This window comes from Chrysemys picta, chromosome 1, assembly GCF_011386835.1.
Source record: "Chrysemys picta bellii isolate R12L10 chromosome 1, ASM1138683v2, whole genome shotgun sequence".
In the NCBI taxonomy this organism is placed as follows: domain Eukaryota; kingdom Metazoa; phylum Chordata; order Testudines; family Emydidae; genus Chrysemys; species Chrysemys picta.
This window is the reverse complement of record NC_088791.1, coordinates 239879441-240023619: the sequence shown is the minus strand read 5'-3', so window position 1 is coordinate 240023619 and position 144179 is coordinate 239879441.

The following is a 144179-nucleotide window of genomic DNA, read 5'->3' as shown; positions in this document are numbered from 1 at the left end:
TGTGTAAAATAACTTTTCCAACCATTCTGCGTACAACCATTTTTGTATCTTTATGTCTTATTCTGATAAGCTGTATAGTAAAGATCCTTAGAAACTTTTTCTCCAGCTTGAGTGAGTGGGTGTATAACTTATTTTACAGCTAATAGCAAGTTTAAAATTAGAGATACAGGGTAAAAATGTTTTGTTCCAACAACAAGCTGTTAGGAAGGCTTTTTTTTTCTCTTCCATCTCCTTCTTCAATGCCCTCCTCTCTTCCTTGACAACTTTTTAAAAACTGTACATGGGAAAATCAACACACACCATTTATTCCAAAACAAAAGTGAGTTCACTTTTACCCCCAAATAAATGTTAGAGAAGAGCTCTGTGTGGCTCAAAAGCTTCTCTCTCTCACATGGGCGGCGGGTCGCATAGGCTGGGGGAGGCTGTGCCCCCCCAAACAGCCAGGTGTGGCCCCACCCCCCGCTCCCTGCATGCAGCGGCTCCAGTTGTGCTCCAGCCCCCCAGTACTCCGGTGCAAGCTGGGGTGGCTGTGGCCATGCACCACCCGTGGCACACTCCTGTGCTCCGGGGCTGGGGCCACACACTGCCCGCCTTCCCGGCACCCCGGGGATGGGGTGGCTGGGGCCATGAGCTGCCCACTCTCCCGCACTCCAAGGCTGGGGAGACTGGGGTCACATGCCATCCGCCCTCCCACGCTCCGGGGCTGCGGGGGCTGAAGCCGTGCGCCCTCCTGCACTCCGGGGATGAGGGGCTAGACTGAGCTGGTGGCCACAGGGGGTGGGGGTGGCTCTGGGCTCCAGCGGGGAATGGAAGGGGAGGGGCCTCGATTAGAAGTGGCGGGGCTGGTGGGCTAGCCTCCCCCAGCCAGCAGCTCATGCGCCACCCATGCTATCTCACCAACAGAATTTGGTCCAATAAAAAATATTACTTCATCAACTTTGTTTCTCTTAGAGCCAGTATGTCATTTCTCTACTTTGCTATTCTTCTGTTTCTCAGATTCTATGCTCAGCTATTCTTGCTTCTCCAGGAAGTACCTCTTGGTCTTACATTTTGAAAGGAACTGTTGATATTGTGACTCCCCAACTGTCAATATCAAACTACGTACCATGTATCTCAAAGATCTTCATTCTCCTTGATTCTTTTTAATATAATATCCAAAATGTTGGCCACGCCTGTAGATATGATTTCACCACTCCCTTGTAGAGTGTGATACTGCTCTTTTCTGTTCTATGATCTCTCTCTCACTCTTTGTTGATTGTGAGGATTAACCCATGTTTGAAATGCACTGTGATATGATCAGATGAAAAGTGAAAAGCATATTATACAGTAGTAGTATAAAGTTCACTATTCTGCTTGCATTTCTAATTGCCAAGTAAGGAGCCAGTGAATTTAAATTTTCTATCTATTACCACTCTTAGATTCTTTCCATGATCACTAACTTCTAGCATAAGGCCACTGATCTACTCCACGTTATTTTACATTTTCCCATCTTAAATTGCAGAATATGGTGTGAGTCTATGTCTACGTTTTCTTCCATTTCCTGTGGATCTCTCTTTCCTGTATGACATTGACTGGTCATCCCACTTTCACATCTACAAATAAAAGGCCTGATTCTGCCATCCCCACATTCATTAATGCTTTGGGCCCCAATTCAGGAAAGCATCCCTATTCAAGATAACACTTAAGCATATGCTTAAAGGTAAGCATTTGGTTAAGTCCCATTGAAGTCAATGTTTAAATTACACCCTTCAAAGTTAAGCATCTGCTCAAGTGTTGTCCTGAACTGGGACCTTGTTTTGTATGTAATACCCAATGGCTCTACTTACCAAATAAGATATTATTCAGTGTGAGCAAGTGTGACATGGGCAAGCGTGGCATTAGCTGTGGGATGCAATTGAAGAAATCAGCATTTCCAAAGTGAAAATCCAGAGTTTCTCATTAGAACAGGATGTACAATCTTGCTTTTAATCAGAAAGATAGCAGAAGTGAAAATGATTATATCAGAAATTGTGTATTGAATATCAGTAGATTTCAGGAACTGAGTGCAAAATGTAAACATCAGCAAAAGAGTATTTAAAGATCAAGAAAGCCTTGGTGTGAAACACACAGACAATCTTAAAGTTGGTCTCATGTCTAACTAAATTATATCAACACACCTTTATTGATTTACAAAGGAGAGTTTATTAGGTGTAGAAGATGTTATACCAGGGTTTAGCCACGTTTATTACTTTTAGGTAGACTAATTTTATTTTAGAAAATAAATGTAATGATTGTACTCTGCTTTATTTGTGTACACCTTATTTGTAATGATTTCCATGTCACGTGACTCCATATATTTCATTAAGTTCAATCAGAGTGTTTATTTGTGCGTAATAATCCACAGGAGTCCCCAAACAATAAGTGGTTTTAATTTAAATATGATTTTATTAAAATCATAATTGCTATTGCCGTTAAAAGAAAGAGTAAATGTAAAAACTGGAAGAATGAACTCTAGCAGTAGCATAGTGCATTCACATTAAGAAATTCCACCATACAGCTACCTCTCATACAAGGCTATTGTACGACATCATCTCACTTCATTGACATTGGTTATAAATGCCCTCTGTATGAGAAACACCTTGAAATAACATTTTAAATCAGTGTATTTCAAGAGCTATTGATTACAACTGCACCTGGTAATGAAGCTCTAGTTAACTGTTTGCCAGGATTTCCATTACAAAACATTACTTTCAAGGGTTTATAACTTGGCTGTACATGTTTGAAAATAATTTGACCATTTTTAGCAAAGAGAATCAAAATCAATTAGAAGTTAGTGGTTGTAGTTGCTTTTTGTACTCTTGTGATTCAAGATCATTCATGGTTCTCCCTCTTTCCCTAGATTCTGCTACATTTACATTGAGTAGAATCTTACCCTTTGAGTTAGTCCCATTGATTAATGGGACTAATCGCAGACTGAGATATCGTTCAATGTGAATAAGGGTAGCATAAAAGAGCCCTAATTTTGCAGGCCATTATCCGAGACGTAAACTAGCTAAACTGGCAAAAATTAAAAGCACAGGTTTTTGTATTAAATTTATTTTCAAGAAAAGCAAGTGTACTAAGATTCTGATTCAATTCCAGTTACAAGAAATTGGAGTCTTAATGTTGATTTTAATGGGAGTAGGATCAGCCCCCCCCCCGCTCCTTTTTTTTCCATTGACACTTCCATGGCCATTAAGGGTTATCATGCCAATAGTCATCTTTTTAGTGTCCTTCCTGTATGTATAGTGTTGATAGACTTGACAGAACCTAAAAGCTCCAAGGTTTTTATCACGTTCCCAACCTCCACTGGAACTTATATTCTATCAAGTCAAAGAACTACATTTGAAAATGCTCCTAAATACACATAAAACATTGACTTATCTTGGCTTATTTTTGAAAATTCCTAAACGCTATGTATTTTTAGAAGCTCATCCTCCAAAGGAGCCTTAAATGTAAAAGACATTAACTTCCAAAGAAAGATAAGGAAATGTAATGCACAGGAAACTATGTTCAAGTATATGTAGGCGTTTTACTTTAGATTTCAAATCAGGGATACTCTAATTTAAATTTGTCATTCTATCTTTAGAAATTGCTTCCTTGCTTCTCCCCATCAGGCAAAATCTCAAAACATTCCACTGTGATTTTAAGAAAAAGTCAGAACATCAAAATGATGCTGCCCTAGCACAGATGATGATAAACAGGACCTGCAGTGAAGTGGTTAAATCATACTCTCATATCTATGCAGTTCAGAGACTGCACAGTTGTTTGAAATCTTATAGAATGTCATAGAGGGCCAGATTTTTAAGGTATTTTGGTACCTACAGATGCAGATAGGCGCCTAGTGCCATTTTCAAAAGTAACTAGGCTCCTAACATCCATTAATGTCATGCCTATCTATATCTTTAGATACCTAAATACCTTTAAAAATCTGGTGCCTTTACACATGATCCTATACCTAGGCATAATGACGTAAGTCAATGATAGAATGACTTTCATTTTTAATTTCCATGCTTTTATTGGTTATAAAGTTACCCATAGTTTCTGTGTGCTATCTATCTATATCTTCATTTACATAAATAGATATAAACACATCTCTTAAGATACAGTGTGAAGTGGGGGTAGGGTTACCAGATAGCAACTGTGAAAAAACGGGACGGGGGTGGAGGGTAATAGGCGCCTATATAAGAAAAAGTCCCAAAAAATTGGACTGTCCCTTTAAAAACGGGACAACTGGTCACCGTAAGTGGGGGGTATATATTAGTGAATTAAGCAGAAGCTTTTAAATCAGATTTCTCCTCTTGTCATGGAAGTGATTGTGATGTCATCAACAATGAATTGGAGCATTAATGAACGAGTCAAGCAGACAAGGAGGTTATTTAAAAACATCCATTTTCACAAAAACACCCAAGTAATCAGCCATGATGGGAAATCAATTATAAAGTTTTTAGTTTATCTGAGTATGGCAGGGAGTGTTTTAAATATTAAAAATCTAGCTCAAGAAACAATATAGAAATAAATCAAATCCACATTGGTCTACCTTAAAATGTACTATCCTTACTTTAGAAAAGTAAGGATTCTGTGATATGCTCCTATAAACTACAGATAATATATGTTGGCACAACATGTAATCTCAGTGGTAACATTTGTTTACTATTCCCATTTAGTAGAAAATCCCCAAATGCAAACAAATTTCCGACATTATCCAGTTGATGTAGATGAAAAATCTTCCTAGAATGTCATATTCCATAAGGCTCTGGTATTAAATCCACTCTGCTGTCTGCAGTTTTATGGAAATGCAGCATAGCTGGTTTTCAGAGCATCACTAAACTATATTTTACTTTGAATCTTAAATATCATCGTGTAAATATATTAACAGGAATGTTTTGTAGTTGATAATTGAGCAATCACAAAATTGAATAAATGGTGTGTCCAGCTAGGCATATTATGGTCTTTGTTTTCTAATCCTTTTGTTGTGCTTCATTTTGTGAGTCCCCTGTACAGCTGAATAGAAAATGTTATCAATAAAGGCAAGCCATTAATCCACCCATGACAAAAATTAAGATATATTTGTCCTTTAAGGCTGACTGCTTCAGTTCTGTTCAGCTATAGAGGTCAATAACCTGTAAGTGTTTAATGAATATTGCTATAATGTTGCTTTCATTATTGAATTAGAGAAGACTTTGAAGAAGACATAATGGTTTTATGTGTTTTGTTTTATATTTATTAAACATCACAAAATGTATATGAATTATTACCCCCGGTTAATATTTTCAAAGAAGATGAATATTTACATAAGATTTACTTAAGAAAAAGTCATTTAAAATTAGTAATAAATAAGAGGCTTATAATTTGTGAATTCTTAGCAAATCTGAAATACATTTTATTACTGTAGGCTATTTTACAATTCCTGGGGTTATCTTATTATAGTGTAATTTTGTATGAATATTATATACATACATTATTTAATGTTTATTATTCTTTTTATTATCAGCTGTAATTCAGAAAATGGCAGGGTCAATTAAATACACCAGGGTAGGAACTGGTACCAGGATAAGGAAAAAGAGCACCTTTATGTTTAAGATACCAATTCAACTAAGCACTTAAGAACATGCTTAAATCCAGCCCTCTTCCAAGAAGCACTTAAGTGCTGAGTTCTATGGAATTTAAGCAAATATTTAAAGTTAAACACATGCTTATGTGTAAGGCTAAATTAGGGTCCAAACAAGTATCTTCTGAATATATTAAGAACTTGATTCTCCTCTCACTCTGGTTTTGCACTGGTGTAAGACCATTACATTTATTGGAGTTACTCCTGGTTTACATCCTTATGTGAGCAGATTATCAGTAGTTATTATTCCATGTGTATGGGGTTTTTTTTGGAATATCTTTTCTTTATAGATAATTACACTAAGACATACTGAAGAACCTCAATGAGTTACTGAACAGCAGAGGGACACAGGAAATACTCTGTCTACTATCTTCCTTTGAACAAATGAGAGTCAGAAGCATCGACCATTATTGATGCCACAGGATATCTGTCTTTTTTCCACTCTACTTAGTAAAGATGGCGCTGTAGCCAAAGTTCTTCAGAACAGCTGTTATACAATTCAACCCTCTCAAAAGTCTTCTCATCTACTGAAAGACCTAAGTGATCCAGTCGGCAATACCTAAACTCATAAATAGAGGTGGTTGGAAAGTTTTTGATGAAACAGTTTTTTGTTGGAATGTATCAGTTGTATAAATAATTAAATATTTATTGAAGCAGGAAGCTGAATCAGGGTAGTCCATATCCTAGCTAAATAGCCTAGCCACCATACTGTTGTGGAATGGGTTGCTCGCTCTCTTGTCTGGAACAGGAATACCATTTCTCAACCAGCTCTACTCACAACTGAGAGAAATGGAAATTATCTGTACTTTAATTATCTGTCTTATGATAGTGCCTAGAGGTGAAGGCCTCATTGTGTTAGGCACTATACAAATATGTAATAAAAAGATGCTCTGAAGAACTTATATTATATCTCTCTCTTTGCCTTCTGGATGTTACCCCTCATTTATTGTTGTCCAAGGCCTTGACCCATGTGGCCCATAGGTAAATACATTGATCCACATCCTCCTCTTTGTTCCCGAGACCCATCCTCTTTATGTTTTTTGCTTTTTATCACTGTGCTTCACATCATGTTTGTGTTACCACATGGAAATGGACAAACATATCTCTTGAAGCCATCACTGTTTTCTGCGCCTGCACATTCACATCTGTTAATTTGGCTGCATATCAGTTTCCTTGTCATTTCTATGATTTTAATTTTTTCTTTGAATTAAACACTTAAGCACAAATAGAAGCATATGTATATGTTTGTGTACCAGCACGCAATCAACCTATCGTAAGTTAAACATACGCTATAATAGTATGCATTAAATATTTTAAATAATGTTAAATTATTAAATAAGACTGTTGTGTCCAGGGCAGCATGTAGCCTGAGATTCTTCAGCCATGGAATTTGCCTCAGAATCTATCCCTTTCTGCAGAATTGTCTTTCAGAATTTAAGATTTTCTTTAGTAAAATGTTTCCTAGTCCTTATGGTTGTGAAGAAAATCTTGAAATTGTGAACATAATATAAACTGATGCAGTTTCCAGTTCCAAGATGGCCTGAAACAATAGCTCTCAGTGGGGTTAACTGTCCCATTCATCTAAGTAGGGTATTAATTTTTAAACCTCAATATGACTTTAAGAAAATGTCTACACTGCAAGTGAAGGTGTCATTGTAGCTCGTGGCATGCCCAAGCTAGCTTTAATCTACCTAACATGGATAACAATAATAGGATTGATGTGACAGCACAGTTTTCAGCATAGGCTAGCAAACTGAAGACATACCCAGGCTCCAAGAGAGGGCTTGTACTCGGGAGGCTAGCTCAGGCTGAAGCCCATGCCGCCATGTCTTCACTACTATTGTTACCCATGCTAGCTAGATTAAAACTAGCCTACCCATACTACAATCACAGCTTCACTTATAGTGTAGACATGCCCTAAATGTCCATCCTGTTACCTTTCTCATTGAGGATTATTTTAGTGGAAACATGTAGTTGATGTGTTTTTCACACAATCCCACCCACTTGTCCCCAGGTGCCAAAACTTTTGGTTCCCCCGACAAATTCTGATATGTGTTGTAAATACCAAAATCTTGGATATATGAAAACGTGGAACACTGTAAAATAAATTGAATTTGATACCAAGATTAAAAAAAACATAGTCCTGACTTTTGTACTTACATTGACATCACTGCTTATATTGATATAATTATTTGCTTTCATATTTGATTTATCAAAATCTTCCATTTTTCATGTAATCAATGTTGCCAAAGAATTGCCTGTCTGTCACTCTGAAATGCCATAAAATCCAGGAACCTTCCAGAATTTAGGCTGAGCTCACTACAGTACCTATGGGACCTGGATATGTCTAACCACACAATGGATTTCCATCTTGTGAGAATAAATCTAGCTGTGTCTTAATTTATCTAGTTGCTTGTATCTTTAGCTGCTATATTTCTCTGCTGCCTTGCCTTCAGGTAAATTTCTCAGCAACACCAGTCTGTTTCTCCCTTACTCCTTCCATACTATCAGCTCCTTGTCTTTCCCCTCCTCATGCTGACTAATTCATGTTTTCTACTTTGGTCTGATTCAGTGTCATTCTTTTCCTCTGACCCTTTTTATAAAAGCCTATCCCCTCCCCCTCAAATGCTACCTTTTAGTCCCATTGGGATTATTTCCCACCCTCATATGTCTTTATCCAGGACTATTGGTTCTCTTTCACTTCCACCTAACATTTTCACTCCCTTCCCACTTTCCACCCATGTCATTTATTTCTTCACTAAGAGGTCATTAGCCTCACTCTGTGAATCTCTTCAATGCCATTTTTCCTTTTTTTCCCACCATTCATTCATCTGTTTGATTGTATCAGGTCTGTCTTCTCTCTCAGCCATTTCTTTCAGTTTAGTTTGATTTTATCACCACTACCTCTCTTTGACCATGTGCAAACACTTTGTTTGTACGCTGTGAACAGAAATAGATTACCACTACACCTTTGTTGTTTCTAACATTGTTCAAGTGATTTGGGCCTAAAGATTTTTTTTTTAATAGAACAATTCTTGTACATGATTTATTTGGCATTTTGGATGCTCATAAAGAGGTGGTGGGTGCTACTACTGAATATCATGTAGGAAAATCTGCACAATTATTCAGTGAGCATGAAACTGTACTGAAAAATGCCAGCGTATAGGGAAATATCCCTCTCTTATTAGATGCTATAAAACTGTTTGCAATATATTTCTAATTTATTCTAATGTTATGCTAATCAACCAATAATATGTCCAGTAGTAGTTTACTTTTATACACAGAACTCCTACCCTTGATTTAGTAAAACAGTCTCTTTGTACCCACATGAATAGTATTATAATGTTTTATTTTAAAGTGTGATTTTTTTTGTATATTATATATATGTGTGTGTGTGTTTTGTTGTTTGTTTTGGCACTCAGAAGATCAGAAGAGCCTGGGGAAAGCTCACTCATCCTCCTCAAACTTGCCACTTTGCTGCCAATATTTGATCTCTAATCTTACATCTTGTTCATTTTGTTTGTGGTAAATTATCATTATGGCAAAGTGCCTTTGAAACAGACTACACTGATATAAAAATGTTCTCTGATCTGGCCAAGTAAAAAATGTGTAACAATGGTTCCAGGGAGAGTTCTGTAAAGATTCTTGATTAAAATAATGAGATGCTCATAACTCTCAAACCAATGCCTATGCAATATTTTAGTTGTTTTCAGTGCAAAATAGCTTAAAAGTTAATAAGGATGAAAACCAGAATATCAATCAGGTTCTGGGAAGAGATTTGTAGAGAGGTGCAAGCAATCCAAATGTGAAATGTGACTTATGGTTTGCATACTGGACCAAAAAAGACCATGGGTCTCTTGTGGCAAGCCCCAACTTATCTAATGAGTAGCTTTGTTAATGGTCTTAGCAAATCATATGTCACAGAATTTGTGTGTAACAATAGGAGTTCAAGGAAAATCATCTAAAAAAGAACAATGTAAAATTGTTTAGGGTTAGTGCTGAGCTCCATCATTAATTGCTCTGTACCCATCTGTAATGTACAGGGGGGACTTCAATAAGTTAAAAAAAGCAGCTCCGGTTTGATTCAAATATAACTTTTAATTTACAATGGTACATTATTTTATTCCACAATACACAAATGTTTGGATGTGACTAATAATTTAATCCCTTTTAAAAATAGAACAATCTAACCATCCTTTAGGTTTCTGTTAAGCTATGGTGATGCCCTAAACAGACTACTGGAAGCTAAGGATAAAAACAATGCTTTAGAACTGACTATATATTGATTCAAAGCCCACTGAAGTCAGTGGAGAGACTCATATTGACTTCAATGGGACTTGGATCAGGCAGTATTGATTCAGAGAGGAACTGGATATTTAAATGGATGGCAAGATGATCCAGTTATAATAGCTAATGAAAAATGTAGAAGAAATATAAAATCTTATGCTTCTGGGTTTAAGTCAATCTCTAACTATCAAGAGTTAGAACAAACCTTTGGGAGGGGGAGGGGAGGAAGGAGGGTAGATTAGCCCACGACTATATAATGAGTGGTTTCTTGTGATTTCATCTGAAGTATGTGATGTTGGCCACTTTCAGAGGGCTGAATACTGGACCAGATGGACTATGGCTCTGATCCAGTATGGCATTCTCAATGTTTCTATAAAATGTTTAGCTAGTGACAACCACGATGCCATGAAATGCCATGTATCTCATGAACATGCTGGCAAATATTAAGTGTGTTGAACTTTCAAATTGGTTGCAAGATTTAGAAGGAGGTTGTACTGATAGCCACATAGCATGTGAGTCTTTTTACTTGGCAGGATTAGACATAGCTAGTGACATTTAATAGTGATATGCAGAGTATTTTTACAAATATCTTTTATTATTCACCCTGACACAGTAAATACAGGTTATTAATAAAATTCTCCACTTCCCACAAAGAAAAAAAGGAGGCTATCCTGGTAGTTGGCTGACCCTCAGCCTGGTCTTGGCCATAGTCTCTGTCAGTCTCTTGCCCCTGGATCCCCTTCAGGAGCCCACCTCACTCACTGTTCCCTGCAGGAGTTCAGTTCATTCTTGTGGTCCCTTCTAAGTCAAATTGCCTCTAGTCCCAGAGAGTGTTCCCCAGGTCTTGCCATTAGTTGTTGGCTGAGAGCAGCCTTCCAGGCCCCTTTGCCTATATCAGGCTTGCAGTGTCAGTCTGCCCTCAGATGGGGGGTGGGAAGGAAAAACCAACCACGATGCTGGGCTGGGCTCCCTTTGCTACTGGGACTCACAGTCAGTCCTCTCCTGGGCAAGCTCCACTCCCCTTGCAGTAGCTCCTCTTCTCCAGGTGGACCATATTCTGGAGGTGCAGCTAACTGGTGCAGGAATGCTGTACCTTTCTATCAGCGAGGTGGGGCTATATCCCATCACAATCCAGCCTAAAAAACTGACAGCAATGTATTATTAATGTTAAAGCAAAAGACCCAGTCCTGTAACTCTTACACTGGCAAAACTCCCATTGATTCTGATGGGAGTTTAGCCTGGAAATTTTGCCTAAGGACGGACTGCGGGATTGAGCCCTATATCATTTAAACCGGTGTTTCTCAAACTGGGGTCGCCGCTTGTGTAGGGAAAGCCCCTGGTGGGCCGGGCCGGATTGTTTACCTGCCCCGTCTGCAGGTCCGGCCGATCGCGGCTCCCACTGGCCGCGGTTCGCCGCTGCAGGCCAATGGGGGGGCTGCTGGAAGTGGGGGCCAGTAAGTGCCTCTGCCCGTGCCACTTCCAGCAGCTCCCATTGGCCTGGAGCAGTGAACTGCGGCCAGTGGGAGCCATGATCGGTCTGACCTGTGGACAGGGCAGGTAAACAAACCAGCCTGGCCCACCAGGGGCTTTCCCTACGCAAGCGGCGACCCAGTGTGAGAAACACTGATTTAGACCACATACAAATCTAACCTACACTTGGTAATAAAATAGGTACCTGGGTGTCACAAGGCTAAATATGACTAATGTAAGCATTTGTTATCATTTGAAACAATGTTATATTAAGCAGAGAAAGAAATACCATATGGGTTTCATGCTTAAATATATGGAACCCTTAATTTTACAGCTGCTGGGATAAAATTAGTGATACAAATGGCCTTCCATTATCTAGATTATTTGGATATTGTTCACAGAAATGCTGCAGCTTCTGAATCATATTATTTGGAGGTCCTACGACAGTACACATAACCTAAAAGTGGCAGTTTTGAAAAATTGCTGTTCAAATTACTTTTTGTTCAGCTCCTAGAGACCACAGAGTCACGAATACAGTCATAGTGAGCATGGATTGAGGAAAGGGATGGAAGGTAGACAATTCTGCTTACACTGGCACCTAAACTTAGTCACTAGTGCTGAACACACAACGAAGCGGTCACCATTATTAAATAGGGCAGGAGCCTTCTTTGTTACTTACCATTGGCTGTTATCTTGGCAGGATTTTTTTATTTTTATTTCTAAAAATTTCCTATCATGCAGATTCTGTTATTCTCCACCTCTGTAATGGAGCAGCACATGACCTCTGATTCCTAAGAAGTACATGGTACTGCTCAAGACTTTCTGTATGCATAGGCTGGAACCAGGGATGCTGGGGATGCTGCTGTATGCCCTGGCTTGAAGTGGTTTCCATCACATACAGAGTTTGCAGTTTGGTTCTATGTCTCTCAGCACCCCCACTATACAAACTGTTCCAGCACCCCTGTCTGTATGTGTAAGACATCTCAATGATGTGGCCATGAATTTTTCACCTCTCAGATGTGCCTCTCAGCCATGCAATAAGGGACTGAGGCTGCAAGTGCTAACTTAAACTTGCAGACAGCTGGGTGTGGTGCATGCCAGATAAAGTCTGAGTTTGAATAACAGATTTCATACTTTATATCTATGAATGAAATGCTTTATATCTATACACTGCATATTTTCAATTAAAAACCCACCCAGAATATTTCTGCAACAAATGTAATTTTTATCCATAATACACAATAGTCCAGATGCATGTGCAAAAGAATCTATTTTATGAAAGGCTGGAATTGATTATTAATTTCAAGTTTCCAACTTGCCAGGCAGACATTAGAAATAAAGACAGATGCCCAAATTTTCAGACGTGACTATCAACTTTTGGTATTTCAGTTTTGGTGCCCCACCCGAGATACCTTGAGGCCTGTGCTGTTCCTTGAGCAAAGATGCTGAAAAATTGATCAATTGCTTTTATTCGTCCCAAGGGCATAGAATAAACGAACACATGTGCAAACATCTTTCTGCCAGGCCTGAGTTTCTCCTTAGGTTTCTTTTGATACATAGTTATATTTCAAATAAATTAAAACCTGTTAGAATCTAAGTAATGCACTGAATTCAGTCAGAGGAATTGATATTTTGCTCAAACAGGCATTAAACACGATGTGTGCTTCAAAGTGTAGGATGACTAATGAATACCTAATGGTTTCTTATGTCCCTCTGACTATGGCCCTGATCCAGCAAGCTGGTCTGTGCTTACAAACCCTTTTGACTCCACTTCTGTTGAAGTCACTGGATCTCCTTATGAGTGGAGGAGTCTGCCCAGAAGGACTTATGAGTAGAGGAGTCTCCTACTTGCAAAGATATGTATTATTTTCTAAAGATTCTTAATAGCACAATATTTCAGCAGAAATTGTTTTTGCTTAGTAAATGTGAGCGTGTTTCATTCATGTGGACTAATATCACATTAATATAAGTAGAGCTAATGAACAGTTTGCAGAGTGTAATTTATCTGACAAATTTAGAATTTCTGCTTGTAAATTTTCTGTTTGCAGCTTATGATTTTTTTAATTAAATTTGATATTAAAAATAATTCACCAAATAATTTCTGCAAATGATGATTGGTCTGAAGGTTGTATATGAGTAGTTTGTTGCACTGCGTGTACTCATGCCACAAAATTTGTACTGTGTTGCTTGACTTTCATAGAATGCAAGGTCATCTGGTATTGTGTGAAATGCCTAGAATCAGATTTCTTAAGTTAATACTACCATTTGCAAATTGAAAATTGGCTTACTATGTTTGTCTAATATTTGTTTAAATTTCATTGTTTCTGTGAACATTCCTTCCAGTAAACTCCATTCAGTACAACTTATGGAAAGCCAATGCAATACAAGTAGAGAAACAACCAAAGTGAATGTACTACTTTTTATTCAACTGGATTGTCACAGGAACTTCTTTAAGATACTCACCAAGCTCTATGATAAGACTGAAAAATTCAGCACTGGGCACTTTTTCTTGGCAAACTGTTAAGTTTTATGTGTAGCTCTTACATTCACTCATACTGTGCTTCCCTCACTGCTAGTGCTGAAATAGTTTTCAACAAGTAAAATAAACCTCTAAAAAGTTTCTACCAGATTTTCTTGATTTAAAAATTATGATTTATGATTATGCGAACTAGGTTTAATATGCATTAAGAATTCAAATACTGTTGCAATAATTTTTTAGTAAAAGCTGCTTTTTAGAACTACCTTTGCACATTCTCTCCACAAGCAATAATTCTTCATCTATAGAGTAATTTATTTCTTCTGGTTTTAATATGTTACAGATGAATGGTTGTATGTCTTTCCTGTTAGAGCATTACAAGACAGGCCACTTTTGCATTAGGCTGGTACTACAACAGATACCTGTGGTGCTCTTCATGGTTCATGTGGTACTAATTTAAATGGGAAGTTGCACATATTTCATTGAAACACTTGGTAAAGCCAGCTTTCACAGAAGGGTGCAAATGATGGACTGTTCTCTGTGTGCAGCTGAACTGCTCTAAATGTGTCAGCGAGGGTTATGGATCATTTCATTCACCCATCAGCTCTGGTCCGCTGTGTGTACAAATCACAGTATAGTGTCATCCAACAGAACATTCCTGACAATACTAGAACATTTATAGTACTGCCATTTTTAATAGGAGTTCTGCAACCCTGTTTAAACAGTATTACTTCTTTAACTCTTTAAATTCTGTATTTGAAGTCATTTTGCTTTTGCTGTCTGTTAGTTGTAGTGCTGCTGTTTTGGCTCTTTGGTGTTTCCTAGCAGCACAGCCACAGGAAGAGTACACCAGATAAATACAAGGTTAAAAATAACAAGTTGCAACGTGGGACCTAATTCATGAAACATTTACACTCCATTTATATTGTGTTCCCTTCTGTTTTCTCTTAGAAAGTATGAGCATGGAACATTGTACAGTACAATATGCCCTGGGCACTTACTCCCTTTAAATATCAAACCTTCACTCTCTGTCAGAAATTGATTGAATTGGCGATAAATGTTGTGTGATTACTGAACCCTTTGTCTTCTCTTTTGTTTTCCCTTACAGCCAGGAGAACAAAGTATTTGGCAGTTGCACTACAATATTTTCCCATTACTGTGATTTTACTGCTGTGAAAGAAGCTTTAGTGAGTTTGAAAAAGGACTTTGTTGCTGTCTCCAAGACACATTTTGTATTAATTCCTACATTTATTTTTATGGTTGTTATTTATGTATTTATTGATATCGTAGTAGTGTCCTTCCCTGATCAAGTATGGGTCTCCGTTGTGCTGGGCAATATACAAACACAGAAGTAGAGATGGCTCCTGCCAATCCTGCAAAAAGTATTAGCAGAATTTCCAAACATGGGTACCTAAAGTCAGTCACATAAATCCATACCTGGGCACCCAAATAAGTGGCTTGTTTTTCCTAAGAGCTGAGCACCTATGGCTTCCATCAAAATGAATGTGAATGTTTGGCACCTCTTAAACACAAGCCACTTATCTAGGTACCTAAATATGATTTAGGAACTTGAGTTTGAAAATTCTGACCTGCATCCTTATGGTAGAGATGAGCCCAAATCAGAATATCTAATCTCTCCCCCATCAGAGTTTAGAAGATGAGGATGTTTAGCTTTGGATTTGAACTTCTTCACATAGATCTGTCTCTGCTTTTGAATATGTCTTAAGGTATTGTCATCCTAACACAGCTGGTCATCTCCATGATGCATAGGAAGTGTTCCAATATTCAATAACATGTGGAGTCAGATTCAGAAGAAATCCCATAATGCTCAATTTGAAAAGTACACTTTTTTTCCCCAAATGAACAATTAGTATGCAAATTAACCCTGTCCAAAGTTTGTGCACCTTTTCATGAGCTGAATGCAAAAATCTTGGATAATTGAGGTACACGTACTAACATTAGCCACTGAACATGTGTTACAGAGTCCAGGCTAATGCTATATGAGGGAGCACCTCTCTGTGGACAACAATAACAGCTACTTTAACATTTGTATTTTTTCAGTGTTTGAAAAAATACTCCCATGTGTATGTTAAGCACACACATTTCCACCAGCCCTATTTTTAACAAGACACTTTGGCTTCACATGTATTTTTGTTGTTATTGTTAATTTACTGTGGAGAGCCTCTTCACAATTTAGCTTACAGTCAGCTTTCATGATTATTCTAAATTCCTCAGAGCACTGAGTTTAACATTTTCTGTGGCTTTAATGTTGCCATTTTTAACTGCCCAGCAAAAAAATCACATCAACACAACAGAATTTGACACATGGGAAGATTTTGTCATTTATTCATGCAAGAAAGAATGTTTAAAGTAACAAGGTGAGTGAGATAATATCTTTTATTGGAGCAACTTCTAGTGGTGAGAGAGATAGGCTTTCGAACCACACAAAGCTCTAGAAAGTTTGTCTCTCTCACCAATAGAAGTTGCTCCAATAAAAGATATTAATGCACCCACTTTGTCTCTCTAATAACCATCATGGATACAACTGTACTGCATAAGGTAAAGTAACACGTTCAAGAAATTGCCATTAGTTAAAAACTAGCCATGATTCTCTGTCAATCTGACAGAAAAAATATGATGATGGAGAATATTCCTTTAATTTGCTTCTGAATGGGCCTGGGATATTTTTAAGAAGTAAAAGGAAACTCCAGGTCCTGGTAAAATGACTGTGCCTCCTGAATTTCCTAGCCAAAAGCCCACCTCACCTAGGGCAAAGGTACACAGGTACACATTATCCAAATTGAGTAACTGATTGAGAAGAGAGTTTAAATGACTTGTGGAAGGCTACATAGGAATTTTATTCCAGTCCCCCATCTCTGAGACGGAAGGCCCATGGCTTAACCCCTATATTTCTTTGGATTAGATCATGTTTTTGATGGCATAGTCCAAAGTCAGAGGGGCAGTACAAGGATGTGCCAGATGAAAAGGCATTCTGCTGCTGTAGTAAGATTTCAGTGCTGCTCTTTGCGGGGCCAGGCTACACACCAGTTTGTTCCACTAAGGACCCTCTCCACCCCCTTTAGGACACTATGTACTCGGGGCAAAGTAGGAATGGAGCAGAGGAGCTGTAATTATGCCAGTCCCTCACACAGGGAGTTCCCTTCTACCCACTGTGCACCCATATAAGGGCCAAGCATCGGCTGACCTTTGATGATCTATAAAGAAGTATGACTACCACTTCTGCCTAACTCTATGGAGTATGGCATTTTCTTGAATGTGTTTCAGTGGTCACTGGCATTATCAGTAATGTATCTTCTTAGCAAGTTATTCTATTTGATTAAAATTATAGGGATTAAAAACTTGATTAAAATGTTAGGGGCCAGAACAGAGATTTCATAAATTCTTGGCGCTTAACTCTTGCTTACCCACAGATGTGTGTTAAAAAGACAAAGGTTTTTTTTAAAATGAACATTGTATGTTTCAAATTGATTTATAAACCATTAAGTGAGTTTAGCATTTTAAAAGAAATGTTCATTTTGAGTCCCAGGACATTGTAGTCATATATTCCACACAGTTATGCAATGTGCAGGTTAGAATTAGTGGAATTCCTAAGCAATGAGAAAATCACAAACTCTTTTCCCATTGATATTCCACAAAGGAACTAAACTGGGAAACCAATGTGGTTTTTAGGGGAAACCTGAATAGAACCCTTAGTGGTGTTCAGTTTTCAGGAGTTGGCAAGTTGTTCAGTTTTGTCCAATTATCAATAAATAAGAGGGATTAGCTGTTGGTAATGGTGTAGTGGACAAAAGGTGCAGGTCACATGCAGTGAATTCAGAAAAGTGAGAGTGTACTTAGGGAAAAAAGCTTTTCTAAATTAGCAATAAAAAGAGATGATTAGGTTAACTGTTTAGTTTCTAAAGTAGATAAATCCTGATGATATGAATTCAGTACTGAGAGATATGTCAAGGTTCATCTAACTTTCATCTTCTTACTGCAAAATAATCATTTAGCCCTTCATCTAACTTACCGCAGAAAAACCTGGGTATAAATAGCAAAGCCTTTGGAAATAGTTGAAAATGACCTTGAGAGCTGAAACCCAAAGAAAAGACAAACAAGGGACAAAAGTGGAACTTCAACTGGTTACAATTTAGATTCAGACTAATCATTTTAGTTCTTTAGATGTCGGTTTGACTATTCATCTGGAATCAGTCCTGAAAAGAACAATAACAGTGCATCTGTCTTTAAACATGGGATGCTAGATATCAATGAAGGTGTACGGTACAGAAGCTATGTTGATTTATACTATGAACAGATTCCCAGTTTTTATATCATCTCTCTTTAAATACCAATGTAAGCAGTGTGGAATATAAAGTTAATGAGGAAAAGTTTGGTATGTAGAGTTTAGAGGTGTAGATAGGAACTATGAACCTGGTTATTTGCACCATCAGGAATCTGAGAAACAATAGATAAGAACTTATTTATATTCAAAGATTAATTTGGAGGCTTGTAGCTGGGGATGGAAAAGCACCTCCCACTGTGTACACAGAAACTAGATATCTAATAAATCTTTGCCACTCTATTTCTCTAAGTGTATAGCAGAAAAGGACACAGTAAGACACATAAGTGCTTAGCAACAGAAATTTCAGCCAGTGGAACATTATCTGAAATCTGACATCACACATTATACAATTAACTGATAAAGCCCTCCAGACAACCTGTTCTTTATAGTATGTTGGATGTAACAGTAGCTGCAATCTAATTCACTATATGTCTGAATGAATAATTTGTAGGAGGAGTGAGAAGAGAGATGATAGCATTATAATATATTTTCATTTTAAAATGCCAAGTTTTCTGCAATCCGGCCTCTTGGACATCCGCAGTTTCACTTCAGGACATGGAAATTGATATTTTCAAGTTAGTTTAAAGCCCTACATAACACGACAGGCACAGAAATGCCCAACAGTCATTTGGTTGTTAAAAATAACTGTCTTAGCCAGCGGTGCCTTAAACATCTTTTCATAGGGGTTGTGCTGAGGATACCAGAAATGGAAATACCTCTGTCTGCTTTGTCTATTAGTTTTTGTCAACAAGCAAAAAAATACATGGTTATAGCAGCTTGGAAATATTGTTCTGTGCAAAAAAAGCATTAGATAGATAGATAGATAGATAGATAGATAGATAGATAGATAGATAGATAGATAGATAGATAGATAGAAGAATATTCTTTATACACTTTCTGCTATCCCAGCATGAACATTCAAAGTTTGAAATTGAAGGATCAGTGAAGGGTTGGGAGTACTACAGTATATCAGACACCTTCCTTCCTCATGAAACTGACCAGAACCTCTTCCATTTAGGGGCCATTCTGCTGAAGTTATATGACTTTGCCACTTTATGATCAGCTGCCACATGGTAATAAACCTTGTTCGTATAGCAAGCAAGGGGAGTTGTTCATTTTTAATTAGGGGAGGTTGGAGACACATATTCCATTTTATGAACTAAAATACCTGCTGCAGTTCGCTTGTAAATTGTACTTTTCTCAGGGATATGGCCTAGAAAATGGATGAACTGTGCCAAGTAAGTGATGTTTATCAACTTGCAGCCCTTTATGAACGCAGGGGAGAAAAATGTTTATAACAGGATTATAAAGACTTGAATCGAATCCAGAAAAAACTGTTCTTATTTTGTTTCCTACTCTGCAAATATTTCAATACAGTTCTAATTCTGAAAGTAGAAAAAAGCCTATTTTTTCACAAAAAGCTTTATAAACATCTACAGAAGGAATTAATGTAATCAATAGGCTTAAGCTACACAGGATGGCATACCGAACACCTTCTCATTTTGACAGTCAGCACTGGAAGGCCTTCAACTATACACATTATGCTCACTTCAATATTGTCATCCAAAGTCAAGTGTTTGAACATTATAGAGTGGTGTATAGTAAACAAAGATGATTATATTTGTATCTAATATGTATCTAAAATGTAATATATCTTGACTTTAGCAAAGCTTTTTGATATGGTCTCCCACAGTATTCTTGCCAGCAAGTTAAAGTAGTATGGATTGGATGAATGGACTATAAGGTGGATAGAAAGCTGGCTAGATTGTCGGGCTCAACGGGGTAGTGATCGACAGCTCAATGTCTAGTTGGCAGCCGGTATCAAGCAGAGTGCCCCAGGGGTTGGTCCTGGGGCCAGTTTTGTTCAACATCTTTATTTATGATATGGATGATGGGATGAATTGCAAGTTCTCAGATGACACTAAGCTGTGGGGAGAGGTAGATACACTGGAAAGTAGGGATAGGGTCCAGAGTGACCTAGACAAATTGGAGGATTGGGCCAAAAGAAATCTGATGAGGTTCAACAAGGACAAGTGCAAAGTCTTGCACTTAGGAAAGAAGAATCCCATGCACTGCTACAGGCTGGGGACTGACTGGCTAAGCAGCAGTTCTGCAGAAAAGGACCTGGGGATTACAGTGGACGAGAAGCTGGATATGAGTCAACAGTATGCCCTTGTTGCCAAGAAGGCCAACTGCATATTGGGCTGTTGGTCCTGCTTTTAGCATGGGATTGGACTAGATGACCTCCTAAGGTCTCTTCCAACCCTAATATTCTATGATTCTAATGAAGTTAGGAGATAAGATTTTCTATTTCAGTTTTGTAGCAATAGATAGTATAACAATCTTATTAGGAGTGACTAATTGTTTGAAATGACATTTCATATTTGTTTTATGAGAATCTATTATTGTTTGAAAAAATGTGGCAATAGATCATATGACTAACTGACATAAGTTAACAATACATACAACTGAGAACTGAATGCTCTACAACACTGGTTAAACCATGTCTTGTAACCACGCCTAATCTTATAATGTTCTTGTGATACTCTTTGGTCTTCTACAGCTAACTTATTGATCCACTAACTCTGGGAATTTAGATACTTGAATTATCTCAGACTAGTGGCTTTCCCATAAGTTAAATTTTCTGTATGTTTTGGCAAGAAAACCTTTTGAAATGAAACTTTCCAATTTTTAATTGAGTGCAAAGTAATTCAGAGAGCAAGTGCCATCCGTTTCCTGATACCACATAGCTGAACTATTTTTTCAGGTTTCAGACTGTACTTGGCCAGGAGAACAGTCAGAGCAATACTTTTACTTTCCTTTTTGAGCTACAGGTGAGTAGCTTGTTATATTCCTTTGGAATTAAAGTCATAATCATTACAATCACCTCCAAATATTATAGGCCACATTCCAATATCCTCATTCACACTGAGTAATGCCTTTCTCCTCAAAGCCAATGAGACTACTGTGCAGCAAAGTGCGGTTCTGTATGAGTAAGATTATCAAACTCTGGTCCTGTGATAGCTGCCCATTGCCAAGGAAACTGAATTTCTCTCTCACTGGCTGGCCTATCTTAGAATCCATAAACATACGTAGATTTTGGGAGGGAAGAGGATCATGAAGGTCTGCAAGGCCCCCCCATCGGGAATGACCAGGAGTTTGGTGCCCAGAGCGTGCTAAAGCCTCCTATAGATATTGTTTAGAATTTCAGTTTTGAGACCATCAGCTTGCGCGATCCACCAGCAAGGGCTCTGGACAACTTTTGTCTGCTTGAAAAGCATGTTTGGGGTCGGGAGTGTAGAAACCATACTTCATATCCAAAGTGATCCTTAACTGTCCTTCCTTTCTGAATTCAGTGCACATCAAGACCAACATTTGCTTCCAGAAGGTTATCTAAAGTCTCATGAAAGGAGCCTTGCAAGTGGTTCTGAGCTAGTTCCTCTCCCAAAGGCCTAGAGACTGTCCAAAGCAACATGATGTCCTTTGTGTAATAATATCCTGCCTCCTGTTAGTCACAGTTTCAAGAAGATGTTTTAGTTGTCCCATGCTTTTAAAACCCTCCCTTCCTACAGTTCATAAAACTACGTATTTGCTGATTTGATTAAATGTGTTTTCAGGTATACCTCAATGAATAAAACTAAAATGTAATTCAATATTAATTAACACATTTATTACTTTTGAAACATTGTGTTAGCCATAAGATAGCCATTTAAAAAATCCATGACTAAATTAAAACTGATTCTCGGTAGAGAGTGTTGGTTGGAAGGAAGGCACTGTATTCCTTGGTCTCAGTTACCTATCCCCACATTCAATTTAAAAAGGGAAAGAAAGGAACAGGAACAGAGTCTCTTCCTTTGTATTTATATGATTGTGTTTGAGAAGGTAACCAGGTATTTTATTCTGTTTTTACCATATTGTTTTGCATATCAAGGTTTTGCTTGTTGTTGCATTGGTACCTGCAGTAACAGGAGGACTGAACATTTGCAGTCCATAAATCCTGCAGTGGCACAGCAAGGTGACCAAAGAGAAAAATCTAGTGGGAAACTCTAAAAAGCGTTCCAGCAGTGTGGAACAAAGAGCCTGCGAGACTGTTTAAGTGTGGAAGGAAATTCAGCTCTGCTGCAGTGTGGCATAAAGCAGTTAAGTTTGAGCTTTGGCATAGCCAGAATTTAATTTGTTTTATGTTTCATATTTTTACTCTGGGATTTTATATACTGCTCATTATTCTTCTGAATTTGTTGCTATTGCATGTGTGTATAAAATTACTTGGAGTTCTGCTTTTGTTTTACATTATCCCAGTTTTACATAAAGACTGAAGGACCAGGCTTAGCAGTGGTGTAAGTAGGAGCAACTCTAACGAAGTCAACAGCCACAGGGCCAAATTCAGAGACGAAGAATAGAGATGGTCTGGTACTTTTTTTCCTGACAGCATTTTTGACAAAAATACTTTAGGTTTTGTTTAACATTTTCCACAGAAATCTTGGAGTTTTCAGCAGAAAACTTGAAAACTGACTTCAGTCAAACACCAAAAGAGAAAAATTTCTGTGGAAAGTAGATACTTATGGGGGGGGGGATTGGTTTAGTCAAAATAACTCTGACAGAAAATGTTTGACCAATTTGATTGTATGAGGTTGCATAAATAACAAGTCAGTGAGTGTGTCTATGGGGTATACGAGTCTAAGCCCTGGTCTACACTAAGAGGTTAGGTCAAATTTAGCCACGTTAGGTTAATTTTATCATGAATGCGTCTACACAACCAACCCAGTTCCGTTGACCTAAAGGGCTCTTAAAATAGACTTCTGTATTCCTTCCCGGTGAGGGGAGTAGCGCTAAAATCGACCTTGCTGGGTCAAATTTGGGGTAGTGCAGATGCAATTTGATGTTACTGGCCTCCAGGAGCTATCCCAGAATGCTCCAATGTGACTGCTCTGGACAGCATTTTCAACTCCGATGCACTAGCCAGGTACACAGGAAAAGCCCCAGGAAATTTTGAATTTCATTTCCTGTTTGGTCAGCGTGGCGAGCTCAGCAGCACAGGTGACCATGCAGTCCCCCCAGAATCACAAACTAGCTCCAGCATGGACCAAACGGGAGACACAGGATCTGATTGCTATATGGGGAGAAGAATCTGTGCAGGCAGAACTTGGATCAAAAAGAAGAAATGCTAATATATCTGCCAAAATTGCACAGGGCCTGATGGACTGAGGCTACAACAGGGCACACAGCAGTGCCATGTGAAAGTTAAGGAGCTCAGGCAAGCTTACCAAAAGACACAGGAGGCAAACGGTCGCTCCAGGTCAGAGCCCCATACATGCCGCTTCTATGATCAGCTGCATGGCATTCTAGGGGGGGACCCTACCACTACCCCACCACTGTCCGTGGACACCTACAAGGGAGGAGACTCACGCAACAGGGAGGAGGATTTTGTGCATGCGGAAGAGGAGGAGGAGGAGGAGAATGAGCAGCAGGCAAGCAGTGAATCCTTTCTCCCCGGCAGCCAGGACCTTTTCATCACCCTGGAGCCAATACCCTCCCAAGGCGGGATCCCCAACCCTGAAGGCGGAAAAGGAACCTCTGGTGAGTGCACATTTGTAACTACAATACAGGGTTTAAGAGCAATAGTGTTTAATGTTTGATTTGCCCTGAAGACTTGGGATGCATTCGCGGCCAGTACAGCTACTGGAAAATCTGTTAATGTGTCTGGGGATGGAGCGGGAATCCTCAGGGGACATCTCCATGAAGCTCTCCTGGAGGTACTCTGAAAGCTTTTGCAGAAGGTTTCTGGGAAGGGCTGCCTTCTTTCATCCTCCATGATAGGACACTTTACCATGACAAGCCAGTAGCAAGTAGTCTGGAATCATTGCAGCACAAAGTATTGAGGGGAGGGATAGCTCAGTGGTTTGAGCATTGGCCTGCTAAATCATGGGTTGTGAATTCAATCCTTGAGGGGGCCATTTAAGGATCAGGGGCAAAAATCTGTCTGAGAATCAGTTCTGCTTTGAGCAGGTGGGTTGGACTAGATGACCTCCTGAGGTCCCTTCCAACCCTGATATTCTATGATTCATGGCAGTGAATGGTCCTGGATTTTGGTCATGGTCAAGCAACGTTCAGTCTATATCTTTCTGTGTTAGACTCAGGAGAGTGATTTCATTCATGGTCACCTGGTTGAAATAGGGGTTTTTTTGTAAGGGAACAGTAAAAGGACCCCGTTCATGCTGGGCTGTTTGCGCTTGGCTAAAAGGGATCATCCCTGAGAATAGCCATGTTGCAGGAGGAGGGGTGAAGGGATCATCCCAGAGAATAGCCATGCGGTGGGGTGGGGGGAGGTGTGTGCTGCACATCCACCTGAAAACCACAGCCCCTCCTTTTAAATGGCAAACCCAACCGGCATTGCTTGCTCTGGGAAAGGAGGGCGCTGCAGTTTGAAACCATTCTCAAATGTTATGAAGGCGGAAGAAGCCAACCCCGCGTACCCTTTGGCTTACCCTGGCTCCCTGGAAACCGAATTCTGTTGCCCAGCAGTGTGTGATGTGTCACCATACCAGCAGGCACCCAATATAAAAGGCAAAATGCAACCTTGTACCTAAAGCACATGTGCTGTCTGCTGTGAATTGCTTGATTCACTGTGAAAGAGTCTCCCTTTTGTTCTCAGAAATGTATCATTTTAAATTTTACTCTCCATTTTTACACCCCCCCCCCCCAGGTGCAAATGTTTCTATGCTCCCCCATCATCTCTGTCCCTGAGGTTATCGCAGATTAGAAGGCCAAAGAAACCACACTCGCGATGACATGTTTCCTGAGCTCATGCAATCCTCCCGCACTGATAGGGCACAGCTGAATGCGTGGAGACATTCAGTGGCAGAGTCCAGGAAAGCATTAAGTGAACATGATGAGAAGAGGCAGGATGCAATGTTAAATAAATAAATTAATGGAGATATCCTATCTCCTAGAACTGGAAGGGACCTTGAAAGGTCATCGAGTCCAGCCCCCTGCCTTCACTAGCAGGACCAAGTATTGATTTTGCCCCAGATCCCTAAGTGGCCCCCTCAAGGATTGAACTCACAACCCTGAGGCTAATGGGGGAGCAAACAGACATGCTCAGGCATCTGGTGGAGCTGCAGGAAAGCCAACAAGAGCACAGACCACAGCTGCATCTATTGTATAACTGCCTGCCCTCCTCCCCAAGTTCCATATCCTCCTCATCCAGACGCCCAAGAACACGGGGGGAGGCTCCAGGCAACCAGCCACTCTACTCCAGAGGATGGCCCAAGCAACAGAAGCCTGTCATTCATACAGTTTTGATTTGTAGTGTGGCTACAATAAGCAATGTGGCCTTGTCCTTTCCTCCTCCACTCCTCTCCTACCCAACCCGGGCTACCTTATCAGTTATCTCACTTTTTTTTAATTAATAAAGAAAGAATGCATGGTTTCAAAACAATAGTGACTGTATTTCCTTTGCCAGCTGTGATCGAAGGAAGGAGGATGGTTGGTTTACAGGGAATTAAAATCAACAAGGGAGGGATTGAATCAAGGAGAAACACACACAACTCTCACACGGTAGCCTGGCCAGTCATGAAACTGGTTTTCAAAGCCTCTCTGATATGCAGTGTGCCTAGCTGTGCTCTTCTAATTGCCCTGGTGTCTGGCTGCTCAAAATCGGCCACCAGGCAATTTGCCTCAACCTCCCACCCTGCCATAAATGTCTCCCCCTTACTCTCACAGATATTATGGAGCACACAGCAAGCAGCAATAACAATGGGAATATTGGTTGCACTGAGGTCTAACCTAGTCAGCAAACAGTGCCAGCGAGCTTTTGAACCTCCAAAGGCACATTCTACCACTGTTCTGCACTTGCTCAGCCTATAGTTAAACTGCTCCTTACTACTGTCCAGGCTGCCTGTGTATGGCTTCATGAGCCATGGGAGCAAGGGGTAGGCTGGGTCTCCAAGGATAACTATTGGCATTTCAACATCCCCCACAGTAATTTTCTAGTCTGGGAAGTAAGTCCCTTCTTGCAGCTACTCAAACAGCCCAGAGTTCCTAAAGATGCGAGCGTCATGCACCTTTCCCGGCCATCCCACGTTGATATTGGTGAAACATCCCTTGTGATCCACCAGTACTTGCAGCACCATTGAGAAGTACCCCTTGCGGTTTACATACTGGTTGGCAAGGTGGTCCGGTCCCAAGATAGGGATATGCATTCCGTCTATCGCCCCACCACAGTTAGGGAACCCCATTGCAGCAAAGCCATCCACTATGACCTGCACATTTCCCAGAGTCACTTCCCTTGATAGCAGAACATCAGTGATTGCATTAGCTACTTGAATCACAGCAGTCCCCTCAGTAGATTTGCCCACTTCAAATTGATTCCTGACTGACCGGTAGCAGTCAGACATTGCAAGCTTCCACAGGGCTATCGCCACTCGCTTCTCAACTGTCAGGGCAGCTCTCATCTTGGTATTCCTGTGCTTCAGGGCGGGGGAAAGCAACTCACAAAGTTCCAGGAAAGTGTCCTTATGCATGTGAAAGTTTCGCAGCCACTGGGAATCATCACATACCTGCAACACTATGCAGTCCCACCAGTCTGTGCTTGTTTGCTGGGCCCAGAATCAGCATTCCACTGTACCAACCAGCCCCACTGCTGCCATGAGGTCCCAATTGCCACATCCCATGCTTTCAGGAATGTCTGTGTCCATGTCCTCTTCACAATTATCCTTGTGCTGCCGTCTCTTAGCCAGGTTCTGCACATACTGCAGTATAATGCACGAGGTGTTTACAATGCTCACAACAGCAGTGGTGAGCTGAGCAGGCTCCATGCTTGCTGTGCTATGGAGTCTGCATGGGTAACCCAGGAAAAAAAGGTGCAAAATGATTGTCTGCAGTTGCTTTCACAGAGGGAGGGAGGGAGGGAAGGAGGGAGTGGAGACTGACGACATGTATCCAAAACATGTCACCCGCGACAATGTTTTTGCCCGATCAGACATTGGGAGCTTAACTCAGAATTCCAACGGGCAGCAGAGACTGCGGGAACTGTGGGATAGCTGCCCACAGTGCACTGCTCCGTGAGTCGATGCTAGCCACGGTACTGAGGACACACTCTGCCGACTTAATGCGCTTAGTGGGGACATACACAATCGACTGTATAAACTCACTTTCTAAGGATCAACTTCTATAAAATCGACCTAATTTCGTATTGTAGACATACCCTGAGAGAGCATCTAAGTTGAGTCATGAGTCTAAGTTAATATAATTTACAGAGAAAGAGGCCAAAAGAAAGTGTATTATAAGGGGCTCAAGTTAAAGTGTGTGCGTGTGTGTGTGTGTGTGTGTGTGTGTGTGTGTGTGTGTGAGAGAGAGAGAGAGAGAGAGAGAGAGAGAGAATGCTGGTTTTGCTTTAAATTTTCTTATACCTTACTGACAAATACTTTTCCTCAATACCTCTCTTTTCTGGCTCTCTGGTGTGTAAGTTACATCCTCATTTAGCCATCTTTATATCCATTACCAGTGTATAACCTATACCACTTTACACACTCTCTGAATTTGCCTCAAAGATTATGAAAAAGGGGAATAATTAGCCAAACTGATTTGTCTAAGAAGCCTTCTCGTTCTAAACTCTAAATAAAAAGTGGGCTCAAGATGCTATATTCAAACCTGAACAGTTTCAGTTGAAGAACAGTGAAGAGAGTCTAAATATTACAAAAATCATTCAGAAAAGACCCACTGTCATGAATGGATCTGCACCTGTGGGAAACATCAAAGACAGCATGTCCTCCTCTTTGAACTGTATTCTCTTTTATCCTCAGATTTTCTTTTAAAAAAAATTCCATACTATTAACTTTCTGGTGCCTTCCTACCAATATCTGCCTTTAGCCAAAGTTAGAGCTGTAGCCTGTGAGGCTATATGCTGTGAGAATATTTATAGATCCACTGATTCCGAGGCCAGAAGGGATCACTGTGATCATCCAGTCTGATCTTCTGTATAACACAGGTCAAAGAACTTCCTCAAAATAATTCCTAAAGCAGATATTTTAGAAAAAAACCATCAAATCTTGATTTTAAAATTTTCAGTGACAGAAAATTCATCACGACCCTTGGTAAATTGTTCCAATGGACAATTACTCTCACTGTTAAAATGTATGCCTTATTTCCAGTCTGAATTTGTCTGTCTTTGACTTCGCCATTAGATCATGTTATACCTTTCTCATGTTCCCCATGTAGATATAGACTGTAATCAAGCCACTCCTTAACCTTCTTTTGTTAGTCTAAGTTGATTCAAAGAGCTCAGTTACTATAAGGCATGTTTTATATTCCTTTAATCATTCTTGGGGCTCTTCTCTTAAACCTCTCCAATTTATCAACTCCTTCTTGAATTGTGGGCATCAGAACTAGACAGAGTATTGCAGAAGCAGTCATACCAGCGCTAAATATAGAGGTAAAATAACCTCTTCACTCTTATTCAAGATTCTCCTGTTTATACAGAATCACATTAGCTATTTGGGCCACAGAGTCACACTGGGAGTGATTATATACCACAACGCCCAAATATTTTCAGAGTCATTGCTTCCCATAGCAAAGGACCCCATCCTATAAATATGGCATACATTCTTTGTTCCTAGGTGAATACATATAGGTTATGTCTACATTGTACACCTCTCGTGGCAGCATTTAGGGTATGTGGAGCTGCACGTGGCAGTGAAAAGCAAGCTGCATCCACAATGTGGCGGGAGAGAAGAAGCAGGGAAAGACTCAGCAGTGTGTCTTTCGCTGGGCTGGGAGAAAAGCTTTGGGAATTCCCCACTGCTGGAGCCTTTACCTGCAACAGGGAGCTGCCAGCCAGCAATAGAGAGCTTCTGGAGCCTCTCCTTTGTGCAGGGAAAGACTCCTGCAATGGGAAGCTGCTGGAGCCAGCCTGTTGCAGGAGTCTTTCCCTCTGACGGGAAAAGGCTTTTGCATCTCCCTGTGGAAGGGAAAGTCTCCAGCAGTGGCAGCTGCTGGAGTCTTTCTCTGCAGTGGGGAAAGACTCCAGCAGTGTGGTGGCATTCTTTTTCTTGGTAGTCCATCGAATCCAATGATGACAAATCTGTGCAGATCATCAGTTGTTGATCTTACGGTGTGCCCTCTGGTGACTGTACAAGCCAATTCTAGAGGTGCACATTTTGCTGCAGATGGTGCATGGGAAGTTTGCGGTCAGTGGATTGTGCACTGCTGATGGTCTGTGACGTCGTTTGCATGCCTCTTGTAGACGCCGGCAGTGGTCTTCCTCAAAGGCGATGCAGTTATTTCTGACTGTTGCACGCCACTGTGTTCTGTCGCTGGCGGCGTCCTCACGGTTCCTAGGTTTGATACTGCTGTACTGCAGATTGGCTTTGATGGTGTCCTTGTAACATTTCCGTGGACGACCTATATGCCGGATGCCCTGGGAGAGCTCACCATATAGAAGCTGGCGGGAGATTCTGTTGGCATCTATGCGGCTGACATGACCGGTCCAACGTAGCTGTGACTTCATGATCATCATTTCGATGCTTGTCATCTGGGCTCTCTCGAGGGCCTCGAGATTGGGCACTTTGTCTTGCCAGCAGATCTTCATGTTGTTGTGGAGGCAGCGCATGTGAAATGCTTCGAGCTGCTTGATGTGACACCTATATAGTGTCCATGTTTCGCACCCGTACAAAAGAGATGAAAGAACAACAGCTCTGTACACAAGCAGTTTTGTTGACGTCCGGATGTTGTGGTGATTTAAAACTTTGACACGCAGACAGCCAAGTGCCTGGCTTGCTTTGGATATTCGTGCATTGATCTCATTATCCAGTGATCCATCACTGGATATGACACTATCCAGATATTTAAAGTTCTCCACTACTTTCAGCTGAGTGCCGTCGATGGAGATACTCGGGACAGAAGCATTTGATCCAGGTGCAGGTTGATGGAGAACTTCTGTCTTTCCGAGGCTGATAGTTAGTCCAAAAAGTTGCGAGGCCTCAGCAAACTTGTTGACAATGTGCTGAAGATCATTTTCAGTGTAAGCCGTGAGGGCACAATCGTCAGCAAAGAGTGCCTCAAGAAGGAGTTTCTGCACTGTCTTAGTCTTTGCATTCAGGTGACGGAGGTCAAAAAGTGAACCATCGTGCCGGTATTTCAAGTATATACCTCGGTCCAGATCTTTCAGTGCATGGTTAAGGACACATGCAAAGAACAGGTTAGATAGGACAGGAGCGAGAACACATCCTTGTTTCACGCCATTGGTGATGTTAAAGGGGGCTGATGTGGCTCCATCAGGCAATACTTCGCCTGTCATGCTGTCATGAAAAAGGCGTATAATCTGGACAAATTTTCTTGGGCAGCCAAGTCGTGTTAGAATGGTCCAAAGGGCTTCCCTGTTGACGGTATCAAACGCCTTTGTCAGATCTATGAAGACAGCATACAGGTGCATGTTCTGTTCAATGCACTTCTCTTCTATTTGTCTGACAGCAAACACCATGTCGACTGTGCTCCGGCCAGGTCGAAAACCACATTGACTTTTAGATAGATTTGCCTCGGAAATACTGGTTATTAGGCAGTTCAAGATGATGCGGGCGATGATCTTCTGGCTAAAGAACATCTTTAAGTTGTGGGTCTCAGCATAGTGCTCATTTTCTTTGGCTTTGCTCTCCCACCAGTTGTCTTGTATCTGGTGGCATTACACTGCCAAAAATAGCAGTAGATGAGGGAGTCACTTCTTGGCAAATACAGTGCCCTGTAGGGCATGTACCTCAGTACATACCCACAGGGTTCAGGAGTGTCTTTACTCTACTCACCTAAGCTGTGCCTCACTGTCTACACTAGTATTATACCCAGGCTAGGAGTGGGGCTAGCCGTGTATTTACTCTACACGTCGCCGAAAGCAGCGTGTGGTGTAGACATACCCTTACTTTTAGCTGTATTAAAATGCTTAATGTTTGTTACCACAGGATAAATGTACTAATTTGTTCTGTTCCAAAAGAGGTACAGTGAGATTTTCAAAAGAGCTCAGTAGTTGACAAACTCTGCTCTCATTTAAATCAATAGGAGTTTAATCATTGGCTTCAACAGAGATAGACCACTGGAATAGGTTACCAAGGGAGGTTGTGTAATCCCTGTCATGGGAGGATTTTAAGAATAGGCTAGACAAACGCATGTTAGGGATGGTCTAGGTCAGGGGTTCTCAAACTGGGGGTCGGGACCCCTCAGCGGGTCATGAGGTTATTACATGGTGTCAACCTCCACCCCAAACATTTATAGTAGTGTTAAATATATATAAAAAGTGTTTTTAATTTATAAGGGGGAGGGGTGTCACACTCAAAGGCTTGCTATGTGAAAGGAGTCACCAGTAAAAAAGTTTGAGAGCCACTGGTCTCGGTATATTCAGTTCTATCTCAGCACAGAGAACTGGACTAAATGGTCTCTTGACCTTTCAGCCCTACATTGCTATGATTCTATGACCACTTTTGAAAATCCCACTGAACATTTGCAGTGCTGACAGTAGAGCATGATCTCACGCATCACTAGAGCTGGGTAATTAGTTCACTCTAAAAAAAAAAGGAACATTTCGTTTCTTTTTCTGCTTGAGAAACTCATAGAATTATAGACTTTAAGGCCAGAAGGAACCATCGAGATCATCTAGTCTGACCACCTGCACATTGCAGGCCACAGAACCTCATTCACCCCCTCCTCTAATAGACCTATAACCTCTGCTGAGTTACTGAAGTCCTCAAATCATGATTTAAAGTTACAGAGAATCCACCATTTACTCTAGTTTACACCAGCAAGTCACCCATGCCCCATGCTGCAGAGGAAGGCAAACAACTGCCAGTGTCTCTGCCAATCTGACCTGGAGAAAATTCCTTCCCTAATCCCAAATATGGCAATTAGTTGAACGCTAAGCATGTTGACAAGACCCACCAGCCAAACACCTGGTAAAGAATTCTCTAGTAACTTGACTCTTCCACATCTAGTACCCCATCTCCAGGCATCGGGGATTTTTGCTACTAGCAGTCGCAGATGGGCCGCATGCCATTTTAGGCAATCTCTTCATGCCTCTCCTCAGTAGATTTATCAAGCTCAGTCTTGAAACAAGTTAGGATTTTTGCCCCTCTTGGTCCCCTTGGAAGGCTATTCCAGAATTTCATTCATCTGATGGTTAGAAATCTTTGTCTAACTTCAGGCCTAAACTTGCTGATGACGAGTTTATATCCATTTGTTTTTGTGTCAACACTGGCACTTAATTTAAAACAATGTGCAGATTGAGACTTGCTCACAAGTATTTGTTATTCTATTTTAGCCAGCTATGACAATTTCATAAGGTTTCTTCTATGGATTGCTCACAAATTTTAGTGTTATATTTAGATGTTGTATACATGCAAGTAGCATCATTGCTGTGAATGCACAAAACTAAAGGACACATTTTGACAATCTAGTCAGTACAGTGATGCCAAGAAATTCAAATATTGACTTTCATTTAATTATACTAAGCTTATGTCCAGTATCCAACATTTCTTTGTCAATTATTCCCCATTGTTAAATTGATGCTCTACTGGGAATTTGACTGGGGTAAATTTGCATCAGCCTGAAGCCCAGCTCATCACATGATGGTAGTTATATATAATTAAGTGTAGCCATTGTTGTGAAAAGAATCATTATCAAGTTCATTTGGCTTCTCTTCCTAAAAACAAAATTCAGTGTATGCAAATTGAACAAATAAGTAAGATATTAAAACATTAAATTCAACAATTCAACAATTGCCAGACTTAAATTAAATGAATCCAACCTACAGGATCAATAATACCAGGGAGCTGCTGGCAATAATACTAACCATGCTAATCTATGAATTTTGTACACAGAAAGAGATCTACACTGCCCCCCACCCATCACAGCCCACGCTATTAGGAGGCTGTTGCAGGTTGCTATAAATGAGAACAGCCATGAAGCTTCTCTACCTAACTTCTGCTTCAATGCTTAGCCAGACAGTTGGCTGTAGCAATCGTTCACCATTTGGTCTGTTCCCACAACCGCAAAGGCTTGACAGCCTGAGAGTCCAACATCAGAACAGACTTGATGAACCCATGTAATAGGGGGTCTGCCTCTGGGTTGCCTCCACCCCTCGGTTGGTGGAATTTTATCCCATAAGTTACAAGACGCCCAGAGAACGGCATTCGCTGGAACGTCTTGTGGCATCCTTGCGACATGTCCGAAAAGCCTAAGGCACCACCTGCAGACAATGGCCCTAGTAGTCTGTAGACCCAAATGACCATAAACATCTGCATTACACTTTATGCCCAGTATATGACATTGACATTTTGTGTGGAAAGCCAGCTTTGTCTAGTCTTCGCGGCGTAGTGTCCATTTTTCGCAGCCGTACAACCGTATGGGAAGGATAAAGCTCAAATAAATCTTGAACTTGGTTGTCATACTAAGATTATGTTGATTCCATATCCATTGTAAACGGCCCATCGCAGATGCTGCGATGCCAATCTGATGGAGAACATCCGTGTGACAATTAGAGGAGCTGGTCAGTATGGAACCCAGATAGCAAAAGCTGGAAATTGATTCGACGGTTTCGTTGTTCAAAGAGATTGAAGTCACAGGTGGACCTGGTCCTAGATTTTGCGGTTTTGTCTTTGACCATGAAACATGGAGACCAATCTTAGCTGACTCCTCCTCCATATGCTGGAATGCCTCACGAAACCTGTCGGGGCTCTGTACTAAAAGAGCAATGTCATCAGCATAGGCAAGGTCTGTGAGCTTGCATGGTACCTTGCCCTTATAGAGTGAGATCACAATACGCTCCTTCCAGGCGGTTGGCAGCATTCCAGTTCTCCACACCAGACGAAAGATGGCCAGAAGTGATTCTGCTACAGGATCAATAGCACATTTTAGCAGCTCTGAGTGGATGCTATCAGTACCGGCTGTGCGTCCGTTTTTCAGCTTAGAGACTGTACATTGCACTTCATTCAATGTTGATGCATCAGTACAAATGTCTAGATCTGGAACCGCAGGGCCTGCCAGATCATCCAGCTCTGAACAAGCAGCAGCTGGAGGATGGTTCAGGACACTGTGATAATGTTCCACCCAGCATGAGAGAATGTCATCATCTGATTTACATGGATGGCCTTGGCTGTCGTTCAGGATGCTGTTTGTAGTGACTACCTCTTGACTGCTGAGGTTGCAAATGGCGCAGAATGCTGTCTTCAAGTCACCCCTGGCTAAGCCAAATTCAACATCATCTACCACTTGGTGATCGTGGAGTGCCAAGGTGTTAAATTTTCACTTCAGCTGATTACGAGTGCGCTTATCACCACACTGGTGGGCTTCAGCGTTCAATTTAATTATCTGGAAGGCCTCCTGTGATAGCCATGGTCAGCGTGCTAGATGCCTATAGCCAATCGTCTGCTCAGCAGATTGGCTGAGGGTAGACGTGAACAGGGACCAGGCAATCTCCACGTCATCTGGCAGATTAGTTAAAGCTGAGAATCTGTTGTTGACGTCAGTACAAAACCTGTTGGCTAAACCTGGCACATGGAGTGCATTGATATCAAACTTCTTCATCATCGCAGAGGGATTACCTGCTCGTTGGAGCATCAACACCATATGGGCAACCACCAGATGGTGATCTGTGTTTGCCGCGATTCCTACCTAACTGTGGGATGACTAGCTTCTGAAAGTGTTGGGAATTAGAGTGCAAAGTTGGTATAAAGCAGTGGTTCTCAAACTTTTGTATTGAGAACCTTTCACACAGCAAGCCTCTGAGTGCAACCCCCCCTTATAAATTAAAAGCACATTTTTTAAATATTAAACATTATTATAAATGCTGGAGGCAAAGCAGGGTTTGGGGGTGGAGGCTGACAGCTCGCAACCCCCAAGTAATAGCCTCGCTTCCCCCCAGGGGTCAAGACCACCAGTTTGAGAACCTCTGGTATAAAGCCACCTTCTCCTTGTTCTCATCAAGTTTAGGACATCTAACTCTTGTAACCAACCATTTGAATGCAATATTCTGGACATGTCTCTATTGAGCTATGCAAGGGTCTTGTCTTGCAGCCTTTATGTGAAAGTCTATTAGGACATTATTCTAATGCAAACATTTAACAAAAAACAACCTACTAACAGGAATAAAATGTAAAGTTTTCATCGGGAACACATGGGCAGGGTTGACAGCACCATCACCATTTAGTGCTACGAGCATTAGGAACATAACATATTTAGTGGCTGATTTCATTTTGCTGGAGGGGGATATGTAGTAGGAAAACATGCAAACCATAATTGGAGGTCCAGGTTAGACAGGATGGGGAAAAAACCCTTCTCTGGGGTTTGCAGAGTTTGTTTGTTTGGTTGGTTTTTTTTACAGGGCCATTTTTCAACAACAATAAAAACACAGCAATGATCATAGTCTCTGGAAATATCCCTTTCATGTCTGGAGGTCATAATGCTGTAAAACGTCAACATCTTGTTTAGGCTAGCACTACCCTACTGATTAAAGTACATTAAAATAGGAGAGTGAGCTCTCACCACACCAGCCCAGTAGGAGGGCCACTACCTACCCAAACTAAGGAGATCTGGGGTGGATCTCCTTGTTCCTCCCCATCCCACGCTCTTATCCCCCAGCACTACCATGGGTGGGAAAATTTAGAGGAAACCTTTGGTGTAGACACACTGCATAAGGCTAACTCCTCTAAATACCCAAACTCCTCTATAAATATAAAACACTAGAAACATGGGAATACCTTTGTCCCAAGAATTCCACATCTTTCTCCCAATGAGACTTAACTCAGCTTCTATTTAGGGTCCTGAGTCCGTGTAAACTCAGCTGCACCTAATTACCTCCCACTTGGGAATTATTTCCTGAGCTGACTCTGAAAACCCCTACTACTACTACTACCTCAGACCACTGGCTGCTCAGCCAGGGCTATTCTTATAGGAGTGGGGACCTCATCCAGAGGGAGCAGAATCACAGTTCATCCCATCAGAGGATGATAGTGTATTTGTGTTATTTTATGAAGAATTATATTTGAGTGCAATATTTTTGTTATCTAGTGGCATCATTTTGTTTCATTGCTATATTATTTAATAAAGTCACCAGCACTCCCCTTTACTGCAGAGCTCTTTGATATAAATCAATTGCATTTTTGCTTTCAACTCCACTGAGGTGTACTGTTTTATATCTATATCTATAAAATATATGAATCCTTTAACCCAATTAAAATCATGCAATTATTCAAAACTAGTTGACAAGAAACTATATGCAGAATTCCATGCAAAACCCATTCTTTCAAGGAAAAAGACCACTAAGATGACAATTGAAGTAATAAATTAAAAGAGAATGTTCCTTAGCAAGGACAATAATTACAAGACAGAAAAATGCAATATATAGGATGGGGGGGAGCATATAAAAAATGAACCCATTAAAAATTTCTTTATCTCTTTATTAAATTAAAAAAATATGAATCTAATCCACACTCAGGAAGAAGAGAACTGTCCAGAGTACTATCATCAGGATCTGAATCTTCTATGGCTAACTTGATTTCCTTTAGTTCTCAGGAGAACATTTAGGCATCATTAAAATAAAAGAAAACCTATGAATTTTGTTAATAGGTTAACCTTAATTTCACCAGAATTAGTACTGAATATGGAAATAAATTTTGAATATAAGGTCAATAGCTTATTTGCTTATTTTTAGTGGATCTAGAAAAATCAGGAAAAATAGAAATAGTCGTTATTAATTGTGCACTACCATTAAATGTTCACATATCTCCTGCTGTATGCCTAACAGAACAGTTATACTTACTTAACGGAAGAAGAACAAGCTTAACCAATAAGAAGGCAATATAGAACATTAAAAAGCACATAAAATATTTTCCAAATTTTAAATGGATGTCGAAAATCAGCTGGAGACTTCATAAAGATTTGTCTTCAGAGAATTTGTTTCCCTCTTGACTAACAGACCCCCATATAGATTTTCCCACAAATTCAGCGTCTGCTTGGGTGTCTATAGTGGAGCTAGGCTGGGCCAGAGGGAGGAGTTAGGGGAATCTGCTCCCTTCCTCTCCCCCCCCCCCGGAGAATCCCCTTAAAATACAGTATACATTATATTTTAATGAAGTCTTCCTCAAGGGTCTTGGGTAAGCCATGGCAGGTAGAGATGGATGGGAAATGGTTTTCCAGGCCCACAACAGTTTTCAAAAATATTTTCCTCTTCCTCCCCTTATTTTTAGTATATGTTAAATAAAATTTATAAAAAAAAAGTCATTTCAAACTGAAATAAAACTTTTCATTTTGAAACATTTTTTTTTCAAATATGTTTCAAAGTGAGTGTTTTGTTGAAACTGACCCTTTCCCTCCAACAGTTTTGGTTTAGACAAATGGGCATTTTCGGATGAAAAAAGTGGCATTGGAAAATTTCTGACCAGCTCTAATGGCACACAGAATTCTACTGAAGCTGCCATAAACCCAAGGAGAAGATGTTGCTGGAGATCCTCTAGGTCAGGGATCGGCAACGTTCGGCACGCGGCTCGCCAGGGTAAGCACCCTGGCGGGCTGGGCCAGTGTATTTACCTGCTGACGCGGCAGGTTCGGCCGATCGCGGTCCCCACTGGCCGTGGTTCACCGTCCCGGGCCAATGGGGGCGGCAAGAAGAGGCGCGGGTGAGCAATGTGCTGGCCGCTGCTTCTCGCCGCCCCCATTGGCCCGGGACGGTGAACTGCAGCCAATGGGGGCCGCGATCAGCCGAACCTGCCGCGTCAGCAGGTAAATAAACTGGCCCAGCCCACCAGGGTGCTTACACTGGCGAGCCGCATGCCGAACGTTGCCGACCCCTAGGATCTATCCCATTGTACATGGTAATCATGATGGGGTAATATAGGAAGATACCTATAAGGGGATCCTTGCAGAGATGTTCTCTCCCAGAATTGCTGATGGGGTTGATATGGGCCATTGTCTTTTGTTAATACCAGGCAGCCTTGTCAATGGTTTTTAAGCAGAACTTACCTTTGAAGTCAATAAGGAATTCTAATTAGGAATCAATGGCATGATATGGCCCCCAGTTGGTTCCAGATTCCCTTATTCACACTGCGTATAACCTTACTCTGTGAGTAATCCCACTGACTAGAGAATGTGTATAATGCATTAATAATTTATCATCACATAGGGACAGAGCTAAGATTTGGTGCATATGTATTCAGGTATTCTAAAGACTTATTATTTACCTGTTAGGTCCTATCACCCTCAGTTATTGCCCTGTACACAGAGTTAGACTACAGTGGAATTTAAAACTAATATTAATGTGGAATTCATCCTTCCCCCCTCGTTCCCTCCCTCCTTCCTTTCTCTGGGACGTCTCCTTCTCTAATATCCAGCTACTGGGAATTTATTTCTAGTGCAGGATCTATCCAATCGCCCTCCATCTCCCTATTATCCCCCCTATCATTTTCCACACAGCACACATACAACCCTGCACATGCACACAGAGGGACTCGGCATTTTCTGCAATCTACAAAATAGCCTGAAGTGAAAGACAAACATGATGCCTCAAGCAATATTGCTTGATTAACAGTGAACTGTTCTTTAAAGTGATCACATGAACTTTAATCTGAAAGATTGCTTTGAATTGTTAAGAATGAAATCTGTTGCTATGAGAGTTGTCAGACAACTGTGGTAAATTTAATGTGTAATAGATGATAACCTTTGTCGGTTTTAATATTGAATTCCCTGTTACTGATCCTAGTAAATAATCCTTACCTTCCCCTAGTGAATACCTGCTATATCCCAAAGCCCTAAACTATGCGTAAAGACATTTTAGTAGAGGCTTTTTCATGTAAAGCACACATACTGTATAGATCTGACCTCATCACTGATTGCCTTGGGCTATCTCCTGTATACCGTCTGTTTTCTAGATTTTCTCTTGAGGTTGTCATTATCTAACATTTGTAAATATTTCAGAAATTTGGGCCATGTATAATCAATTGCAAATGCCACGTACCTATTATGCCCAAGGTGCAGTGGTGTTTAGACACTGTTGTTTGCTCTTTTACTGTTCTTGATAAGTCAAATTCTATAATGCATGATTTACTGTAATTGAAATTACAGTCTATTTATAGTCATTTAAACAAAAAAAACAAACAAAAAAACCCTGGATATTTATATTTGGTCCCAGTAAATAAGCAATATGTGACAATATTTTAAATTGTGTTATTTTCTACTTTGTCACAGAATGGTATGGATTTTATTGATATTTTACAAGTTTGTGCATGAAAATATTTCCTCTCCTGTTTCTATAAACTACAGGAGTCTCCGCTACAGAACAGCCTCTTATGCTTTTAAAAATTGTAGGAAAATATTATAAATGATAAAGGTCACATGTATGTGAATTAGACTAAAAGAAATACAGTATTATGTTTCCCCAGAACCTTAATATATATATTTCCTTTTATCAAATCAATGGTCATTTACATATATTCAGAAAAGTATCCTGTATAGAGTACAAGACCACACAATCCTACAAAATTTTATTGAAAAGCCTTGCATTGCCTGGATTTTGGATTGTTATTATTAGTGTATACCTACCATTGCATTCTTTTTTTAGGAAGTACACATCCCTTTTCGTAAATGAGCCTCAGTTCAAACATCATTTATTCTAGGATTTAAGGCTACTGTGCACACCTGACTACATTAATCCTCTCTTATAATTACCCCCAGTATAACTCTACTTTCTAACATTCATAACATAAAGACTCCAGAAGATGCATCTCTAATCAGCATACAGTTAAGCAATGAGAGATGAAGGAATGAACATAATGATGTAAGAATGATGTGTCTTGTTGGTGGTGAAGCATGAGGTCGACAGATTTTTTAATCCTGTTTAAATTATTATTATTTAATTAACTCATTTATATTAGCATCAAATAATATATTTGTTTTATGCTATTACTAGCCAGAAAGATTAGAGGGAGAGTTCCTTAAAATTCTGCTTAGCATGTTTTTATGTCCAGCAATGTGGATTTATATGTACATTTTATATGAAACATGCAGAAGTGGAGGCAATAATTTGTAAATGACAAGAAGAAAGAAATCACAGTATTTTTTCTTTTCAAAATATTTAGTGTCTACAATTCATCTGTGAACCGAGTAAATCATGGCTTCTTCAAGTGCAAGGATCGAAACCAATTACCATTAGTGACCATCGGGTGCAGCCGATCCTTTCTGTCCTGTTGCCTGAATCTCAATGATCTCCCAAGTGTGCCCAGGCAATTTAACAGAAAGATCAATACACCACAGCAGTTAGCAGCAGCCTCTTGAAGTGCTTCACAAAACATGCTACATTTCTCTACCGAATAAATGTCAAAACATTCCAACAGCTACAATTCTTGGGAGAAATTGTTCTTGTGAAACATTATTGACATACTTTAACCCACATTTCCCGCTGCTCTCCAGCTTCCTACAGGCCAGTCAATTCCGATTTGGCAAGAGCCACATCGACACATGTCCCCTGCTGACTTACTCCGTAGGCATGAAAGATATCACGATCTGGTGCAGAAGTTCTGGGTGTCAGGGGTCAGTGGTCTAGCTCTGACCCAAGGTCAAGGTGACAACAACCTCTCTCCTGAGACTTCTCTTCATCTCTAATATGGCCTTGGAGCCGATCAATATCATTACAGAGCCTGCCTTTCTAACAGACAGTACCACCTGATCTAAGCACTCCTAGACTACTACTTGTAAGCTCTCTGCTTAAAAATGTCTTCATTTTCCCATTGTACTGTAAAATAGCTGCATTAAATCTGGCACTGGCTTTGTTTCATTTGTTTAAAGTGGTAAATTAAATTGATTCTTTTCACTTTATAATGGCTTTCTGCATCTAGGGTGAGTTTCCTGACCTCCCACATTTTCATACCAGTTGGTTTGTGTATGCTGTAGCTGCTTCACATTGCTTACTACTTTCTCACAGAATGCGTCCTTTGTGTTAAAGGCAGCATTTCTCGTTTCTAGGGGTTGTTTTGCCGTCCTCTAGCTTCCCCATTTGCTTTCAGTAATTATTTGCTCTTTATTTCCTTCTAGCCTTTGGGAGAGAGAACACTGCTGATGGACCTATGAGACAGATTTTTTTTTTTTACTTTAAAGTGCAACATTCCTCCCAATTTTGTTATGCCATAGAGGGTTAGAGCATTGTATGAAGTAATTACACACATGAACAAGCTGATAACCACTGAGATAGTCAAAGCTTTTATCATCTGTTTACAAGGACTGAGGAAATTTCCAGTGCAACATCCTGCACAGCATGCAGCTTTCTGACTGAAATCTCAAGCATGATGCCCAGTGCAGACCCAATGCAAAATTTTGTACACTGAAATTTACTTTTCTGTACAAAAATGCCAAGATGAGAACAACTCCTGGGTGATCTATGTATCGGTAGGAAGAGCAGGTGTTTCTATTATTTGTACAATATAACGAACAAACAAAAATCACATAGGACCAAGAACTTTATGGGCAGGCCAGGGCATCCCACATCCCTGCACCCAAATGACCTGACTGAGTTATCTTTAAACCAGCTGAGGATCAGGCCCAGGTATCTTCAGAGGATAGGTGGAATAAGTGGGGAGATCTGTAGGGGTAAAGAGGAAATGGGGGTAGAAAAGAAAAGAAATGTGGACAAACAAAATAGATGCTGAACATCTAATTCCCATTGCTTGTTTATAGGTCTCTTTTCCACTCCAAATCCTTTAGTCCTTTTTTAAAATTTTGTTATCTATTTAGATTTAAGCAGTTTTGGGGTAATCTTAGTTGCTTGTATAGCACCTAGCACACCTTCAAAAGAATAACAAATAATATAGTAGAGATAGAAATTTCCCACTGTAGGAGTTACATTCTGCTCCTCTAATACCTTGTTATCTGACAGTAATAACATATAGCATAAGGCTGTTTGTGTGCACCTTACGCTGAAGCACAATCCTGAGTCTCAGTTGTATGTGTATTAAGCGAGCCCTGCAGCTGCAATTCTGTAGGTAATTCCAAGTTACAAAATACTGATCCTCCAGTGGCTTTTACATCAAAAATTCACAACTGCAGACAGGAATCCTAGAGTCCTGAGAGAAGCTAAAGGTGTGAGCCTTACAACCACATCCCCATTTCCCTCTGTTCATTCCTTTGTGCCTGATTCTCCTATCATTTACATTAGGTTTATACCAGAGCAACTCCATTCACTTGAATGATGATAATCCCGCTTTACACCAATGTAAATGAGAGGAAAGTCAAGCTCTTTGTCTTCTCAGCAGCAGTCCACAGGGAGGTTGTAATCCCTGGTCTTCTCACTGCTGCTTGGGGAATTTAGAGAGTAGCACAAGGGTAGAAAGGAGCTCAGGTGCCCGTATATGAAAACAGGCACAAGCAGTTTCTAAAGCAAATGTTGAATATATCCACAGAGGAAAACTGCCTCCCTGGAGCAATCTCTCACTCCCATGCCACAGGCACTGTAAAATTACCTCTTAACAATTCTAGTGCCGCACACATGTATTAGCCTACATAGACCAGACCCGGCAAACAGTAGCTGGATGTTGAGGGGCCCTGGCTAATAGTTGTTTCAGGTGTCACTATTTCCTCTTTCTCACATCACCTGCCTGCACAAGTCCTAAGTGACTTTCATATGCTGTGCCCTTGCAGAATGCAATGCAGAAGGACATTGTCTACAGGCCAGACAACACAGCAACTTTGTACATAAGAGGCAATAGAGTGAGGTGAGCAGGAAGAGACACCACACTTCACCCAGGATATCAACAGAGTTACAGATATGGAACGTGGAATTGTTAAAGTTTCTTACTGAGTGAAGTCTGCACAACAACTTTCTTCTTCAGATTGGAGCAGCTTCATGCCTGCTTCCATTTTATACCAGGTGTACTGAGTCACCCAGCTGGAGAATAAGTGCTGTGTAGGTATTTGCTAACTGTGCATTGTTTTGGCTCAGCCACCGCCATTTGGAGTTTGCACTTCCGTTAACATAGCCAGATAACATAAGTGCAGCTACTCTTACAAGGAGGCAAAGTGAATACTGGCTGCAGGGGTGTAAAAAGGTTTAGCACCTACTTTACACCAACGTTACCCAGGCTTAGCCGCCTACACCAAGTGCAGCACAGTGGAAAACAGAGCCCCCTATATTTGAAAACATTAAAAGAATCTAGAATAATCTGAGATGGGTTTTTTGTTTGTTTTCTTCCCCTTGCACTGTGTTGTCAAACAAACTTGCATCACAAAATTGGTTGGATGTATTATACATGCTTTTCCTTACTCTGAAACAAACACTCTTGTTCTCTACATCTATAGTTTCTATGCTTCTGTAACTCAGATGAGAACATTTACTGCTGCTCTGTTAAGATACAGGTTCCCAGCCCAGGGAAACAATTTTATGAAAGTGAGCGGAAAGATATTTTTTGAATATCAAACCAGGTAAAAGGTATAGAGTCCTTCCTCTGAAAGAAAGCTAAAGATGTCTAGTTAATTTAATTGTGAGTCTATATATATTTGGAAACCTAAGAGCAGGTGTAATACATGTAAAAAGGAACTTCAATATTCAGTAAAAACAGCCAGAAGTGACAGATTTATGTTGGCAGAAGAAATCAGGATAATTGAATAGATTGGTCTGTAATGTCAATTCTAAGTTAAGAGAGGAACTTTTTAGAGAAACAGTTAAAGCCATCAGTGGAGAGTCTGGAAAAAAAAACACCAATTAATAGAGATCTCTTTTTTCCCCAAGTGACATATGTTACTCACGTAAGAGCAAGGTGTTTTATATCACATCCTGCAATGCAAAACATGAGAATGAGGGAACTTCCATTTTGTATTCTCCTAATCAAGGGAGATTCAGCACACAATACTAAGAGAGCAGATATGGGTTGTGTTCCCCCCCACACCCTCTTTTACGCATGTTCAAATTTTCTTTTCTTTTTTAAAAATTACATTTTTACAAAACAGAGGCTAACTCAAATGTGAAAAGCACTTTGAACATGTCTCTCTTCCTCCTTTTCTTCCTTGGTGAACTGCTGCAAACAGAGAATCCAGCTGTAGTAAGAAATGGAGCTGCTCTCATAGAACTAGTTGGGAAAGTGATATAGGCTATTTTAGCATTCTAACGGTATATTTCACCCTCAAGTCTCATTGGGAATGTGTCTCCTCATCAGGACCATCATCATTTGTATTTTAAAACTTAAGTAGTTTAGTTTGAGAATCTAAGAAGTTACTGAGACATCCAGAGCTAAGCTCCATTAAACTCTTTGACCTAAACCCCTATGAACAGCCATTAGTTCAGCGGGAAGAACATTATTGTGCCAGCACACAGTGTGAGTACAAATTCTTTTCTCTTTTTCTGCCTCCCTCTTTCCCCCAAAGTGTTATGTTTTATATGAAAAAGCAGAAACTATGTGAGGCCCTAATGGATTATCAGATGAAATATGATCACCAATGGTTATGTATTATTGTTAATGTTTCATTAGTTGCAGCAAGATCAGACAGAATGGTTGGCTTTGCTCTGTGGTTTACTGACTTTTGCTAGTTTTTTTTTTTTAATCCATTATTTAATTATTTCCATTCTTAGATTCAAATATAAAGTTTTTTTCCAACTTCTTCTTTGTTAATTTTTTTTAAACCCTTTAAAACCCTCTTGACATAAGCAGAGATTTCAATGGAGGTAGTTGGAACGGAAGGGAGAATGACCTTGGCAAATATAAAGGTTCATGACAGGGAGATTGCTCCCTGTTCTTCGATGGGGACACAGCCCAAAATGAGGACAGACACATGCATGGAATTAAGCGGGGGCCGCAACTTTTATTAAACTTTAACACAGAGGAGGCGTGCTACGCACCCTTCAGCCATACTCTCCTATGTCTTGCACTTAATTGGTTCCAGTGTGTGGATTACAGGGCTCCTTACCATATGACCTGTAACTAGTGCCAGAGTTACAGGGCTCCTTATAACGCATAACACGGGGTAGGGTCTCCTCAGCCTACCCTTCAGGACTCAACTCTCTCTGAGTCCCAGGGTGGAGACCTCGACCCATAAGGGCTACAAGGTCTGACATCGGCCCACGAAGGACACAAGGTCTTACCCTATCACATAAGCCCAAGGCCTAACAACAAAATTCCAGGTCTTTTACCTCTGGGAACTGTTGATTTTATTCTCTTAATCACATTGGAAACCGGCCACAGTGAGTGCCAGTCGCTAGCTTGGTCACTCCTGCCCCAACCACGCACCCTGTTATCACAACAGCTGCCCAATCCATGCCTGCACATGCTGTAGCTTATGTCAGCACCTCCATCTGACGGATATATACCATCATCCCTGAAAATCTCTGGCTGATTGTCATGGATGTCCCTATGCTGTATCACTGAACCCCCTTTCTCCAGACTATCTTGGCAACCCCCTTATTTACTTTCTTTCTAGTCTTGTCCACATGGGCTGGGTCTGCTCCCAGGCCTTGCTTGTCAGTGAATGCAGACCTGGCATGAGCTGGTCCCTCTTTTCCGGATGAGAACAGCTTCAGCCCTGAAGCCCAGCTGAGATCCCGCTGCCATCCTCGCTGCCCTCTTGTGGGCACACAAATCCAAACATTGTGTACAATCTGGGTAGTTTCTGAAACAAACAAGCACATTTGGTTAGATATGTTTTGCCATTCCTTGCCATCTTTTCCTTGGTGCGGATATAAGTCCTGTAACAACTTGATTTCCAGTGCCCTATTGCCTGCTCCTGCCTCTGGCCAAAACCCTCTGCAGCTGCTGATGTCACTGCCCTGTTCCTGAAAGAATGAGTATCAGATTTACCCAGGTCACGACCACAGTAGCGCAAGGTTTTTCTCAGTACTGCACTGAATTGGTACCTTGTCAGGAAACTCCCATCACCATATGTGAACAGAAGGCTTGGCTGCAGGCCCTGGATTTTTAGTGAGGCTCTTATCACCTTTACAGGGCACAAGCACTCATCTGCACATTCCTTCAATACCACAAAATCTCCTCCCCCCCTTCCTTTCTGGTCTGTTTTGAGACTCATAAGTGCAGGTACCCTACTCCTGCAGATAGTTGCACATCTATTATGTTTAATGCATGGTGGGACCTGTCCGCAGCTGCCATAGCTCATTCAGTCTGAAAGAGCCAACAAAGGGAACAATAGATGCTGCCTTAAATAAATGGTCTCTCTCCCACAGGTGGATCCCCAGGCATAGACTTTGATAACTCCAACAGGATTTCCAATGTTATGGGTAACCTGTCATTCCTCCGGTGCCCACCCTGCCTACACCACCCTTCTCAGAATTTCCTTATTATGAAAGGCTCACATGGGTGTGGGAAACCAGTCAAAGTGACTCCAGGAGGACAGGCCCGCTAGCCGGCCACAGATAGTGAAGAGAGCCCATTTGCAGTGGATCAAAGACACCACATATTTCGCTACCTGGTGTGTAGGTATGGGCAACCCCAAAGAAGCCCTTCCTGTGCCCTAAATTCTGTGAATTCTGAAAGGCTGGCCTTAAAGGTCCTCAGAGTCTGCAGAGCAACCAAGTCCTCAACTAGTCCCACCACTGTCATGAGCTAAGGTCCCAGAGCTGTTGGGACATCACCTGTGGATCTCTGCTAGCCAGCAGGACAAGTACCCAGAATCTGTTGTCCTGATATCGAAAGAGAATCTTCAACACCATTATCCACTCCCAGGACATGCACTGCATGAGAGGATGTTAAACCACAGGCAGTGTAAAACAAAGTCCTTACCAGCCTTGTTACCAGAGCTGTCTAAGCCAACTGCTTATTTACAATATGGACCATGGGTTGGTTGCCACACCAAAAACGGACTTTCTTGTTCTGAAAGTTTTCTCCCCAACTAGTGACTGCCACCAATATAGGAAAAAATTCAAGAAAACTGATGTCCCCTGTAAGCTGAGCCACCCAGTTTTCTGGCCACCTTCTGTGCATACCACTACCCTTGAAAGTAACCCCCCAAATCTATACCTTCCCAAGGGTCAGATTGTACCTGCAGCTCAGTCATGAGTAACCAGTTTGGATCCATTTTGAAGCCCCCATTTAACTCATCCAAGTATGTTTTTACACTTCTAAGTCTTCCTTCATTTCCTTTGTGTCAATCTGATAAAGTGGTGGGAGTTTTGCATTCCAGAGGAGCAGCTTCCAGATGACCACAAAATGCCTAACCAGGAGCCACCACCTGGCATGCAAATTTTAGGTGCCCTATACCCATCTGTAGTTCCCTCAGAGTAATTTTATTTGCCCCTGAGAGCTCATATCAATTCCCTGACCAATTCTAATATCTCTGCAGATAATTTAGAAACCACAAACTGAGGCCAGTTCAATGCCCAAGTATGTTAAACTTTGGGCAGAGCCTTCTGTTTTTTCTGTAGCAAGGGGGACCCCAAAGCAGTCATCTAGGATCTGAAATGAATGGAGCCAAAAGAGAGTCCACACCACACCTTCTCTGGGCTAAGTCCTGGGACCTGTGGCATGCTGGCCAATCAGCACTGCACTTCCCCAACTGGCCAATGGAGCCAGAGAATCCCAGCTCATTTTCTTTACTGATCTAAAACCAGAGAGGTTCCCCCTCTTCTCACCATGCTACCTGGGCTGCCGGCAATATCTACAAGTCAAACTATAAGTCTAATTTTGTGTGCTAAAACTTTAACACCTCACATGTCATGAATACCTCAGAATCCATTTTTTGTTTTGTTTTAGGAAGTGAAGAAACATTGATTAGAAACCAGAATTAAAATGATGGTAATAGTTTTTTTTCATTGAGGTTTACCATGCACATCCTTAAATTCTGGTTGGCAGCTTGCATATTCCAATGTCTGAAAATTAATTTGGAAGTAAATAATGTGAACACAGGGACTGATCACGTAGAAAGAGGACTTGAGCTGTACAGAGATGAATGGGGGAACCCACAGCAAACCAAAATACAGAGTATCAGAGGGGTAGCTGTGTTAGTCTGAATCTGTAAAAAGCAACAGAGGGTCCTGTGGCACCTTTAAGACTAACAGAAGTATTGGGAGCATAAGCTTTCATGGGTAAGAACCTCACTTCTTCATCTGAAGATGTGAGGTTCTTACCCACGAAAGCTTATGCTCCCAATACTTCTGTTAGTCTTAAAGGTGCCACAGGACCTTCTGTTGCAAAATACAGAGATTATTCACTGGTCCAAACTAGGTGTTGATGTAATGGTATGTATGTGAATGAAAATCGAAATGAGTTTAAGCTCATGGAACTTCCATGTAAAGGGAGCAGAAAATCAGTGTTCTACTCAGAAAAGCAATTAACAAGGGACTGTAAACTAACTACAGTGGAGCCTGGTTTAGCTTACTGTCCACCTTCAAACAAATTTGTGTTGGGGGCTTTCCTGCGACAGCTCCACCCGCAGCCATCTTAACTTGTAAGTTATACTTGTTTACATTCACTTACACAGACTAACCCACAAATAACACTTATGCAGCCATTTACAAAACCTCTGAATTTGTACCATTGGGAGAGGACTGAAGGTCAAAGTGGTCCAGGTGTTTAATGGCTGATAGACCTGGTCTACACTGGTTAACTTAGCTATGCTGGCAAACACCCTGGTGTCCAGGTTGTTATGCCAGCAAAAAAGTCATTTTGCCGATATATTTCATTTGGGGAACTGATATAAGTTATACTGGCACTCTTTTGATGCTCCTCCTCTCCACTAGGAGGGTTTTCTGAGTTAGTTCTACCAGTATAGATATACTAACAAACCCTTTCTATTGTAGAAAAGACCTAAAACAAAAAGGAGTATTGATTTAGGGAGAGCAAAGCTGAACTGATGATGGTAAAGATAGAGTGAAGATGATGAAAAAAATAAGTTGAAATGATTAGTTGAACGGATTATGTAGTTCATAAACTGGATGGCCAGATCTACAAACTTAAAATATATGGGGAATATACCTATCTCATAGAACTGGAAGGGACCCTGAAAGGTCATTGAGTCCAGCCTGCTGCCTTCACTAGCAGGACCAAGTACTGATTTTGCCCCAGACCCCTAAGTAGCCCCTTCAAGGACTGAACTCACAACCCTGGGTTTAGCAAACCAATGCTCAAACCACTGAGCTATTCCTCCCCCCTTCTTCTGTCAGCATATCTATTGTCAGTCAGAGATATGATGAGGAATGGTTTGTGATTGACAGCTGTGCTGACAAAAGCCCCTAGTGTAAATGCAGTTATGCCAGCAAAACTGCACTTTTATCAATATAGTTTATTTCTCTTGAGTGAAGGCAGGGCTGGAATAAGCTAGTTCGGCAAAAGTGCAGTTTTGCTGGTATAAACTCAGAGCATGTTGCTAGTTCAGTATATAGGTAGAGCTATACTGCAAAGGGCTCCAAGTGTAGACATGACCCAAGAGAAGACAAGGGTCTGATTTTGATTCCATTTACACTATATTTACCCAAGGATAATTCCATCAACTTCAATAGTGTTACTTCTGATCTACACCAGTGTGAGATAAGAATCAGGCCCCAAGAGTGCCCTGTTCAGGAGAAAAATTATAGGCAATGTGACCAAAGGAGAAGACACAACATGGATATCAATGTCTCCAAGAAACGATGAGACTAGAAGAGGAAAGGTCAATAGTATCAACAATGTTGGAGAAGTCCAGCAGAAGTGTTATTAGGTTTATATTTTACAAACCATTTCAGACTGGATGCTGATGAAAAAATGAAAGGGAGAGGATTCAACTTCATGTCTTACAACGGTACCTCATCTATACCCGGAGGCACAAAATCCTTCAGAAAGAAGATAGCAAGGCGCAGTTTCCTCAGAGAGCAATAGTGAAATAAGAATCCTTATTTAATGTAGGGCCCAATTAACGTCCTCAAACCGAACTCAGACCCCGGAGTTAGATAGTTCCCATAGAATTGGGTCATTGAGTTGCAAGTACCAAAATGCCTCAGTCTGCTGGGAATCCCACAGCTGTCTGGCCCAGCCTGCAAATTCAGCAAGTCTATCAAGAGATGGGGGGGTGCTAGAGAACCCAGAAGATCTGCTGGTATCTCCCAGCAGAGTTCTAATAATTATACCAAGATCTAATATAGTTCTTTCCATTCATAGGTTTCAAAGAGCCCCAGCCTGAGTTTAAAGCTCCCCTTCCCTAGGACCACCATTGATGAGGGTGACAGCTGTCTCCCCTGGGTATGAATCCTCCCTTTCAGGTGTAGTTGCACTTCAGATACAGAGGAATGAAAACTGCACTCTCCCCCTGAGCCCAGAGTGTAAATCAAGCCCATAATACTTAGAACTTTCTTTATTTGTACTTTGCAGTTTTTTGGAATCTTATTTTTGAAGTCAGCAGTTGTGCTTCTCTATAAAATGCAGAATTTCAGAATTTGAGACTTATCACACAAGAGCTCAATAATGGTCTGCCCTTTGAAATATCACCTTGTTCTGGATACTAAAATTTAATACTTTACTTCAATCAGAAGGGACATTGGCCTATGATGTTGTCAAGCCCCATAATATAGGAAATGCAAAAGGCTGACAACAAAACAGCATGTTGCTTGTGGAATCAAGCAAAGCACTTTTCCCTTTTAAAAAACACCAAGACAGCAGGTTTTTTCTTCCTGTTTGACAGTTTACAAAGCATGCTTGCATATTGTCTGACTGATGAAATAACAGGCCGAATATCTGGTTTTCTTATCATTGTGGAAAGACCGTTTAGAAACACTTTTTTCAGGCTATTGTTGTCATTAAAATCTTCTTTGCACGTGTCTAATAACTTTTCAGACTATCTAGCTGATGAACACAGCTAGAATCTCCAGTTCACATTTAGGCAGAATAATTTAGCAAATGAGTATTTGAAGCAACTGTCATGTATGGGGGTCTTTTCCTTGTTTCTTTTCATATCCTGGCTGACTTGACTACCAAAGTGCATATAAGTTTAAGCACTGTTTTTGATGAGCAGTTTGCTCTTCTTATCATTTGAGTTAGTGATAAGCTACAGCGTTGGTAGCAGTGCAATGATTGCTTCAAATGGTAAAGTCACATACATGTGATACTGATATCCCCAAATTAATTAGACAAGTGGAGAAAAAACAGTTCTAAAAAAGAGGCAACATTGGAAAAGGAAATATTGTAAATATGTGCACATTTCAATGCATTTTAATTTTACACCTTTCAAAGATGGCTATAGCATAATGCGTCTAATACACCCCTAGAATATAGTTATCATATACAACCATGAGAATCACATCAGTTATACAATCAAAAAGACCAAAGGTTTCTCAGCTTCCTGTTGTATATTTTATCATGAAAAAAACTTAATTTGCTTCCAAGAAGTCAATACTAATTATTCTGCAGCACTTTTCTGGAAGGTAGCCTACTCAGAGAGGTGGTTCTCTTGCATTGTGTACTAACAGTGAAGGGCACTGTGACAGGGTGTATCAGCCCCACACTGGTACAGCAGGGATTAACCTTCTCTCTCAGTTGAGGAAGCCATTTCCCCCCCACCCCCACCCCCACCCAGCTCTGCAGGGCATGCTACAGCTGGAGCCAGGATACAAAAAGCATCGGAGCAGCTTAGTCTGGGCTGACTGCCAGCAGGGAAGGAGGTGTGTCGATAGCTCCTGGGAGAGGACCGCCTGCACTCTGAGACGCGGAGGCCAACCAGATGGAGACGGACCCCAACAGCCAGGCTCGGTATGTCGCGGAGGGTGGAGAGACTAGAGAGTCCCAGAGACATTCAACTGCAGAGACTCAGGTAGGACGTTACCCATGGAGGCTTTATGGAGATATGGTTACAGAACCAGACCAATGCTCGGCGTGTTTCGGCAGGATCTCCGCCGAGCAGGTGGCAGGTAACCCTGCCACTGACGGGGCCCTGGGTTTGGACCCAGTGGAGAGGGTGGGCCCAAGTCCCCCTATCCTAGCCACCATGGACCCCGGGGTATGGGTTCCAACTCACCAACATTATTCACCCTGGCCGATGGGCCACACTGCCCTGACAGTAAGGGCTGTAGTAAGGGCTGTAGTACTTACAGACTCTGACCATCAGGCAACACTGCCCTGATATCAAAGGCTGTAGTATTGACTCTGGCCATTGGTCCACACCACCCTGCTAGCAAGGGTCATATTAAGGACTAAGGCCACTAAACTACGCAGCCCAGAGATGCGGGGCAGCCCTTCAGATTCAACCGCAGGGCTGTGACACTCTTCTCCGCGGCCCCCACAGAGTGATGGAGTGTATCAGCTCTGCGACAGGCATGTCTTCACTATGGAGCTAAATCGGCACTGCTGCAATTGATGCAGCAGCATCAATTTAGCTGGTCTGGTGAAGACATGCTAAATTGATGGGAGAGCACTCTCCTGTAGATTTTTGTACTCCATCTCCCTGAGAAGAATAAGGGAAGTCAGTGGGAGAGCGTCTCACATCAACACAGAATGGTGTAGACACAGCAGTAAGTGGATCTAGCTACATTGACTTCAGTTACGTTATTCACATAACTGGAGTAGCATAGCTTTACCTTTATTTTCCGTGGTAGTGTAGACCTGGCCTTAGGCTCATCTTGATCTCTGATGATAAAGAGCTCCACAGCTTTCACCAATCACAGAGACTTTTCAACCTTTAGCTCCTGCAAATTTCATCCAGGAGACTATCAGATGCAATGTCCTTGTGGACCACTGCTGCCATGGAAAACAGGACAAAAGGAAATCACTGGGACAGCTTTGCCTTAGACCATTAAGGGATATTGGTAGAGAACTATGATGGATGAAAAGAATTATCTGTTATTTATTGGTATTATGGCAGTGCTTAGAAGTCAGGGCCTCCTTGTGCTAGGCATTGTACAAACAAATAACAAAGAGACAGCCCCCTGTATGAAGAGCTTAAAATCAAAATATAAAACTATTGACAGCAGGTGGATACAACAGATAGATGGGGAGAGCACAAGGAAACAATGAGACAATACTGGTCAGCATGATAAACGTTGGTCACTGCACATCAACTGCCTACCCAATCTTCTCTCTCTCACCAAAAGAAGTTGGTCCAATAAAAGATATTACCTCACCCACCTTGTCTCTCTAATCTTCTGGGACTGACATGGCTACAACTACACTGCATTCTTTTGTATGTCAGATAAAAAGGCATATCTGGCATGCTGGATTTTCTGGAGACATGAAAATATCTACATAGAATTTCTAGTTACCACAGGCAGAATCATTTCTATAACTGAAAGTTATTTTGAAAGGCTCAGTCCAACTCCTGTTGAAGTCAATAGTAGTCTTTCCATTGACTTCAGTGGGAATTAAAGTCCCAAGACAAGCACACGCATTCTAAAATAATCCTTCAACACACCCCTCTTCTTTTATCCCACCCCCCAAGAGGAGCCATCACTCCAGGAAGACACGGTGGAGTGCTGCAGTTTCTAGTTTGTAGTTATCACCATCCTGTCCTTTCCTTCGAGGGAACCATTCTGCATACTTGTACTTGTCTTTTCTGTATCCTGCAACCACGGAAGGCAATGTTGTGATAACTTAAATATGTGTTCTTCCTTTCCATCTAACAGTAACAGCTCCTATTATGTACACAGCACAACACAAAGCATTGGTAATAATTGTATGCAATCTTATTATAGTAAATCTTAATAAACATACTTAAAACACACGCAGTATATACTTGTTTTAACTTCTTTAATGATGCTAGAACTATGCAAGGTTTCTAATTATAGACACGTATTTTCTGTTGTTTTATGATTATTTGTATCCTTTCCCTTTGCTTCATCAAGCTTAGTTTTCTATAAAGACAATTAATGTGTTTTCCAGAAGTGTAATTATACAGAACTGCTCACCGCATACACAGCTTCTAGAATTTAGTGAGCTCCTTTTTATACTTGATTTTACAGCTGGGAAAGAAGAGTAAAAAAGCAGGTCAAGAGACTAGCCTCAGGTCACACAGCAAGAGAGTTGCTCAGCCTATATCTGATGGTGATTAAACAACCATTAGAAATACAGGAAATCCAGAGTTAAAGGTTAAACTTAAAAGTAACCCAAACATTTAAAAGTATTAAAATGGACAGTTAAGAAACCAAAACAATCTTAACTCTGTCCCTGCAGCAACATCAATCTCCCGTCTTTTGTTCTTTCATACCTGCATTGTAGGATGTGTTATGGGAATATATATTTTTGAGAAGTCTGCAGTCCATGTCTGTGGCAATTTTAAATTTGAGGAAGACACTGTATTTACACAAAGTGTGGGTGGAATACTGAAAATGTACACAGCATTTTGGTATTATAATTGGTTTAATACATACTTTTACATACTGTGCGATGCTTCACCAACAGACTAACCATTGCTGTTTTTTTCTAACTGCTATAATTTAATTATTGATTAAGAGGTTAGAAAGTTTGGCCCAGATTCACAAAGATTCTTAAATGCTTACATCCCAGTTTTATGCTCCACTGTGATCCATAAAACTCCCACTCAGTTGCTTCCTCTCTCAAGGCATATGGACTCCTATGGCCCAGAACAATCCATGAAACAAGGTCAGATATGCATTTTTCCAACTCGCTGTGGGGTCCAATCTCATAGGTATGTTCAGTGGCACTGTACCGGATTGGTTCCCATTTTAAATCTGGCTACAGGAGAAGGAGTCAGTGGTACCCACCTTATAACTTTTAGTCCAGTGGTTAGAGCACTCCCTTGACATGTGGGACACCCACATTCAATTCTTCCCTCTACCTGAGGAGGAGAAAAAATTTGAACAGGGCTCTCCCACACCTTTCAGAAGAGTGCTTTCTTCACTGGGATATCCAAATAGGAGATATTCTGATGTGTGGACCCCTCAATCCTTCTTGCTGAAGATATCCCACTGTATATAAATAACTAAAGAGCCAATGGAGTAGAGAGACTGGACTATGGGTCTTGCATCTCCCAGAAGGGTGACCAAAACACCATGCTACAGAGTCAGTCTTGCTCTCTGGTCCAATGAGACTTTAACTCTGTGTTTAAAGACAGTTGTATAACTGGTGGCAACTGGAGTTTTAGGCTCAGATCCAGCAAGGTACTTAAGCATGTGACTAGCTTAAAACATGTGAGTAATCCCACTGAAATCAATTAGACTGCCCACTTGCTTAAAATTAGTCATGTGCTTAAGTACCTTACAGCATTAAGAACTTAATGAAGTTGGGAAATAATTCTCTTCATTGTAGGACATACAGTGTAGATTCAGGCTGATTGTAAAGAATGGCAGAGTCAGTGCAACCATTGAATGACTAAATATAAATCTTTCTAGATGTTGTGGTCACTGATTAGATCCAACTGTTCATTGTGAATAAGGGTGTCTTAATGCAAGCTTGGTTCCCTTCCCCCATTTTTTTCTTTTGTCTTGTAACCATGTTACTTTTTCAGTAAAATGGATTTGTCACCTTTTAAATCTTACCTCAGAATTTATTTAGCACTCCCCACACCAGTATTAACACTCTTTTCTAAAAGAACTTGATCCTAAGCCCATTGAAGTCAATTTGAGTGACTTCAATGGGCTTTGGATCAGGCCCATAGAAAGTATAGTAAGTTCTTCAGGGATCATGCTTTATATCTTATCTAAAAGTCAGCACTTCCAGCAGAACCCCATTACACTAGATTTACTACAAATGTTGCCACTTTTTAAAACACCAGTACTAATTTCTGCAGCACCACCCAATAATTTGTTCATTAGAGACTTCCCACTGAAGAACTGATCCAGATCAAACCTGTTTAGTTTGTAAGATCTGGCTAGATCACAGCATGAGGTGATATGGTTGCAGGCCCTCTGAACCTCGAAAACTCCTTGTTCTTTGTCATTTGCTGTAAACACTCATGCCTTCATTTTCTTACAGGAAAAAAAGGGATATAGATTTATACAGAATGAATGATGGCGGAAAAGAGAAATGGGGTAAATATGAGGAAGCAGTTAGTTTATTTTTCTGATAGACCTTACCATTTATGTGAGGAGAATGCATCATTAATGGTAATTTCCAATACTTTGATAAATAAAATTCCCTGGACAAATTCCGGCTATAAAATGGGTTAGTGAAATGATATAGGTGCTTTCTATATTTCCAATGTAATCTCCATCCTATTATGCAGAGATATAAAGTGATAGTGTTTCTTTTAAAGTGAACATAACAAACATACTCTGACACCAGTATAGAAATATTCTGTGAGAAAATTGTACAACATCCACACAGACAATTTTCATTGGATGCATGTGACTGGGGCTTTCAGATGTCTTTATTAGGAGTAAGCATTTTAGAAACAAAACAACACTAACATTTGCTCCAGCTTGTTTTAATTTCTTTTGATTTCTGGGGCGGTAAGACTTGAGAAGGGCAGAAGAGAATAATATGTCCAGGGCATAAATCTGAACATCTCAAAAAAGGGAAAAGCAGCAGTATGTAGGCAGTAAAGGATACATAAAGCAGCATACATTAGACCCCATCAGACAGAACCTCTAAGATCCTGAATTTATCAAATGACAACATTCATTTTGTACTATGTAGAAGACAACAAGAAAGTCAGCAACTTAGTGTGCTGACATTGCAGTAAAACACTATTTTAATTAGCTCACACAGAGGACACATTGAGGAAAAAGTGACATTTCATTGAGGAATATACTATTAAATACAACCCCCCTTGACCTGCCATTTATCAGGGTGAAAACCAAAATCACATGACTAGTTGTGTCTTTCTCATTGTCCTTTGAACCCTGGAAATGCATAGCTCATTTGCAGAAACATGGAGCCCTCCCAGTTGCTTGACATACACTTCTATACAGTAGCTATGCGTCGCTGCAGAATAGGAGGCACAAATCTTTATAGCCAGCGCTGATTTGAATGCTGATATAACTGCGTGACCGACAGTTTAATTACTGAAGTAGCTCACTGAGAGGGCTTGGAAAAAAGAAGTACCTTATTTCAAAACAGAGCCAGCCTGTCCTCCTCAAATTAAAATATTTTACTGCACAGAAATGTGCAAAATAAATATAGAGTAATAAATTTAGAGTTAGTGGGATGCCAAACTAATGTTTAGGCAGAGGCTACCTAGAAATCCAGAGGTCTTGGAATGGCTTTGTTTAAATAAATCTACTGATTAGCCTTATTATAAATAACTGTTTAACAAGGGTAATCAGTAGAGTTAAAAACAGCAAACAATGCCATTCCAGGATCCTGGATTGGTAGCCTGCGCCTTTCATTAGTTTGGCATCCTGGAATGCAGGGGGGCGGGGAGGGTTGTATTCATTTCTTACCTCTGCTAAAGTCTTCCCATATCTTTGGGCTTTCCCTTAATTTCTCGGGGCCTCAGTTCCCCATCTATAAAGTGGGGATTAAAACACTTCCTACCTCAAAGAGGTGATGTGAGGATAAGTCCATTAATGCATGTGAGATCCTCAGATACTATGGTGATGAGGGCCATGGAAAATCCTATGAATAAATAAAATCAACTGTGAGTGCCTGCGGCTCTGGGAGCTGCTGCCAAGGTTGTGCATCTCTACATTTCCCTTACTGCAGGAGATGTGTCTTAAAGCCAATATCCAGTCTGAGATCAGCTCCTTCAGAACTGTAGCTTTTTCTATGGGGACCCACAAAATAATTTAGGTAATCAGAGTCTGAATAAAATCTTTATTACATTAAAACTCTGATCCAAGGAGGGATGGGGGAAATCTGTTATACCACTATTTTTTTAAAAAGATACTTATAAAACTCTTCAGTATTCTCCCTTTTTATTCCCTTGGGACTTTTTTCTTGGTTCGGTCTTTATTCACTTGTTCTTACAAGTCTAATTTCTATGTATTTGGCCATAGAGTTTCCCTGGGCTTTTTCCTTAGTTTCTCTGCTGCGCAAGTGAAGTCTGATGCAGCCATCATAATTGTTTTGTGCACTGCTTGGCACAGCTTGGACTGAGAGCTCTGGCACTGACGTGACAGCACAGACATGGAGAAGGGCGTTCCCACAGAAGAGCTGGTGTTTGCTGTAGTGTTTAGTAAGCTAGCTTTCTAAATCCTTCACTGCTTGGCAGCTATACCCTACTGAATGGGCCTGACTAATTGGTGAATGGGCACCATACCATCCAAACGGTAGGCAGCCAAGAGACTATGTATGTGCATGGTGTCTGATTTTACTGGTGGCAGGATTCCCAACTGAGAATGTCCAAATTACTTTGCTGAGTTTGTAACCCTATGGTAAAGGGAGTGTTCTATTGCTAATGTAGTTCTGGAGCGGATTAACCCTCAGGAATAACTAAACCTACTCCTATAGCCATTTGGCAAGTTTGAAGCCCTGTGTAAAGGGTTGAGGATGGAGTGAAGACATGGGGTTCTAGTGGGGTTCCAGTGGAAAGATGATTCCAAACAAGATTCCTTACCCCAGTTAAGGGTTGTCTACATAATGAAGAAGAGACTGTGGATTTGGAACCATGTTCTGTGGCCTTCTGCATGCACAAAGGTGTGTGTGAGACATCTGGATGGTTCAATAAAAATTATTGCAGTACTAATGTCAGTCACAAGACAAAAAGAATTAAAAACATGCTAATGTGGGGCCGTATTCTATGCTGTGGCACACGCCTTGTCCTAGGGGAAGCACCAGGGTGTGAAGGTACTGGGGGAAAGTGTATAGACTGAACTATCTTCTGGAATGGTGCCTGCCGGCATGGCCCTGCTTCATCACAGTCCCCTTTGCACTGATTTTTACATTGTTGGAAAAGTTCCTGTTCTTTCCTGAATGCAGGAACTGCAGTTGTCCCAGGCTCTGTGTACTATACACAAGGGAGTTGAGTTGAGGAAAGGTATTGAGGAAGGTATTGAGTTGAGGAAAGGGATGCACATGGGCCATGTATAATCTTGTCCACATTTTGTTGTCTAAACCACACAAAACTGTATTCTACAGCATAAAACATCTTTGAACAAAATATATCCCAAAATATTTTACAGAGTTTATAGATCTACACACAGAGTCACTGTAAATTAATAAAAGCCAAAGGAGAGAGCAATCAATAAGCAAAAGGAGAGAAGAAAAGACACAAAGAAAAAAACACCAGAGTTTTCAAAATAACGTCCTTAAACACAGATGAAGATATCTCTTACAGCACCAGTGGCAGTGGCAAGGCATAGCCAGGAATACCAGTCCAGGCCTAAGGCAATGGGGGGCCAAGGACTCCCAGTAAGAGTGAGAGAAAGCACACTGTGGGTACTCCAGTAAATAAATAATCCATAATTAAACTGCTGCCTGCATGCAGGGGCACCAGCTGGCACTCTGTGGGCATTTTTCCTCTTCTAGACTCATCTCCAGAGGTCCTGCTGCCCCCTAGCTCTACTCCCCTCTCTTGCCAGCCAGTATGAGGGGGACAGGTGCCAGGCAGAACTTTCAGACTCCATCTTCTCTCCTTTCCTATGCAGAGAGAGAAGAATCTTGAGTCCCAATGAAGGAGTTTTGACCTTTTATAATCTCCATCTCTGGCCTTTCCTTTTTCCCCTGAGGGCAGAGAGGGGGAGAGAGAGAGAGAGAGAGAGGGAGGGATAGAGAGCCTGGAACAGAAGGGAGACAGAGGAAAGATGTGTGAAAGTGGATACGGAGAGAGCGCGAAGGGAAACAGATAAATTATGAAAGAGAAAGGAAGACAGTGTGAAAGATCAGAAGAAGGAAAAGAAAGGGAAATAAAGACAGGGACTGTGTGTGAAAGGAGGCATGTATGTGATAGGAGAAAAGAGGGTGTAAATTAAGAAAGATGGGGAGAAAGGAGATGCAGAGATTTTGCAACAGAAGGAGTGAGAAAAAATATGTGTGTGTGAATGGAAAGGAAGAGCGGGGTTGGAAAGAGTGTACCCTATGTGAAAATGGGTGTGTGTTACAGAGATGGGAGGCAAATAACAGAAAGCTGTCCCAGGACTGAAAGATAATGGTGCTTTGCGCTATTTTATTCTGTAACTATAATACCGTATAAATGAGGAGACATTCCTGGATCCAATTGGACTGTACTGCTGGCCTCAACTGCCTCTGACACCTCACTTTAAGACAACTGGGTATTCTGACAGGAATGCAGGATAAAGAACAATATATATCTATTAGTTACAGAACTTGTTCAACATGTAAATAATTTTTAAAAGGAATTAATTAAGGTAAGATCCAGTTAAAGACATTCAGAAAATTAAAAGTTGACTACTTGAAAACCCTCTCCCCAACTTTACATATTAATCTCCCATAATTTCTGACTGTTATCCAATGATATATTTATGGGATGCCAAGTTTGAAAATATATTGAGTTGAGACCTGAAAATGAAAGTACTGAGGCCTACTTCTGGCGGCTTTTGAGGGCAGGCTGTTTCATATATTTCTCTGTGTAACAGTTGGGCTACACAGAAGCATTGGAGCTTAACAACAACAACTATAAAAACTCTCATCTCAGACCAATACTGTAATTATCACAGGGGAACAAATTAAATAGAAAACCCCCCTGGAATGAGATTTCCACATATTTAGATTATGTTGATTTCAATAATGTGGCACATACTAACAATAGAATCTTTCTGTATTTTTTGTAGTATCAGATCTAAATGAAAATATGTATGATTACACTGAGTCAAAAGAAGTAAGATGCTTGAACTCTTTTGAGACTTTTTTGTTACATTTAGAAGATGGGGAAATTAACTTGAGAAATTTTAGTGCCTTTTGTTTTTAAGAATTTTCAGTTTAATTGCTGCTGTATTCTAAAAGAGTGAGTTTTGGTTTAAGTTACAAAGGAGAAATATTTCAAATATATGCTATTTACATTTATTTTCTGTAGCTGTATGATCATTTATTCATCACACAGTTCAGTTAGCCAGCATTTTCTAAAATCAGAATCAGAAGGGGTAAATTTAATCCATTTTTATGTATTGTATTTCTTCTGGAGTGTATTGTTTATGCAAAGGAAAGATACTCTCAGTATTCACCCTTTGATTGCTGGCATTTTCCAGGCAGTCAGCCGAATGAATAATTGGAAACAAAGATATATTTCTCTGCAGCTTTCAATGGGCTAATCAAAAATAATGATTCATGTCATATGTATTAAATAAAATTATAGTTGTCTGATATTATATTTTAACTCTATTTTGTCCATTTCGATTTAAAGCATGTATATTCAGAAAATGTAGCTTTCCCTCAAAACATGATCCCCCCCTCTGTAATGAAACATGAAATACATATACTTTTTGAGAGCTGAGGCCAGCTTGTGTACCTGAAAGCATGCCTATAGGTGTGTCCTAAATATCTTTTTCATGCACAAATGTGAATGCATTTATACACATGAAGTTTTTACACCAACCTCTGCATTCACTTTCCAAAAATGTTGCCCAAGCTCTAAATTTTTTTAAAAAATATAATGTTATATAATGCCATTCAATTTTTACTAATGATCTGGATAATTGAGTCATTTTTTCTTTCTTTCTAAAAGGGACTTTACTTGACATAGATTTAATTTTTTATTCTTATTGAAAGAAATTAAACAGTAAACTCTATAAACAGCAACTATTTTCATGAAGAAAGTATCCACTATGAATCTACAAGAACAGCATCCATGCTATTTTCTGTCTCAAGGATTCACCTCCATAGCATTACTGACACTTTCGAATCAATACATTTAAAGTTGTTGCAGGGGTGAGGGTTGTTTTTTAAAATAAAAACAAATGCAGGAGTGATTTTGTATGTTTACCTTGATACTATACACTTGTCTCTTTAAGGTGACAGCAGATGGTCCAATACGAAGTGGCAGGTCTAAGTGCTGAAAATACAGCATCCCATCTCAAGCTCCCTTAACCGTAAAATCTATGAATTTATGCTCAACTGGGTGATAAGAAATAGTCATGAAATGTCCAAGAGTGAATCAGGGTGGTCTGCTCTATGAGAAACCCTTCATCACATTGTCTAAGTACATAGTAAATATTTAGTAGTTTTATTTATCAATTAACCATTTCAGTCATATTCAGGCTGTACTTTGTGTGCTGCAATGAACTGCTTTGCTACCTTGCTTTTATGTTCTTCAGTGAACTAGCTTGTTAATGCTTATTTTGTAACTCTTCATGCCCTGCAAAAGGTATAATTTTAACATTGTTATTTTAGCTTGCATAGTTTATAGATATTGGTCAAGATCCTGAGCTGGGGTATATCAGCATAACACCAATGAACTCACTCCGGCATCCGGCCCATTACTTATAAGTCATTTCAGTGCATGTTCTTGCTCTGTTGTTTTCCTCCACTCTATATATTTTTCTTTTGTTGACCTTCTACATACTGCATTCTTATTGTAGTGTATACTGTCTACCCTATATATGCAGCATGAATCCATATATAGGCACTGATGCCCTGGTATTTGAGAAAGGGGAAATATTCATCCTAAATTTTGGCTCATTTTCTGAACTGAACCCAAATAGAACCTTCCCTTACTCCTGCAAACCTCAATCACCTTTTATACCATCCCAGAGCTGGTACTAGCTCTGTGTGTGCCTTAGATGGACAACTATGTGGTACACCATTACCACCTTCCAATGGCAAATCAGCTTTCTTCTCTGCTTCTTTGTGCTTGACTGTGAGACAGACCCATTGGAATCACCTGCCAGAAATCCCAATTTTGGCCATGCCAGTGTTTGAATGTATCTTCTTACAGAGGAGAGGTTGGCTAAGAATATCTCTTCAGAGGAAGTTCTTTGAAAGCATACACGCTATTTGATGTCGTTTCCCCCCCTTAAACTTAAACATTTGCCCAGATAGCCATAATACAATAGTACCAGAATCAAGGAAATACCCCCAGCTGACTTTTCTGTTAAAACATTATGAGTCTGATCTTCCAGTGTAGTATGGACACTTTCTGTTGCACTGGTGCCATTAAGTAAATTTAACAGCCCAGGAATGACCACTACAGTGCAAGGGTAATCCTCTAGTAGCTGCTTATCCTCCCTGCTGCCGGTGTAGCCGGGGAAAGGGGCATAGCTCAAGGAAAGGTGCTATGGTTGAGGTTCCTATGTACCACAGCAATCTTATCCAACATCTTTCGGCTGAGGTTCTCAAAGTGATTTACAAACTCTAATTACCTGCTTTGCAAGTAGTAAAACATTTCCTTTATAGGTAGGTAAGCGGAGACACAGAAAAGTTAAGTGACTTGACCATGGTCATACAGCAAGTCAATAACACTCAGCAATACTGGCTCTCAGTTCTCTTCTATATCTCTATTTCTCTCTCTGAGAGAGACACCATCATGCACATTATGTGCATAGACAGTACAGTACAAAACCAAAAATCATTCCCAGTTATGGAATGTATATCATTTGAGAATAACATTGCCAGAAATTACTCATCAAAAAAGGCAGTGATTACGCAATACATCACTTTCAGCAACAGAGATATAGTGCGAGCTGTTCTCTACTGAAGAATTTTAAATTAGCATGTGTAGTTATTTTGACAACTGTAATTCCAGTAAAATTAAAATTCTATATGTTATACGTTATCATTTAACTACTGACCACAAGATGTATGTATAGTTCCCTGACTGTCTGTCAACTAAATGTTTCAAGGATGTTTCTGAATATTGCCATTTCCTGTCCTCCCGATTTATATTTATAGTCTGTATTGCTTAATTGGCTGTACACCCACTTATATGACAGGATGCTCTGGTCTTGAGTCTCCCTTCATGATTGTGACTTATGTTTAGTGTTGGCACAGTTGTACGGAATGAGAGTGGTGATACACTGTTACCAGTCATGATCTTTAGACAGAATATTCAAACCAAGGTCATTTCTTCCTGTGTCTGGTGGCTGGCAAGGTGAAAGTTATAGATCTCCTAAGGCTTTTCAAAGAGAGTATTAGATACTGTCATGTCTTACCGTCCTCTCTTTTGAAGCACAATGCAACCTGGTTAATGTCTTGCAAGGGGTGGCATAGGAGGTGGTGGTATCTACACACTGCTCCTTAATAAAGACTGCACATTAAAAGGGCAATCTAGTGCTATGAAAACAGTTATGTTCGCAGAAGTAGTATAATCTTACTTCTCAAAGGTCCTGATGTCTTTACAGTACATACATTTAAATCACTGAAGTTGTTGTGATCTTCTATACCCCTAGAAAGTGGAGCCAAGCTCATGATTAATAGCATCTTCATTCCATTCAACAACAGACGGCAGTGACTGCTAGAATAGTTAACCGCTGCTGCCTGGTTTATTAGAATGCTGCTTTTTCAAACCTGATTAGCAAGTGAGCAACTGGAAACTGATTGATGGATCTTACTTCAGTATCTTCACAAGGCCAGTGAAAAGTATGTTGAAACTTGCGGCATTTTTAAGTATTGTAGTTAAAAAAAACCTCTTTCACGCATTGTAAAAAGTAAGGGGAAAGTCATTTAAATGTAATTTGCAACTTAGGCAATGTGTGAAAGGTGAAAAGAAAGACTATATCACAGACATTTTAATCACACAGTATTTAAGAATCAAAATAATTTCAAATGTTAATAAATATCATTATTGCAATTCTTCAAATATTGCTGGATTACAACAATAAAACAGTTTATCTACATCTAGGGAGAGAAGAACATTCACAATTTCTAAAGAATCAACAAAAAAACGTTCAGAATGGAGACCAGTGCGTCATGAGTCTTGTACAAATGTTATTAAAGCATTGGCTAATGAAACTGATGAATATCATTGTTTTTACTGAAACAAAGTGATGTTCCTTACAATATCATAGCCTGGTTGGAGGGAAGTCTTTGGAATGTTCTTTCTTAGCATAGGGTAATTAGATGTTAGAGATCCATCTCGATATTTATCTAATAGTAGTAGTAATGTGTGTGACAGTGTACCCCATAAGGCTTTATGGGGGGGGGTGCTCATAAATGTATGTATGATATCATTGGAATAGGGTTTTGCTACATACGCCATGTAACATACCTATGTAAAGGTTATGATCTACTGGTTATGTTCATCCTAGTTGTATGCAGGCACCATTTATGTGTTCAATGTTATGAACTTTGGCTGTATAATTGCTTGATTTCTGAGTAGCCTTAGTTAGAACATTTGGTCACTTCTTGGGAAAGGAATGTGCAAATTAAGTGCTCAGTCAGGAAGCACTTAACAGACAAAAGAGCTTGGAAGACTCCAATCCACATAAGAACTCTACCTGAGGATGTTCAAGGTAGCATGTGAATGACAGCTGCTACCTGCAAGTCCTGAGTCATGCATGGGCATGTGACTTGCCCATGTGATTCCAAATCTCCATTTTGTGACTGGATTCTACAGAGGGTGAGGAGGGGATCTCCACGCACCAGAGAAAGTCTATTTAAGCCCCTGGGAGACCCCTTCATTTTGTCTTCAGCTGGCTAAAGAAGGCGCCTCTCCACCCCCCAGAATACTTGGAAGAAACTGGAACAAAGGGGTGTGAGTGATTGCTGGACCCAGGCTAAAAGGAGATTAGTCTGTAAAAGGGAGCATTTTGAAACTGGCGAGGATCTTATCTGTATTCAGTGTTTGATTAGACATAGATTTGCGCATTTTATTTTATTTTGTTTGGTGACTTACTTTGTTCTGTCTTTTACTACTTGGAACCACTTAAATCCTACTTTCTGTATTTAATAAAATCACGTTTTACTTATTAATTAACTCAGAGTATGTATTAATACCTGGGGGAGCAAACAACCGTGCATATCTCTCTATCAGTGTTAAAGAGGGCGAACAATTTATGAGTTTACCCTGCATAAGCTTTATACAGGGTAAAACGGATTTATTTGGGTTTAGACCCCACTGGGAGTTGGGCATCTGAGTGCTAAAGACAAGCACACTTCTGTGAGCTATTTTCAGGTAAACCTGCAGCTTTGGGGCAAGTAATTCAGACCCTGTGTCTGTGCTGAAGCAGACAGGAGTGTCTGGCTCAGCAAGACAGGGTGCTGGAGCCCTGAGCTGGCAGGGAAAACAGGGATAGAAGTAGTCTTGGCACATCAGTTGGCAGCTCCCAATGGGGTTTCTGTGACCCAGCCCATCGCAACGTGATGTACACCAAACAACAAAGGCATATATATCTGCATGCTATCTATAACTGTGATAATGGATACCCAACAGCATGCTGATTTGGTACAATCTTGACAGAATTAGAAAAAGGGTAGCATTCTTTGTTATGGTATGGTACATGCACTTTCATGTCTTCAGATACACCAGAGATTCAGATTACAAATTCCTGCACATCATATGGATGTGTGACACACTTTGGAAGACCTCAAGTCCATAAACTAATGCATTGATTATACTGGTCTGTACATTTGGGCCTATATACTCACATGTCCAATAATTTTGATTGCTTCATGTTTTCGGTGGCCATTTGGAACACCTTTGGAGTTATTTTCAGAAGTGCTGCACGTCCAGAGCTCCTACTATATTCAGCTGCCATTTTGGGTGCTCTATAGGGGAAAGTAGTCTGTGCCATCTCTCTATCTGGTGCAGATTACTTCCCCGGCTGTGTCAAGTCAGCTGCACTTGCCTCTTGTTGCCCTCCTGAATGGGATGGGGACTACTAGTCCTACACCCTTTGACATGCATTACAAGGAGCCCTCAAGTTTACAGCCCCTTACTCCTTTGTGTGTGGGCAAATACAGCAGATCACAATCCGGCCCTTGATGCATAGCCTCCCAGTCTCTCAAGGACCATAGCTGAGTTCATCAGGCTTCCTTTGGTAACCAGGCCCTCTATTCTTATTGGGTACTTCTTTTCCCTCATAGAATGTGTGGCTTTTAGCCTTCCCTTCCTCTATTTAAGATTATACTGCATGGGTTTTCCCACCATCTGAAACATCGAGGCTGTCTCGTGTCTGGCTTCTATCTAACTATGAGACATAGTAAGAATTAAAGATACATAGGCCAAATGCATCTGTAACGCTGACAGACCCCGGTAGTCAGTGGGTGGGATTGAACCTGGGGCCTCTGGAGCTTAGTGCATGAGCTAAAAGTCATATGGCTGTTAGTTAAGGCTATAGAGCAGACTCATTAATATCGCTCCAAGTGGTCTCAGAGCTATGAGAAGGGACAAAGCACCGCACCCAGGAGGTGTGTGGGTTATATCCACATTGTGACTTCATTCTAATCAATAGAGTTAAACCTATGTAGTTAATCATAGACTCTGGAACTATAGGTGCTGGGGGTGCTGCCACACCCCCTGGCTTGAAGTGGTTTCCGTCACATACAGGGATTACAGTTTGGTTCAATGGCTCTCAGCGCCCCCACGATACAAATTGTTCCAGCGCCCCTGGAGTTAATTATATGCCGCTGGAGTTAATTATATATTTCTACATGTCTATTGCTTGGGAAGGATTTGGTGAAGATGTTTGAGATTGATACATTTTATGGAGATTGTTTTCTATCCTAAATTCCCTCCTTATTGACAGTGGCACTAAAGCACATGCTTAAAGTGAAGCATGTGTTTAGGTCTCATTCAAGTCAAGTGATTAAGTGGTCTAAATATAGATAAACTTACATATATGTTTAAGTGCTTTCCTCATTGGGGCCTAATGCTCCCTTCTTTCTGCTCTAAACAAGCTTATCTTTGTCTCATATTCATCTGTTTCTCCCATTCTATACCTGCCTTTTTATCTGTTTCTATCTTGAGTAATTTGCATGTTTTTATTAATATTTCCTATCACAGTATTTAGAAATAATTACAAGTGGATACTGAATTAATCTGATACCCACATCCATAGTGGTTTTCAGACACTATAATGCTATGTACAGATTCAGGGGATGCCTTCAATGCAAGATAAAGATTTCTTACATCTATCAGTCCAAGAAAATTAATGTAGCCTCTACTTGCCTCGTTCCACCTTGGTATCCCTGAACATCTGAACATTTTTAGTATGACAAACATTGGGATCATTTGAAGTTAATGTCAATTAATAGGTAGTGGCAGTCACAGAATAATGGCAATTTCACTGAGTCAATGAAAGAAACAAGGAGAAGAACCAATAAAGGAAAGAATAATGATATCATTTAGAAATCAAAGATAAAGGAGCAATAAATAATAATCAAGAATACAATGAAAGAATGAATACAATGAAAGAATACATCAATGAACAATAATAATCCCAAGTTAAATGCCATAGCATCTATCTATATTCTTACACCATGCTGGTCACTGGTGTATGAATGGTAATATATTTGTATCCTGTGTTATGTCAAGGGGCTCCATTGGACATATGGGGGCAATCAGTGCCTGGTAAGGTGATTTATCTGAAAACCTTATATTATATTGAGCATTTGATATTGTTCTAGTGAGACATGGGGTGCTTGCTTGTGCATTGAATGAGCTAGTTATTTCTATGGTTAATATATATTATTTCATGGGATCTGTTTATGCTTATCTTAACTAGAGTAGAGTCAGGTCGTCAGTAGATGTGAATTGCTGTAGCTCCTTTCACAACATTAGGGCTATGCTGATTTACACTAGGATAAGACCCAGCAGTTTTTACATGCATTAGGTACTATATATTCTGGAGAAGTTGTTGTGACAGATATTATGGTCTTATTGAACCATCTAACTTATTTTTTATAGAAAAAATAGGTATGACTCAGTTTCCACTCTCATCCTGTATTGTTACCCATCAGGACAAGACAAGACAAGCAATGTAGTGACTGAGGGGAAGTCAGCATAAATGCAAAATGAAATATAGAATCTTGGGATATTCAAAGACCCTTGGGTCAACTTTAAGAGCCCTATGTATCTCTATGGGCTGGATGGGGCGTTACCAGCATATTTCCTGCAGAAACTAGTCAGTGTGTGGGGGGTAATTAATGCAAATTTCTAGGCCAGTAAACAAGACTGGATACACCTCCTCTCGCTGGGTGAAATTGCCTGTCCTGGTTTGAACTTCTTGAAGAAAACCACCAAATAAAGAACTGAGAATTGTATAAAGTGACCAGCTTGTCATAAGGGAAGAGTCGCTCTTACCTGATCCAAAAACTAGCATGAAACTGTAACCAAGAGGGTCAGACACTGCTGAAAGAGTTTGAAGGACTTTGAACATATGAGAGTCTCCATGTACAAGATGAATGGCACCTGGTAATTCAGGCATGCTGCTTATTGTTTTCAAGATATGTTTTCTCTATGCAGTTGTTCTGAATAAATAATCATTGGCTTTATGAAGGCTGTCTGGTCACTGCTTAACATTCTCATTGCCCCCGAGCCATGTCTAGACTACTGACACTACAGTTGCACAGCTAGGGAGCCATAAATAGGCTGCTGTATAGCTGTATCATTCTTCCATCACTGTAGGAGCTCCACTTGCCCACGCGACAGAAGCTAGGTTGATGGAAGCATTTTCCATTGACCTAGTTGCATCTACATCGGGGGTTAGGTAGGCATAGCTACAGAGCTCAGAGGTGTGAGCTTTTCACATCCCTGAGCGTGGTACCTATGTCAACCTAATTGTTAAGCGTAGACCAGGCCTCAGAGAGAAATTCATACCTGCTGTGAACTAAATTCATACCTGCTGGGGTAATCACAGTGAATTATAGGAGGAATTGCAGCTTGAATCCTCAGTCTGGAGGGAGAGGAATGCAGGTTTCCATTCTGAAAATGGCACTGCCTAGAGGCCTGAGACCTAATGGGCAGCCCTCAGGAGGCCATAAAGGAGGTACCGGGGCTGTAACTTTGGGAACTCTGACATATGATACTTAGGATTATGTGAAAGATTGTTTTCTAATTATATAGAACATTTTAGGTCAGAAAAGAGTTACAGGAACATAGACTGCATGTTTCCCCTATACAGCACTTTCCCTATCTGTTCCATATGAATCGGGAGATATTATGGCCAGTATTTTGGCTCATTAGTGAATCAAGTGTTAAGCAAAACTATTTAATTTATATACATGAGTGTTTTATTTGTTCTTATACATACATGTTATATATAAAGAGAGTATATACGTTGGACCTGCTTTTAAAATTAGGTATATGTAATTATACACTCAAAAATCAGTGTGCAATTGTATGCCTCATTTACATGCATTTACTATGATTTCACAGGTAAACTAGATAACTACTTTGCAAATGGCTAGTCAGATAAAATCATGGCACCTTATTTAGATGTGCGATCATAGTAAATGTAAGAGCAAATTGGGCACACAATTGCACATGCAGTATCAGGTGCTACATGTAAACACTTTCTTTAGAGGGTTCAAAATGTTGCTGTTCATTTGCTGTTTGATCATTCACATATGACCTGTGTCTGATCTTTAGTGCCACTCAAATGAGCTCCCATGTTAGAGTTGTCAAAGGCTATACAGTTATGTTCACCTTCTATATATGGTACATATATGATCTTACACACATTTGTGTGCACAAAATGTGAGGTCACAAGAAACCTTTTAAAAAAATCTCCAAAATATTATGTAACACTGAAGACTAAAGTAACACCAAACCTCTCTTGAATTTCATCACTTCTTGTCCACCAAGTATCTGTCTCTCTTCTTTGAAATCCTGCTTTAAAACCAATTTCTTTCAGAAATCATTCTGACATTGTACTCTCACTGTCATTCTTCACTCTCCCTCACCTGTGCTGTTGTCCTATGTCTTGTGTTTTTATTTTTTATCTTGCATTTTAAAATATTTAGGGCTAGAAATATGTCTTAACCCATGATTATGAAACAGATTAAATTATCATATCCACTGTAAATGACTACTACTACTACTAATAGTACTGAGCTCTTATATTGCATCTTTCATCCGTAACTCTCAAAGCAAAATTAATTAACTTAACAGTATAGCTGGTATTAGAGAAATACTTGAACCATCTGATGATATAGAATGTTGGTGAATTTCAGATCAGTCTAGGATCATCGTTATTTAGATTCTGGGATCACATTGCACTTAAATGGCCATATAGTACTGATATCAGCATATAACAGTGTTTCAAGAGATATTTTAGTTACAAAGACATGATTACAGCATGACATGCAGTGAACACAGATCTATATACTCACAAGTGCTTCCGTAGCTTGAGTTTTAATGTATTTTTTTTTTCTATTCCTTTTGGCTGGAAGTGTTATTCTAAAGCAGTAGAATAAAATAGATCTTAAAATATAAATTGTGAGAAAACAGCAATACTCCACTTCATCTTACCCAGTGGACAGCAATTATTAATGGCAACTTGGCACTAAAAGGCATGGACATAGCATGTGGATTATTTTAAATTATTACATGTCCCTTTCCTTGCAATATAAGTAATTAAATTAGTACAGCTGACTACAAAAACAAATAATAAATCCACATTAGTTTGTTGAATCTGTGTTAGCGGATATCCTTGGTGTGTAGCTCAGATTAATATTTATAGCTCTGCATGACTGTCTTGTACTTGGCTCTATAAATGTAGCTTGGAGGACACCAACAGCTGTGCTCGGCTTTGTGATGCCATCAAAAAGTCGATGTTGATCGAAGTCCAAAATTATTTTCAAATATAAATGTATATTTTTGTGTCTCTCTCTCCAAATGGTTGGGCAAGAAACCATTACCAGTGATTATTTTTAAAGACACTACCAGCTTCAAGATGAAATGTTTTTAGATAAGAATTTAAAAGATGAAGTTCAGTCAGTATGTCTAGAATATCTTTAGCTGATAAAGCTCTCCAAACTTTTGTCTCATACATGAGAAAACACTTTGTCCCTGTTAAATTGAGCTGTGTACGGTATTACTCAGAATCCACACGCACAGAGAGCAGAAAAATTATATAATAATCCCAAAGTCTATAACATTAAATTCTCTCTCTAAATAATTCTAATTTCTGCAAAGAATAGATAAAAAGTGTCTGTAGAACTAGGGTTCTTTTTAATGTGAAGGAACTATTTCAAACAACCCCGTTTTCTCCTAACATTTGTGGGTATTTTAGCAAGAGATGTGTATCTTCTTCCCATTTACCATGTAGCAGTCATACAGCTGACCATTTCCCATCAATGTCAATGAGACTCTGTCTATTGACTTTAACGGGAGCTGGATTGCACTCATAGACAGGCTGCATGAACCAGGACAGGGCATAGATGACAGAGGAACCAGAGACTTTATTCTAATTCCAGATCTGTATAGGGGCAACCTCACACATACAAAAAGCTGAAGGAAGAAAAAAGGAAATTTCATACCAGGTGATATGGGCTCTTTAGGACACTAGTCGGTTATTCTCCAGTCCATTGGAAGATTTGTATTGCATTTGTTATTTTTGGACAGCTGGAGGATAAGGGCACATAAATATCTTTATAGGGAAGTATAGGTGTATCTTTATCGGGAAATTTTTTAAATATTGTCATATTGGTGCCAGAGTAATGCATTAAAATAGTAACAAAATTAATTATAATTTATCATAAAAGTATCTTTTATTTAATTTTTCCTTTCTTCTATATTTAATCCCTCTTTTTTCTTCCTGATAGCACCACCTCTTCTCTCATTCTGTGTTGCCCCTTTCATGTTTGCCCATTTCTCTAGTATCAACCTCATTACTGTCCTATTCTCTCTGTTTCCCTCTACCTCCCAATTCTCTGTTTCTCTCTGGGGGGAGGGATAGCTCAGTGGTTTGAGCATTGGCCTGCTAAACCCAAGGTTGTGAGTTTAATCCTTGAAGGGGTCACTTAGGGAATCTGGGGCAAAATCAGTACTTGGTCCTGCTAGTGAAGGCAGGGGGCTGGACATGATGACCTCACAAGGTCCCTTCCAGTTCTATGAGATAGGTATGCCTCCATATGTTATTTTGTACAAGCCATGGACAAATTGGCAGTGACCTATATCACCACATCCTAGGGCAAAGGCTGCTCTGTGTAATAAGAAATACAGCAAAGTTCCACCTTTCAGTGGCAATCTGCAGCTACATTGTAGTTTATCACATCGAGCCAGAAAAGGATAAAGAATTCATTGACATTTTAAAAAAATTGTTTGCAATCCATTATTTTTTTTCTTGATAATTCATGATACAAAGAGGAAATAGAGATCCTACCATTACATTAGTTAAAAATTTATAAAAATCATATAAACTCCCTGAATAGTTTGCACAATACAAATTCCAAAGAAGGTTAGTAATTAATTTATCTCTCTTCTTTCAAATACATTTTATTCCCCACTTCCCATTGCATTTTTTCAAATAACCAGTTCTAACCCAAGCTCTTATACATATTTGTAACGTAGTTAATAGTCAATCGTTTGACTTTAATTTATTGAGAATGTAATACACCATGCATACATGTAAAATCATGCAATCATATCTTGGCTTCGATTTTGGTAAATATTGTAATATAACAAAGAAAAAGGACACAGTAAATAAATTTTGCAGTATTGTTGTAGCCATCTTGGTCCCTAGATAGGAGAGGGAAAAGGTGGGTGAGGTAATATCTTTTATTGAACCAACTACTTTATTTACTGTAAGAGAGACAAGGTGGATAAGGCAATATGTTTTATTAGACCATCTTCTGATGGTGAAAGAGACAAGCTTTTGAGCTTCACAGACCTTTACTTAGGGCTGGGAAAGGTAATCAGAATGTCACGGCTAAATACAAGGTGGAACAGATTGTTAGGCATAAGGAGTTAACACATGTTCCAACACTGGTTAACACTGTTGGTTTCTTACAATATGTGTTAACACCTATGCTTAACAATCTGTTCCACTTTGTATTTAGCTGACACTCTCTTTATCTTTCCCAGACCTCAAGACGAGCTCTGTGGAGCTCGAAAACTTGTCTCTTTCACCAATAGACAGTGGTGCAAGCAGGGCAGTATGGTATACCAGACCAGTAAGACATTTATAGCCAGTACTCTGTACTGGAAAGACAGAGGAGGAGCAGAGCATGGGGCCTCCGGGTGGCCTCATGCTGGCAGCCCCTCCAGAATGGCTGTACTGCCCCCAGCCTTTCCCCCAGGCCTCCCACACAGCTGCAGGTCCTGTCAGGGGTCTGTACAGCAGCCCCGCCAGAGAACAAGGCTGGGGGAGGTTCAGCCAAGCCGGAGGAGCTGCCAGCATGGAGCCACCCAGTGACCCCACGTTCTGCTCCTTTCACCACTGCAGTTCCGGAGAGCCCTGTGGTTCAGAAGTCTCTGGTGAAGCAGGAGGCGGACAGAGCCTTCCCCAGGTAATGTGGAATGGATCATGGGGAGGAGACTGGGAGAGTGTGGGGGCCCGAGCTGGGGATAGGGCAAAGTCATCTGGGGAGGTCACATGCCCCCCTTTCAGCTGATCCCCCCCCCTTTGTGTCCCTCCCATGAGTGCAGCGTACCAGTAAGAAATTAATTCAACTTACACCACTGCCAGCAGGCGATGGTCTAATAAAAGATATTATTTCACCCACCTTGTCTCTCTTACACAGTGTTTCTCAAACTGGGGTCACTGCTTGTGTAGGGAAAGCCCCTGGCGGGCTGGGTGGGTTTGTTTACCTGCCCCGTCCGCAGATCCGGCCGATCGCGGCTCCCACTGGCCGTGGTTTGCTGCTCCAGGCCAATGGGAGCTGCTGGAAGTGGGAGCCGCGATCGGCCGGACCTGCAGACGGGGCAGGTAAACAAACCAGCCCAGCCTGCCAGGGGCTTTCCCTACACAAGCGGCGACCCCAGTTTGAGAAACACTGGTCTTACAGAAAATAAAGAATCATTCATTGAAATCAGTCTACATGGGAGAATCTCAGGAACTGAACAAAGTGGAATAGATGCATTAATATATCCAGACTGCACCGTAAAGATTTTGGTTTTTTTTTTAATGCTGATATTGAGGTTGTTATACCTCCTCCTGGGAAGATATTGAGAGCATCAAGGGAGTGGTCTAGAGTGTTGAAATATTAAAGTATGGGATTTAACAGCTTCTTAGCATCAGTAGCAGATTTTTGATTTCTGAAGTTTGTGTGTAGATTGCTTCTGGCTCTATTGCAGTTACATTGTGTTTTATATCTGGGTTGTTAATCTGAGGTGACATAGATAACAGAAATAGCTCCACTCAGATGATGCTGTAAATTCTGCTTGAAAGTATGCCTTAAAATAACTAACTTAACTAACTAACTAAAAACTGTAGTTTCTTCTGTGTTTTCAGGTAATGCATCTGTGTTAGCTCAAATAATGAAAGCCCGGATTGATGGCTGGCTGATTCAATGTAGCTCTTGCCAACAATTTGCGGAGATTAGGAGGTTGTTGGAAAGATATCAATGGAGGTTTAGGGATCACTGTCTGAAGTATTCTAAATTAACAGCTAATGGATGTTTTTAATAGCTCTTTTATAGATGAGTGCAGCTGAATGAAAATCAACAACAAAAAGAGTTCAGTCTTGCTTAGCATGAGCTTTAACTTTGTTTCACAGATGACAACTTGTTATTGCAGTAGCTTTCTCATTTCGTGTCTGCCTAAGGTAAAATAGATTTATTTTAAAGTTAATAAATGTATTTGTACGCTCTTTAATTCTTTTCCAGTTGTTTTTTTTATTACTGGAGGTAATCTGGTTCCTCAAGTGCTATACATTTGGGAAGATAAACTAGTCTCTTTCAAAGAGTTGTACATCCAGCCTGAGGTTTGCTACAAAGTTCAGTCATTACAGTGTTGTGTAAGATGGTGAGCTGAGATGAGCAGGTCCTGAACAACCCAACCTGCTTTGATATTCATGATGTAATCAAGTAATCTGACCTGCCTGGTACACACAAAAATCTGACTTGTGTATTCAACATTCAGTTTTAGTGCCCCAATGTGATGAATAAAATCCACTGAAGCAAAGAGTGCATATGAAAGAATGCCAAGGAGACAGAAAATAAATGCTGCTTGAGGGCGTGTTTTCCAATGGATCACATACATTCTTATCCCCATCTCTGCTGCTATCAACTGACTGCCATCTGAGGGATGCTTTGCCAGAAGGATAAGTGGAGGTGTGACAATTGTTTCTGCCTGGATCACATATGTTTGATCTATCTAGCTATGGTAGAAGCCAAAATTTTGCAAGTGAGATTCATCCACTACGTTTCAAAGAAGAAGTACATGTATATGCTGTTTGGAAATGTTGGCCTCTTCCCCTTTGGCGATAGATTAGAGGAGGGAGGGATGTACCTTCCATTTTCAGGTTTATTTATTTATTATTTATTCCTAATTAATTAAAATGGTCAAGAGTGGCTGCACAGTTCAGGGTTGTATTTCAATATTTGTGTAACATTTATATCCCCATCCTGAGGCATTTCTCTCATATTCCCGAGTGTAGCAGCGAATAGACACTCCTACTGAGAATGTTAACTTACTTCCTTTGGCAGGACGGACCCCTACACAGCAGACAAGTTCAGTAGTAAGTTAAATTTTTAGCATTTTGCATTTTGCAAATTCTAGCCCTTCAAATATTTGCTGGCAAGGAAGCCATAGAGAAAGAATATGACACAAGAAGAGGCTTTTGATCCATTGGAAGACCTATAGGCTCTTTGTTATAAAGTTGTAACAGAACTGGCTCGGGTAGATAGCAGTGCTTGAATAATAAAAAAAGAAGTTCTAGAACACATGAGTTTGCCATGAAGGCACTGGTCATGCATACCAGGAGGTAAAGAATTAAACCAATAACCAATAATCATTGGTTTACTTTACTATTATTGGAAGTACTGGAGCACCATTCTGGCTCCCCCAAAAGGTGCTGGAACAGTGTGCCAGAGTTTTGCAGAATGATTCAAACACTGGTAGGAAATCTAAGTAACCCATCAATGGCGGGTAATTTAACACTCAGAAAAATATTGCAGAAATACATTTCTCTGTGGATGTCACTATATAATATTCATAGGGAATATCACTGTATAGCTGATATCACTGTATAATACAGAGTAGAAATTTGTGGAAGAATTTTTATTTTATTTTATTTTTTCTGTATTACTGGTACAGAAAGGGTGTTATTCTATGAACTTGCCAATAGTGCATGGCTTTCCTCTCTATACAAAAGATAGTGTGTTTATTTATAAAGGTGGTCATGAAAAGAAAGAGTTTCTGTGGCATTCCTTCTTTACGCTTCTCAAGTTAGGCTGATCAATTCAAATTTCTGTATCGTCTTCTGCAAGGATGTAGGTACACTATATAGGAAAATTTACAAAGGATGGTATTCTTTATTATCAGACCTATTCAATCTTTTAGGTTTACTTTTGGATAAGAAATCATGAACTTCTTTAATGTACTGTGTACTGGAAGATTCTTAGCAACAATCTGTGCAATAGTTTTAATTCAAAATGGAAAGAAGTTATATCCAGTGACCTAAAATGATAAAGCTTTATTGTTTATGAATTTCTTTTTATTTTTTTATATATTTTTTTAGAATCAGAGATCTTCATCTATCTTAAAAGGCAAATTTCCACATTCTTCTGATTTAAAGTCTAGATAGTTACTTACGAATTTCTGAAAGAGTTGTATCAGAATCTCTCTCACTTAAACCCTTCTTTGGAATGGTCCTATAATTTTATTTGGTAACTACTCCATCCTATTTCACCAGAAATGTGGGGGGCTTTATAGACATTTAAGAAGACAAGCTTTTGCCCCAAAGAGCTTGCAACCTACAAACAAAGGAAAGAAAGAAAGGTAGCAACTCAAGTTTGTAGTTTGCTCAAATTTTTCCTATTTTTTAAATTTTATTTTCTTCTTTTTTAATCTGATTTTGAGGCTTTAATGTTTAATTTATTTTCATGGTTGTAGAATATTGAATTTCACGATCCTGCACTCCTTTCTACAGTAAAACTGAATTTTATGGTCGTGTTCTCTGGCCCAAAATGCCAGTGTGTCTTTGAAAAATGTATCCAAAGTAGCACTGAAGAGAGAATAATAAATAAAACTGGTTACAGATTATTGAGGTAGAATTGACCTCTAGACAACATTTGTATTCTTAACTTGACATCAACTATTTTAGGAGAAGAAATTATTTAAATCAACTACAACACCAATAGTCTTGGTAGGTTCAAGATTCCCATCACTGCAAATATTTACTAGATTTACCCTTTCAGAGTGGAGCAGAAAAAATAACAACAAAACCCTGCAGTGATGACTAATTTTAAGGCATATCTGAGTAAATTACGGGTGAGTCCCCATCTTAAGTATCTCTGGATGGGTGTGGTATCCTAGCAGCTATGGTTGCTGTATTTGAAATCAAACTTGCTGACATATAGTCCTAAACTCTGCCTCATGTATGATACTGTTATACCTCTTGCTTTTTATTGTATATTGTTCTATTGCTGTAATTCACTGTTTTGAAAATATGTTTAGGTGAGAAGCACTATGTAGATGTTAAGTGTCACTGTTCTACTTGCATGTGACAATTCAAGTGAGCTATTGGCTTCTGGGACCCTTTCCAAATTTAGGAGTTTAAATGAAGAACACAAAGAAATTTCCTTGACTCTGGCTTCTGAAGACTTTGAAAATAAATAATTGTCCATGACTTTTTATGAAGCACGAGTTTATATTTAGGACAGAGCGCTTTTTCCTCATTCCTTCAAAGAGAATGTGGAACCAGCTTCAGCTCCTCATAGCATAGCTCTTATGAAGTGTGGGAGGGGATTGCTTAAGTCATTATAATTGGCCCAGCCCTGGTCAGATGATAGTGCCTGCACTTAAGGTATGCACCTGCAATCTTTACATTACTCAGACAGACAGACTTAATCTTCTCCCTTCAAGCAATGCAGTCAGAGAGAATTTGGGCTCTTGTAAATACTTGCAGTACTAGAGCCCAATCCTTCAGTCATTTGGTAAATATTTGACGAGGCTCACCTTGCAGGTGGAAGAGAATGCACTTTGAACCTCCTTGCAGGATCAGACCCCGTGTTTATTCTGCTGTCACAGACCCTCAAGAACAGGGTAATCTGCTGTAGTTCCCGGCCAATGGGAGCTGTGGGAAGCGATGGCCAGCATGTCCCTGAGGCCCATGCCACTTCCAGCAGCTCCCATTTGCTGGGAATAGCAAACCGCGGCCACTGGGAACTGTGGGCGGCCGTGCCTATGACAGTCAATGAAAACAAACTGTCTCGTGGCCCACCAGTGGATTACCCTGATAGGTTGCATGAGGCCTGCAGGCCGCAGGTTGCCCACCACTGCTCAAGAACCTTGCCATCCAGTTGAACTCTAGCAGATCACATGTACAACTCAGACTGTTATTGATATGAATAGGTGTTGTAAGCCTGGATCGAGGACATGGTGTGGGCCCTAATTTGTATTATCAAATTAAAACACTGCCGTGAATAGAACTGGAAACTGGTATCTGGGGGTTATTGATAAATAGCTGGGTCAGAGTAAAACAAAGTTATCACCTTTTTGTCACAGTAAAAGAGACACTTTTCTGAATGAATGGCACTAATCACAGGGGACAATAAATATAAAAGCATGCAAACGGCAAGGCTCTGCAGACCGTAGGAAAATATCTAGAAATTACTAGTTGGTTCTCAGGACCAAGTGAATTATTAAGGAAGATTTTTTTTCACATAAGAACTGCAATAAAAATGGGAAAAAAAAGACATATGCTTAAGAGCTTTATGATTTCTCAGACTTCCCTTCCAGAAAGGATGAAAAAAAAATACAGAGTACAATGAGACTGTATTGGCTGATCTTGGTGATTCAAAATGCAAAGGTTTTGCCCCACAACGTCACCAGTGGTTTAGAATGAAGACCTTTTCATTAACATTTTTAGAGTTTCTGGGTATATTCCCTTTAAGACATGCCTCTCTAAAATCTGCATTCTAAATTATTCTACTGCCCTGAAAGGTCACATAAGTTCCATTGAAGCAGAACCCTCTTTTGCTTAAGTTATGCAGAAGAACAAATTCTCATTTTTAGCCTTGAATTGGGCTCAGTTAAAATGACAAAAAAAGTAATTTTTTTCCTGTGGAATGTAATTCAAAATATGGACCTTCATACTAAATTAGCAATAAAAGCTGAACGGATACAGTAGTAGCTTTACTTTTCCAAATAAGAAGTTCATACATGGGATTTGTAAATCAGACCATATTCATTTCATAAACACACACACAAACCTATTTATTTTCAAAAAGTTCATAAGAGATTATGGCTATCTCTTAAAAACTTACAAAGGCCTTTTATGTAACAAAATCATTTGACTTAAGAATCTTCAAAAAGTAGCATTTTATTAGCTGGCTATAGAAAGAAAGTAGTGATGGTGAGGTATTCTTTCATCTTAATCAGTACTGTACCAAAGGTCCAACATGTTGTTAATGGACACTGTGCTGCTGGAAATGCCATCTTTGAGGTGAGATATTAAGTCAAGATGTTGACTATCTGTTGTCTTTAAAGATCTAATTGTGCTGTTTGTAAACATAGCAGCATTAACCCCAGTTTCTGTCTACCTTCAATATTCTGCCTGCAATTTTAATTGGCTACAGTTTCTTCACTTTCTGCCACAGAGGGTTCGGGGTCTTTTGATATCTCTGTTTTAATTCCTGATTATCTGTTTAATCTCTTCTTTTATTCTCTGTGTTGGTTGAAGGAGAGAATTAAAAAGGTGTAGTCTGACTGAAAAGGGATGATGCCCCAAAGAGAACCAGCTGATAGTAAGTAAGCTGTTGTTGTGGTAGATTTGTAAACTATGGTCAGATTTTGCAAATAGTTTGGCACCAATTAGGGAAAATATCTCTGTATCTATTACGAAAGCTAAATGGGAGCATTAAAATAAAATTAAGTACTTTTTACACTATTGGTATTATGTATTGTCATTCTATTAGATTCCATTGACTGGATACTCCATATTAAGGCCATAATTTTAAGTGATGTCTTATATTGTCATGGTTATGACTTTTACACACACAAATAATTGTGCTAGCATTTTTGTAGTTTCATTTCATTGCAAGTACAAATATCTGTGCAAGTGTGTCCAGTTTAAAAAAAAAAAACAGCCTGGATTTATAAAGTATCTTTTACACAAGGATTAAAAATATCAATTTTAGTCAGATTAAAAGTGTGCAAGGCAAATATAAATTAGCACGTGACTTTTGCTATCCATCTGTTGTTACATCTTTGATTAAATATCTCATAAAGCACTCTCAAGAAGCTAATGCTTGCATTTTATTATAGAGTCAACAATACAAATATTGGAATCTTCTTTATCTAACCAGGAAACTTTGCTAGCTGATTAGAACACTTCCATTATTGCCACATCACTGCCCAGAATCTAACATGTTTATTGTATCTGATCATGACATTTCCGAAAAAAGAAACTGAACATTTTTGGAAAGAGTAGTCCTGGAATCCCTGACATTGACAACTACTCCATGGTAAATGCAAACCTGATTTTGGTATCAGTGTCAGAAAGGTAAGTTTTTTTTCTGGGGAGGGGTTGTACTTCATAAGAATTGTAAGAACAAATTATTGACTTACTCTAAAAAATGTATTAAACCTTCAATGTAAAGATCTTATGACAAAATTTATAGGCCATTTGTCTCTTGGAAAAAGGAAGGAGATCAAAATTCCTTTTGGGAAGTTATAGACTTTCTGGCTGAGAAGGTCTCAAAAGATTTCTTCTCATCCAATATTAAATATGAGGCATCTACTTTCATTTTAATTGTTTTCTTCTCTGAAGAATTCCCCAAAGAAGCAGATATCTTTGCCAAGTGTAGAGGAAATTATTGAGTAGCACTATGTGGAATGTAGATTTGGTCCTCTGTGGCCTTATCATATGTGGTCTTCTGAGACATGGTACCTCTTCAGTAGGCCTGTAGGCCACCAGTTCAGTAAGATTCCCTATACTGAGGCAAGTTCGGCTCTCTGTGCAAAGCCAAGATGGAGGAAAATAAACAAGTTCAGTATCAGGGAGTTACAGAGCTACTCAGAGTGTGAGAAGCTCGTTAAAAACTCATCCATGGCTTTTAGACTGGGTGAAATCTCCGATTGGGACAGGAAGAATTGGCCACAGAAAGTCAAAATCAGTATTATAATGCTACTTCTGAGGAGGAAGTAAGGTTCATGGAAAGTATCTTCAATGGATGCATCATTTGTGAAATATGTGGGCCAGTAACTATGGAGATTATTTGGGGCTGAAATGACACACTGAATAACAGAGATGACACCAGAATCTCCATATTTTTTCTGAGAAATGCGTCTGCAATTTCAGAAATGACACACTGAATAACAGAGATGACACCAGAATCTCCATATTTTTTCTGAGAAATGCGTCTGCAATTTCAGAAATATCCTGTATTTTTAGATTAGTTGGGTGGTATTTACTGAAAAACAAAATGTTTGGGACAAATTAAAATGCGCTTTTTTCATTCACTATTTGCTCATGAAATTATTTATGAAAATCTTTATAAAAACAACAAAGCTAGATTAAAGCTATAGTTAAGTAAACAGCTATACACAAAAAAGATATATTAAAAGATATTAAAGGTGCTAACATTTCAGAACTCAAATATGTTGTACTTGGCTGAACTACTTTTTGCTTTGGTAAATTGGGACTAAAAATAATCTGCTGATTTTTTAAAAATATATTTTTATAATTACTATTATTAAACAACAAAATGTAAGCCTAATCAAAATTATTGTAATAGAATGTTAAGATGCACTCAAATTTTGTGCATGTACTACAATGTTGTATCTCTTTTCCCCGTAATAACTTTTTACCTTTCATTAATAAAAAAATAGCCTTGTGATTAATTTCAATGAGACTATTCACAGAGTGTAGCGTTAAGTATGTGCATAAGTCTCTGCAGGATCAGGGCCAACCACTGCAGTAATACTTGTAGGTCAGTGACAATTCCTCATCTATAGATGGTGCCTCCGTTAGCTCCCACCACCTTCAGAGATTCAGCGTTTCAAAAATAAAAAACAAATAAATAAATCCCATCTTGACTTTCTGCTATTTAGCTGCTCTTCAGGAAAGTGGATGACACCCTTATATGCTAGAAGATTATCAATAAGATTTTACTTAGCATCTTCAATCTAGATGGCCATAACATGTTTTATGTAAGCTGCCTCCCTCTACCACAATCAATGGTGACTGCAGGAAGACATTTTAAGATGCAAGGTGGCTGATGTGAAATGGAACTGTGGTATTTCTTTTCTGGGTGCATCTCTTGATCCTCAGATACCACGATATTGAGTTCACTATAGAAGCCCAGATAACTATAGCCTCACTGAGTAAGGATTAAATTGTACTTGTTGACAAAGTGTAAGATCTGCCATATGAGGCTGTTAGCATGTCTCGATCTAGTTGATATCACACACCTTTTTTTCAAAAAACACACACATATCTTTATTGGAGAACCTCCCTCTACCAGGTTGTTAGGTATAAGAAGTATAGACTGTTTAATATGTTAAATTAGTTGTTTAATAAGGCGTTTATAAAGTAATGTTAAGTAAATCACTGGCTTTAAAATAAGATCCAATATGGAGCATATGAACTATTGACCCTTGGACTCCATCTCTGAGAGCGGACTTATTTACCATTACGACACCGGCTCAAACCAGTCAATACATCACATACATCCCACTTACTCTCTATTTATTTTGCACAATAAGATCAAATCCTAATAGCTAAGCAAGCTTCCTTCATAATATATTACAAAGGGATGTTCCTGATGTGGCTGCAGAGGTCAGCTTTCAGCCTTGGGTGCATTTTTGTGGGGAAACTATGGACACTGGAAAATAGGATTCAATCATGGAAGGGCTGACACACTTTGGCCTGGATTCATGAAGGGCCTTAGGCATTGCAGGTCTGAGAGTTGCAACAACTAACTTCTAGGAGCTTCAAAAATCACTGGGATCCACAGACCCTGAGTTAGGTGCCTACACTCCCTAGAAAATGAACGGGGAAAGATATCAGAGGGGTAGCCGTGTTAGTCTGAATCTGTAAAAAGCAACAGAGGGTCCTGTGGCACCTTTGAGACTAACAGAAGTACTGGGAGCATAAGCTTTCGTGGGTAAGAACCTCACTTCTTCAGATGCAAGAAGTGAGGTTCTTACCCACGAAAGCTTATGCTCCCAGTACTTCTGTTAGTCTCATAGGGGAAAGATAGGCACCCAAGCATAGGATCCTCAAAAGCATGCCTACTAGGTGTGGAGCTGACTAAACTAGCCAATGGGAGATGCTGATGAAGGGGATGTGTCCTAAGTCCTGCCCCTCTCACCGAGTTTGGTGCCTAAGTCAGGACTGCAGGGAGCTGCCTATCTCTGCTTGTGATCAACCCTCTTCTGGCATCAGGTGTCCTAGGTACCTAACTTGTTTCTTGTGAGAATGAGTTAATCACCTGCCTCACTCCACACAAAACAAAGGCAAAGGTGACTTTATAACATTTAGCCCAGTGGTTAAAGCACCGACCCAGCATGTTACAGACCCAGATTCAATTCCAATTCTTGCCTGATGGGTAGACAGGATTTGAATAGGTTCTCCGGCACCTCTTTAGGAGAGTGCTCTAACCACTGGGTTATGAGATATTCCAATATAAGCTCCCTCAGTCTCTACTGTTGAAGCTGGTCCACTGAATAAAAATAATTAAAGAGTCATTGGAGCCAGGTAACTGGATTCTGGGTCTGTTACCTCCTAGGTGGCTGCTCCAACCACTGGCTATAGAGTGAATCTCGGTCCCTGACCCAATGATTCCTTCTTTAATTATTTATCCAAAATGGAAGAGCTTCCACAGGAGTGAGGGAGCCCCACATCAGACTATCCTCTAGTCCAGTGGCTGCAGCAACTGAATGGAGTTTTATGGATCTCAGTGGAGCCTAAATTTTAAACTTAGGCACCTACAACTTGAGTTTAGGTGCTTAAGCACTTTTGTGGATCTGGGCCTTACACTGTAACTATATACTAGATACTATATTAGCACTGTAGTGTAGCTATGGAATGAATATTGCAATATATTAAAAAACCCCAAAAGAATTGTTGCTCTGAGAATTTCAGTTTAATGACTAACTGTCCTGTCCGTTCTTTCAGTCTAGAGTCCTGTTTCCAGAAATTGTCACCACATCTATTGGCAGGCTTTAAATGAGAATCATTTCAGTAATATTATGTTAAATTACATGAGAGTTCCTTTGGAATCATGTATTATGTGCACCTGAATACCAAAAGAATTCATCATGATTAAAGTTATTGCAAGAAATACCAAAGGAAGTAAGAATGATTTGCCACTTATTATAAAGTGTTGCCCATTTTGCAATAAGTGGCCAGTCATTATTAATTCATTTGGTATCCCTTATAACATTAATCACGACTAATTCATTTTGTATTATTAATGTAGATGTAACATGGAATTCCATTGCAATTTAGCTATTTATTTAATGTATCATTAATTTAAAGTATTATCAATTCAACCTGTCATCTGTTTTATTCAGATGGTCTAAAGTGTTATTCCTGCATTTGAAACTAAAAAAAATTCTCATGCCAATGAATACTTTTGTGTTTCTAAACAAGTAATTTGGTTTCTTTTAATGAAAAGAAATAACTTACTCTTTTTGGGGACCCTTTTTTATATATATATGGGAAGAGAAGCTGGGGAACTTGCTACAAACTTGGGCACCAATACAGCAAAAACATTAAGCATGTGGTTAACTTTATGCATTTAAATACTCCCCCTTTCAGTGGGACTTCTTGGGTGATTTAGTTGGGGATTGGTCCTGCTTTGAGCAGGGGGTTGGACTAGATGACCTCCTGAGGGCCCTTCCAACCCTGATATTCTATGATTCTATGATTCTACACTTGTGTTTAAAGTAAAGCACATGTTTAAGGTATTTGCTGGATCAGGTTCTAATTTAATCTCCAGGTGGCCTTGATTCCACAAAGTGGAAGTAAAAAAGAGGTCTTCCTGACTGCTTGAGGTTATTAAAAGTCCCATGGAACCTTTCACAAGATTTGGGCACAAGCAGTGACCTTGCCAAATTCCAGTTTGGAGAACTACATTCTGTCTTCATCATGGAGTTTTGATTAGGTGGTATTCACTTCCTGCCCTATTATGTAGTGTTGCTCTGCACCCTTAAGCAGATGCCATGTTTTACCCAGAGGTGGCAGCTTTTTTTCATTAGATGAAAGTATTTCCATATACATATTTAAGTGGATGAAATCCAATGACTGTGGAGGAATCATGGAATGTCCATAGTACAATTAGAACAACAGTGAGTAGTTCTACTGTGGTTTGGGGGATGGGATCCGAGGAAGCTGTGAAATTCCACTTTGGCCTACAAGAACATACAGGGGCAGGCATAACCTGCGACCACCAGTCCTGTCCACAGGAAGAAAGAAAGAGTACATGCGATTAAAAAAGAAAAGAGAAAACAAAACAAACCAATAAAAAGAAAACCAAAAGCTTCCCAAATAGCTGTAGGGGAAGTCGTGAGGCAACTCATCTATTACACCTTTATGGCTATGTTCTCTTTTGTGAGGTGTTCTGATATCACAATGATTGGCAGTACAGAAACAGGCAGACAGACAATCTGAAAAGCATTGTATAAATGCAAGCCCCTTAGTGTTGTTCATTTGGATACCAAAGACCAGCTCCTTGGCCCTACAAAGTGCTATTTGAAAGGGGACTTAACAACTAACCATTTGGGAAATGCTAATTCCGCCAGCATGGGGGAATCCTCTTATAGTTACAGAGTCAAGATGGTATAGCTAACAATACCCCGCTGTCCCCTCACATTCTCCAAACCGGTATAGCGGGCATGTTGGGCACACAGTGGAAACATGCCAGCATAAGAGTTCCCAGAGAGTCATTACCCGAGATGTAATTTAGAGCATTGACGCTGTTCTTAGTTATAGCAGGGGCTGGATCAGCCTCTAGTGCAACCCTGGAAAATCATCCAGACTTCCCCAACTCCAGGTGCATGAAGCACTGCTCTGGAGCACCTGAGAATATGGTATACACAGAATCGTAATACACACTACTTACTGTTGCAAACAACATCATTAATAAATATTGTTGGTTGATTGTTTTTGAATACCTAAGTTTTAGCCACTTATTTTCAGAGACATCACAAAAATGGCTGAAATAGTAAACTTATGCTTGTCATGTAATTAATAGCCAATGAGGTGCAGATCTATGACCAAGTGTGGAAAAAACAGGGTGGATAATGATAAAGTTGTAACAGACAGAAAAAAATCCAATGGGAAAAAATAACTTCATGGTGGCCTGCCCGTCACAATTGGCATGCAAAATAAAATAAAAAAAAAAACACAGCAACTTCAACTTCACTATAAAATATTTAACACCTTCCACTTGAACATATATATGTAATAATAACATTTAAAGTTACTATGGTCATTCTAAGGTATGTTAATTACAATGCAACTGAGCTGCATTTATACAACATAATTGTAGATTATTAATATTTACAGTATCCATTGGGGCTGTATGTATATAATGGAGAGCAGAATTTAGCTCATGGAATTTTATGATGCAGCCTTTGCTGCTATTTCTTGTTATTAATCCTCTTTATCATTTCACATGCATCATCTTTTGTTTGTTCCCTTAATTCAGAGTGGGTTTTATTTTTTTGTACATAATGAACATTATTCTTATAGGCCTAACAGCCAGACTCAGATTTACATACTGTAGATTTAATTGCTTCACATTTCATGTTTTGATAAGGTTCTCAGCTATTAAGCTATATTAAGAAGGGTATGGAGAACAATACAGGAGTTATTATAATATCATTCTACAGATGGAGGTTACATCTTCATGTTGACCACGACATTCAGTTTTAGTCACATTTCAGAAAAGTATAGCAGAAGTAGAGATGTCCAAAGAAGGGCAACAAAAGATACTAGCTGGGTAGGGAGGGAGTATTAATATGAAAAGAAACTAAAAAGATTAAGATTGTTTAGTGTGAAAGAAGAAGAATAAAAGATGACACATGTAATAATGTAAATAACTCGGAAAATGTGAACATATACAATGTACAGATAAGGCCAGAGAGATAGACACTCCTACTTAACCTGTTCTGCAATAAGACTAAGAGGACATTCAATGAAAGGAACAAGAGAACAAAAGGAGAAGTGATAAAATGAAATACTTTTTATTTCAATTTATCATATAATTAACCTGTTGAACTAACTGCTGCATTTTATTATTGAATAATAATTAGGAACTGCTTATTAAGTTTCAAAAAAGGTTTAGTCAATTATAGGAATAAGGAGAGCATCTGCAGTGACACTAGACAGGATAAAATTGTAAGAGAGATCAATCCCTCATCCTTCACAACATAAAATGATCATGAGTTGGGGTTATTATTAGGCACCAGCAGTGTGCTTGGTACTGTACACACGTTGAGAAAACGGTAGGGTCAGGAGCTTGGGCATGGATTCTCAGAGGTACTCGGGCACCTAATTCCCATTCATTTTAATGGGAATTAGGTGCCTAAAATTCTTTTGAGGATCTAGGTCTCGATAAATAAGCAACTCAAATTGCTCTAGGTGATCAAATGAAGGTTTATCATAGAATGTCACAATATGTGCTTAAAAGGTATATAACAGGCAATAGAACTTGCTGATTTAGATGGGTTAAGATGATAGCATTGGCAGAAGCGTGCTTAAAGGGTGTTAGCTTTGCATACAAGGAGAAACTGAGCCACAGAAAGGAACAAAGTAATGCAACAAATGTCTCTGCCAACAGTTTTATCCTCCATTGTAGAACCAAGGTGAATTCCTGGCCACACTGAAGCCAATGGGAATTTTGCCACTAACTTCAGTGGATACAGGATTTTACTTAGTCTTCAGACCAGAGCCTCTGCTCATGTAACTCTGCATAACTCTATTGTCTTAGCACCTTTAACATCTGCTGGGGATTTGGCCCTTTGTCGGCATTACATGAAAGATGTATTGTGTGTGACTATGCAGCTTTCCTTGTCAGCTGTTATCTGCCTAATGAAAGCTTTCGTTCACTTGGACAGGGTATTCAGCAGTCAATACTACTGATACAAATCTTCTAATTTGTGTAATGCCTACATTGTTTAGTAATTTGATTTTAGGTGGGTTTCCTTCCATATTAATTATAACAATAGCCACCATACTTGCTCTTATATAGCACATTTCAGCGAGAGGTGATCACAAAACTAAAAACACTTAAGAAAATATTATTAAGTAATGTTGTATTCTTTCACTGGAAAAATGTGTGTGTATGTGCGTGTAACCCACACACCTTCTGGGTGTGGTGTTCTGTCCCAGCTAGTGACACCAAGACCAGTTAGAGATAAATCAATGAGTCTGCTTAACAGCCAGTTGGCTTTTAGCTCAAGCAGTAGTGCCTCATGCACTAAGCTCCCGAGGTCCTAGGTTCAATCCCACCCATCGACAACTGTGGTCTGTTGGTGTTACATGCGCTCATGCATAAACTGGGCTATTATGATTATTTAATTTTAGTCTATGTATTTAAGATATATTATCCACTATTAGTAACAAATGTGGAGTTAGAGAAGGAACTGTTATTTTTCCTTTAAACTCTAACAACAACCTGTAGCTCTAACAGGGTGCTGTCTATGCTCAGGAAGCTGATCTGTCCAGTTACGTATACTAACCCTGTGAATTCATACGCCATGCACACACATTTTAGTTTCAACACATATTTCCTGCAGTATGGGAGGGATCTGTATTCTTCCATTTCAATATGAAAGAGGGATATAACAGCAAAAAGTAAGGCATGAGATTAGTTAAGTTTTAGTACTAGTGCCATTTTCCCCACTTCTCTTTCTTGTTCCCTAAAATAGACAGAACATTGTGAAATAACGTAGCTAGTGGTCCATGAAAACCTAAAGGCTCCAAGCATAAACACTATCCCTTTGTCTTATGTATAAATTTTGATACATGGTATCTTACCTTCAATATGTACACTAAGGGGACAAAACAGAACACATTTCCTTTACGCTTATAGAAATAAATTAAACTGGCATCTTTACTTTGGATTACAACGATGATTTAATTGTGCGTGGTTTTATAATGGATATGGTTTGATGGAGGCCTTGGTTCAACATCTAGTGTTAGTTTTAATTTACATGCCATGTAATGTGCTTATTCATTTGCTGGCACTAGAAAATATGGGTACTTTATTCTGTTTATCCCAAACTACAAATGTCGCCTGTTCCCCTGTCCTGTGTTCCCCTGTCCACTCACTGAATGGCAATGAAGGGCACTGAGCATCCTTCAGAGGCTCTGTGCACCCCACAGAAGTGGGCAGTGATTGCCCAACTCCATATTAAAGAATGTCTTGTCATTTTCATGTAATGATTGCCTTAAAAAGTTGGCACGTACCTTCAGTTACCACAAAAGATTATGGTTAGTTTACATAGTACCATGAATTGAACTTTGCAATATGGGTAGAGATAGATTAATGGGCCAAAGACCTTCAAATCTAAGGGCCTGATCCTGAAACATGCTGAGCACCTATCTTAAGGTTGGAGCTCCTTCCACTGGAGTCAAAGCTGCAGGCAGGATAAAGAGGAGGAAATAATCAAACAGGAAATATTATGTGTTAAGCATATTAGAACACATTTCCTATTCTAGTTATAGGAAATATCAATTGCAGAATTACACAGGGTGTATGCTGGCTTTATACCGGTGGCCTCTGTGCATGAGAGCTTATAATATCTCTATGCAACTGAGGGCAGCATCTGACTCCCTTACTCCTCTTGAGTAGCACATTTCTCCATCAGTGGCCATGCTGACTTCATTGGGAACAGTCAAAGAGCTAGGAATGTAAGGGAGGGAATTAAACAAGAATGAGGTTGCCATGGAAGAGATTGGAAAATACCCCTCTTCATGTAATGTTTTGCAGAGATCATCTTTGAGAAGTCAGGATGATTTTTTTTTTATTCTTGTCACTGTGTGACTGAGGAAAGGGCAGCCTTAGATTCTATTGCAGCATTAGTAAAAAAGTATTTTCAAGTGAGTACGCATTATGCTAGCATAAAGAAAAGAGAAATCACTGGATGTCCTTGAAATGAGGTCATTTTCAGATTCACTAATCAACAATAAAAGAATGCCCAAATTGTCTCATTGATCCAGAAGAGTGTGCATCTCCTATGAATATAAGTTATTAACTGAGGAATTAAAATGAGCTTCCCTATATATTTATTCCTCTTTCTCTATTTTATGGATGCAATATTATGTTGGTTATATTTAAAAAAACCCATACATCTGCTTCACTGCAATAATAGCCGTTTTTTATTTTATTTTATTATTATTTAGTATCTGCTGGTGAAGAGACTTTGTAGGCTCCTTTAAAGTCTAAATGTGCTGCATTAAATAGCTTTGGAAAAAAAGATGGTCTCTAGCCTGCTGAGTAAATATAAATTTCACAGTTAAATACATAAAATAATGATTACATCCAATGGTCATGAGGGACGTGTTTTTAGGAGTATACTAATTAAACTACATCCTTCAGACAACATGTTTCTATACTTACTAGCAATGAACCATATCTGATTTGTCATTAAGTAATTATGAATACTAATGCAAATAAAGCACCTTTCAAACAAGGCTTCAGAATAGAAATTAATCATATATTATTCTTTCTGATCCTAGCACATAGGGTCACTTAAACAAAAACAACCAAGGAAGTGAGGAGTCAGAAAACAGAGAAGCTACTGTTTTGTTTAGGATTGAATGGATGCCTCTTTCCACGCTGTGATTTTATAGGTATGTGTCCTAAATGCAGCGAACAGAAAGAGAGAACAAATATTTTGGGGAAAGACAGTGGCCTGATCCAAACCTATCAGTTGGAATCTTCCCATTTAGTTCAATGAATTTGGATCACTCCTATGGTTATAATAACAATTACAAGCTCAGACTGCTTTTCAGCCGTAGATCTCAAAGCACCATATAACAGTTAAACATCATTCCCCGCATTTTATAGATCAGCAAATAGAGGCACAAAGCAGTGACGTGACTGGTGCTTAGTTACACAGCTGGTGGCAGAGCTCAGAACTGATTGCTGGCCTCCTAAGCCCCAGTCCAGAGTCCTACCCTTTGGGACACATTGCCTCTCTGAATGGTAACAGAATAAAATGAAGTGGTGAATGAATTGCTCTGATTTCCATTCCTACCCCATATCCCTCATCCTCTATCCTCAGTACAAAACTCAAAAATATGGGCTAGATATGGACCTTCTGATTTCTTCAACCCCTAATAAGAAATTGAATATAATATTGCATCATAATTGGAAACAATAACCTGCAGAAGAGGCTCATCTTCAGAGTTAAAAGGGAACATTAGTGATATTTTCTATCAACCTATTTACAGTAAATGTAAGTTGATTTACCCTCTCATTATGTTGTAAATGTTTTCCTTCCTCTTGACTTGTCTTTTTCCTCTTCTTTGTACAGGCAGTGAAGTCATAAGTCCTCTGAAGCAACTATCTGCAAATTATAATGCTTCATTGCAGAAGCAAGTAACAGGGGATGAGTTATGAAGAACAAAGTTCTTGCACAAGCTTCAATAATTCCTAATTCTGGGAAAGAAAATAGCCAATAACTTGTGAAAGGTACTGTGAATAAATGTGTTTAAGGAGTATAATATGCCTTTAAATTGTGATTGGCTATTCAGGATCCTCTTCAAGGCAAAGGGCTATGAATAACTGATAGTCTATGTTAGGTCAATTATTGTGTAAGGTACACTGAAAAAAGATGCAACACAGCTCATTCATACAACTTATATTAAAGGGTGCTATTCAAAACCATAGGTGTCAGCCAGTAATTGAGAAAGTTCTCTGTTGCATGGAAGAAAGTTCTGTGTTGCATGTATGGGTCAGACTAGCGTTTCCTTTAAATATATAATAATGCAGAATTTTAAAAAATGGACATGAAAAATTATTAATTTTGTTCTGAAAATGTTTTGACATTACGGAACTTTCTTTTTCCCGTTTTCTTCTAAAATGAATTTCCAGCCCAACTTTGCAAAATGTTTCAATTTCCATGGAATCACACATTCCAATGGAAAAAGTTCCATCAGAATGTTTCCAACCACTTCTAATCATCACACAAAGGTGCAGGAACGTTAATAGGAAAGTATATGAGGGCAGCAGCCTGCGGAGTTTGCCATAAGCAGACTATAGAGAGGTACTTTTCTCACCCGTTCCTGCCCATAATATACTAAGGCACTGATCCTGCACATTTTCATACATGTGAGTAGCCCCATGAAAGTCAGTCCAATTGCATGTGTTCTTTCAGGACACAGGCTTAAAAGAGATAGGTTGCACCAACTAAGTATCTGGCCCATAGTCTCCATTAATAATTAAGGCTGAAAGTCCAACTTCCTCTCCTCTTTATGCATACACATAACTCTCACTGATTTCAGCAAAAGTGATTTATGTGAATGGAAAAGAATATTGGCATCTCATTCTTGAATAGTTATCTCATATAAACACAGGAAAGGTATACCCTTTGCCTAGATTAGAAATTCATATTTAAGTACTGAAGTCACCATGAAACAGTCAGCTGTTTGCAAGAATGACATCAGAGATACCCCAGATCTTTGCTAACCTACATATAGGATAAAGTGAATGCCTCAGATATTATTGTGTGGTAGTGCCACAGTTTTAGGGTAAATATAACTGTATTCTCCCTCTGGGTCCCTCAAGGGAACCCACTTAAAGGTTTCAGCCATCACCTCTCTTGGACACAGGCCCAATGTGATGAAGTGAGAATTTTTTATAATATTTTTATGATGCCTATGTATGCCTCAGTTTACCCCATACTTTGCACTGCTACCCAGTGTAAGGAAAGGATTAAGTTTGCTCTCAGGACAGACATAGGTGTGTGTGGAATGAATACAGTCATTAAGGAACTGGCTGATCAACAAGGGCTCCTGAGAGCCAATGCAAGCTCCAATCACTCATGAATTGATGCGCTCAGCAGGGAAGCTCCGGCCAGATGGATTGTGAACTCAGCATGGCCCTGCCTGGAGAACAAAGGACAGACATGTCCAGCAGGGTGGGTTCTGGAAGAAGCTGAAGGAAGAGTGAGACTCCTGGGGGGTCCTGGCACACTAAAGGGCTTCCTCCAAGACACTATTCAAAAGCTGGGTGCAGACCACCAATCCTGTGGATCCATGACACCTGTGTCTCACTGCCTCCTGCCAGGGGGCTTCAAGACTCCACAGCTCTCTGGATTACACTATATATCCCCAGGTAGTTCTTGGGGAATGCAAACTTTTCTATATTGACCACTGGATTCTATCAGATTGTTAAATCTTGACAAGATAAAAGCAGGCAGAAACAGAGGGCCTGATCCTTGGCTCCTCATGAATCCCCCAAAATAGACCAGCTCTTCCTGGCGCCCTTTTGGGTGAGTGGCTGTGTTAGGGTGGAGGGGGCAGAACCTGACTCCTGGTAGAGATTTGTACACTCTTTAGGGAGTAATGCACCCCAGCCAGTATTTGCTGTGACACCCCAAACATCTAGCTGGAAAGGCAGCTCCTTGGAAACTTTCATCTACCCATGCTCTAAGCATGCTGGAGCCAGTTTGGTCCCCAACAAACCTCCAGATTGGAATACAATTACCCACACTCACGTCTCCTGAGCACTGCTGGCCCATAGCTGATAAGTTACTGTATAGCTTAAGTGTATCCTCAGTGTAAATCAAACATTTATAAATATAGAGGAAGAGTTCCCTACAGTTTAATACCCTTTAAAAGGTTTTCTCTTTGAAAATCGGTCAAAAACTGTGTTTTAGCTCATCAAGAAAACTTTTCAATGAATAGTCAGAGCCTCAGCAGCTTCCCTTTCTGGAATATTTTTTAAACATCCATAACTTAACCATAGTTTGACAAAGGGCCTACACACTTTGCCAAAAACTCTTTCCACCCCCCGCCCCCTGCACTCTGAAAGTAATCACAACATTGTTTTCCTGTGCAAAGTCATAAGAAGACTGAATATATGGCTTATAATAGAACCTTACTGGTAACATTTATTTTGGAGAGATTGAGTGGCTGCATATTCCAGCTAATTTTATAACTACCTTTCATTCAAAAACACTTTATCATTTGCAAAATTAATACGTTGAGACAGACAAGCAAGGAACACAATTACCAAACAGAATATACAAACCTGGAGCCTGAATTCTATTCCCTGAGCTCCAAAATCATAGGCCTGTACCTGGACCCAGCCAGAGTTTGCATTTTAGTGGGAGCTTAATAAATAAATATTTGCTGCCAATTTCCCCAAGTGGAACCAAGATCTGTCAACTATGATCAGCTGTGGACATAGTTGACCTAAGTATCTTGGGGAAGATTGCTGAAATGAAAGACTAACAAATTTATTTGGGCATAAGCTTTCGTGGGCTAGAACCCACTTCATCAGATGTATGAAGTGGAAAATACAGGAACAGGTATAAATACATGAAAAAATGGGAGTTGCCTTACCAAGTGAGAGGTCAGTCTAACGAGACAATTCAATTAATAGTAGGATACCAAGGGAGGAAAAATCACTTTTGTAGTGGTAATGAGAGTGCCCCATTTCAAACAGTTGACAAAGAAGGTGTGAGTAACAGTATGGGGTAAATTAGGTTTAGGTTTTGTAATGACCCAACCACTCTCAGTCTTTATTCAGGCCTAATTTGATGGTGTCCAGTTTGCAAATTAATTCCAGTTCTGCAGTTTCACGTTGGAGTCTGTTTTTGAAGTTTTTTGTTGAAGAATTGACACTTTTAGGTCTGTTATTGAGTGACCAGGGAGATTGAAGTGTTCTCCTACTAGTTTTTGAATGTTATAATTCCTGATGTCAGATTTGTGTCTATTTATTCTTTTGCGTAGAGACTGTCTGGTTTGGCCAATGTACATGGCAGAGTGGCATTGCTGGCACATGATGGCATACATCACATTGTGCAGGTAAACAAGTCCCTGATGGTGTGGCTGATGTGATTAGGTCCTATGATGGTGTCCCTTGAATAGTTATGTGGGCAGAGTTGGCACCAGAGTTTGGTTCCTGGGTTGGTGTTTTTGTTGTGTGGTGTGTAGCTGCTGGTGAGTATTTACCACTACAAAAGTTATTTTTCCTCCCTTGGTATCCTACTGTTAATTGAATTGTCTCATTGCCTTACCAAGTGTGAGGTTAATTGAATTGACCTCACACTTGGTAAGGCAACTACCATCTTTTCATGTATTTATACCTGCTCCTGTATTTTCCACTACATGCATCTGATGAAGTGGGTTCTAGCCCATGAAAGCTTATACCCAAATAAATTTGTTAGTCTTTCAATTCAGCAATCTTCCCCAAGATACTTAGGTCAACTATGTCCACAGCTGATCATAGTTGACAGATCTTGCACGAGCTTATGCCCAAATAAATTTGTTAGTCTCTAAGGTGCCAAAAGGACTCCTCATTGTTTTTGCTGATACAGACTAACACGGCTACCACTCTGAAACCTGAAATGAAAGGACACCCAAACATAGCTGAATCACTTTATATAAAAATATGTGCTTTGTGGCTGTGTATGTGTGAGGTGGGGAGGGGGTGGAGATGGAATAAATGGGTGGGAATATGTGGGTGAGTAGCAGAGAAGTGGGGTGCAGCTGCTTCTGATGGCATCTGTGCATAGTTCCCAAAATATTTGGAAGAGACAATTCTCCAAATACATTAAGCTATGATCAGTGGAAGTTATATGTGCATTCTGGTGAATTTCCATGCTGATAATCATTTAACCAACATTAGCTAGATAATTGTCACAATCCCCATGAGGTAGGTAAGTATTGTTATTTTCATTTTATAAGTGGAGAAACTAATGCACAGAATGTTTAAGTGACTCAACTGAAGTCACGGTGGGAGATAGTGTCAGAGTCAGAATTAGCACACAAGACTCAGGTGTTGTCAGTTGTTGTCAGAACAATGCATGACTCCCTAAACTATAATGCCTTTTAGGCCAGCTGGGAGAGAGAGCTTGTGGTTGGCCCTAGTGCTACTGATGGTAGCTTGGTGGTACTGCTACTCACAACTGTGGAGTTTGGAGCCTTCCCAAAAAAATCCAGAGTCACCATGCAGCTTTGTGATCCTCCTTTGTGGGTCCTGGGTCCATGAGCAAATGAAGAAGCTCCATATATCAGTATTTTCCGTATATGGCAGCTGTACTACAGACAATATATTTTATTTAATAAGTAATCCAAGTACAGTACACTTCCTTCACTGATTGGAGCACCATGTGTAAGATAACAGAAAGAAAATTGCTTATACAAATCATGCAGGAAGGTTGCTGCAATTTGAGGTATGTGGATTTTTTCCCAGTGGTGAAAGGCCTGTCATAGACCACCTTTTAGGATATGGTATGCCTTTCACATCACTGACAGGGCATGCTATTTGCAACAAAACCCGACGACTCTTACTTTCTTGACAACTCATCCCCTTGGTGACAGTAATCATGACTTGATAGGTTGTCCAGCACAGGAGTTACTGTACATATTTGGCCTTATTGTGATTTGTGACAGTGCTGGCATATGATGTCTGGAATGATCTAACATGGACTATGTCAGATTATCCAGAGGGATTCTAGTCTTTTTGTAGAAACATAATTGTGCTTCAGATTATGCTGTTTCCAGCTATTGAGATGAACAAGATTGGTGCAGCAGCAAAGAAAGCAGTTTAAGGTGACTACATGAAAAGGGAGTGGAGGTACAAGTCATGTAGTATGTGGAAAGCATAGTCTTGGGAACTGGATTAGCTCAGAGGACTGGCTGATCAGATGAAGAAATCTGATTGGAAGACTGGTTTGAAAAAAGCCAAAATGTTGTTACCATTCAGCTGCTTACATGGATTGTGTATGATGGGACTGGATTAGAAGACCTTTCAAGGTACCTTCCAGTCCTATGATTCTATGGTCTTACTCCAGTTAACAGCTACCTAGTGGACAGGTATTCACAATATAACCACTAACATAGCCAGCATGAACTGGCAATCTCACGGGTAGTCTCAGCAGAGAGGAAAACAAATGGTTTTGTATGCGAAATGAAGCAGACTCTTACCTTACAGTTGGTCCTTCCAATAAGGTTTGAGTGTGGTGACGCTACCAAAGATGGTGCTGCACCTCTTTCTGTGGCTAATTGGAGGAGCTCAGTGCTAGTGCTGTCAACAAAAGGCAGGAAGAGGAAATATTATGAACTGATCTTCAGCATAACATCACCATCTGTTGGTTGAGATGTCCGTTGTCTGAATGTCATCATAGTTTGCAGCCTTAGGATCCTTTCAAAGTCTTTATTCGTCCTGGACAACCAAGAAGGTATGGTTGGTAAAAATACCACCTTCTATTTATTATTGGGCAAGAGGCTTGCTTGGTTATGGTGATTTGGCCATGGGACTTCTCAGATGCTGGTTTGGGCATCTGAACTATATTTTTGTGATCTCCAGGCTTTATTATTGCAGCTCACTCTACCTAGAAATGAAAATGCCAACCATAAAAATGTCCATTTGGTCCTAGATTGCAGCTTGACATCTAAGCAACAGTGGTTGCCTGGAATATAGTACCTTCATGCTCTGCTCTGCTCACTATACCAGCATTCCATATAACATGTAACTATTCCATATTAACTCCATGTGAGGACACTTTTATTCTGAAATAAGAGTGTCCACAAATGGAGTTAATCAGGAACAACCCAATGTCTAGACAAGCCCCAAGAAAAATTTCCTTTCTGACAGTGTCACTGCATCTAGCAGAAGACTGGTTCCAATTGCCTCACTTTATCAAACTGTAGATACAGCACTGTATAAATCCCCCCTGACTGAGTGTATTTAGCATAGGCATGTCTACATGCAAAAGACAAAGTTCTACTGGTTTAACTTAAATCAGATTTTAATCCTATTTAGTTAAACCTGTATAGACACTCTTATTTCCTAGCAACTTGATCTAAATTGAAATAAGTCTGCATTAAACCAAAATAAGAATGACCACACAGCCTTTTTGACTAGTGTAACTAAATTTGTATAAAATCATACCTTGAGTTAAATTAGCACAACCTTCTCATATAGACAAGTCCAGACTCAAGCTACTACAGTAACTAAATTTTGCCTTGTTGTTCTTTAGAGGAAGCTTTAGATTAGCCTATTTTCAGACTAATAATGCTCTAAACTTTCCTTCCTTTGTTTCCTGCCTGGCCTTAGGAAACTGGAAGATGGCTGCATCTCTTTTCTTCCAAATGTTTGTGCTATATTTTAGGGTTAAACCTTGCTCCTGCCTATTTGTGATGGATATATCACCAGCCTGTTCTCCAGCCCATCCCAGCCAGTCCCCCAAATCATTAACAGTCTATTTACACAAAGACATCTCAACAAGTGGGTAGAAGGTCTTACCTCATATGAGCTTGAAATTAACAAGACTTGTTTGTTCACTTCCTTATGTTAGCACATTCATCCAGTGTATCAGTTCTGCTCTCAGGTTAATGTTTATTAGTTAATTATTATTGCAGATTCTACAAAGAGATGATACAGCATTTTTGTACTGTAGTGTCTTCAAAAATGTTGGCCATCATTTTATTTTATTTTGCCTTTTTCAGTTACATATTTTAGAGACCATGGGTAAGATCTGGTGGTGCGAATCAGTGTAGCTCCATTGATTTCAGTTTCCCTATGCTAATTTCTACCAGCTGAAGATCTGGGCAAAGATATTTCTAATTTGGAAGGTTATTATAATAATTTTAATATAGGTCAATTTTGAAGTCTAAAATTATTTGGCAGTAGCCTTTTAAAGGCCTGATCAAAAGCCAGTTGAAATTATTACAAAGTCTCTCACGGACTTAAATGGGCTTTGGATCTAGCTCTAAATATGTATTTTAGGTAAGAGAAATGAAGAAGAGAAAGATCATTATATGCATTGCAACACTGCAGCACTGTGTGTGAAGCATTATGACATGACATCTGATGTTCTAAAGTGGTTTTTAACTCCTTCAGTGTAGTTTTGCCTCAGGATAAAACTATCCTTTTAACAGTATGTGTGAGGAAAGCTACAATGGCCTATAGAAGTGCCCCTGGGCTATGTGCTCTCTGTCACCTGCTGTATTGCCCTGACTTTGAGAATCCCTTACTTCCTTTCTCTTTAAGGATCTGAACATTTCCCTCTCACTTTGTCCACTAAGGAAAGCTGACTAGCCTTATTCTGATGTCCCAGCTTTAAAAGAGACCTTTTTTTGACAGTTTTCCTTGTTCTTAGATTAGTATGTGTAGCTACAATATAAAAGACTACATCAATAAAAACATTGCAATTTGGGTTGCTTTTCTAGGATTAAATTGAAACAAGTAGTGCGTTGGCGGTGCCTTAGGTTTGAAATCAACACTAATAAAACTATTTTTCCCAGTGGACCCATTATGACGGCATTACAATGTATCCCTGCCTATCTTTCTAGATACCAACCAACGTAAATATGAAATCATTGAAGTTTATTACTCCTAGAAGATGTGGGGTTTTTTTTCAGATGCTTGGAACTTCTAAAAGATTTCTGATGTTTATAACCTCTAGCACATCTCATTTATGAAGGTTTCTAATGTACATTTCTAAAAGTAATGGCATTCCTCATACTGTTCTTTCAGGTTTTAATTTATTAAAGGTGTAATTTTCAAAAGTGCTTAGCATTGGCCTAATTCTTCTCCTGTTTAAGTTAATGGGAGTTTTGCCAAAAGCTTCTGAACATGTCACCTTAGAAGTAGAAATTGGATTTAAGATGGATATTTATATTGTACTATTGACTAGAGGCCTCAGCTAGCATGTTGACCCATTGTGCTAGGTGTTGTACAAACATATAATAAAGGATAGGGTGCATTTTATATTATAATATGTTATTTTACTTTTCTTACATATATAATGGGCCTGCCTCTGCTCCTATTAAAGTCAATGAGAATTTTATTATTAAATTCACTAGGAGCAGGGTTGGGCCACTAATACGCTATATATAGATTTGGAAGGATGAGCTTTTTATTGATACATGTTGATAAAATCGATTTCACACATGAACCAAGAAAAATATTTCCATCAATAATAATCAGAATTTGAAGATAGGCAAAGTAAGAAAAATAAGCTTGAGAACTTATGAGAGTTTGATATTTACTTTGTCTATTTTGCCATCTGATGTTGACAATTTGTGTTTTAATGTTTACCAATCTTTAACTTTTTGAATCTCAATGTTTATTGTCAATACATAATTATTGTCTGACTCCTCCTATTGTATGACCCCCCCCCAAATTCTTGTTAAGATTTAAATAGATAAAAAAATAAAAAAGTGCTTAAAACCTATAATTTCATGCAACTGTGAAAATTTAAATTGATACAAAATGCTTAAAATAAACATTGATATTATCTGTCAAAATTATAAAAATAAAAATCAAATTCTGCCACGCCTGGTTATATATATCAGATGTAAAGTAGGTACCGGCTATGCCCATGTTTATGGAGATTATCCAAACTATTTGTAATTAATTACAAATTGAAAAGGACGATATAGCAGAAGGCCCCACACCTTTCAACGTGGGTCAGCCACTCTTGATGATATGCAGATTCGCTAATATGGTAAATGATGATCTGGCCCTATATGTCTGCACGCAAAAGTTCATATTTTGATTAAAAAAACCCCTGCCATTTCATTAAAGTCCTATGAAATTTCATGATGGTATATTCACTACTTGCCAAAGACTTAACCCTTGATGTAATGCCATTTGCTGGCCATTTCCTTTCAACCAATAAATAAAACAGCAGACTGTATATAAAAGAAAAAAGATATGGAGAGAAAGGACTTGTGGAGGAAGAAACAAGTTGAAGAGAAAGAAAATTAGAGGACAGAGGTGGAGACAAAAGAGAGTGGTGATTTACTTCTAATTTCCCAACTTCACCACCTCCTAATGCCTGGAAAGGACCTTATCGTTCCATATCATTATTGCCGGTATGCTTCAAGGCACTGCAGCACTTGGTCCTACAGTGCATATTACCCGACCTGGAGAGAATTTTGACCCCTGACCAAGCTTGCTTTCGCCAAGGCTGTAGCACATGCAGCCAAGTACTTGCGCTGACCACATTTGTTGAAATACTTGAGAAGAGGCGCTGTTTTCATCAGCAGCGTTGGATACGGGATGGCACACTGGCCTGTTCATGAAGGTATCATGGGTCCTGCTACCTTGGGTCCCAGGCATCATTGAACTTTTCCTCCGTGATAGGCAGTTCAGAGTCCATATGGGGGAGAAGACAAGTGCTTGGAGACAACAGAGCAATGGGTTACCCCAGGGCTCTGTGTTTTCTCCAATCCTGTTCAACCTTTACATCAATGACTTGCCATGAGTCATGAAAGTTCATTTACACAGATGACATCTGTTGCAGTACCCAGGCCCGGACGTTTCACGAGCTTGATGCCACCTTAAACCAGGACATGACAAAGTTAGCTGACTATTGTAACACTTGGTGCCTCCAGCCAAGCGTCATAAAAACAGTCTCCAGTTTGTTCCATCTTCATCATGCCAGCGCAACATGAGAACTGAATGTTTATCTGAATGGTCAGAAGGTGCAGCATGAAGTAGAACTGGTCTATCTAGGTGTGACCTTAGACTGCACACTGAGTTACCATGCCCACCTGAATAAGACAGCAGCTAAAGTTAAGAGACAATAATTTTCTTAGCAAACTGGCATATTTGTCATGGGGTGCTCGTGCTCCAACTTTGCGGACATCAGCTCTTGTCACCTCGTATTCAGTGGCGGAATACTGTGCACCAGTTTGGAGTTGATCGTCACACATCAAACTGGTGGATACACAGTTACATGCCATGCACATCATCTCTGGCACTCTGCGTCTGACTCCACTCCTCTTCATATCAGACGAGAGGTTGCCACTGGCAAGTTACTGGAGAAAGTACACGCCAACTCAAGCCTGCTGTTGCACAATGACCTTTTTAAACCACCAGCTGCACCACAGTTTGCCACCACATCACCCGTTATGGTCTCATCCACCACACCAGGATGCTAGGGTGGAAACATTCTGGTGAGAGGAATGGATATCTGTTATAATCACCAACGAGTCCTTCATCGCCAATCCCACCATTTGCCCGCTAATGGTCCCTGTTGAACAGGTTCTGGACCGGGCAAGGTCTCTGTGCAGCCAACCAGTATCCCTGGGGCCTTCGTGACAACCCTTTGTGCAGCTGCGGCGCAACACAGACGATGACGCACATTGTCGATGAATGCCTGCTGACTAGGTTCAGCAGTGGCCTAGAAGAACTGCATCATGCCACAAAAGATGTCATCGCTTGGCTAGACGACTATGCACACGCTAAATAAATAAAAACCACTCAGAAATCCCCTTTCCATAGGCCATTATCAGAGAGAGAAGAAAGGAGAGATGAAGCGCTACTACCAGTCACACACTTTTATCACCCATGAACTTTTCATGAGTACATTACTATTGAACACTCTCCTCATCATAGTGCCATGTCTACAAAATTTACCTAGAACTATCACTGAGCTGCATATATAAATGATACAAGACTGAGTTTGCAAACTGAGGCTTTTTGAATGGTGGAGTGATGCACTCACATTAATTGATGGTGGCTGAAAAATATAGAGGGGTTAGATGCCTAGCAGAGATTGGTCCAAATTGTGAAGTTCAGATCCAAATTCTGGACTATTCATGACAGGTGGAATTTTTAACAGCAACTAAGTAACTTAGCAGTCACGTCCCTTTGACGTCCAATGGGACTTGAGTTTCTAAATCACTTAGGTGCTTATGAAAATAATTTCTGACAGCATTTAAGCATGTTTAACTTTAATCATGTGCTTAAATCCCATTGAAGTCAATTGGATTTAAATGTGCTTGTCCTGAATTAGACTTTGGTTCTGGATTTGAACTTTCCAAAAATTCAGAAATGTTCCGCTTCAGTTTTCCCATCAGCTCATTATAGAAATAGGCACAAGACATTACAGCTGGCTGTAGACCTGGCTTTAGATCTTAGACTGAAATGCCAGTTTCCCTGTTTTCCTGCAGAATTAATAAATGCTGCTCTTCAGGGATTCCCCTCTTCAGTGGTTTCCATTCAATTGCTGCATTCATCTTAGTAATATTAGTACTAATACCTGTAATGTACATAATGTTTCACGTGTTGAAAGCACTATACAAACATTAACTAGCTAATCATCACAGTCTGAGTCAGGTAAGTATTACCATCCCTATTTTACAGGCCGAGGTGAAACGACTTGTGCAAGGCCATACAGCAATTCAGCTGTCAGAACTGGGATTAGAACTCAGACTTCACTGCCTCACACCATTCTGTCTCAGGTGTGGAAACCTGGGAGGAATTGCTAATGGGCTTTTCATACATTGCACAATGTGGCAGTGTTTTAGATGAGGTTTCAAAAATCAAGCACCAGTCCACTCTGTGGGCACTGCAGATCCCAGAGCACTTTCCATAAGGGTTTGATCCTCAGTCAACATTTTCCCCTTCCCACAGAGGAGTATTGTTTGGTTGCTGCTTCTTGTCCCAGACATGGGTTCATTTCAGTGGTGCTGATATATATTGTTGACGAAGCATTTGGGGATCTTTTTCAATGCTATTTAACTATAAAATGTAATTATTATTTTATATGATCCCTTTTAATTTTAGATTAGTCCTTATTTCTAGTGCCTGAACATTTCCCATTGTTGGAAATTCTGCTCTTTTTCAAATAAATTGCTTGTGAAATAGACATATTTGTGTGTTAGGTAACAGAGCCAAATCAGTCTTGCTCTGTTATTAATATATCGTTAAAAGATCTGCTTGAAATAATGTTACCTGTTTGCTGTAAATCTCCACGAGGAAACAAATAAAAGTATGTTTGCTGAATCACATCTAGGCACCTAGTTTCAGAAAAATACAGTCAAATTGCTCAGCAATAAACAGATTTCTGTAACATACCTTTAAAATATGTTAAAACAAATACATTTTAATTGAGTATGTTTTTTACAATAGAGGGTTGCTGTGAATGCTTCCAGAAAGAACGAGAGCTCCATCTCAAATCCCATTTGATTATGAGTTCACCTTCATACACATGTAATAAACAAACAAAACAGTATGATCTGTTATGCTGATAACACTTATATGTAAAATAAATTCATGAACCAAAAATGTTTTTTCTGTACAGAATTTCTCCTTGTAGAATGCACAGAGAATTTATGTGAACTGTACACAGCACTGAGACCCTTTTATGTCGCATGTTTCCCCGGCTGATAGCTAGAAGAGGTTAGACTGAATCTCAGTGGATCAATTAACAGAGGGACCTGTCCTTCAACAGAAGAAGATCTATTTCAGGATTTGCATATCACTGAAAAAAATTACAAAGCTGAGATAAATACAAGCCCGATAATAACTCACTGCAGACTTGGCTTCATTCCTAGATTTCCTTGGCTGTTTGTCCTAATAAAGTGTCTCCATGGCACTTAGGGCAGGAAGGTTATTAGTAGCTGTCAATCAAAGGAAGGAGTATGCATCGGAAGGAGGAGGAAAGGAAGAGAGGTGACATTCATCCTCTTCTCTCACTTATATTAGGTATAAAAGTCATTCAGAGCAAGTGGTTAAAAAGGGATGGGTCCCTCTTCATCCCCTACAGAAAAAGAGAAACTGCCTTGGTTATCAACAATTTAATAATAAAACAGAATACATCAATCATTTTTACCTTATGCCTGAATGTTTATTAATATGAAGGAATATGAAAGACATATATATCTATATAAAAGAGCATCAAGACACCTGACACATTTTGTTTGCATTATATTTTAATAAGAACAAATGATGGTTTAAAACTATTTCAACTTGAAATAAAACTTTTGCTATGTACAGAGAATAGATTTTTTTTACTTTTATACTCCTTTTGTTCTAACAGTGAACACCTTTAAAAATCCAGTCGCAACTCAGAGTATGTATTTTTTTCTCTCATTTAAATCAGATACAGTGATTTAAACTTTACTAAGCTGATACTCAAAAGCGATCTATATAGCAATTAATTAATACTTTAAAGGTCTTTAATTTACTGTACCACTTTCTTAATTAAAGTATATCTACTGCTAGAGCACATCATCTTTATATATGCATATTTTCATAAGTAACAGAGTCCATAGAGTGCTAATTGATATCCTAGTCTCCAGACAATACTTTACTAAATGAAATGACAATTATAACCAATTAAAATTCACTTTACATACTACTTCACCTATTTTGTATGTATTATGCATGAAGACAGAGAGTACATTGACTCACTGCTCAGGATTTCTGTGTGTCTGTGCAACTGATGGACAGCTCCAAGGTATTCCTTTTAGCAAGATTTTTACCAGGGGTCATTTTCTGGGCTTATCTAAAACCTATATTTTGGTGTTATCTAGACGCAGTAGTTAATAAGTGCTGGTATTCATGCTTTGTGAAGATTTTTTTATATATTTGACAAATGTACATCATTTACAGCTATGCCCTTATTCTTATTATAAAAAGGCTTTTAAAAAAGCATAGTGCCTAATTAAACAGGCTGTACTTCAGCTCCCAGCTGCACTGTATCCAACACATAATGCTATTGTATCACATACCTAGTGATGATAATAAGGTATTAACATATAACAATGAAGTCAATGGGAGACGAGAGCACTTGGCACCCTGGAGAAGGTCCTATATATTTGGGCTAAAAAAGAAGAAATCTAGAAATTTCATACCAGATTCTAGGTATTTTAGAGGGAAAGTTACCCTCGCTCCTAAATATCTTGACTCAGTGGTGTGGAAAGGGATGGAAACCTTCTGCTACAGAGCCACTCCATGGTTGCTTCAGGGTGTGTTGTCCTAAGACTTGATCCAATGCCCATTGAAGTTAATTCCACTGATTCTAATGGGAGAAGAATCAAACCCCCAATGTGGACTCTCTGCAGGAGGAGAGGATCCATGTAGTTTCCCCCCCCCCCCCCCAAAAAAAAAACATATGTAGCATGGTGCACTGGAAGTCACGGCAAATCTGAGATCCATGGCATGCACACGTATCCTGTGCAGCACTCCACAAATCCTGCCCCTCACTTCTGCTCTGGTTCCACTGTCAAGGAACCCTGCAAAAGCAGGGACTGGATTTACACGCCCCCAGCCCCCTTCCCTCCTCCCCGGGTTTACTTGATTAAAATACCAGGCTACTATGTATGGAATTTGCATGAAAAAGTGCAGAACTATATAAAACCTTGTAAACACCACAGTTTATCTCTGTATTTCCTTTATCCCATCGCTTCCCTTGCATGGCACTCAGCACGATAGTGAGCAAAGCAGCATAAATGAAGGTGCTGGCATTAAGGAAATGATTTACACTAATAGGCCATAGTTGTATACATTTATTATTTATAGCTTTTAAGAAGGTATCTTTTTAAACTATGAAGATAATGAACTTAAATCTGCTGGGAGCTGCTGGTCTGACTTGTGTTTGGCCTCCTGTCTTACTGTCTAACCTGCTGTGAGAGAACTTTTGACTTTTTAAAAACAGTTCTAGGAAATTAAAAATGACATCAAATGAGGCATAAAGCAAAAAGCCCTTCTCTGCCTTGCAAAATCCTATTCCCCCATTTGCCGGGGATAAATCAGTTTTGGATGAATTAAAAATTTCAAGGCCAGATCACCTCCTCCCACTGTAATAGCCACAGGAGAGTAAGTGCTCAGGGCGAGAGCAGGGAAAGTCCCCTCAACCATCTCCTTACGGAGATTTCCCTGTCCTGTCCTATAGCTTGAGGGATAGACTATGCAGCCTGCCAAAGTCCTCAGGGATTCACATGAGTCCAGGGCCACCTGCACAGAAGCCCTGTGCCTTTGTACCAGCTGTAGCTGGAGGTTCCTGAGCAGCCTGGCTTCAGAAGCAGGAGATATACCACTTGTACTATCTTGTCCAAATGAGCTCCACAGGGCCAGAAGGGGAATAACATGCACTCCTATCTCTCCCTCATCCCAAATCTACACACTCTTTCAACTGAGCCTGACCAAGATGCCACATACATTTTCTGCACAGACTCAGTAACCATGGAGCATCTTCTGGAAGGTCTGGAGGGGAGCAGAAGTGGTGCAGCAAAGGTGGCTGGGTCCCCGTTCTGTGCTAACTGCGGGAAAATCACCTATGTAGGGGTCCTCTTTCAAATGCAAATCCAGACAGGGAAAATCAAGCCAATATTCTAGCAAGCAAATGTTGTGTCTAGGTTAGTAAATTGTTTTGCAGTTTTGCAAGGCTGCCTAAAACTTATGTGAAACAGTATTGGATGGGATTTATTTACCATTGTTGTCTTCTAATTACTTATTTGCATATCATTATTATTTATAGATCCTGCACTAAGCAGGTTAATTCCCCCCAAAAAAGTGTGTAAATGTTTTTCACAAGGATCATTTTGTGAAACTATAAAGCATGCAAAAATAAAGCAGTTGCAGTATATTAAGGAAACATTTTCTTAATAGTGAACATTTGATTGTTTCGCCTACCATTTTAGGGTTTTGTTTTCTTATGACAAGACAGAATAATTTTACAAGTAATAAGCAATTACACAACATTTTGATAGTTAGCATCAACTTGGAATATGTGTACCCTAAAAATGCAGTTTTACATTAAATAATTTGATATTTGCACCAATTTGGGGGAGGCTTCATTGAAATTTCCTTAAACTTTTTAGATCAATTGTGCTGCGATAGCAATTAAAAATCAAAGTCACATTTGGCCAGATGCTTAAGGATTTGTATAAACCAGTGGTTTTCAAACTGGGGTACTCAGACCTCTAGGGGTAAGCAAGATCTTGTCAGGAGGTATGCGAGAAAAATCCTATAATGGTGGACAACACATTTTATTTAGAAAAACTTAGCAATACAATCATAGATATAAATTTTTTATTAAATTTAATGTTTAAAATTAAATATACACAAGTTAAGAGGGAAGATACTGTACATCTGGGGTCAGGCTTGAGTTATGAGAGATTACAGGTATCAGTTACAAGGATCACGAGATACATACATATCACATAACCAGTATACACCCAGATAGGGGTGCGGGAGTTTTTAAAGCGTCAGTGGATAAGTGGGCTCGGGTACACCACTCATGGAATGTATTAAGAGTCCAAGTCAGTATCAGCGTAGCGAATAAGTACATGGGTGGGGTGCGTCACTTGGTTCGTCATGGAAGGAAGTGGGTTATTTCCCTGGTCGGTGGTCTCGATTACTCAATCTGGTATTGACGGTGTCCCATGATGTGTTCTGTATAGATGTCTCTTGACCACCTGATGGTGTTGGACACCATGAGCTGTCTCATGAGCCGGGCGTAGCTCTCCCAGTGCTCTAAAAAACCCACTTCCACGAGGGGCATAGCTCCCAGCACTGGGAGCACGGCTCCCAGCACTGGTGCACTGTCTATATTGGCTCTTTATAGTGCTGAAACTTGCTGCTCTCAGGGGGGTGTTTTTTCACACCCCTTAGCGAGAAAAAGTTGCAGCACTGTAAATTGCCAGTGTAGACAAGCCCTCAATGTTTCTGTAGATACATCCTTGATGTATTCCATTTAAATCAATGAAGTGAAGCTAATTTATACTATCTGAGATGATTCTGTGAAAAAATGCAACTGTCTCTAAATTTCTGAACAGGAAGAAGCTATTCATGTGAAAATATCTGAAGTGTTAAAAGCTTTTTTCAAACTTCAGATATTCTTTGTAGATATTTTTTAATTTATTTGAATGTAGTTTAGGAAAGGAACAATAAAATAAATCTGTTTTAATTGATTCATCCAAAGACAGGAAGTTTTAAAACAAAGGAAGAAGTCATAGTCAATGGGTCAAATTCTTATGTCTTTAACTTTGGCATAAATGTAAATAACATCAGTGAATCGGGTTTATCCCACACAGTGGCTCTGTCCCCATGTTTGTTATTTGAAGATATTTTCATATCCTTCCAGACTTCTGCAGGAAGTAATAGAAATGTCATCATTTGTTTTGATAATATTAAATGTAAAGCTGAAGTAGATTCAAATATTAAAGTAATGTTCAGGTTTTTGTTTCTTTAATACAACCTCGACTCTTATTTCTGAATTTCAAGTGCATACATTTTTCAATTTGTTTCAAGTGAAATACACTGCACATTTCTCAGGTGCAAAAATGATTTTTATATAACTTTATTTTGCAATTACCAAATGATTTTTCATTAGATGTGTTTTTTGTGGGTTTTTTTTTCATGATTTAAAAAGTTGTGTGGTAAATGAAGTGCCAGAGCAGATAAATGTAACCAACATTGAGCTAGCCAATAGAATTCAACAAACTGTTCAGGTCATTAATATAATTTGTTTTGGCACTGTTACATTTCCTAGTGCTACTCTGAGTAGTTTGCCGGGCACATCAATTTGTTTTCAGCTATTGTGAAATTGGATCTCCTGGCTTTCATCCAAAGCACCCTCTCAATTTGCATATCTTTGTTATCATTTCAGGTTCTCAGAACATACTGTGGACTATCACACCATCTGCACCAAGATCCTCACATCCAAACACAAATTAAAAATGAAACTGTAAAATTTGCAAGGAAACAATACAGACCTTTTATCTCATTCTCCCTCTGTTCATTTTCAAAAGAGAAACTTGCTTGTAGCCAAGCATAGCAAAAAAGGCTTTTATTAATTGGACTGGCATCAAGCATGCATACATAAAATTGTTTATTTTTTCCCTATAAAGGGGTTGCCTGACATAAAAGGGTCTTTGAAGATGACATTCAGATTTTGACATTTGCATGATATTGTATAAATATCAGAGGTAGGAGACTTTTCTGACGAACCAGATGGGTCAAAAAAAGCACTTCCATAGATAGATATTAGTCTTTTACTTAAAGTATATTAGCTTCTTCTCAAAGCTCTGAATTATCAGACAGCAAAAACAAACATATTTTTCACAAACCATGGTTTATTTAATTCTTTTCAATCTAAGTAAGCTGGGCTTGGGGAAAATGTAAAATAATATCATTATTTTTGAGCTTTTTATTTTTGTAATTCAATTAAGATCACAGAATATAATTGAATCTTGTCTTTTGAGTGCTACAGAGATTAAATCTTATTGCTGAACTTACTGCTTCTTGAAGGAGCTAATTTTGATTTTATGTGTGGACTCTGAATATTGTTTTGAAATATGAAAGGGAATTGTAGGCCCTAGTTTTTATCAGTATTGGATTTATGCAGACAGAGCTTCATCCTTTTAATTTAGTTCCTGGATGCAGTTAGCTGAGAGCCAATGGCTAGTTGTCAGCCAGGAGGAAAAAAAATCCCAAAATGTATAGGAAGTGTAGTGGCACTTAGAGGTGGGTTTGCTTCAGCATGGATTTCAAATGAAGGCAGAGGAAATCTCCTTCTTTTGATCATGTAAGGGAATAGCATAAATCTGATTATCTGTGTTGACCCTTATTTATGAACAAAGAATCAACTTCTGTCAGCAAATAGTGCACAAGAACTAGTTGGTTTTACTGGGAGAATGACCTCAGCACCTTCTTTGAGGCTGTTTCTTTTGATTATATGTAACTACACTGCTCAAACAGCTACATATTCTGAATTTCTCTTCTGCTCAGCCACTCTTCCCTACATATCCTCCTGCAAAAGAATCTGCCCTCAAAAGGACATCCTGTTTAGTTTCCAGTTCCTGTTTGAAATTCATGGGTATCCCCCTTCTCCTCACACACACACACACACATGCACACTCTCTCTCTCTCTCTCTCACACACACACACACAACTGCCAATAGACATCCTTCACAGGGACAAGATGATAAAAAAAAACCTGAGAACAAAAACAATTATCATATACTTCCCTCTTGGCAAAGAGGATGAAGAAGATGAAAGATTTTCTCCTCTTCACCTCCCACTTGTTGTCCAGTCATATTTCCTGATACTAGTCTCTGGTTTTCCACTGAAGTGAATTTGTTATCTACTTACATCTGGTCATCTTGAGGTAGAATTGTGCACTTCATCTACAGGTGTAACAATACATGAATGGGTCCCCAAGAACAAATTCAAATTGGCCCTTCTAAAATGCTCCCTTTCCCCTCACACATACATACGACTTCCAGGTAACCCACACATGGCCCAGTGGCTCCTCCATATCACTTTAAATTACATAATTTATAGTGACTGCCACTTCTCCCCACCCCCAGATTGTTGTGAGGAGATGTTTGTTGACCCTCCTCTTCCGATCCCTCCCCCAATTTACCTGGTGTTCTCAATCCCCATATACACACACATCCCTTTATAATCCAAGCCTCTCTACAAAGTCCAGATGCCAAATCACCTCCCAGCTCAATGCTGCACATCACCCCTCCATTTCCACATTTCATCTCACACCATGCTCCAAACCCTTGAAAGACAGCTGACTAAAGTTGAACTCAGGCAAGATGGAGGCAGGGCCGGCTCCAGGCACCAGCTTAACAAGCAGGTGCTTGGGGCGGCTAAGGGAGAGAGGCGGCACCTGCGGCAATTTGGGGACGGCAGGTCCCTCGCTCCCTCTAGGAGCGAAGGACCTGCCACTGAACTGCCGCCGCCGATCGCGGCTTTTTTTTTTTTTTTTTTGCTTGGGGTGGCAGAAATGCTGGAGCCGGCCCTGGATGGAGGGTGTGCTTTGAATTACACATCCCCTAGCTCCATGCTCTAACCCCCCCTCTATCTATCCATCAATCCATTAATGTATATTGATACCCATTTCCACAGTAGTTGATTTACTTCCAATGAGTTAAGTACCAAAACCACAATTAGCCAAATTTTCCTCACATTAGTACTGTTGGGACGCAAGTTCCTTTACTACACACTGCTCCATAATAATGTATGATGGAGCTGACATACACACACAGAGAAAAAGTGGTTTCCCATGGGGCAACACTATATTTTTAGAATTAAGAAAATAGTAAGAACAGAAGGACATACATTCCTGATGATAAGAGTAGACATGCTAATATACTCACCTCCTGAGGGAGAGAAAGTATTCTCTGTATTCCTCTGCAATAACTCTGCAATTACTTTCGTCAAAGTAGTAATGTTGCTGAGTTGTGAAAGGAACCCTGGACAGTCCCTCTTGACCAGACGCAGGTGGTTTTCATGTTCACGTCTTGAGCCTGGAGAATGCAAACCGGTAGTGAGAAAAATGAGATTCTCCAAAATGGACCTCTTGGGAGGGAGTTTATTGCAGTGAATACATCTGTAAAACTTTTAACAATAATTTATCCTAATAAAACATGAGCCCAGTTGGAGTTAGATCACTTTATTTGTCATAAAGGGGCCAGTTGCACAAGTTAAACCCACATGGGAATAGTCAAATCACTATAGCCCATTGTTTCAATACACTCCTAGGTTTTTCGTTCCTGATTAGAATTCTTTGTTGGTGCTCCCCGTTTTCACTTCCTCCCCTGAAAATACACTTGGTCTTTGATAATGTCCTGCTACTTTAAATGAACAGACCTCCATTAGAAGGAGGTCAAACCATACATCCTGGACAAATGCCAACAAAAGAAATTACATTTGCCTACTTAAATAACACCTGCTTTGTCAGTTGAAAAAAAGGCGTTCTTCACACAGGTCCTAAACTGTAATGCATGAACCAGTGTGTCCAATGAAAGCTAACCAAGACATCTCAGATTTTGAATCTCAGATATCAAATAGCTGCAATATACTGTCCATAAATAACTGACAGACCAAAGGTGCAGTGACTAATTTAGAATAGTGCATACAGATGAGAAAATCTTAAACTGTTCACAGAAAACTTACAAAGGCAAAACAATTTTAATACATTTTTTGCTGCAACTTATTCTTTCAATATTGCTTCAAAGAACTTCCAACCTTCCAAAGCCCAACAAAGTATAAAAGGAGACAGCAAAGTTTTATGTTATCTTCTTGATGCAAGAAAAGGGTTAAATACAGACTTGAAACCCAAGCCTGCAACACATCATATGAGTTATAAGGGAAGTGATAGCAACCCATACATTTAGATTGCTGAACACTTTCCATTATATGCATTTTTGACTGCTTTTAAAGAGCTCTAATACCTTTAGACTTTCAGTTGGGAAATACTCCTGGGATCAGCAGGGTTGTTTTTGATTGCCCTATGACAATCTATTCAGATCTGGGCAAGTTCTGAGCTGTTGACAACTGACATTTCCTTACTGTGTTTTGGTCACCACAGCTTGTTCCTGGTTGGTGCCAGAAACCCTGAACATTCTTTTAACACTGAGCATTCAGTGCTCCAGCGTCCCATTTCAGCATGCCACACAGAACTGCTCTGGATGGGACAGAATAAAAATGGATCTAGATCTGGGTCCTCCTCCTACTTTCCCCCATCAAATATCCCTCGGCTAGGGAAAGGTGCATTGGCCTGAGCACCAGGAGACATTAATGGCAGGTCTACACTTACTTCCTGGTCCGGCCGTAAGCAATCGATCTTCTGGGATCAATTTATTGCATCTTGTCTAGACAAGATAAATCAATCCCGGATCGATCCCAGAAGTGCTCGCCGTCGGTGCCGGTACTCCAGCTCGGCGAAAGGAGTATGCGGCATCGACGGGGGAGCCTGCCTGCCGCATCTGGACCCGCGGTAAGTTCAAACTAAGGTACTTCGAATTCAGCTACATTAACGTAGCTGAATTTGCGTACCTTAGTTCGAAGTGGGGGGTTAGTGTGGACCAGGCCCTAGTTCTAGACTTACTTCTTCTAAACACCGGTGCTAATAATTATGTAACTTCCACAAACCTTATAATTAAGAAATGCCTCAGACCCCCACTAAGAGGTTATGTATATTGGGAATAAAAACCAGGTCGCTTATATGGAAAACATAGGGCTAGTCTACACTACCGAACTACATTGGCGCAGCTGCACTGATGCAGCTGCATTGCTGTAGCGCAGGGATCAGCAACCTTTGGCATGCAGCCTATCAGGGACATGCTGGCCGCCACTTCCCGCAGCTCTCATTGGCCGGGAACGGCCAGCGGATTACCCTGATGGGCCATGTGCCAAAGGTTGCCGACCTCTGTGCGTGTCTGGTAGACAGGAGAGTGGTCTCCCATGGACACAATTACTCCACCTCAATGAGAGGCAGAAGCTATGTTGGCAGGAGAGCATCTCCCACCCACAGCGTGATGTAGACACTGCTTTAAGTCAATGTAACTTACGTCGCTCAGGGGAATGGTGTTTTCCTATCTCTGGGCGATGTAACTTACATTGATTTAAGAGGTAATGTAGACAAACCCATAGAGCTCAGGCACCTAGCCACACTGTCTTTCAGAAAGAATCTGCCAAATGTAAGCACTTGGCTAGGCTGTCTGTAAGGGGCTATTCATTGTTTCAGTGTATTGCCTCGCTAATGGCTGGTCCACAAGAGATAACAGACTACTTCTGTTGTCTTTTACCTTAGTAAAACTTTTAACTCATGTGCCAAAGGTCCAGTTTCCAAACTCTCTTAAGATGCAAAGGCAGTACAACTGCATATAATAGAATTTGTTTTTTCTTTACAAAAATCAACAATGAGAAAAACCCTTCCCCCATTCACTGCATACCTGCATGAGGACCAAGTAAAATGTGAGGCTCCAATTGTAAATTCTCCAGGGCAGAGATAGTTTCTTCATATATATATGGCCTGACATTCCTCCCATTGAACTTAATGACTAACTTCAATTTGCTACAATGATGAAGGATAGGTCTATGGGCTGTAAAGTGCCATGCATACCTATGGTGCCATATAAATACATAAATAATAACAGTAATTAATGTGTCTCAGCTTCCTGATCTGGAAAGGATTAATTAGTTAAGGAGGATTAATTAGATATTGTTAGTACAGTGCTTTGAAGATATAAAGTGCTATATATACACGCTAAGTACTGTTGCATCATGATTTTCATGCTCTTTGTGCTATGCTTATTAATTTACAAGTGCTAAGACTACTATTGTTGCAATGTTTGTGAAATTAAATGTATGTGTCCTTGGGACTATGAGTCCCTATATTTATGTTTGCATACAGTTTAACATTAAAGCCTTACATAAACAGCCCTGCTTTCAGTTTAAAATTATTGAAACCACTGGGCCACATAGGCAACAAAATACTATATAGGCTGCATAGCTGTGCGCATCTGGTGTATAGTTTTTACTTAAAATAATATTACTCAGATGAAACTTAAACTTATACAAATTGAACAAGATGATGTTAAAGAGGATTCCCAAAGGGAGAAAAAGTGGGTTTTCGGTTCCGGGAGATTTTTGAGAACCCCAGATCTGGCTCTAGTAAGTACTAGATCACACTTTTGCATAATTTGAATGAAAGGCATATTTTCTGTTATTTACATGAGACTTGTTACATCAAAATACATGGAACTCTTAAGTTAAAAAAGGCCTGAAACTCTCTACAGCAGGACAGCTTGTAAAGTGCTGTAATATATTTCTCCATATAGTTGTTCTGCTAGACAAAAATTATAATACATAGCCTTTATATGATACTTTTAAAGAACTGCAGGGTTGAAACTAAAAAGCTTGGCATAAAGCACTGTAAAACATGAATTAATCTTTACGGCACCCCTTTCAGAAAGGTGAGTATCATTAGCCCTATTGTTCAAATGAGGAAAATAAGACAAAAGATAAAAGATGTGCCAAAAGCCTTGCTGTGAGTGAACCTAAAAACTCAAGAGTCCCATCTCCCCATCCTGAACTCAGACCATTAGCTCATATAGCTCCCTAAAACTGCCAACCTGGTATTTGTGGAAATGTGCAAATATAATCAAGGTAAGGTGCAAATGTGTTTTCTAATTATTGCTAGCTGATTTTAAAAATCAACACAACCACACACACACACATACGCACACACACCATGTTCATGGGCTTTCAAACAACAGTACACAGCGAAGAGATTCCAGCGGGTCCCAGTGACACAGCAGACAGTAGAGTAGAACTTTACTAATTTACAGTAGCACATTAGTAAGTATTAAAGACAGCACCAGTGGACGTGCTGTCACTCTTCCCATTTGTCAATCTGCAAATGTTAAATCACAGTGTCTCTCTTAATTAATGCCCTGAAAAAAGGCGACTTATATCCTGTGCTGATGTTCTGGGAGATGATCTTCTGCGGTTGTGCATTGTGACTATGGGAAATGGGAAAGGACAGCTTCCGTGCCACACTTTTAGCACAGGCGTAAGGAGGAAGCCAGCAAGCAGTCCATCAGGTGATTTAAGGTGGGGAGAAAGCAATGGACCTTCCCATTTCAATTTGCCTGAAGACTCCATCAGGATAGTTTGGAGGGATTGGACACCATGCAAAATAAATTGAACACAATTGTTATGCACAGTTATATGGAAGTCTCTCATGCAGGGGCTGGGCTGATTCCAGGGACTGTCTCAGACATAATATTCAGTGGTCACAGTGCTGGTTATGTGACAATTTCACTTGCTTTCGGAGAGCTGAGTGGTGCCACAGGAATAAATAGATGATGGCCCCTCTTACAACTCAGCTCCAAATGAGGATCGGGGAGCTGAGTGGCAGTTTTTCCGAAGGGTCCACCATGCTTAGCTGGGGCACCTCTGCCTACTGGCATTTCGCTCCAAGCCCTAACATAAGTAAATCTGTTATCTTCCTCTTCTGGGCCCAGCACCAGGAAATGTAAACTACCATGGGAAGTGGTGAATGCCCCATCTCTTAATGCCTTCAAGTCAAGACTGGGACATGAGTTTTAGTCACACACAAGTTATTGGACTCAGTACAGGGGTAAACTGGTGAAATTCTATGGCCTGTGTTATGCAGGAGGTCAGACTAGATTAGCTGATGGTTCCTTTTGGCCTTACTAAGGATCTAAGAATAAGCAGGCCTGTTTCATGGCAGATGTCTGTGCTGAACTGAGGCTGGTACATAGCACGGTGTTCCCTGATTGGCAAGTGAGGAGTGTGATGTCATATTGTGTGATGTTGGCATATTCCCAACACTGCATAAGAAACTTGCAAGTTAGTACTTATGTAGAGCAGCAGATCCCTCAATAGCGTGTGCAAAATGTTGGTCTGGTACTGCTGACTGGTGTGCTCTACTATTCTTCTTCAAACTAATGCTTAACGTGTGACTGTAAATGTGAACACTCATGTTTCCTTTTGGGACAGAAGAACTCTTTCGGAAAAATTAACTAGTTAAATGCTACTGCTGAGATACCAGTTAGAACTGCATCATAACTTCTGAACATTTTAGAATGATTCCTATAAATAGACCCACTCCATCTCTTTTGTGATAGCTCTAACAGGACACCTGCTGCCTTTGTTGATAGCGGACAAACTTTACCACAGGATTCTCAGGTTTGGTACCTTCTCCTAAGCCACTTGAGATGAACCCCTGAAACTGCTGAAGTTTGCACATCAGTAGTTCCATCCTTTTGATATTAAGAATCAATGAAGATGGAATAAGTATACCAATATATTTTATATAAGGTGGCTAAAGTTTCCCTACCCCCTTCTGACAGCTGTATAAAAGATGTTAGAATAAATCAGAAGTTTTGGGGTTGCAGGAAGAGACATATGATAAGCACTCACATTGTAATAGCCAGAGAAATATTGTCTTGTGTTAGAGCAGAATCAAAGTAATTCCTTTTTTCCTAGAAGCACAAACCAGTAGCTCCTTTCTCCAGCTGACTACTATTGAGTCCCAATATTTATGGGCTCTGATCATGTACTTTGTACCATATAAACTCAGCAGCTCCAGGATATTAATAATTGCATTTTTTTTTTGGTTCCTTGCCTTTCACACAATGGGTAGTCATTCTGAGGAACCTCACATGTCACAGTCTGCATGCTTGCTGCTGTTGTTTCTGTTTTTCTCAGCTGGACCAGTGATGCTGGGAACATTAACACCGTCTCTTGTCATGAAACTCAGTGGACAAGTTAAGCAATTGCTGTTTTTAACCTTCCTTAATTGAGGAGTATCTATTTAAATAATTACCTTTTTGCAAACATAATTTGATCACATCTATTATTTCAGCAGTTATGTCAGTGTTCTGTGTTCCATTTTTACTTTGAGTTACCTTCTGGACCTCCATCTGTCAATAGAGATGTGTTACAAATAATATTTCCCCAGTCAAATTTGCTAATTTTCCCATACTCATTTTCTATAGCATTTCAATTTCCATCTACAGATCCTTGCTTTCACTGTTTCACATTGCTTCCTACCATTCATTTATGCACACTCCATCCTAGATCTGTGTTAACATGCTCCTGGCTTTGACACTTTGGTAAGCAAATTGGTGTGGTAGAACAATAATTCAGCACGGGTCGGAATGTGGTTTCAAAGCTGAGTGAGGAAATTGATTTACATTTCATTGTTCAATCTCTGAGGGCAAGATTTTACTTTTTGTTCCTGCTCTTTGTGCCTCAGAAAGGCTGCTCCCCCTTGCTTCTGAGAGATAGTAATTTGCTACTTGTCCATAAAAGTACCAACTTATTAATACCTCTGCACTGGCTCAGCTCTGAGAGCTGGTGTGTGTGCAGGAAGGGGTAGATATAGAGCTATGGCTCACTCCCCACCACTGATTCAAGGGGGTATCAGAGAGAAATATCAGGTGCACAGTACTTGCTTTTTCCTGTGCATCTAGATTCAAGATCTAGGGAGGCTGCACATGAGTGTAAGGGTGTTGAGAAGGTATACTCCCACTCATGCTACTGTGTGTCCATTAAGCCCACCTCATGCTCTAGTCCTCACTGATTGCCTGTGAGTAATAATAATAATAATATTTGTCTGATTTGTAAAAGTATCCCTTTTTGAAGATTTGCATAGCTTTTAAGTGCTATGTGGGCTGTGTTTAAAATTCAGTCATGAAATATGCAAATTGAGAAGACATTTGCTTCAGGATGTCTTGAAATGAATTGCAAAGTTATGCAACTTTAAATTCATCCTCAAACAAATACACTGAAACAACAGAGAGCATGGGTATTGAAATAATATGTATTGCTTTTCACCTTCAAGCACCTCAACATGAAATGGGGAGATTTGGAGAGAAGGGCAGTTGACAGGCAAAGATGGCAAATGTGGGTAGCCCAATGTGCAGCAAAGCATGGGATGGAATAAGGTCTAAGGTAAGGCTTTTCACCTTCAAAGATCTAAGCAAATAATAAAGGCTCAGTTATGCCTTTCAGGTACATTGGGGGTAGGACCATCTGTGCTTCAGACGGTCACATTCTGACCCTAACCAAGTAACCGTTACAACACCTCTATATGGTACACGAGTATTATTATCCCTGTTTTACAGATTGAGGCAGTGAGGATAAGTGATTTGCCAAAGGCCACAGAGAGGGTCTGAATGCTAGATCATACCACTCCTTGGGGACAGGGAGTCTGATGCCAGGTAACCAAACACACTGTACAGTCCAATACACCAAAGAAACTCCCTGCTGCACATTCACACCAATATCCACATTCAGCAAAACTTTGCAAAATCCACACTAATGATGGTTGAACCTATTTAGAATTACTGACCTTTGTGAATTAGGAAGTAGTGACCAAGCAATGCTAATACATCACAAGCTGTACTTTGTTCATATGTATATGGACAATTAAGGTCCAGCCGTAATCATTACCATAATATTTCACACCACACTAGTCAATTTTCTCTAGTGTAGTTTGTACAAATCATGAAAACTTGGTAACATGGAGTGAAATAGCAAAACTCCCATCACGTTAATGGGTCCTGGACTTCACCCATGGATCTTTACTGAGAGGTGGCAGGAAGTAGACATTTTCTGTGTGGATGATTAATTCTGTGGATTGATTACATGAGGTATGGTGAGATCCTACAGTATTTCCTTGCATAGTTTTTTTGTTGTTGTTGTTTTTTTTAGTAGCAACTCCATATGTGGCTTCAAACATGAGCATTTCTACTTTTAAGCTCCACAAAAAGTAGAATTTAACAAGGGGCACACTGTCTCCCCTCATGGAATCTCTTCATCTTATGCCTCAACTACAGAAAAATAGTCTGAGTTTCCAAACACTGTGTGTGTAAGTGGTTCACAGGTAGGATAGGAGAGACAATATATAGGAACTATCTACATTAAGTCAACCCATCTTTATGAGTTTAGAAACTGGGCTTTATGGTTGCTACTGCTGAATAAATATGGAAGCCATTCTCACACTGTGTCAGTTCTAGTAACAGAAGGTTTCCCCAAGCACTAATTCCCCACCCACCCTAAAATAATAAGGTCTCAAGAGATAACAAAATAATATGCTTCTCCTTGTTTACTGTGCCATGTGGGCTCCAGGTTGAGTGCATGAATTTCAGTAGTTTCCTGTACAATGAAATTCTTTCTGTGCCCATAGCCCCTGAAGATTTAAGACCTTATTTCAAATTGTTAAATTGCCAAGGAAGGTGATACCACATATGGAGACTCTAATTCTCTTTATAACGAAGAAGTGGAACTACTGTATTTAATTTTGAATAATATTTTAGTGAGAGCAACAAGATTTCTATTGACTCAGTGGATTCTTGTCATATCTAATTTACTGATCCAGAGTTTTGTAAAAGCAAACATATATAAATGTATAAGTTTCATCTATAATTGGGAAGCATAGATAAAAATAATTTGACATTGAAATTTACACTTAAGAAGTAGTGCAGTTCATTGCAATCAATTTTTCATTATGTTGTTGAGATCAATAGCTACAAATAAGATCTAAAAACTGTATTATTGATGTGGCATATGTCAGTATAAAATGTGCAATTTTCTATAGCATTTCAGTAGTGGAAAATTGTATTATACAATTTCCAACATTATACACATTGGTCTGTAGAGAATGCTTATTAAAATCAATGTACAGTAAGCCACACTTGAGAATATTTTACAAAATAGAGAAAGGTCAGAGCATTTATGAAGGTAAAAAGATTGTTCGGTAAGTATTGCTTTTAAATGCATCTTTGGTAGGGGACTGGATAACTCAAGGAGTTAGTAATGGGATATATGACCGTTCACCTCTCGATCATTGGACCAAATCTGGCCCAAGTTGGTAGCAACCTGGGCCTGAAGTGCCCAGATGTCTGATGAAGTATTTATCTGGAAATACTCATTGGGTGAAGTGAAATTCACCATTATCTATGGATGTTATGTGCATTAATGAGCTGGGAGTGCAAAGCAGCCACTACCTACAGTACAAGTGTAGCAGTCCTCAGTCTACTTCTGCTTTTAACAAAGATAGCACATCAGCATCCACTGGGCACTATTGCTATCACACAGCACAAGAAGTTCACTCTTTGCTCCTCACCCAAAGTGTAGCCCTGGTTGCCAGCCCAGGAGAATTGAGGGAATAGACAGGCCTCATGGGGGCTCTTCTCTCCTTAGAACAGACCACACAACCTGACCTGCAACTGATGCACTAGAGGTGAAATGAGGACTGAAGTGAGGAAATGAGGAGTCTGACACTGTCTGACCTTCTTCCAAACTGGAGGCAACCTGCATCCATTATCTTCTGTCCAACTGGCAGGCTGCCACTCCAGCCAGTCCTTCTCCAAACCAACATGAATCCAGAAAGTCATTGAATTGGCAGATATGGATGAGGGACAAGATGAAATTTTGAAATGTGGTGATAGGAAAGCAATTTAAAGGGAGAGATAGATTTACTCTGAGGAGGAGATTGACAAACCTTTTCAGGGAAGAAGTGGATGAAGGAGTTTTCTGGGAAATCTGTATTTATTTTTTCAACAGGCAAGATGGAGTTTTTGGAGGATATGAAGAGGTATTACTTGCTCAAAATCTCCCTGAGTCGATCCATTTCCATTTAGCAGCTCTGTAGGTACTTGACATGGAATCGTCATTGTTGTTTCCAAAGTCAGCAGCAGCAGTTGCCCAACAGAACCTGGAACTAGGTCTAACCATCTACCCTCCTTTCAGAATCATGTCTCCCTGTGGTGCCCATATGTGAAATGCAGCCAACCTGTATGACCTTGCTGGATTCCAATGGCTATACAAAAAAAGGAGGACAGTTCAACTTTGGGGATTGTTCAGCATCAGTGCAGGCTCTGGGCCAGTATTTGTGGGTGGTAATATTATATATGGAGCACTACACTATGCAATATTAAAACTGTTATATCTAGCTTTAGAAATGTCACTGTGTTGACTGATTTAGAGAATGTGGATAAATATGTGATAGACGTTACTGGACTATCATTATCATATCAGCTGAACGTATCTTCATTTTAATGCATTTGAAAATATTGCCTTGTTCATTGACTGAAGAACTAACGTGAACATTTGAAACAAAGCACAGATTGACATCACAGCAATTTTCATTAAAAGTGAGATGATTTGTTTAGATGTGCTGCTGTGAATGTTAAAAAGCAGTTCAGAACACTGAACAAAAACTTTACTATAATTGTGTGATAGCTTTACCTGATAAAGTGTAAGGAATTTCAAATTATCAACCTGCTGTTAGAATGATAATGGAATGCTCACATATTCCTTTTCCCTCCAATTCTGTCTGCTTTCAAGGTTTATTTACCACCCCCACCACCTCCCAAAGCATTTCCACGGTCCCATTTTTTCTGTTTTCAGTTTTCCATCTTTCTTTTCCATCCCTCTGTCAACCTCCAACTCCTTTCTCTTCTCCAAAGAATTTAAATTCTGCCCAGTCTCTCCAAAGACCTCTGCTTCTAAACCTTTTGCACTTCCCTCTACCCTATTTCCCTTCTAAAATATCTCCCTCGGCTCTCTTCTGGCAACCTGTCATGTTGACATGAGTACTCCATACCTGGCAGGATGAGGGACTGTTCCATTGTGATTACAACAGGGCACTGTAATGGCTCAAGTGGTTATACAGAATGGATGAAATCTTGCCCTATTGAAGTCAAAGAGAGTTCTGCCATTTAGTTCAGTGAGGCCAGAATTTCACCCTATATGTTAATTAGTTTGACTTAGGTCAGTTTGAGTAACAACCAATCACTTTTTGTCATACCAGATGATAAACTTTAACTTAAGCCATCTGAATATCTCAGTACAATCAGACTTCCAAGAATGAAACTGCAGGTTGACCTCAGATTCCAGTTTTTACTCTCCAGGATACTTTCTAATGACCTCTGACTTCAGAGATAGAAGAAAAATGATTCCAGGTAACAGTTAATCAGTTAAGTGTTTCATTATTTAACTATAAGTAAGCTTTAAAGGTGAACTTTTGTATTTAACTAAAGATTCTTTAAATATTCCTCTCTCTTTTTAAGTTAATTGGAACTGAAGTTTTCTGGATTTACTTAAGAGTGTTTTTGAAGGTTTTTCTTTCCCTTTTTAAATTTAAGTTGCTAATTAAGAGATGACCTTACTGACAGTGCTCAAACAGATACAGTCTTGAGTCCCATGGTAAAGCCTATAAATAAATAATACTTTGTTTCAATTGCAGGTCTAGAAGGATCACCATATTTAAGGTTCCAGTAATTTACCCAAAATATTAGTACTAAGCGCAGTTGCAAAAACACAAAAATGTGCATTTGCTATCAAGCCCTTTTATCAATCTGGTTCCCTTTTGTTAACACAAGATATTATGCAGACGATCAAGTGCTGTAATGCTGTGGCAAGAGCTAAAATTTATTTCACAGTTCTCAGTCTTCAGGGACTGCAAAATAATTTTCTGTCAAGATGAACCTAACAGGAAATAGAGGTGCAGGATAGAAAGTGTAGCATACGAGTGAAGGTAAACTATTCTTATTGACTCCATTACCTAACTATCATATTTCAGATTCCAGACTCCATAGAACATTACAGACTCTTTCAACTAAATTAATCTTCACAAAAGTTTCATGTAACATTAACACATAAGAATTCCCTTCCCAGTGTGCTTACTCATTTGCAGAAAGAACAACACTTCTCAACTCCATTTTTCTGTTTCAAAATGAACATGTTCCATTTGAGTCAAAACAAAGAATTTCCTCACATACATCATAAAAACTTTTCTATTAAACTTCACTCTAATTCAAAGATTTTAAACTACAGGTGTTTGGAATACAATTAATGTTGCAGTTTTGCTTAGTGTTAGAGCAAATCTACCAAATGTAATGGTGGGATCTCTATTTCCTCTTTGGATCATGAATTATCAAGAAAAAAATAATGGATTGCAAACAAATTTTTTAAAATGTCAATGAATTCTTTATCCCTTTCTGGCTTGATGTGATAAGCTACAATGTAGCCGCAGATTGCCACTGAAAGGTGGAACTTTGCTGTATTTCTTATTACACAGTGCAGCCTTTGCCCTAGGATGTGGTGATATAGGTCACTGCCAATTTGTCCATGGCTTGTACAAAATAATATATGGAGGTATACCTATCTCATAGAACTGGAAGGGACCCTGAAAGGTCATTGAGTCCAGCCCTCTGCCTTCATTAGCAGGACTAAGTACTGATTTTGCCTGAGATCCCTAGGTGGCCCCCTTAAGGACTGAACTCACAACCCTGGGTTTGCTGAAACCACTGAGCTATCCCTCCCCCCTGGTGCAGAGTATTGCTATCGCTGTCTTTGTCATCTATGCACCAGTGTTGTGCTGGTTTAACTAAATTGGTTTAAAATCTGATATAGATGAATTGGGGCAACCCCCTTGTATCTAATAATGAGTTAGCTTACTTCAGCAAGGAATCAACTTCAGGTAAATTGGTCTTAGACACTCTGAAACTGAATGAAAGCTGTTCACACAAGAGAGTTGCACTGATTTGAGTGCCTCCATTTTTAAACTGATTTGGTTCCACCAGCACAACTTTGGCGTGTAGACAAGATGAGTCCCTGTTTCTCCTCTCTCCTCTCACTTCCACTCAGATGTACATTCTGCACTATTGTTTTAGAAGGAGATTATCAAATGCCCAAAGGGCAATTAGGTGCTCTATCCCCATTTGTGCCTGTGAAAATCTTCCCATTTGTTGTTTAACAAAGCAACATGGTTCTCTGCTTTAATATGGAATTTCTTCCACAAAATACTTTTTATGCACTGTGCCTGATTCTGATCTCAGTTACGCGGAGTAAATCAGGAGTGACTTTATTAGAGCAAATGGATTCTGAGTCATAGAATTTAACTACAGAAGTGGCCACTAGATCACCTAATGTGACCTCCTGTATATCACTGGACACCAACACCACCCAGCAACCGCACACTGAATGAATATAAAAGCAATATAGGTTCCAGTCGTTGCATTCCGCCAAGCTGCCCTTGACACAAGATGTGAAAGGGGGTGAGGGTGATACTAATGGCTCTATGTCCCCTTTGTTCTTCCCTGATTAACAGAGGCTGGTACAATCCCCCAGCACAAGCTAGAGCACCCTTGGGGCTGGGCAACAGTCTGGCCACATCCCCTCTGCAGCCAGGCCCCAGGTTTCCTACAAAGGTGGTTTTACAGCCCCTTTTGCACCAATGCAGAAGGTTAGAGGCTCAGGCTCCTAACATTAGAATCAGGATTGATGGGCTCAGCTAGTATAAAGCAGGGTAGCTCCATTGAAGCTAATGTAACTTCACTGATTTACACCAGCTGTATACATGTCCTGTGAAGCAGAAAGGTGGCTTTGAGCCAAGCTGGCACCCCTTGAGCTGTGCTTAAAACTCCTCAGCCACAGCTCAGGACCTGAGACCTATAGTCCATTTTTAAACACCATGGCCAAAAGCTTCTCTCAGTAACACTGGTGTAAATCCATGGTAACTTCATTGGCTTCAGTGACGTAACTCCATCATGGAGATCAGAATTTAGCAGATGGGCCTGGTTTTCCTAGCACTTACTCTTTTGTAAATCAGAAGTAACAACTCTGAAATCAATAGTTACACCACTGGAAAACTAGTTTAAATATAAGCAGAATCAGGCCCCATATTTTTTACACTGATTTTCAAAGTTATTTCCAGACTTTGAGTAGGGCCGCACAGTGCCTGTATAGCTCATCTGCAACATTTTGGAGTATCTGCAATGACAAAAGATTAAACAGGATTTTCCCTGTCATTCATACATTCAGAAAACAGGAAGTACTTTAAAAAGTTGTCTCTCATATTCTAAATTCATGAGTCTTGTTTCTCCTTTCAAATCTGTGTAAATCAGGAGTAACTTGCTTGGAGTCAATGGAGTTACACTTGGGAAAACTGGTGTAAACATGAGGAGAATCAAATCCATCAATCCCAAAGGGTCTAAAATGTCCCTAATATTTCCCACTTTTATCTGGATATATGTATTTTGGGAAAAAACAAACAAATGAAAATTGTTACAAATCCCAAGCCTGGACATATTGTCAGTTTCAAACTGCTTTTTTGGAAAATACATTTCACAATTTTCTTTGCAAAGTAATTAAAATCTACTGTGGAATACCTATGCCTTGGTTAAACATTTTAAATATTGGGGGGTGGGAGGGAGAAAGCCTACTAATTATACCTCTGGTTTAAAAACTGAATATAGCTATAGCAGAAAATATCTGCAGTCTCTATAGATTCCTGACAGGATTTGTTTTTCACTTTTAGTGAAAAAGCTATTCTTTGTAAAATATTCCCACACATGCCTAAGTTTATTTCTCAAAGCAATACCACAAAGGATATGACCTCTTTACTCCCAGTAACCTTTCATGGTGCTGAATTGACTTGGACATTGGTGCCAGTCAACACAGCTTGATTTGCTATGGTAAGAATAAGATTATATCTAACAGACTATGTCATTTCCAGGTTCAATAGGCACAGATTTAAAACTAGTCCTCTCTTTGACCCTCTGGATTCTCTTGAACTATTGCACCTTCTTTGACAATGTTTGTGAATGAATGAATTCATGACGATTCAAGGTTATTTTAATGATAATAGCAATGCACTGACAAAGGAAAAAGGAAAAGGCTAGTAGTACTGGCACTAGTGCTTCTTCACCACAGCCGACTTCCTTTTTGACAGACTGACTGTGGAGTGAATTCCTGTTTATGGTCAAAGGCTGAAAGCTGTTGTGTGTCTGCAGCAGTGCTGCTGCTACTGATCTGTGAACATGACATGCCTGATAATATTGCATTGCCATGGCAACAACAAACATGGGGCAAAATTCTATTAGCTAGAGTGACTCAGTGAGTCAAACAGATAATGTGATGGGCCTGGCCAACTGCCCAACAAAGGCTTATGTGAAAGTTGTGATGAATTAACTTTGGCTTGTTATGTCTGTTTTTGTATAAATTCTCTTTTTGTTACATATTAAGTCCCCATATTTCTTATGTTTGTTCAATATATATTGCTAGGAAACACTTATGTTCCAATTCAGTATTCCAATGCCAGATACAGACATAGGGACTTATTCTGCTTTGTTTCAGTAGGCGAATATACGTGTCTTTTCATGGAAGGAGAAAGGCATTCAATCCATGTAAAAAGATTGTCCTAATCACATGTACGAGAATTTGGGTGGAGTTTGACATAGTGTTTGGTTTCCCTATCATATCATTTTAGCCTTAGTTTCAAATAGGTGTTCCAAGGGTGCCCCTACTCTAGTCTGTATGAGGAAGCAGGCGTCATTTAGTTGCTTACATAAGTCACTTTAGTAACGTCAATTGAAATGAATGGAGCCAGAACCTGCTCTCCATCACCCCAGGATCAATTCCAAATAATCCCATTGACTCATAATAACTTTAGAAGAGTTACTCCAGATTTATCCTAGTGTAATTTAGATCAGAATCAGGCCCACGGGCTTCAGTAGTTACTTCTGGTTGACACAAGAATCTCAATGAAGTGATTTCCATTACTTGCATCTGAAGAAGTGAGGTTCTTGCCCACGAAAGCTTATGCTCCCAATACTTCTGTTAGTCTTAAAGGTGCCACAGGACCCTCTGTTGCTTTTTGCAAATTCAGACTAACACGGCTACCCCTCTGATAAATGAAGGAACTAGTTGATTTAAACTGAGGGTGGGAGAAGTGTCTTAGCGCTACCTGCATTATCCCATGATGCTGTCCCATCTGCTGAACATTCTTACATGATGGGACAAGCAGGTCACTCTGGATCTTAATTGACATAAGAACAGCCATACTGGGTCAGAACAAAGATCCGTCTAGCCCAGTATCCTGTCTTCCAACAGTGGCCAATGCCAGGTGCCCCAGAGGGAATGAACAGAACAGGTAATCATCAAGTGATCCATCCCAGTCGCTCATTCCCAGCTTCTGGCAAACAGAGGCTAGGGACACCAACCCTGCTCATCCTGGCTAATGGCCATTAATAGACATTAAGGAACATGAATTTATCTAGGTCTTTTTTGAAACTTGTTATGGTTTTGGCCTTCACAACATCGTCTGGCAAGGAGTTCCACAGGTTGACTGTGTAGTGAAAAAATACTTCCTTTTGTTTGTTTTAAACCTGCTGCCTATTAATTTCATTTGGTGGCCCCTCGTTCTTGTGTTATGAGAAGGAGTAAATGACACTTCCTTATTTACTTTCTCCACACCAGTCATGATTTTGTAGACCTCTATCATATCCCCCCTTAGTCGTCTCTTTTCCAAGATGAAAAGTCCCAGTCTTATTAATCTCTCCTCATATGGCAGCCATTCCATACCCCTAATGATTTTTGTTGCCCTTTTCTGAACCTTTTCCAAGTCCAATATCTCTTTTTTGAGATGGGGCAAACACATCTGCACACAGTATTCAAGATGTGGACGTACCATGGATTTATATAGAGACAATATGGTATTTTCTGTCTTATTATCTATCCCTTTCTTAATGATTCCCAACATTCTGTTCACTTTTTTGACTGCTGCTGCACATTGAGTGGATCTTTTCAGAGAACTATCCACAATGACTCCAATATCTATTTCTTGAGTGGTAACAGCTAATTTTGACCCCATCATTTTATATATATAGTTGTGATTATGTTTTCCAGTGTGCATTACTTTGCATTTATCAACATTGAATTTCATCTGCCATTTTGTTTCCCACTCACCCAGCTTTGAGAGATCCTTTTGTAGCACTTCGCTGTCTGCCTGGAACTTAACTATCTTGAATAGTTTTGTATCATCTGCACATTTTGCCACCTCACTGTTTACCCCTTTTTCCAGATCATTTATGAATATGTTGAATAGGACTGGGCCCAGTACTCAACTCTGGGGGACACCACTATTTATCTCTCTCAATTCTGAAAAAATGGCCATTTATTCCTACCCTTTGTTTCCTATCTTTTAACCAATTACCAAACCATGAGAGAACCTTCCCTCTTATCCCATGACAGCTTACTTTGCTTAAGAGCCTTTGGTGAGGGACCTTGTCAAAGGCTTTCTGAAAATCTAAATACACTATTATTAGATGTATAATCCCCCTTGTCCACGTGCTTGTTGACCCCCTCAAAGAATTTTAGTAGATTGGTGAGGTATGATTTTCCCTTTATAAAAACCACGTTGACTATTCCCCAACAAATTATATTCATCTATATGTCTGACAATTTTGTCCTTTACTATAGTTTCAACCAGTGTAAATAGATCATTTTAATACACCAAGAGACGTCCGGGGCCACTAAATACTTTCTTTGTAATGCTGGAGTCTTGATGGGGAAATCCCCAAATAAAGGATTCTGGAGAATAAGATTTTAATCACATCAACACCCTGGGCAAACAGGAGATGTTAAAATACTGAAAATATGGAATGCGAGTCCCATGGTACTAGCCAAAAATACAAACCTACTTTTGTCTAATATTCAAGATCCAGATCACCTTTTCATGTGGAAAAAATGTCAGGAAGGGACAGAGAGGGGGGAAACGAGATTTTCTTTGAGCAGTTATGCCCAGTTTGTTGCATCGAGGGATTGGGTTTGCCACCAACTACACACACAATAGGTAGGTCTGAATCCAGAATTCAGATCCTGGGAGGTCTGCTTAGGGACTGAGAATGAAGGCCTGCGCATCCACAGAGGCCATAGGTTCTAGCTTCCTGGAAGCATGGCTCCAACTAAGTCAGTGTGCAAGCATTTTCCCCACCCTCTACCAGGGCTGCCTCTGGGACCACTGTGAAGATTCCACTGTGATTCTACAGTGATGATGGGATGCCGTGAAAAAGTTAATGCAACCTAGCAGGAGAATACTGGTCTCTGCCCAGTCTGCCCACTTCTCACTTGTGGGTCCGAGACCCAGATAAGGATTCTTTGTGAGTTCCAGGGAGAAGGAGACTTGACCTTGCAGCAGATGTGAGAGACATCCCCTTCTGTGTGGAAAGCATGGGGGGGAGGGATATGCATTGGTAGAATCCCTTTCTCTATGCAGATATGGATGACATGTACATGATGAAATTTGTGACTTGATTGGCTGAAGAAGTTTCCAGCATGTGCAGTTATCTTCCAATAAATCACAGATTCATCAATTCCAAGGCCACAAGGCTCACTGTGACCAGTCTGACCTCCTGCATAACACAGGCCATAGAACTTCCCCAGTGGTTCCTGCGTTAGGTCTGTAACTTCTGTCTGAGGTTTTAGAAAGACATCCAGTTTTGATTTTAAAACTTCACGTGATGGAGAAGCCAGAATACCTCTACATAAATTCCAATGGCTAATTACTCTTGCTGTTAAAAAATAAATACTTTGGGGGACTATTAAGCCATTTCCCCAACCATGCCACTGCCCAAGCTTTGTAATTTAAAACAGCCATTTTATCTGACCTGTTGAATAATTTCTTTAAAACTGCCCTTTATGCCTTCAGGCTCAGAGCCAAAGAAAGATGCCACAGCAATTTCACAAACACAGATTATATTACATTATAACTATTTTTTTCCTATTTAAAACAACTATGTAACTTTAACTTAACTCCCAGCTGTTAGATAATGATCTTATCTAGGTCACAAATGTGCTGAAATCAAGTAACTGGAGAAGAGTTTGTTTGAACTATTCCTTATTCCTTTAGGCTCAGAGATAAGTGCCTAAGAAGGAAAGTTCCAGCCCATCTAATAGGGAGTCTTTCCCCTCCATCTCCACCTTCAGGCTCACTAGGGAATATACAAGTGATCTTTAAAATAACATGTCTGCCTAGGTTAAAAGCACCTGACAGAGGAATATTAGCTGAACCCTGGATCATTCTATTCACAGGGCTACATTAGTATTAAGGAGTTGTTTTGAAATGTTGGGTGCTTTTTAATTTATTTATTTAATAAAACTTTTTTTACAGTTTTAAATATTGATTCAGCTATTTCCTTAGTTTTCCAAGGTCCCTGAACTACTGAAGTTACTGCTCCATGGCAGGAGGAGATGGGGGCTTGGCACATTGGCAGATCCTGTTAATTAAGTCTGGGGGATGTTTTTAATCCAGAACTCCCTGCCCGCCTCTGCTGCCTCCCTGGTTCTGCTTTCCTGAAAGCACTGCCGATATTTAATTAAAGTGCTAAGCCAAAGATAGCTTCCATCTCCCTCCCATGGAGCAGCATCATCAGGACATTAGTTTGGGTACCTAAGAAGAAAACAGATAGATGTAAGAGCCATTAAATATTTTTAAAACTTTATTTTTAAATCAAACAATAATACTGTACTGAGATTTTAAAGGGACTGCTTTTTAAAAAAAAACAATATGCTTACAGGTTTTCAAAACTGATTTTCCCCTTCAGAATTAATCATTTAACTAAAACAAATAAGTAGCCACTAAAAAAAGAACAGGAGTACTTGTGGCACTGTAGATCATTTGCCAGTCAGTAAATGAATACCTCCAGTTTGCTGAAGCACAAGGAATAAAATATGTGTATGTATATATTCTATACAATAACTAGAGTGAATGCAATCCCAGTCATGCCTTGTTACTATATCCGAGTGAACAATTCATGAAAGAACAATTTAGTCAGCAAACGTAGCCCTTTTCCTTTTCATGTATTTATTCTTCTTTAATGTATTTATTAACTAATCAAAGTTGCTTGATGAGAAAAGATATCCGCCTATGGATTGTTTATATATTGTTCGCTGCTTCCTGCCCTTTGTTTTTTTGGCCTTCCATGGCCCTTCTGCCAGGCACTAGAATTAGCACAGAGACAAACCCATTAGCCACGTTTAAGGGTATGCTCATATTCTGAAAATTAAGCAGCTCCTTTGCCAGTTTGGGGTAGGGTGACCATATGTCCCAGTTTGTCTGGGACAGTCCCTTTTTTAAGCCCTGTCCTGGCCATCCTGACTTTTTTGGCAAAACTGGGCATTTGTCCCCTTTGTGCTTGCCAACTGATGATCAAGCGCAAGCGCAAAGGGGACAAATGCCCAGTTTTGCAAAACAAAAGTGGTGTGCGACCCCTAGTGGAGCATGGGGGAATGAGCGGCAATGCCAGCCGTGTGTGGGAGGGAGGGCTCAGGAAAGTGGCAGGAGGCAGGGAGGGCTCAGGCCGGCCCCACGCGGAGGGAAGGAGACCTCAGGCCGGCCCTGTGGGGTTTCCTGTTTTCCCTTTTGGAAAACATGGTCCTCCTAGCTTCGGGCCAGAGTGCACTGCATCTCGTAGGATTGAGCCAACAGTACACCCCAGAGACTGGGATTGGACTCTTTTGTGGTTTGAGATGCATTTATTTATTGTTGTGTGTCTGAAGCACATTAAGTATTTTGTTTTAATTTGGAGATATATAATGTTTTGCTTTATTCCAGTATGTTTAAGTGCAATCAGAGAGTGAATAGATGAGGCAGTGTTTTGATTTCAAAGCTGAATAAAGTTCAGAGACTAAAGTAGAATCACTTCAAGCAGAATCAGAAAAAGAGGGTGTCACAAAGGAAAAAGTTGGACACCACCACTTTTGTAGATCCTTCTCAACAAGGCTCTGCTGGATCTATAATATCAGCAGTGCTGAGAGGCCTGCTACCACTCTTCCTGCTGCTGTTGTTGCTATGTCCAGGGTCACTTGGGAACTGTCCAGCGAATTAACACTTCCTGAAGAACAGCATGCTATTAGAGCTGCAGGGATCGGGCTTTGGCTTAGCCCCCGAGCCTGTTGTGGAGGAGGGTTATTAGTGTCATGCACAACTCTTGTTCTCACTGTCTATCGGCTATAGATGATTCCCGCCTCCCACCCTTCCCTTTCCTTCTTTGCTAGCAAATACAAAACTAAACACCTGTGAGTTGGCTGTATAAATACATATGCAACTGCTTACCCTGAAGCTGCACAGGCCAAAAGTTTTATTTGAGGTCAGTTCTGAGAAGAGATAACAACCATTTTACACAAAATAAGAATCTTTACTCCTGCTAGAACCCAGAAAATAATAATAATATCAACATAAAACAAGATTAAAGACCACAGATACTCATAATTTAAGCCAGGCTTCAGTCTATTCTCACAGGTAAATGTTTATCACACTAAACCACTTTGCCTTCCCAAACCCCTAGAATTTTTCATCTTTTATTTTTTTTAAACTTTAAAAAAAATTATCAAAATGATTAAGCTATCTTAAGTGAAGAACAGAAGGGTCTATATTCAAGATAGCTCTGTTCCACTTACAGTACTTATATTTTCATAGCAATAAATTGACAGCAAAATTTATCTCTTCAGAAATTTATTGTTAAGTGGTAGTAATGAGAGATTGCCTTTCTGCCCTGAGGGCTCTCTTGAATCTATGCTACAAGCATCTATTCCGTCATGTCTCTTGTTCAGTATATATGTGAGGCCATTGTGGAAGATTATGAGATGCTTTAAGATGCAATACTCACCCAAGTCTAGTCACACCCATCTGACCAGGTCTAGATTTTCCTTATCCTGGGAGATCATGAAGAGGCCTTAGTACCACAGACAGATAGTGGATAAGGCCATCCGTATACCCAGAAAATCATGCACTTGGAATCAGTGAACTTGATCCTACAAGGTCCTGAGCACTCTAACCAGATCTAGCAAAACATGTAAGCTAAGATTCTCAAAAATCACAACTGATTTGCATGCCTTGATTTTTGGAGACCCACTTGAGAGACTTTAAAGGAGGCTTTTCAGAAAGTGATAAGCAACCCCCTCTGAAAGTCAAAACCAGAGACAGCTAACTCACCGGTCACTTTTGGAGAATCTCATCCATAATCATTCTTTAAGCATGTGAACAGCCACATTTGGAGTATTGGGACTACTCACGTTGTCAGCTTTAAGGATTGGGCTAGAGTTTGCAGTGCTTGCAGGAAAGAGCCCTGTGCTTACTGTTTTGGAAACTATGGTCTGCAGTGGCCTGACTGGTGCCTTGTGAGGCATGCCCCAATTACTGTGGGAAGTCCTAGACAAGTTTGCATTTGTTTTTAAGTATCATGGGGTAGCGTGTTAGTCTGTATCCACAAAAACAACAAGGAGTCCGGTGGCACCTTAAAGGTTAACAGATTTATTTGGGCATAAGCTTTCGTGGGCAAGAAACCTCACTTCTTCAGTTTTTTGCCCACGAAAACTTATGCCCAAATAAATCTGTTAGTCTTTAAGGTGCCGCCAGACTCCTTGTTGCATTTGTTCTTAAACATCTCACGCCATAGTCTTCCTCTGTGCAAGACTCCAGTTAGATCTGTGAGATGTTCACTTTTATTCTTGCCAGTCATTAGAATATTATTTGAGTAGTGCTGTACACCTGGGAATCTGAAACAAAATCCATAACCTAGGATGGAAGAAGACTGGTTGCGCTCTATGGGGGGAAGGGTAGTGTTAAATTTATAGCTGGATCGCCACCAGAATCACACAAGTGGATGATACTCAGAGAATCGCTGCATAAATTGGTTACACACAAAATGCACACACATTTTACACATGAAAATCTGGCCCTGTGTGAAATGTTTTCCTAATAAATGCAGTTTTATTTTTGTATTTGTAATGGTATTCATTATGTATCCCACTACATGGAGTATAAATTTTAATACAGTGTACAAAGGTTATTGATTTATCTTAAAAATAAACAAATAAACAAAATGGAAATTTTGATCAAGATGTTGAATACATTAAGTGTCAAGATGCCTTTTGTTGTAGCAGCTGATTTTGCTTTATGTACAAATCTCATAAAAATGTTACGGATATTTAAAAAATAAATACATTAAATACAAATAGATTTTAGCATTGAAGGTAATTTTAAATATTTGATGATATAATTAAAGCTTGTTAATGTTCTTTATTTTCAGATTAAAAATTCAGAAGGCTTGTCATCATTTTCATCTTTATTGGACAATGTGTTAGTCGTAATTATTTGTTACATATTTTTATAAACATTTCATGAATAATAACTGTTTATATACATATATATAAATATATATATATTTCCTTTAATTGTGATGACTACAGTAAGTCATCACGATATGTACTCATTTACCTTGTTTTTTTCCTTGTTTTTTTATTCAAGAAACTTCTTATCAATTTTCCCTTTTATAATATGATCATTCTGGTTTCAAAAACACTTTCAATCTCAACTGCAACTGCACTAGCTGGATGTTAGAAAATGTACTTTAGAAAACAACCCTACATTGCTCAAATTGCACAAAGTGGACGTCAATAGCCAGAAAAAACCTGTGGAGAATTCCCCCTGCATGGACAAGTCTTTGCTGGTAAAATCTACAAAGGAGGCGGATCCAGCTCCTGTGTCAGTTGCATCCCGCAACCCCAGTGTGAAGGAAGGGATGGGAGCTTTGTTTGTTGGTGGCAGGCTGAAGATAAAGCATGCCTGGGATGGGGCAGAGCTCTGCTACAGCCAATCGTCTACTGGGTAAAGTCATTAATAGACATTATGCCAGTGGTGTAAATCAGAACAGCCCCAACTTAAGTCAGGGGCTGGAGGCAAGGGGCAACTAGCTCCCTTTCCACAGTACCCAAGCTTGGCATGAGTGGGGTGGAGAATCTGGCCCTAGGTTTATCACGTCGTTAATTTCTGTGATTTATTATATTACAGAGGGGCTAATTGAGTAAGTTAATATTAAGAACTAGTATGAATTCATTCCCCAAACTGAACCCTAGCTCTTTTTTCAGGTTCAAATTGATACATTTAAAAAACTTTTCCAGAACTAACACCTTCTTAAACTCCCCAGCACACCCTTTGTTCTTTTGAAAGCCAGAGCACAGAAGTCTGTCAAGCATTCTGCTGAGACCTGGTACTGCTCTGTTTTACATTTGGCACTGGTCTCAGGCTCCACCTATTGATTATGTTTGACAGTACCTGGGAACCCTGGAGGCACTCACTTCCTCTGTGGCGTCCATGGACTCTGAGGCCCAATTAATGGAATAGCCACAGAGCAGCATAATATTTAAATATAAGAACTATGAAGCCTAGAGCTCCCTTCATTAGAGAGGATAAGGATATATTTCCCTCTTTAGATGCCACCAGAAGAGGTCTAACTCTGAAGAATGGAGCCAGAGGTGGAAGTAGAGTGCTATACATTGCCTCCTCTGAAGTTTGGTAATACAAGGTAGGAGAAAGAGTTATGGGCCTCCCTCCAAAAGAGGGAAGAGACAAGGGAGCTTGCCTCTGATGATATAAGTCCTTCTAGAGTGAGAGGAGTATCCTCACAATGGATTGTAAATGGGAAGGGTGGGGCCTATTTTAGAAAGTCTCACAGAGGTTTAGTCACAGCCTAATGAGAGAAGCAATGTGAAGGGAAAACAAGTAGATCTGGACAAAAAATGTGTGTGTGGGGGGGGAAATGCCATGCACATGTTCAAAAAAATCAGAAACATTTCCATTTAAAAGTTTTCAAAAATACCAATTTTTTTTTAACATTTTTTGGTATTTAGATTTTCCCTTTTCCCCCCTCTCTCTATTCCTCCCTTTTCCTTCTTTCACTTTTTCCACTGTGCCACTGTCAAAGTGAAGGAAAAGAAGGGGACAAGGAAAGAGAAGAGAGAGTCAAAAAGAAGAAATAAAACAAAAACATAAAAAATGTATTTTGTGTCATTTTTAGTTGAGAAAAGCATAAAAGATACTGAAAATATTTAAAAATATTTGGTAATTTTTGAGTTTTGAAAAAGGACATTTTTTTTTTTTTTACAAAAAAACATACTTTTGAAAATTTCAACCAGTTCTCAAGAAAAGTTTTGTCAGGAGACCACTGGTGAAGGGAGCAAGCCTTAAAAATCCCTACGTTTTGTATAACTATCTGAGCTTTTGCATGCTTATTGGAATTTAAAACACAAAATCTTTGAGATTTGCCTATGATGGACTGAATAGATAGACAAATTAGAAAGAATGTTCTTATGGTTAAGGCCCAGGACTGAGTATCAAGAGACTTGGGGTTTATTTTGGGCTTTGCTTCAGTCATCTTGTATGTCCCTGGGCAAGTTACTTAATTTCTTTGTGTTTCAGTTCCCTCATTTGTATCATTTTCCCCAACCACACAGGATGTTAGAAGCCTAAATTAATTAAAGCTTGTAAAGCTTGTTGGATGAAGGTGTCATGTCCATGCAAAGTATGACAGACAAGACAAATTGATTGAATTAGATAAGGTAGATATTTTGTTTAGCATGTGACAGTAGTGTGGATGCCCGATGATATTGCCTGCATAATTCAGAATGAAGAAGTCAGTGAGAACTGGGCTGAATTGAGCTACATAAGGAACTCCCACTGAAGGAAAGGTAGGTTTAGTTATTCCATTGTCAGAACTCAAAGGAATTCAAACTTTTGCCCATTTTTATTATCACACTTAATTTGCTGGAATTACAGAAGGAAACATTATGAAAAATTGGTGAGTTTTACTACATATGCATCCCAGAACTCATCATTATGCACAGTTTTAGAAAATGTACAGTATTTCATATTGCAGGACTAGGGTATATCATTGTTCTTTTGATGTTTCATCATGTCAGGTGTATGTAGGGAATGGTGATTTCAACTATGAAATGCAAATTTGGCTTATGGTGTTCTTGGTGCCTATAGGAAAGTTAAAAATACATTATATGATGTCATATATAATTCAGAATTTTATATAACAAATGATTGGCTTATTAAGACAGAACTGAATACCAGAATCATCACATGATTCAAAAAGACCATGAACAAGACTAAAAGAAGATTCAGTGGGGAAAAAAAAACTATCTAGAAAAAGTAAGATAAATATGAAGAAAGACTTAAAAGAAAAAAGAAACTGAAGGTTTTGCAGTATGCACAACTATCTTCGGACACAAAAAAATCAAATACCTTCAGCCAGCAACTGATCATTTCCTCATAGCAGAGGGACACAATGGAAGCAAATGAGCACTTGCATTGTTACTTGCTACTGTCTCACAGCAAATATGAAATTACATCTGCTTGCACCATCCCAAGAATGTAAGGTTCTTTCCTAGCAGTCCTAATATCAGATTGCAATTGGATCTGCATATTTTAAAAGTAAAATGGAGTGATATGCAAAACTGACAGATAGAAACACAGCAATGAGCATGCAGCAATTCTCTATATGCAGGAGTCAAAGAGATAAATTAACAAATGGAGCAACTACATAAAGAAAGCCTTAGATGACTGCAAATTAAAACTGCACAAATTAGAAAATGTAAATACATTTTCCAACAAATTTAGTCCTTTTCTTGTTCTTGTGTCCTTTGCAAACCAGTCCTGATTTCTCTTGATGTATTTGACAGAATGGTTTGAGAATGAAACTTGCCCTATGTACCATTTAAGTCCCAGTTAAACCCTATTTTGATGCTTAAGAGGCACTTAAGTAGTTCATAGGCCTTGTGGTGGCTTTCTGCACAGGTGAATTTCACTCTAAGTCAGGGGTTCCCAAACTTGGTTCACGGCTTGTTCAGGGTAAGCCCCTTGCAGGCCGCGAGACGCTTTGTTTACCTTAGCGTCCGCAGGTACAGCCGCTCGCAGCTCCTAATGGCCGTGGTTCGCCATTCCTGGCCAATGGGGGCTGCGGAAAGCGGTGGCCCGGCCTGCGCCACTTCCCGCAGCTCCCTTTGGCCAGGAATGGTGAACCGCGGCCACTGGAAGCGGTTGTACCTGCGGACGCTCAGGTAAACAAAGCATCTCGCAGCCCGCCAGGGGTTTACCCTGAACAAGCTGCGAACCAAGTTTGGGAACCCCTGCCTTAAATGAACAAATTTCAATGTATGAATCATTTACAAACTGTTAATAGAAGCATAGACATTCAAGTCAGAAGGGTCCACGAGATATTCTAGTCTGAGCTCCTGTATATTATAGGCTGCTAAACACTGCCCAGTCAACCCCACACCAAGCCCGTTCTTTGTTGCTAGTGTGTGACTGGATCATAGAATATCAGGGGTGGAAGGGACCTCAGGAGGTCATCTAGTCCAACCCACTGCTCAAAGCAGGACCAATCCCCAGACAGATTTTTGCCCCAGATCCCTAAATGGCCCCCTCAAGGACTGAACTCACAACTTTGGGTTTAGCAGGCCAGTGCTCAAACCTCTGAGCTATCCCTCCCCCAAATGCTTAAGTGAGTCACATGGTACTGTTTCTGCTCTGTGATTGGAGGAATGAAACTTTTAAAAGGGCAAAATAATGGAAAAAAGTTGATGAATGTTAGATAGCCAATAGCGAGCAAGGAATAATTGGCTTCTCATAAATTTGTGGAGAAACTCTAAAGGCTTGTAATCTTTGTCATGGATCCTCATGAGCAATGACAAATATTAACTTATAAATATACATGAAGCAAACTCAATTGATTTATTTGCAAAAATATTTGCAAACCATTTAGCATGTTTTATTGTTCATCTAGTTGTATTGCAAGTTCCTGGATAGTTATTGTATACTAAAAACAAACAAACAAAAAAATCCAAACAAAGAAACAGAAAAACCCACTCCTGCTAGACTAAAGGCTCTGGAACTCACCAAAGCTTTCTATTGTTGCTGCAGAACTAAAGATTTATTTCAGATACATAGGGTGAAATAGTAGCCCCACTGAAGTTAATGGCAAAACACCCGTTGACTTGAATGAGACACGATTGCACCCATACAGCATGTGGATACATTTATAGGCAAAACGTTTACAATATATGTAAAGACAGTTACAATAATCCCATCCATGTATGGCATGCTTTGAAGATGTTATGTAAGGTTCACTAGTCAGCCAATTACAATTATGATGATAAGCATACAGGTTATGTATTTATTTCTGAAGATTTCAGAATGTTGGAAAGTGAGCTGCATTGTATTTTACTGTTTGAACAGTTAATTAATGTTAATGTATGTGAGCTTGTTTTAGCAATCTATAACTAATAATAGTTTCATAGGTGAAATTCTATATGTCTTCCACCCATCCCCATGGAAAATAAATGATGCTGGCATTCTCCTCTTACACATTTTTGAAAAGCACATGCAACAGAATGAATTCAGTAGTTTGATCAGCTCTAAGAACCACCTCCAGAAGTTTATACCTGTTTTTTTTTTTTTAATGTGGAAGATGTTCTCCAACAAAACAACACTACTGTCACCTTTCGGGTTTGAACACTAACATTGCAATAAATTTACCATCCCTATATAAATCTATACATGTCACTTTACATTGAAATTGGTTTATTTAATATTTGCTGCATAATAGCTAGCTTGCACACCGGCATTTACTGAATTTCTCAGATGGTTCAAGATATCATGGGCTAGATTCTCAGGTGCTGTAAATTTTCACAGCTCCATTGACTTAGGTGGGGCTACACAGGTTTACACCAGCTGACGATCTGATCCACTATGTCCTTTAGCCCCACAGTACCCCTAGGACATGCTATATTTGCTTCTTCCCGTGTGCAAAATGGAGATATTAATACCTCCCTACCTTTCAAAGTTCTAATGAGGATAAATTAATTCATGTACGTGAGAAGCTCATATACTATGGAGTGCTGAGGGTCATATAAGTAAGTAGACTGAAGAACGGAACATGAATTCCATATTGGAGTACTAGGGAATATGGTGAGAGCACCCAGCCCATTGTCACTTTTGACCTAAACAAAAATGTAAACTCAGATCTCTAAAAGAGGTGCTAATCGATTTAATAAAAACTGTGTTCATTAGTGTAGTATGTCAGCCAATAATGTGCCATCTAGCTCTCAAAGTTCTGCAATACAGAGTTCCCCTTTTCCTATTTTGTAGAGTTCATTGTAACCAACCACTGTGCATGACAGAAATCTGTCAGGCTTAGGTATTAATGGGCTCTGTTAAAGGTCTTCAAATACTGTATAATGTAAATACAAGAACAAAAGCACAGGTAGGTGAACGAGAGAGACATTTTTAGTTGTAATGTAACATTTTCTTGCTTAGGTGGAAGAGGGGAAAGAAGTTATGTCACATTTACTTATATGCCTAAATAATCTATTAAAGTTGTTAGGATAGAAGATGACGAATTTCTAACTACAAATGTGACACATTTTTTGTTTCGTACAAATAGCTCTTTGAGGCAGGCATTCTCCCTTTGTTATATATTTGTACAGTGCCTAGCACAATGCGGTCTTGGTCTTTAGGCATTATTACAATATACAAAATAATCAAGAGCTGACACTGTGATATTTGAGACTGTATCTGAAGAAGGACAAAAGCTTATGTACATTATAGATGTCTGTTTGATTTGGAGATACATTTGATGACTCACTCAAATACTCTGTTAATACTATATATCTTTGTTAAAGATTTCTTTCAGTTTTATATTTTTTATTCTAAGTTGCAGTTTGATGGTATTTCATGCCACACATCCACCGTCAGCAAGTTATACTTAACCATAGCCAAACTGTATTATTGGCTACAGTTGTTTTTAGTTTGACAGGTTAATTATTTGCCTAGTTTGCATTGTCAGTAAATAGATTTTTCCATCCTCTCACCTCCCTCTCTTTCATGCACTAGCTTTGGAGTGCTAGTGCCCATAATCTGCTGGTGGTGAAAGAGACATGTTCATGCAGTGATCCCTGCAGCAACCATTGCCAATCAGCAACTGAGAGACTTATTATGATTCATTGGTGCACGATTGCTCTAATTTCCTATTTCTTTTTTCAATATCACAACATTGTTATTAGCTGATATTCCAATTTCAGTGCTGCCCGGTTCCTTTTTTTTAAAGGCAACATTCTGTAATGCTTAATTGAGATATTGAGATCAGCACAATATTTAGTCAGTGAATGTTTCCTTAGGCCAGTGGATTTATATATAGGGACAGAATTGCAAAATAGGCCACCTCCCCCCCTCCATCTCAGGAGAGGAGTTCTAAAAAGCAATCTGGCATCAGAATCTGCCTGTGGGGTTTTCTTTCTTTCTTTCTTTCTTTCTTTCTTTCTCAAAATGTATGCCTTTTTTAACCTGCTTCCATGTGCAATAACTCAATGACAAGGTGAATTCCTTTTTCCAAGATGCCACTTAAAGGGTTTAAGAACTCTTTAACTCCATTAAATGTAATATACTTGAGGAAAAGTATAGTTTTGCCTTAGAAGTTTCATTGTCTCTCATGCTATAGTGCTGCTTTTTCTGATTATACTTCCCCAAAGCGCACTTTAAGGTACAGTTTAAGATCATTTGAAGTCAAATGTATACTTTATACAGTACATATAATTTTACTTACTTTTGCTTAAAAGTATACTTTATGAAGGGTGTCAAGAGGGCAGAAGTAAATCCCAAAGCATTGTGCGATTACAGTGATTATTAGCTGAAAGTGCTTCAATGGAGTATTACTTTTTTATACTAAAAGGTGCTGGGTCTTTTGCTCCATGTGTCAGAACAAATTTGCTTGTATCAAGTGTGCACTTATATAAAAATAAGTATGTGTTGGTGCCTATAAAACTCATTTTCTAATTCTTTTAAATAATATGACTATTTGAAATTTTTAATGTTAACAAACAAACAAAGCTATTGGTCCTGATTTTCCACACACTAACAGAAAGGTTTTATATGGATGCAACCCTACTCTATTTACTCATCTGCCCTCATCACCATAGAATCTGAGCACCCAATCAGAAATGGATTTTATCCCCACAAGACTCTAGTGAGATGGGGAAGTACTATCCCTCTGTTAGTGATAGGGAACTGGAGCATAATGTACATTAAGTGATATGCCCAAATTCACACAGAAGGTCAGGGGCTGAGCTGGGAACTGAACCCAGGTCTCAGTTCAATGCCCTGTTAGGCCACTCCTTCCAACCCATTGACTTAAATGGAGTCACCAGATTTCCAATAGTGTAAGTCAGCACAGAATCAAGCGCTATCTTTCTAGACATCCGAAAGAAGGTCTTAATTCCTAATTTGTTTCATAACACTAAACTCTGTAGCCTCGCCCAACAGGGATAAATCTGGACCCCATGCAGGAGTTCTGCATGCTATAGAGCTCTGATTTATGAGGGCTTCTGGCA